Source organism: Chanos chanos, chromosome 4 (genome assembly GCF_902362185.1).
Source record: "Chanos chanos chromosome 4, fChaCha1.1, whole genome shotgun sequence".
NCBI lineage: Eukaryota > Metazoa > Chordata > Actinopteri > Gonorynchiformes > Chanidae > Chanos > Chanos chanos.
This window is the reverse complement of record NC_044498.1, coordinates 7545400-7677564: the sequence shown is the minus strand read 5'-3', so window position 1 is coordinate 7677564 and position 132165 is coordinate 7545400. Positions and strand designations below refer to the sequence as shown.

At 39.2% G+C, this 132165-nt stretch overlaps 5 protein-coding genes and 1 pseudogene across 5 annotated transcripts; 4 read left to right on the top strand and 2 right to left on the bottom strand.

Moving 5' to 3' along the window:
* Positions 1 to 76831: 76831 nt before the first annotated feature.
* On the bottom strand, positions 76832 to 81306 carry LOC115809886 (alpha-1-antitrypsin homolog). Its single transcript, XM_030771739.1, has 5 exons — positions 81211 to 81306; positions 79241 to 79915; positions 78844 to 79114; positions 77791 to 77938; positions 76832 to 77399 (listed from the first exon to the last, which is right to left on the bottom strand). The coding sequence occupies exons 2-5, from the start codon at positions 79905 to 79907 to the stop codon at positions 77208 to 77210; spliced, it is 1278 nt and encodes a 425-aa protein (XP_030627599.1). The 5' UTR covers positions 79908 to 79915; positions 81211 to 81306; the 3' UTR covers positions 76832 to 77207.
* A 6722-nt stretch (positions 81307 to 88028) lies between these two features.
* Positions 88029 to 90145, bottom strand: LOC115809116 (alpha-1-antitrypsin-like protein CM55-MS). Its single transcript, XM_030770636.1, has 4 exons — positions 89559 to 90145; positions 89030 to 89303; positions 88604 to 88751; positions 88029 to 88502 (listed from the first exon to the last, which is right to left on the bottom strand). Exons 1-4 carry the CDS (start codon positions 90067 to 90069, stop codon positions 88314 to 88316), a joined length of 1122 nt encoding a protein of 373 aa, XP_030626496.1. The 5' UTR covers positions 90070 to 90145; the 3' UTR covers positions 88029 to 88313.
* Positions 90146 to 94157: 4012 nt separating this feature from the next.
* Positions 94158 to 97220, top strand: LOC115810088 (alpha-1-antitrypsin homolog). Its single transcript, XM_030772006.1, has 5 exons — positions 94158 to 94271; positions 94907 to 95590; positions 95674 to 95941; positions 96387 to 96537; positions 96868 to 97220. Exons 2-5 carry the CDS (start codon positions 94915 to 94917, stop codon positions 97066 to 97068), a joined length of 1296 nt encoding a protein of 431 aa, XP_030627866.1. The 5' UTR covers positions 94158 to 94271; positions 94907 to 94914; the 3' UTR covers positions 97069 to 97220.
* On the top strand, positions 94203 to 105873 carry LOC115810090 (alpha-1-antitrypsin homolog). Its single transcript, XM_030772007.1, has 5 exons — positions 94203 to 94271; positions 103612 to 104295; positions 104447 to 104714; positions 105078 to 105228; positions 105425 to 105873. The coding sequence occupies exons 2-5, from the start codon at positions 103620 to 103622 to the stop codon at positions 105623 to 105625; spliced, it is 1296 nt and encodes a 431-aa protein (XP_030627867.1). The 5' UTR covers positions 94203 to 94271; positions 103612 to 103619; the 3' UTR covers positions 105626 to 105873.
* Positions 105874 to 113855: 7982 nt separating this feature from the next.
* LOC115810091 (alpha-1-antitrypsin homolog) lies at positions 113856 to 117742 on the top strand. Its single transcript, XM_030772008.1, has 5 exons — positions 113856 to 113903; positions 114758 to 115445; positions 115584 to 115851; positions 116309 to 116459; positions 116873 to 117742. The coding sequence occupies exons 2-5, from the start codon at positions 114770 to 114772 to the stop codon at positions 117068 to 117070; spliced, it is 1293 nt and encodes a 430-aa protein (XP_030627868.1). The 5' UTR covers positions 113856 to 113903; positions 114758 to 114769; the 3' UTR covers positions 117071 to 117742.
* A 10024-nt stretch (positions 117743 to 127766) lies between these two features.
* On the top strand, positions 127767 to 130922 carry LOC115810093 (alpha-1-antitrypsin homolog; annotated as a pseudogene).
* The last annotated feature ends 1243 nt before the right edge of the window (positions 130923 to 132165 follow it).

Here is a 132165-nt window from a genome sequence, read left to right as displayed (position 1 = left end):
ACCGGAGAATAAGGCCGCCTTCTACGTTTCTCTGAGTCATAAAATAGAGTTATAATGGCATAATTTTGTTTACAGCAGACCTCTCCAACCTGCTGTCTGAAAAGAAAAGCAGAGATCAATACAAACATTGAAAGCAATAAGTTTATACAGCGTATGGTTTTGTCAGGGTTTTCTCTTGCCATTAAATATAAAACTGCATTAGTGTAGCTCAATAAAGCCGTTGTAATTTGATTTCTTTCTTTCGTCCTTTTTTTTCTTTTCTTTTTTTTTTTTTTTTTTGCCTTACCTTGAACAAAGAATAAGATCTTTTGAGTGAATGCACAGACAAATAGATGTGAATTTTTTATATCCCCACAAATAGTCCTCAGCTCAAACAACAGAGGGCTACTGTATTGATGTTAGCCAATAAGAGAAGACATACTTTCTTTTCTGTGCTTGTCTATGTGGATGCCGAAATGGATCTAATGGAGTGTCCTTGTGTTTAATATCAATTCTGCAGAGCTAAGCAAAGCCATTCAGTGCTGAACTGTTTGTATAGTGAAAGTAGAACCCAATAATTTGTGGTTTGACACACTGATGATGGCAGCCCAACAGAGATACATGATGCTGTGAAACACTTTCAGTGTTGTATAACATATGTTGTAAGTATATGTGTGTGTGTGTGTGTGTGTATAAGTGAATAAGATGATTAGGCTATTAAAGAAGTTTGTTAGACCACTTTTTAATATGTAACAGTAAGTGGATGTTTTCACCAGTCATTTGACACTAGTCATGATGTCTTTAAACATTTTATTTCAGAATAGAAAAGAAAAAAACTCTAAGCTCAAAACTTCTAGCACAATTACACAATGTCTGATGAATCTGACACATCCACATTGCTAGGAAAGCAAAGTATCAAGTTATTATATGAAAGTGGATTCATGCCAGCTTACATTTACTTTGCCTTTATTGTCCCATCTTTACACAAACAAATGAAAGATGGGGTATGAAATTGCCTTGCTATTGCTGTGGCTAAGAATAGGATTTGAAAATATTAGTTCCGAGCTGGAGCATTAGATTAAGACACTCCAGATCCCTTGTCGACTTGTCATTTTCTCTTCAGTAGGATCTACAGAGAATAAAAGTGTATTTAGAGTTAGTGATAATGGGTGCGAATTATGTTGGTTGTTCTTCAGCTACAAATTACACCAGAAGGATCTAGCTCCTCTCAAGGAGATTTGTACAGGGCTTGGAGTACTAACTTGCTAGTCAGTACTAGCCTGAATTGATAACACAAGTAAAAGGGGAAAAAATGTTTTTAAAAAATGACTCACAGTTACACACAAAGCCTGTCTAAATGCAAAAAAAACCCCAAAAACCCACCCACAAACCACTGAGTCGTAACCTCATTATTCAGATATGTGAACAATTAGTAGCAACATGTTGGAAAGACTTAAAGAATGATAAGGAACACTTTAGTACTCTGAAATAAGAGTGAGAGGGGGAGAGAGTTTGAAAACTAATGCAGATAAGTCTCTCCAAAACCCCTCCCCTCTTTTCTTTCTCAGCCTAATCTGAGCTGCGAGTGGAGCTGTGATATCAGGCACTCGCTAAATGCAATGAGAATCCACAGTGTCCTCCTCCGCCTGTGAACGAGCGCTGTCAGAAAACACAGAGAGGCAGCGGTTGTCAAGGGGACCAAGGCTCCAACGCAAATGTGCCACCAATCCCCACTCTGCTGTGTCTACGGTACGGAACCCGGGGAAACAGACAAGAAAATGGCTGTCAACATGTAGGACGAGGGAATAGATTTCATGAGCTGCTGACGGAGGTCATTTCAAAATAAGCAGCGCACACATTCTTTGGATGGTGCTTTAGCCAAAAAAGGCTAAAGTCTTGTTGATTCAAACAACTGTGTCTCCAGACTGGTCAATGGAGTTGAAAGCATAAACCAGGCAAATCACTATCTTGAACATACAGAGCAGCCCCCCCCCCCCCCCCCCCCCCAAAGTTATACCTGCAAAAAAGACACAGCCAAGTCGGATCACATTTCAGAAAACATTATACACTAAAGATTAGTAGCTTGCTTTTCTATTTTGATGAATATTGTTTCCTAAGGCAAAGCTTTGTTCTTACCACCAAAAAAAAAAAAAAAAAAGAAAAAGCTAAACAGCAGAGGACGTTTGTGGAAGATGAAGAGAGTAGAAGTTTTGCATTTTGATGTGTTCTCTATTCACACTCTGCGCTTTGAGGATTTTCCGAGTGCAGAGATCCACTGGCAGTGAAACATAAGTTCAGCTGGAGTGCGTCTTGCTAATTAACAGAAGACCTCTTCCTTAAGTCAACACGTCTTGACTCTGCCCTGCTTGGCAATCCAAATGCCTGCCAAATATAAGCCTCTGTTTTAATGAGCTTTCTCTAAGCTTTATCCAATAGAGAGGTGATCTGCGTCATGTTTACCTTTGAGTCAATATCGCCCCAGTCCGTTCAAACAGACCATCGGTATATACACGTTCGGCAGAACACACATCCTTTATCTAATGTAATTCTTGAATGTACGCCTACACTTCGGTGAAGTTCAACCTCAGTGACTTGCAAATTTAATATGGTGATGAAAGACGTAGAGTGTGATATGATTAATAATCTCAAAGTTATAACAGCATGAGTACTTGCTCATGTTTGCACCTTCAAATATACATACATATGAAATTTAAAAAAAAAAAAAAACATTACTCTTAAAAAAAAAGTCATTAAAATTTGGATAACGTTTGTGTGTGTGTGTGTGTGTGTGTGTGTGTGTGTGTATATGTGTGTGTGTGTGTTAATTCTGTTCTGTGTCACATCACAAAACGACTCGAGTTTTGAAATATTGTTTGTAAAAGTTCAGTAGCCACACCGCTGCCAATGCCCCATGTCCTCCACCTTCTTCACTGTCAGAATGAGAAGTCTAGTCGTAATAGCAGAATTTAAAAAATGTCGGGTTAAACGAAGGAAACCAAGGAGCGGTAACTGTTGAGTATGATGCAGGCGTCAGCTCAGACTTTATTTGCTGTAGTTGAATAAACAGTCTGGGCTTTAAAACAGCAACAACTGAAACATAGTAGGTGTCGTGTGTTTAGCTTATCAGGGCTATGTATTTGTGATACTTGGAGAACACTTAATGGTCTGTTTTTGAGAAAGGCTGTAGGCTGACTGTGGTTTTTGAGAAGAAAAAAATACAAGAACAAAATCATTCTGAAAGAAATTTTATTTCGCATTTCGCTTTAACTGATATAGGAATATTATGTTGTGAGTGTAACACATGAAAAGATTTCTGCTCAGAATAATTAGAGGAAAAAAATATCAGTTTATCAGAATATCATTTGCACAGACTTTTTTTTTTTTTTTCCAAAATCCAAAATCACTGACATAAATGTCTTTTGTATAGTCCTTCAGCTCTTCTCATTTCATAATGGTTTAGCTCACATACCATACCCATTGAGGTGGGCACAGCTGATTGGACGGTGATTGACGGAGGTGGGCGGGGATTGCTTCTGTAGGTTGTGTTTGAAAAGTTGTGTTTAGGCTCCCGTCTCAGTACCAGTCGGATCCTGACGCCTCTATCACGGCTCTTTTGCCCCTCCCCTCTCTGCCCACTCTGCCTAACCCCCAACCTGTCTGCGGGCTGCTACACTAATCCAACTGCTGTGAGAACACCATTCACTGCACACATCATCATACCTGTCAACACACACGCACACACACACGTACGCATACACACATAAATACCATTCTGTGTCCTGATGGCCTGCTGCACTCTTGAAGCTAAATGAAAACACGCAAGAAACCCCCACAAGAGAGATCTGAAAATCAATGCTGTATGCTTCAAACCCCATTCCATTAGTCTTATGGGAATATTCTTATGGAGACATACATTTTAATTCTGGTTTTTAGCTGAACAATGTTTTTCAAAGGAAATTTTAGACAGATTTTTAGATACATCACGGACAGGACGTCTTGGTCGAATGTTAATTGTAATGGTTGTTTTGTTTTCAGTGTCGGTGTAGTTACAGACTAACCCACACATACACACACACACACACACACCCCTCTGGGGAACAGGAAAACAGGCACTCTCTTGCGGTTTCCCAGAAAATGGACACAGTGATCCAGTGTGCAGTTGGTATAATCCACACAAACATCCCAGGTCTGCAGTGTGTGTGTGTGTGTGTGTGTGTCTGTGTATCTGTCAAAAAAATGTGAAACTCTCTCCCTCTCTCTCTCCCTCTCTCACACACACACACACACAAAGTCACGGTCACAGTCACAGTCGACATGACACCGTCCAGCAATAATAACAACATTCATATCAAATCTCTCCTCCTCTTGCCCTCCTCCTTCTTACTCCACCTCCTCAAGCTTCTGCACTCACTCCATCTTTCCTCCATCATTCAGTCTTTCACAGTTCAACTGCCCTGTCTTTTCCCTGACACATCACTGCAGTGACGGGGTGGGTGGGTGTGGGGCTGGCAGAGTCGATGTTTCAATTTGCAGCCCATGTGGCCTGCACTACACCTTTCCATCTTTTGACATGACACCTTCTCTGTTTTAAACACTACACCTTCTTTTTCACTTTCATTCTTACAATGTTTCCCCCCACCCCCAATTATCCGGAAACCTGACCCTGTCGCAGCTTCTGTTCCAGACCGGGGTACGTAAGGAAGAGTGGTGATCGAGGGTGGGAAATGAATACAGATTCTGGGTTTCTTTTCCCACAGAGTCCAGGTGAGCAGGCGGTTTTAGGATTAGAGCTTGGATGTCACACACACACACACACACACTATGGCAGATGGTGGAAAACTCTCTATAGTCTCTGTAATGTACTTTCTCCACACACACACACACACACACACACACACACACACACACGCATGCATACGTGCAAAGAAGTAGAAGGTCACATCTGGTTAGCTCTTCCTCTCTCTCTCTCTCTCTCTCTCTCTCTCTGTCTCTCTCTCTCTCTGCAGATGTGCTTGGAATGAACACCTGACAACCTCTGCTGACAGGACAATGTCTGTTCTTCTCTACATGAAAGCAGCAACGGCTGGCGAAAGAACAGGAGGAACAGATAGATCAGAGAGAGACCAACAGTAAAATGGCTACATTCGTTGTTAAAAGACAGGTACCCCCCCCCCCCCCCCCCCCCCCCCCCACACACACACACACACACACACACGCACATGCACACACCCACACATGCACACACACACACACACACACACACACACACACACACACTCACTCTTCTGGCCCAGGTTAGCCTAACAGCTGCTATCTATGTGGAGGTCAAAATACCACTGTTCATATGGAACCCAGTGTGTGAGTTATGATACTGTAAAGATGAATTAGGATGTTTTACTGTCCCTGTAGCTGAATTTATTCCTTTCTCTCCTTCTTTCTTCCACCTCTCAGATGAGCTGGATGAGATTAAAGAAGCTCCACAGGCATATTAACCAGCCAAGTCAGGCATGCATGTGAGAACATCCATAGGGTCGTTTACATTACAGAAAGCTGCCATGGGTTTTAAATACCATTGTAAATAAATAGCCCCTGAATGTTTGTGTAATCTAAAAACAGACGGGATACGAGCAGCAGTATATTTTTGTGATGGAAAGACACTGTCACTGCAGGCTCATTTCCACCATGTAACAGTTTTTTTTATCCTTACGCTTCATAATAATGATTCTTTGGACTAAACTTAGTCATAATCCTCGCCAAAAGACGAAATCCAAAAATCTCTCTCTCTCTCGCTCTCTCTCTCTCTCTCTCTCTCCCTCTAACAGAAAATTCATTTGACATGACATTGGTGACATGTACGCATTCAATATATTACAAAGATTTGTTATGACTTTTTAATATGTTGCCAAAATCAGATTACATAGAGAATTTATGATTATGCAGTATCATGAGCTGTAAATCTGTGCGACTTGTTAGGTTTGAGATTTTTGCTGCATATGAAACAAGTCACAGTAGCACGAGGGAATTATGTCTTGTTTCTTTTTGCTTGATTTGCCTTGGTAGCAACATAAGCTTACTGAGCAAAACAGGATGAGCTTCCTTAAAGATGAAAAACACTAGTAAGAAAAGTATATTGTGTGCTTGTATTGAGAAGTGCATGCAAGCAGAAGTGTCTAATTTTGGTTCATATTTTGGAGGTTGTTTTGGAATTTCCACTGCGGTTTTGACTCACTTGCCCGAAACTGTATCTTTTGAATATTTACTGTATAAATGAGAAATTGAGTACACAGGGGGATGTGCTCAATCAATGTTTGAATAAACATTTTTAAGATGCTCCGCTTACACTGCGTTCATGTCCATGTATTTGTGTGTGTGCGTGTGTGTGCGTGTGTGTGTGTGTGTGCGTGTGTGTGTGTGTGTGTGCGCATATGTGTGCGCGTGTGTATGTGCTTGTGTGTGTGCACGTGTGTGTATGTGCTTGTACATCCAGGTTCACTTCCACACAGCAGACAAGGGTATTTATTGATATCCAATGGAGCCCTATGGAATGTAATCTTTGACCTGAAGAGGAGACTGGACCAGGGCTTTACACTGACATGCATTTAGGATGACTTCTTTTCCTGCTATGTTGAGGTTCTGTCTGATGCTGGGAACAGTACACACACACAAACACACACACACACACACACACACACACACACACATTCTACTCTCTCAGGTCCATAGAGAGCTTAAAGAGCATGTTTGGCTACTGACCCCAGAAGTCTGTCTAAAGTCTGCTCTAATTTTGCTAGTAAACTCTGTCAACCGTGACCTGTTCCAAACAATAGAACATCATTCTCCTGTCCATAAAAAGATTGGCTCTCGCCTCTTCAACCCCTCCCACCTCGACCTCTCCGATTTCGTTCCCGGACTTGTACTTCAGACCGTGCTAACTCTGACTAATCATAGCCAAGACCTCTTACCATTTCTCTAGAGACAGCTGTGTCGCCTCAGCCTAGCCATATGTGGTCCAAAATGCCACCATTCCTGTGTCAGAACCATGCCAACCCAGCAGGCTGATGCCCTGAGGGACCCTTCCCACTGCTTGCCAAGTACAGTCTGAACAATGTATGAGCCCCCTTAGCTGATAACAAACTTTACAAGGGAGAGGAAATGAAAACTAAAATACAATACTTGTTGGCTTTGTTTCCCCATCCATGTGAGAAAAGCATCATAAATTATTTTTTGGTAAAATCTGGAGAGCTCAGTTCATTCAAAAGTCCTCAAACAAGTAATTAACAAAAAAAAAGATATGCAGGTTAACACAATTAACCAAAATATATGCAGTTATTATAAGAATAACCTTTTTTTTTTTTGTCTTTAAACTTTTCCTCCCTGTTTCACTTTTTGTTGAAGAAAATATCTCATGGATTTCTGTGCTGGTAAACGCATTAAAAACGTATGAGAATGTTGACGTTATGGTTAAATGTCAATTCATTTGGAGGTTTCTGCAGATGCTTGAAGCCTTGTGGTATGAGATTCCCCTTCGCTGCTGGGGTTCCAATCAACGACTTCTCGATTTGCATATGTGTTTCCATTTGCATGAGCAATTTGTAATTTCTACTGTCATTTCACAGATGTCTCTCCAGATTACCGGAGTAGCGTGAAAAAAAGATTCCTGCTTTACAGCTGCCTGCTGCAGTAAAGCACAAATAATGGTCATGTTTTACCATAACTCATATTAATACTTGTGGTCCAAATGTCCAAATTAATCAGGGTCAAGCCTGAAAAATTAGACATCTAATATTTGCACTTGTTTTCGGGAGAAAGTCCTGGCAACAAAATTTTCTGTTTACGCACATTTTTTGAGTTGTGAGACCATATCACATAAATATTTGTAATTTTGTTGAGGGTTGGGCCCGCATTGGATAAATGTTGTTTATTCATGTTTGGGTGTACTTAACATGAAAAGTTTGTTAATGTCAGTAAGGAATGATGGGGGAAATAACTGGAGCCCTTGGTATTTGGACTCATAAAAGATGTTTAATGAAAAGCGCAGTCTCTGGAAATCAGCCTCGACGTTAGGAGTATAAGACGAAACGTGTCTTCGCATTGGACCAGCTGTCTCCATTTCATCATTTGCATATCTCCATTACCCAATGGGAGCTTGGACATCAGAGCAAATGGAAAGGTTACTCATTAGTCATGTGACCTTTCACTCAGTTCAGATTCCATGCACATGTAAACGTCACGTATATGCAGAACTGACATGAGAAGAAATGCAGAGATTGGAAATGGCATTTTAAGCTTATATGTGTTTTCATGTGTGAGGAGATGTTTGAAGTCAAATGCTATACAGGTGCTCTGTAGATGCTGTTCATTATCCTTGTGTATTTTATGTAGTTGCACACACACACACACACACACACACACACAAACACACACACACACACACACACACACTCCAATAAATTATCTTGTTTATGCACGGTGGTGGAATAGTAACATTACCTGTGATTGATGCTGTGAACGCCAGGAAAAATGAACGCTTTTAGCACAAGTGTGAAATAGTTAAACACCACATTTTACACAGGTAAGTCGATACAGAGGAAAGCAGACAAATATGGGTGAAATATTTAATTATTTTCAAATTCCGTGGTAACAGTGGCACATGAGAAAGACACAAAGCTGTTTTTTTTTTTTAACTCTCTGTCTTTTTTTTGGTCTTTTTTTTTCCTTATAAGACTTCTCTTTGCACAATGTCGTTGGTGTTGCACTATTCTCCAGAGAGAGCTTCCCTTTTTTAAAAACCCATCTATAGTGACTTGATCCCACAGAGGCTGCAGCTGAAAACCACATCTCAGGTGTGACAAGAAAATTATATATATATATATATATATATATATGTGTGTGTGTGTGTGTGTGTGTGTGTGTGTATTTATATATTGTTGCATATTCCACCACTTATGCATATTCCACTTAGATATATGATCCAAAAGCAATACACAAGAGAGCAGGACATCCAAGACAAGGGAGGAATGTATTATATATTTTCATAAGCAAAAATTCTGATGTGGTGAAAAGTAGTACTTCACTGAGAGTGAAAAGCCTCTGCTGCCTATATATATATATATATATATATATATATATATATGTGTGTGTGTGTGTGTGTGTGTGTGTGTGTGTGTGTGTGTATTTTCTTTCCCTCTGACCACATAACTCTTTACTCAAACTCACATATTTCCAATCATCCCTGCCAATGTGACGTGCTGACAGATAATGACTCAACCAGACATAATGTTTCAGTAATAATTCAAATCAATTAATGAATTATAAACTGCATCGCAAAATAAAATCTAACCCATTGTAAATATTACATGATTATTCCTTAAGTGGCTTCATCAGTGTCATGCACACACCAAAAACAGAATTAAAACAGTTGATAAAAACAGAATTAATTAAAGTTGTTTCACAGAATAGTAAAGGAAAAATCTCAAAGCACCTTAACTTTATCAATCATATTCTTTCCTGTAGGACACACAAAAAAAAATCTTAGCTACATGGCGCTCTCTTTTCGAGGGCTGAAGCCACTTAATGTCAGTATCAATTTGGTCAGCGTAGTGTTGGGGTGTGCCAAAGTTTAAGAATAATTGCCTCTATTGTATTGTCATTGAGATGTCAATGCTAATTAAGATTTCATCAGACAGGATGGCTTTTGTGTGTGTCCGGGCAGAACGAGATGACACCCCTTCTCCTTCACATTCACGACCGTAGAGAAGCGCAGGCATTTCGATTCGGCCATCTGCACGATACGGCTGCGGCAAGGAGCAGCTCCACATTTCATTCGGCTAATGTTTCATTTGGCAAGAGCCAGAGCTCAAAACACACAGCTAATGAAAGCAAACATGCCACCTCAATCTTCATCGTAACTACCCCCACTTCTCCCGCCTTGATCGTCTTTCTCTCCTCCTTTTTTTTTCTTTCTTTTTCTTCCCCCCCCTCTCTCTCTGCGCTGTCTATGACGATGATGTATTTCATTTCACAAAGGAAAGTTTGTGTGGAGGAGGCTTAGTGGTCAAAATTGTGCTTTTGATTGCTGTTTTTTTTTTATATATAATTTATGAATAAATACCGTCAGGCTTATGACCACGTCAGCATACCTTGAGCAGTCATGTCTTTGACTAGCATATAGCTTATGGAATTTTTTTTTTTTTTTTTTTTTGTAGGAGGCTCAGTGTAATTCAGCAGCTTACAAATCTCCTTAATGATGGTGGGACATAAACCGCTAATGCACAAACTCTCTCTGGGAGTTCCAGCCTCGATGCAGTGCCCGCGTTAACCGCAAGCTCTGGCCTCATTATTTTCTATTAGCCCGTTGATGATGCTACACTTTCCAGCCTCTCTGCCTGCCTCGCTCGGCAACATGTGCAAAGCAAAGCCTCATAGCAGTCTCTCCCATTGGATGTCTCCAAGGCGACCTTTGTTTCAAAGATTCCGCAACTGAAATCCAGTTCTAGCACTGAAGTCTGCTGGAAGTGCTGAGAGCTCCTTAAAAAGAGTTGTGGAGGGTTTTTCTTCTTTTTTCATAACTTTCATGAAAGAGAAGAGAAGAATTTTTGCAGAAAGAAAAGATTTTTTTTTCCTTTTTTTGTGCCTGGACATTCTTGAAAGGATCGATCTTCTATAGGAAACATATATTTTGTTGTGAAATTTAGTTAGCACGCTGCCATTTTAAGCACTGTTCAGTGTTTCCTACCAATGACAGGGGTCTCTGCAGATCAGTTACCACTATTTTTGAGGCTAAACATGAATTTTTTACCAGTGACTCATATAAGCATTATTTCGTACCTTCTGACCTTATACAATATGAATGGGAATTTTGAAGGTCTCAGGCAGGAATTGTGCAATCGTCTTAGGTTTTTCCTGTTGTGGGGGCAAACCGTGTCCAGAGGAAAACCCGATCAGGTCCAGAGACAAATCATCTAAGGTGCTGATTGGCCAGTGCACTTGCAGAGACTGCTCTGATCAGACTGACTGATGTCTCGGGTGGCGTTTTTTTTTTTTTTTTACCCTCAAGTCTGCCGCATCAACCCGGAGCTCACAGGTAAATACAAAATCCTCCAAAAATCAAATGAGAAAGAGGCATGATATGAAATACTTGAGCCCATCCGCTGGGTGAATGAATAATGCAAATGTCCCTGATGGTGGAGATGGAGGCTGTAGCCTAATCAGTCTGGTGTGGGTGTTTAGGTGAAACTTTTCTTTGCTCTCTCTTTCTTCCACTCGCTCTCGCGAACATCTGCCACATAGCACAAGAATGTGGGCATCAGGGAAACATGGTAGAGGCAAAGTCTAATGCCCTGCTGCTTCTGCTCCACCCCCTTCTTCTCTCCCCCTGCCCCCAACATCACAACCACACCCCCCCCCCCCTTCCAAACCAAAACCCGAGCAACACAGACAGGAGAACAAACAGAATTAGTCGAATTAAGGGCCTACACTGATGAGGAAAAATACAGATCCATGTCTCCAACCCTCCCCTGACCCAGTATCTCACACACAGCTGTCTGTCAGTGCACAGGACTACATTGGAAACCAAAGCACAGGCTGCTCGCTACATGTGCTTTGATTATGATTTTTTTTTTTTTTTTGTCTTTGCAGCTTTCAGTACAGTCCGCTGTCTGTGAAGCCACATAGTGGCTCAGGACACAGCAGAGAAAAACAGTCTGATTTTTTTTTTTTTTCCTTTTGGACAGCAACTGAAAACAAAACAAAACAAAACAAACAAACAACAAAACAAAACAAAACGAAAGAAAAAACAAAAAACAAAACCCTCAGAGAAAACCCACAAGTTTGAACAAACCTTAGCTAATCAGAACTCCCATCTTCCCAATTCACATTCAGCTGTCACCATTAACATCAAACATTTATTCATAAACTAGTACCAGCAATTTATCATCATATTCAAGCAGTTGAGCGAAAGGACATGACACATATATGAGACAGTAGCTGATCTCTGTCCCAGGAACTGCAAATAAAAGAACGATGTCTTCTTGTTGGAGTTTCCACATCCCAAATCTCAGCAAACCATCACATTTTTCAACACATAATATTACTAATCACACAATGTAATGATCCTTCCAGCCCAGAGACCACCAAATGAGCCCAAGACGTCGCTAGCGCTTTCTCAAGTGATCAGGCACTTAATACAGTCTCATTACAATCACTGAAGAGCAGGCAAGAATGGGACAGGAATGTGAGCTGAAGTGTCCTCAAAGGAGGTCAACAGCAAGGCATTCAAGATGAGATACAGGTAAAAATTGTCGGACTATTTAGAAGAAAAATTAGAGTGACGCTCAAATCAAAGATCCACTTTGACAAAACCCTTATGTAAGAGAGAGGGAATAAGCATTCAGTGTCACAAATCTGGGGTAAATCACACCAACTAGTCACTGCTCCCCCTTTGTTTTTCTTCTTTCTAGTGTTTAAGAAGTTGGTAGTCATGCTCCCTTCTTATTCTTAACTCTTGCCTTCAAGCATCATTCTCAAACTCTCAACCTGTATTACCTTTTTGTCTTCCCCTTCTCCTAGAACAGTTTACATGTAATGAGATGAGTGCCAGAAAAAAAAAAAAAACTGGCACCAACCCTTGGTGCTTTGATCTGCTCCATCCAGTCATTGTTAAGATGGGTTTTAATGGAGGGCAAGAGGAAAAGACACCAAAGATCTTCAGAGAATTGGAAATAGGTCCCTGTGTCCTTGGGATACCCCGGGGCCAGGTTTTGTTCGTCGTTTAGCTGGCAAAAGAAAATGCCTTTGATGAATGACATCCTGTCTCACAGACCAGGGAAGTTTATTTTTCCCCTGTGCCCATAGTTGAAAACCTGCAGGGGTTTGCTAGTTTTGCATAGAGAGTTAGCTTGACCAGAACCAGATTGTTTCTTGATGTGTCATAACCCTATATTGGGTCATAGTTCTGGGTTTTATGATGAGGTCTTCTATTCCCTCACAGCTCTCATAAATCAAAGCTACAGGAGGTCTAATGTGACATTTCAAATGCTATTGACCTGCAAGACTTACAAGATGAAATGGACATCCAGTTTCTGTTACACAAAATCAAAACATCTGATGTCAAACTTTTAAGCTGCAGCGCAAAAATAAATTGAAAAGGAAATAATTACATGTTCTTGGACTGTAGAAACAGTTATATATATTTTATCTCCAAATATATAATCAACTTGGAATTTCACAAGATACTGCAAGATTATTTGAAAAGCACTAGCCGACTGATTATAATTGGTACTGGGAGACAGACGGTTTTTACACAGCACCATTGTTTGAATGCATGTGATAATGCTTTTCAAATTGGACAACAGTGAATAATACAAGACTTATTGTACCTTAAGCAACATCCCTTTTTCAACACTTCACTCAGACAGCTACAAAAGCATAGGAACTCCTCCCTCAGGGCAATGCTGCTAGGTCAAGACAACATCCCTTAGGGTTGGTGAGCGTTGTTGGCAATTTAGATATCTATTCTCGACTTGTGTTCAGTCATTTCTCATACCTTTACAAACACTAAGGGTCTTTTTCTTAGCCTTGTTCTTCTTAGCCAGCCGTTGCGAATGATGCTTAAGTGGGAACACTTTTCTCTCTCTCTCTCTCTCTCTGCTGTGCTACATATAAGCAATCAATGAGGCAGAGAGAGTGTTGAATGTGTCTTGTATGAGTATGTGGATGTGTATACTGGGGGCTCTGGTGGACATTGTGAGGCTGGAACCAGGAAAGGGGGGCACTGAGCCATAAACCTGTCATCTTTAAATCAAGCGGAGTGGCTGGTGACTGCAACTCATGCTAGATGATTTACTAAGCTCCCCCTTGAGGTGCCTCCCTCTCCCCCTTCTCTCTCTCTCTCTCTCTCTCTCCCAGATCTCAGACTTATGTGGTTGGAAGAATGAGGAAATGTGTTTACTTAGGTGCGATATTAATCGCCTCTTCATTGACTTTTCCAATAGAGGTTCCACAACTTGTATGCTTCCAATGGGCTAGTTTACTGTCTTGTTAAAAGGGGACCAGGTTACGGAGACATGGAAGGGTTCTCTCTCTCTCTCTCTCTCTGTGTGTGTGTGTGTGTGTATCTCTTGGTGTTTCTGTCTGTGTGTGTGTGACAGAGAGAGAGAGACAAAGAGAGAGAGAAAGAGAGAAGCTATGAAGGCTATTTCTAGTGTGACAGTAGTTGGGACAGGTCCAAATGCCCTAAACATCAATCTCCATTACTGAAGAAAATCATATGATAGAGCGCCCCTTGGTGGAGGACCTTCCAGAGCAGAACAAAACTCTAAAAAAGTCACTCTGACATGTGCTATTACCATGCTAATATTAGGGTCTCTCTGAAAGCTCAGTGACATGATCTCCGTCACTAGTTCACTCCAACAACGAATCAAGAGACCATCTGATGCATAGAACGATTATACATCTGCATTGCTTTGAACGAGAGCTCAAAAATAGGCGAGAACTCGAATGAAAGGCTGTCTCTGAAAAAGTACAGTGTAGTCCTCCGATTTTGATCAATCAAGAGACTTTTCAGCCATTTGAAACCATACCCCAAAAAAATCTTCAAATCGTTTCGGAGCAAGTGTTTATTTATTTATTCGTTTATTTAATTATTTATTTTGTGTACTTGGCAATCATTCAGTCAACCACGTACAAGGTAACCTGGCCATGTAGCTCATCGTAGAGACTCCCTCTTCCTCCTCCATTTTTCACAAACAGATCTGTAAAGATTTCTGTACAAGAGAGTACCTCAGAAAAATGTTTTGATGGCTACGATTGTGGAGTTTGCAGGGTCTTTTTTTTTTTTTTTCTTGTTTTTTCTTTTGAGCCTATTGGCCGTCAACACTACGTTTTGCAGAGCTTTCAGAACGTGCGGTACTTTGAGTGTTACCTGGAGAGAACTATAACTTTTCACTCTTGAATGACAGCTCGCTCCCTTGACACGAGGCTGCCAGACAGCTTTTGTGTTCAATGTCAATACCGTTGTGTCATTTTTGACTTGTCTCGGCCACAAATTAAATATAGAGTTAGGATTGTGGTCTGGCTCAGTTTCTCTTTCCAATGCATTTATGAATTGACAAAAAAAAGCAGAAAGAGGGAGTGAGCGCTATGCCGAGCGACGATAAGATTTATTTCACCTATCAAAGCAAACAGATGAGCTCGTTTGATTGTACATCAAATTAATGGAATGATAAGAACACAATTCTCCCATCATTCAGGGTTGAAAGGAAAACGGCATTTGCTCAAGGCTGAGGTGAAACTGCTTGTCTGCTTTGAGGTCAATGATCCTTAAAATTACGTTTCTGATAATTCCAGTCGAGCTTCACTAAATGTTTACAACTTTTTATTGTCATTTTGCTACAAAAAAAAAAACAAAAAACTGACAGACAGTGAATCATGCTAATGTGTTTGTCATCGTTAGTCAGTTTCATTATTAGACAGGACTGATTCTTATTGTTTGCATATTTCATGGCTGGGCCGTTTGAGTTGAACATTCACCTGCTCCCTCTTTTATGCCCCTTACCGTTAAGCTTGTGACTGTTCAAGTTTCACGTTTTCTGCATAAATAATAATTTTACAGAAGTAGTTTGCCTTATGAAAAGGGAAATTGGTTTGGAATAGGAGCTCCACGTTTGTTCGGTGGAAGGTCACAGGTGGACATATCTATGCTCTTTTTGTTCATGTTGTAGTTGTTGTTGTTCCACTTTTGCCGCTATTAAATTCATCATCAGACGAAACCAACGCAGAACAAAAGAAAACTGGAAACATATTTCAGGCCATCGTGACCTTCTCTGCCGTGCAGAGTGGGCTACAGAGAAAACCCGCGTCTTTTTGAGACTGTCGCAAGCTCACGCTGAAAGTTGAAAGTTACTCAACAGCTTTTAAGGGATATTTTACCATCCCTAAGCTCACCTCCTAAATAATCACAGCCTTGCCATTTACAATAATCACAACAGAAGAAGAGTATGTTTTTTTTTTCCATGATAACATTAAAGTGCTTCAAAAACTCAAAATAGAGACATTCAGAGTGAGTCATCGTGAAATATCAAGGATTTTTTATTTTTTCTTACATACTTTTCCATATGTACCCATCTCTTTATCCATCCTAGGAAGAGATAGCCGGGACATTCTGATATACTGAATATTGAATATTTTCAAGTGGGACATCAGAGATTTCATTGATTAATTATGTGTGTATTTTATGATATTAAATGCAAATTAAAATGATTTTGTTTTTGAAAATAAATACATACATACATCATTTAAATTAGATTCTCTGCTTTGATTTTTGATAATTACTCCTGATACATTTCTTCCTCTCTTGCCTTGTTCTGGCTCTGCTCGTGTCTCACCACAGTTGAAACATCTGTAAACATAGTAATTAGACTACAGACTGGTGAGAAGGGTGATATTTATGTCTGAAAAATCGGTTCACGCATAGCTCTTTTTTCTTTTTTCCTTGAAGAAAGGAGGTTTTCCTCCAACAGCTGTACAATTGATCCGTCTTCTTCCAGCAATCCTACTATACAGGGATTATATGTTTTTGTGTCCGTAAAGGTTCAAGACAGCATTGTTCAAACTTAATTACGCAGAAAATGTGTACATGAGAAATCGTTCATTATGTGGAAGTTTTGGGCGCCATTACGCTGCGTGATAATGATGATTGCGGTGGTTTGGACTAAATGGTTTTCGCTACCATGGTTTTAGCTACACAGTGCAATGCTCACAATTCATCATATGGAGAAGAATGGAAACATTGCAGGAGGCTAAGCAGTAACATACCTGCAAAGTCTGTCAGTCTTCTACTCAAGACATTTCTCCAACCAGGATCAAAACTGCTTTGTTTTCCTTGTCAAGCCTTTGCTTGACATACACCAGTCTCTCCCACAGAATAACTACAGGTACAGAGTATATGCGGACTTGTATTTACGTTAAGACTTCTTACTGTCTCCAGATCTACGTATATTTTTCTCGACTTGTGTTTGAGAAGTAACAACTGGAAAATAAAACAGTTGCCGAGTTTTAAGAGTGAGATGCAGTCTGTCATTGAGTGATTCATTCCGTTGGCCTTAACCTTGTGAATAATGTCTTCTGGCATTGATTCCTTATAGCGTTGCATTGCCCGCAGACTCGCATCTCGCTCAATGAACTAACGCATCTGTAACGGCTGGATGGCTAACAGCCTGGAGGAACCATACAACGTGGTATACAGAGAGAATTTTTCGTGCTGCGTCAGGCTTTTCAACCGAGGCCGTCATCATCTGACACGAGCCTGTCATTCGCATGTATGGGCATCAAACGCCGCTCAAGGAGAATCTTATGTTTTGCTGCAGAAAACGGTATAAGAAAAGTGACATGCTGAGCTAGTCAAGTGCTGTTGTATATTACCATAGAGTTTTGTTGTATTCTTGTCCTGTCAACACGCAAGGTGATATTTGCAAGTTGCTTCTTCTTTAGATTTAGCAGTCTCTCCATATATATATATATATATATATATATATATATATATATATATATATATATATTTAACTCGTTTGTTACAAATCATCGTTTGTATTCCGTTTCATATACTCTGGTCAGTTTATTAATCTTTGCCGTGTATAAAATCATGAACTGTGATGGGGAAAAAAAAAAATTAGAATCTTAAGACCAGAAAAACTTGCAGTTGAGAATAACTGTCGTGAATTTCCATAATTTAAGGTTGGGAATGTTTTCAATTTACATCTCTGTTTAGCATCAAAACAATTCCAGTCATGCTGAGACACAAGCATACACATAAATATGTATGCATTTTTTGTCTTCAATGCGTGGATCAATTTGCATTGCTTGTAACACACGGAACCAGTGGAGAGATAAACAGATGCGTACATGTGCTGAACGTCACTAATGCTTGTTAGGCTATCCTGAAATGCAAACACTCCGCTGCGAATGCATAGAATGTAATATCCATATTCCATATTTTATAACCTTCAGCTTTCATAACCTTCACAAAAAAAAAAAAAAGTAATCAAAATGTTTCTATGTGGTGTGTGTGTGTGTGTGTGTGTGTGTGTGCGTGTGTGTGTGTGTGTGCGTGTGTGTGTGTATGTGTGTGTGAGGATGATAAGAGGATGTTTTAATTTAAAGTTGTGGTTGCGGTGCAGGGATGAAATGTGGGAGCTGTACCTTTAAAAAGCACATCTGTACTGATCCTGGGTCTGTCATCTAAATCTTTACACTTAAAGTACATTCTCTATCCTTTAAGATTAGCCGTGTTGAACATTTTGTACCCATGCAGATTTTTATTTCTTTATTTTTTATTTTTTCGCCCATGTCGAGGCACCGGGAGAAATATGCAGACAAGATTAAGAACCAACTTAAAATGCTGAGTGTCATTGTTGAACGGAAGAGAAGTCTTGTTTTGATCACAGCCTGACGTCAAATCATGAGGGGTTAGAGCATCTTCAAGCACGATTGCTTTCAAATCCCTATAAGGGACTTTGACAAGGCATCAAATCAAGACGTTGGAGGATGAAGTGATAAAATATTCACATGGAACCCTGCATGTGGGCATCATCTAAAAGAATTCCGAGGCTCTATTGTGTCTGTTTCCATTCCTTACGTTTTGTATTCTTTTACCACACGTGGAAATATGTGAAAAAACGGCTGTCCTAAATATCTACCGCCAGCCTCTAATTGTCTTGATTAAAGACCACCATCATCGCTGTGTTTAGCAATAAACCGTAATGGAGAAGGTTTAGGTCGTCAGTGTTGATTTTTTTTATCAATTATGTCTCCAGATCACAATAAATAAATAAAAAAATAAATTTTAAAAAATGACCGATAAATCAAAGAAAAGAGAATATAGTCATGTTCTTTTTTATTTGCCATCCTTACTTTTGGGTCAAATATGCAAATGCAAATGTACAGAAGGACAGAGGGGATCCTTCCCGATCTTTTTTTTTTTTTTTTTTAATAATTTTATAACGGTGGGTTTGAAAAACACATATGCTTTCAACAGAACACGGGCATACAGTTCATTACAACACTTAATGGCAATCTAAGCTATGCTGCTCGAATTTGAAGCAAATTTAATTAAATCAATTAGTATTTTCTGCCGCGCTGCATTTTGCCCTGAAAATTGTCAGTGCCTGAATAAACCTGTGAGAGTGCTGAATGTTGACAGTTAAATGTGTTTGAAATGGGTACAAATGATACTGTCTCATGGGCCTTAATTAGATGGCAAATGTATCTGTACGCGTGTGTCCTATATACGTTGAATGTGTGGTTATAAATTTCACATTGGAACAGCTTTACACGTGTAGGACTCATTAATAGCCATGTTCCATGACATGAAAATTGTATGATCTAGAGGACAAATTACATAAGCATGGGAGTTAATCTGATCTGACTCGTGTTGAGGGTCCCTGACCGAAACATAACTGCCATGGCATATTTACTGTTTGTATGGCGAAGAACTTGCTTCAGTTTAATGAGATGGTGAATGTTTACCAGAGCAGAGATATGCTGTTTGCCTAAGGCTTAGCTGATAAGACAAGTGTGCCGTTTCTCCTCCTCCTCAAGCATACCGCTTTCCATTCTTCTTGCTCCTAAGTCTTTCCATTCGTTCCCTCATAGTGGCCTCACCACACTCCTATTTGTATTCTGTGTGTATGGTGTTGGTTCTGTAATTGCATTGCTGTGCAAGGGAGGTAAGTGCCTGTCTGTAGGTAGCACTGCCTCCCATGAGCCCCTTCACTGTGTTGGAAACGAGTAAGAGCTCCATACATAAAGCCTCCCCGGACCTCTTTCTCTGAAATCTTAAGGGCTACATGATGCACTCTCTCTCTCTCTCTCTCTGTCTCCCTCTCTCCCTCTCTCTCTCTCTCTCTTCCTCTTTCTTGATACCAGTCATGGGCCATTGCTACCGAGTGTATGAACTGAATGCACAGCGGTACCTCTCCGTGCCCCTGACACCTTCACAACGGGCATCACTGTGTTATCTTTGACAGTAAGGTCTGTGTGAAAGCAGCGATCATCCCTCTCCGAAGCAATAATCGTAAAAAGGGAGCTCTTTAAAACAGGCCCTAAATACACACTGCCCATACGTTGTTTTATGGAAGGGCACAGGATTGTTTGTGAACGTGGGTGAAGTGTAAGATTTCATTTTGATGGCACTGATGAGAAAGGGGAGAAAAAAAAGTTTTTTTTTATCACTCGTTTAATTGCGCCTCTAACAATATGAAGGCATCAATAAGGTTCTATCAGCTCCAGAGTGCTCTTGATTAAAACTGGGGGATATTGTTTACTTTCGACAAATGTGCTTGAGAGAGCCTGATTATTGAGGGCATAGCCTCTATCTCATATAAATTAAATTTTATGGAGATTATTTCAGGCTCCAATTTGAGCTTCAATCCATGTCGCATCAAGGATAAGAGGGATTTCATTCGTTTTCTATTAGACTCAAGACTCTAGTGTGTGCGTTTTTAAACTATATTCACAAATATACCTTATCCCTTATCAAAACATTGATCTGGATATGTAGCTAGGTATGTGTGTGTGTGTGTGTTTGTGTGTGTGTGTTTGACACTCGTTATTGCTTAATAGTGTGTTCCTTAATTTAAGTTTTACTCTCTCTCTCTCTCTCTCTCTCTCTCTCTCTTTCTCCCTCTCTCTGTGGATGCGCGATGAGTGTCCTTGACCTTACAGATGAAACACCAAACATGTTTTACCTAGGTTTTGGGTATCCCACAGACAGTATTTATTTATTTAGCTTGTTGGTCCATCGCTCTGGCTTGCTTACTTTTTTTTTTTTTTTTTGGTGTTCCCCTGCCAGCAGTGAGTCACCGCAGAAGTCAAGACACTGTTAGTAAGAGCAAGGCTGATCTGTACGCCTGCTGTCAATCAAACTCCCGCTGAGCAACGCTGAGAGGAAAACAAATGCAGACTGACTCTGTTTGTTGTGGATCAGTCGTTTCTTTCCGCGTCTAGAGCCCCTAGCAGCAGATCGGCGGCTTTAAAAGACAGACTTTCTCTTTTCCTTCCTTTACTTGTCCTACAAAGCAACCACAGGTAGCGACGCAGGACACCAAGAAGGCTTGCTAAGGTTACGTATTCACTTTTTTTGTTTTTTTTTCCCAGAGAAGATAAAAACAAGATTCCAGGTGGGATAGATGTTATTTATATTTGCTTTAGGCTGTGTCACTTATTTACCCTGACACAAAGGTTCAGATGAGTTTCTGCTGTTATATGGAAAAATGAAACAATTACCAACGATCTAGACTGACAGTCACTAGAACAAAAATACAAGAACACTTTTGGGATTAGCAAAACAACATGTAAACTACAATATTATGTTCTTGTACGTGTATGAAGAAGGTCATGGTATCTGAGGATGAAGAGGGCCTGACCGAGCAGTCTTTTATATATACTATACCAATTATATATACACTATATCTTATACATAACTGGTCATTTATATATCTGGTATCTGAGGATAAAGAGGACCTGACCAAGCAGTCTTTTATATACAGTATACCATATTTATAGTATAGTATACCAATACTTAAGTAGGGCAAGGGGCAAGGAAAGATCTACATAGTCTAGCTATGAATGCATACACACACACGCCCTGGGGAGGTGAGAGACCCAGTGCCTTTTAATGAACTCTAAGACAACTGTCTGGACTCAAACTACATGCATATGCTTTCCCATCCAAGATAAGACAATTAGCCTGCAGTGCTGTTCTGGGATCAGCACAAGGTCAAACTCACCACCAATTACCCAAAAGGAACTGACCATGTTGGTGGGAGATTGAGTAGTATGCCAAAATGATCCGTCAGTTAAAAACACAGTTATTTTCTATGAGGAGTGGGTCGAGTTCTTTTTTTTATTTATTAAGAAATCACTTTTAATATGGTGCTTAGGATAACATCCTATTGAAAGTAAGAGGGCAGCAAAAGGCAAAGAAGAAGAGAGAGAGACAGAATAAATATGTTGCGACAGTCTTGTTACAACAAAGTCCTCTGAATTTACATCATGTCATTTGCCAACAGCAGCTGCCCATATGCAGTAGCTCTTAGAGGCCCAACCAGTCGGCTGTTAATTATGAGGAGTCCGACGAGAATTACTTTATCGATTTGCATCCATCTGCCGGTGACTGGATTGAACTCAAACTCTGAGGAAAGGCAGTTGTTTGAGTTAAACAGAACATAAACATAAAACATATTTACACAAATTAGCTATCTATCTGACAAGTACACATTTTGTGATTTGTCATGTTGTCCAACCGCACGAAACTCGTTATTTATTCGTTATATATGAGCTTCGCAGTTGTCCTGGGATTCACTTTAGATGCAGATGGTGAGTCAGTGCATAGAAGCATTTGGCAAGTTTCCATCCTTTGCCAACATAGAGGGATGATAAGCTGATTGCTGTTTTAGCTCTGACATTCTGGGAGAAACTGTGGAGGGTGAGCAACGGGGAGATTTGCGAACAGTGTTGTGAGAGCACAGTGACAGACCCAGGGCGATAGAGACGTTGCAGACCTGACAGATCTGGACAAACTCCAGGCAAGTACGGCTGGCACTTCATGGCTGGATTACTGTCAAAGACTGAGGGGAAGTGCCTCTATAGCATCTGGTGGAGAAACAAAGCTGGGGGACAAGAATGACAGTGAAATATCAACTGAACCCAACAAGGAAAAGATTTCAAATAACCTATACATATTGCTGGCTTTACTCAGACAGCACAAAAAAAAACCAGCAAAAACTTAGGATCTATTTCCTATTTTTTAAGCACGTCAAGAATTTGTGTATTTAGACTATTTTAATAGAGATGCGTTTTTCTTCTATTTACCATGTTTCCCATTCTCATAATTCTGGCTGTCCGGACACACTACGGAACTATCATAGAAAGGCACGTCTGCATCACAGCTCTTGTGGTACGTAAATTGTGTCAGAGAACCCAAATAATAATAAAAAAAAACCTTGCATACACATCAGGTTGTGACATCTTTGGTTCATAACACAGACAGAGGCAGGAGTTGCCATTGGGAATCATCAGCCTGACATCATCCATCAAGCATTTTGCACTTATTAGTCTTTTTATACTCACTTACATGCTCTGTGTCAAATATTCCCTTTGATGACTGCACACATGTGCGTGTTTGGACAGCTTAATAAACAAAATTAGGAAAGCCCTCTATTTTTCCACAATCGCAATCCAAAAACAATTCTGAATAAACTGTTACATGAGCTGAAATGAATCTGATTACACACCTCCATATGAGACACCTGTGACTGCCACTAAAGCTAATTGTATATATATTTACTTCAGAGCAATTCTATTATCTAATTACTGGGGCGGCTTCCCAGCCCGTATCCGTTAGTGGACAATACATGAGTGAGATTGAATTATGCGTTCTTGTTCTTGGATAAATAGAGCTTTTTAGCTTCGATGCATTTGTTGTAGAGTCACTCTATGATTGTCTCTATTAAAGGATGTGCATGAACGTTATGTTGACTTGATTGGAGATGGCAGATTAAATGGGACTACCGCTCCACTGCAAGGGCTCTCGGATATTACCGCTGCGACACCACTGCACGTAGCTCATAACTAATCAGCTTGAGACGCACGCATTCCGCAAGTCTGCTAACCTAGCAATTTAGGCCACGCGTATAAGGCTGCAGAAATTAGATCAGTCTTGATTGGCATACAGGGTGTTACTGTGGGAATTGACTCCCTCCCTTTTAAAATAATCACGGTCATCTAGTTCCTTATATCTCCGTGAGAGAGCTAGCTGAGTGGTCATTTGTATTTAATTGTTCTTATAGTCTTTTTTACACGTTCTACATACCCTTGACTATAGGTCTGACACATTGGTGCCATCTTTTCCTTTACAGGCATTGTGTAGAATATTAAGCCATCTAGTACAACCTCTCTCCCAGGCTTTCAGGCTGACATCAAATTACAATAATCCTCATATGCACCTAGCTAGATTTGCCAATAAACAGATCAAAGTGGTATGATAAATCGATGAACCAATTGTTTAACTGCACTGTTGGTCCGTTGTGTTGATGTTGTTTATGGATAAAACCCCTTAGCCTACAGAGTGTGTAGGCTAAGGAAGAAAACAATGAGAGTAAAATTCGCATCTGCTTAACACCATCCATGTCAGAAAGGGGAGGGTTAACCTCTGGCAAAATACTCTGTGATGTACGATCTTCCTCTTCTATATGGTCGAGCAACACACAGTGTAGCAGATGTTATGAACTCGAGTCGTGGTTTACAAACAGCCAAATGTGTTTCCAGGCTGCCCGCTGGGAATCCATTGCCAGCATTCACCTTTGCATTCAAGTCTATCGCCGAGCTAAGCAGCTTATCCACAGGGCTGTCAATATTCCACTCTTAGACTGACGGCAAGGCTCTGTTACTACAGTTGGTTTAATCTAGATATTTGCAGGAGAAGTTTTGGGGTCAAACAGACTCCTTAGAATAAAATATAGCATAGTAAAAACACTGTTTACAGCCTATTATATGTGATCTCCTTTCTCCTTTGAGTCTAATTCAGATTAGATTTAAAGGAACCAAGAGGGACACAACTGTCCAAGTTATTTGCTGTAAGATCAACACTCTCCAAAACAAAAAAAAGAAAAGAAAAAAAACAATCTGTCTTAGTTCTAGGCTGTCAGGCAAATGTTGTACTTCTTCTACAACACTTTGAGACGTGAGAGCAGGTTTATAAACATAACACCTGGTCAGTTTGTTGTCTGTTTGATCCATTCTTTTTCAAGTTGCACGGTCAGTGGTTCTTGGACATTCAGGTTTCTCTTCTCATTTTTTTTTTATTGCCTTCCGTGGCCAAGTGAGTCATGTTGACGGGACCATCTGATCCAGTTTGCTCTAAAAGCTCCATCTGTCCACAAAAGTGCTCTTTTGCCATGTCTTCATCCTCCTCCGAGCCATCCTGTCACCCACACCCGTTTGTCCTTCTGCTGTTCTACTATCCAAGGCTTTAAAAGAATTGTCCATCTGCGGTTAAAAAAAAAAAAAGAAAAAAGAAACAAAGTAGACAAAAGGATTTCTGCTCCTCTCGAATCAGGATGAGGAAACTGATTTAATTCACTGTCAGAAAAAATATTTCTGCCGAAGCCAATAATCTACAAATTGGCATCTTGTGGGGTGAAATTTTGGCTGTTGAGACGGAATTGAAGTACTGGTTAAGGTTGTTTTAGTTGTTTTAGACATAGAGCATCCGTTTATAATAAACCAAGTTTAGCAAAAGCTAGCAGAAATCTTTTTTTTTTTTTTTTAAATATCTCTCTGGTCTTAGTGAAGAGTTGCTGGTGTGTATTTGAACAGAGGCTGGATCAGTGAATGACAGTGGCTGAAGTGGTTTACCATGTTGTTCAGAAACATATTTGCTAATGCCAGTTTTGATTTTGATTACACTGTTAGTGTGAAGATACACGACGAGCTAACATAAGGCTCATGGAATTATCAATTGTGGATGAGAGACAGATCTGTGTTAATATACATGGAACCATGTTCCCCATAAACCGTCAACAGCCACTCCATAAAAGGAGAGAATATGTGCACCGATCCTTGAATTTGAGAGAACCAAACATTGACCTTTCATCAGTTTTGAGCCCAAACTACTATTCTCTTGGCAGACAGACATCCCTAAAAAAAAATGAGCCAACACAATACAAGTCTGGTAAATGTCATCATAACAAAGTGTCCCTCAAACAGAAAGTTGATGTTCAATGGTCTACTGTATAAGTCCACCACTCACATTATCCATTAACATCATTTACTATCATTAATCTTTAGGGACATTTATGTCATCTGTATTGTAGATTATATTTGATTAAATGCAATTTTTCAGTTGCTCTGGCCATAGACTCAGAGATCATGGCTCTAAGACACAGAGAGAGGGTAGCCACGTTGATGGCTGATGATGTCATTTGAGGCAATGCGTAGCCCAGAGGAAAGCTGGGGAAACATGATATTCAAGGGCAGGTGAGGTGAACATCAGAGAGTCATCTTCTACCGGCCTATCGGGTCATCAAGAAGTGATCGTTGTCTGGGCTCCGTGGTTCATTCGCAAGACCATGTTGAGCAGTGGGAAATTTTTCATGGATTAATAGAATCTTTCTAAATGTCTGTGACTCTATGATCATGGTCAGAGTACTACATCACAAAAGAAAAGACCATAGATGTGGTCTTTGGTGTGAATCCTCTGATGAAGGTCTATAAACCAAAAGTTAAGCTTTGTTGTTAAAAGACACTTCAGAAACGAGCTCAGACATCTTCTCAAAACTGCCAATGTATTGTATGTGATACACTTGAGTCTGGCCTGGTGCCAGACATGAGGTCCAAGTTCTGTTTGAAAAAGTTTCCCAAAAAGAACGGCGTTAACCTTTCTGTGTAAACACAAGGTCCGTGCAGCCTCATGGCACTAACTTAGTCAGTGCCTTTGAAAGCTCTGTCCACCTGTCCAATTGATTCGTTAATTAACTGCCGTATGTTCAGTTTCATGAACAAAAGAAAAGCCTCTCCTTGAAGTTTTCCTGGTTCTACATAATGGTATGTGATATTGCATTTGAAATAGTCAAGAGTGTCTGAGTGGAATAGCTTGTCTGATTACAACCTGGAATTAAATAATGCACGCACCAGCATTGAGAACTCATTGCCAAGGTTCTCAAGAAAAAATAAATAAATAAGATGAATAACAGAATTCTGTTAAAAATACTTATAACTTATAATATTAATCAGCCACTGTTTCTAGAGTATGGTACTGTGGGTCAGTATTCTTGTCTCTAAAGAGAACATCAGTGAAAACACAACAACATGTCACAACACAACAACATTAACAAATAAAGGTTATGAACTATTCGTATTAAGCATAGCATTATTGGAAAGCCTGATTTTTCACTTTGTCATTGGGGGTTGTACACATAACCATGGCAGGGAGCCAACGAGACTTGTTTAGGTTTGCATTTCTGTGCCAGGTTGTGAGTATTCCCTCCACTTACTCTCTCTTTTATAAGGGCGATATTTTCTGTGGGTCTGGCTTTTATTGCATCCTCCTCAGTAGAGATGTATTTTATTGCTGATTGCAGAATGTAGAGGCTTTGTGCCTGATTGTTTTTACTGTTGGTTCCTTTTTTAATTTTGTCTTATCTGGCTGCATATTCTATTCACAACAGATTTCAGTGCAAGGTTCAACTAACTCCACCCACACCTCCCTCCCAGCATAGTTTCTCAACAGCACAAAGATACATGATATTACAAACACACATAAATTCTGCTCTCTGACTTTCCTGCAATTTACAAAATGACTTATCATCATTTTATTTCACCATGTCCATGTTCACAGATCCAAACACTGTCAAAAGTGCCAGGTACCACACTGATTTCTTACATTAAGTGCTCAGCTGTATACTAGAATAGATCATAAGAATGGGCAAATATATCACTAAGTTGTCCGTGTAAAAGATCTATGGCATAGTTTTAATGTTTGGATCAGTACTATAATTCTTGTCGACGAACAGGTTTGATATTTTAAGCTGGTGTATCTCTTTAAAAATGGCCCCCTCGGTTTCTGTGGTATTTCATATTGAAGAATGGCAGCTGTGTTGTGAAAAATGAGAGCTCCTGCAAAGCTTAATTGTTTAGTGATCATTTAGAGACCTAACATGCTGAACACAATGTACTCCACTAATATGTACCAAGGAAAACAGAGAGGGGGGGGGGGGGGGGGGGGGGGATCAGTGTATTTACATGCATGACCACAATGTTCCCTGCAAATACTGAGCACACTGCAGCTAATTAGGGTTCATCACTCTGACCAGATATTATCATAGCCTCCATGTGGATCCTGGAGTAGTCTTTTCAAGAAATTCTGTCTTTAAAAACACTCGAATGCCGCTTTAAAAAAAAAAAGAATAAATCAGCACAGGCCAATGATAGTTTATGCAAATACTAGTGAGTCATCTGGGCTCAAAGATTTCAACGTAATCCTGAGTTTCTCCTGACTTCTTTTGACTTTGACGTATTATGTACATTGAGTTCTCATGTTCTTACTAAGTTGAAGGACACATTTACATAGCATAAGACAAAGCATCACCTTTTTTTAACTTGGATTAAATAGTTTTTTACCCCCAAGACATATATTTTGAGCAATACAGTTAGAACATTTAGATTTTTTTTTTTTTTTTAAAGAACTACAATTTTTTTAAGAGGAACGGCAGACGCTGCCACTGATCCTGTACCAGATTTTTGTGCAAGTTTTCCTTCACGCGCCAAGGCTATCTGTTTCTTTTAATCAAGGCCTCATATTCATAAAAATCATGACCTTATAATTATATAGATGGTGTTGTTTTGAGCATGGTCTGTATGGATTCAGCAGAAGCTGATTGTCTACCAACAACAAAGATGCCACTTTTGTATCATTTACGCAGCATTTGCTTCGTAGGTAGAAGTTAATGAACCAAATGTAAATTAACTCTCAGTTTACTGTATTTGTATCTTCCCTGATATTTCAGATTAGGAAACTGTAAGGCAAGAGCTACATTTGTCTGACACTCTACGCATCACACACAAACAACACGCACACACACGGGGATAAAAACAAGATAAGACAACATTCGATGTGCCACTACACGGACTCTTAGTATCTCCACTCACACTGGGGAGAGTATGTTGTGGTTATCTAGACAAGCGCTGTACAAGCCCAGTAGGACTGTAGCAGAAAAATATCACCCAATCACATCGCCCGCCTGGCTTACAATGCCTTGGTTTTGTGTACCGTGGAGCGAAGACAAAGACAAAGACAAAGGCGATGAATCGGAGAGCAAAGAGGGAATCGGCAAATAAATCAACTAGAGGCCTTGCATTGCAAACGCATCCGTCTTCACCTTGGGTGGAAATTCTAGCAAACTCTCACAAAGCCTGAAAATATATAAGAGGCACATAAGCATAAATACAAATATACTATACATATATATATATATGTGTGTGTGTGTGTGTGTGTGTGTGTGTGTGTGTGTATGTATATATGTATATGTATGTTTGTGTGTGTGTATACATATAGTTTGCTTAACAATACCATATACAAGCCATACAGAATAGGATATACATATGCTGTGAGCAATGATTTAATTCTTTCTGTTCAATTTGTCTCTTCAAGTAAACGGCTAGGGAAATGAGGGATAAAATTGTTCACTGCCACCGTCTGCTTTTGTAATGCGATTCGTAATGTCTGTGTTCTGCTGGCGTGAAGATAAATTGGGTCCCAGTGGTTAGACAATCCTTATTAGATTCTGCACACTTTCTTGATGTAACTGTTTCATAAAGACTAATTATGCCTGTGATGAAGTGTGGGATTTGAGAATAGGGAAATATAGAGATTCTGATAAACATTTATGTAAGGAGGAATCTGATTGGTTACTTTAACTGCAATATTATTATGGATATTTTTAAGTAGAGGACCCTAAAATATGTCTACTTTTTGTGTTTAGCATAAGCATATAAAAAGACAAAAACTGTATTGCAGTTTAAGCCACTTACAGTGATGCACATACATCCAGTGTCGAGAGAATAAATACATTACACGCTAATTTAGCTCAATTTTTCAAAACACTCTAATTTAACTTGAATTTTCAAAAGATGCTTGCAATACAACTTGCAGGAACATCACTATCCAACGTATTTATTTTGTTTCCTAGCGGAATGGAGAGCAGGCCACTAATATTAAACAGTTAGAGAGAACAAATGACAGGAAAGTTCATACACCGCCAAGGTCTTTGCTGCCTGTGTGCTCACTGACCAGGCAGGGATGATAAATGGCAGTACACAGCTAAAGCCTCTTCAGTGATAAACTAACCCAAGTAGGCAGGGCTACAGTGTGATCTGTGAGACACAAGGACAAGAACCCTAACCGCCCTGCCACAGGCTTTAACACATTTGCTATTCTGTGTGCGTAGCTGGACACACTGTGAGAAAATCAGAGCGCGGCTAAATCCTGAGGCTGAGAATTAGCTGTTTGTAGAAATGGGACAACCGTCAATGACAAAGTTCCATTTTGAAGGAAGATAATGTTTAAAGCAGATAATAGTCATGTGGATGAAATGGTTAACGTTACAATAAAATCCAATGTGTCTGCAGGGGAAAAAAAAAAAGAATCTCAAATTGGAATATGTTCTTGGAGCATTCAAACAAAACGTCGCTAATTCCAGATGAGCATTTTCTGTTTAATGGCTTCAGTGATGAGCTATTTAGGGATTCCGATTTTGCACGAACAGTTACTTTGATTGGTTGGAATGCATCAAAGGAAAAGAGGCCATGTCACCAGAAAAGAAAAAAAAAAAAAAGCGAAAAAAAAAAAAAAAAAGCAAATACAAACGTCCCATATTAAGTCAATAATTAACAAACAGCAGTGGCACTAGGCAAGCAAATGATTTGTGTAAACACTGAAGTCAATTTATGCCAAATGAAAATGACTACATTCCAATCAATTAATGTCTCTTGCTATGGGAGCGAAAAATATTCTGCTGGCACATTTACGCTGAAGAACCCAAACTCGTTCCAGTCGAGGTTTAAAAGAGAGAGAGAGAGCTTTTGACTGAGTACAGCCCTAAGTTAGTTTCCACTGCTTGAACAACTGACAAAAACGGCAAGGCATAATTAGTGTGAGTATAGCTGTAGCTGATTTTTCTTTGTAGAATTCTGCTAATGAGGAGGTGGAGGGATCAGGAGGGGGTACCAAATAACTTCAGCACATTTTTGGAAATGTCTTGTCAGACAGCTAATTGTCTGGGTGGGGCGGAGGGGGGGGGGGGGGGGGCTTGTGTTTGTGCGTACGTGTGTGAGGAGGGGCTCTCCAACAAATCACTTATCAAACAATCTAGAGTACAATAATCCTCTCCCTGGAAAAAAAAAAAAAAAAGGGAAAGAGAGCTTTTAATTAAAGGAAACCAGCAAACAAAACAAGACCCTCACCAAATTATATCTAATCAGTTTGCAATCATAACAAAGTCAGGCTCAATTAAGGGATTTTAATACGCTTACGCAATATTGTTAGGCGTGTTTGAAATCCAAAAAGCCATCCCTATCAAACAGCCGTTTTGATGTCCTGTTTGTTTCCACGTTGCATGTGTGAGACAGTAATTAAATTTAAATTAAATTCATTGATTTCATGCAGGATACAGTGCAAAAAAAGCTTACTGAGGTACAGAAAAGAAAAAAAAGAAGAAAAAAAAGAAAAGCAAAGGAAAAAAACGAAAAAAAAAAAACCAGACTGTTGTCCTGTTCGTATTGTTATTTACTCGGTTTGTTTAATTACACTGCTAGCTGCACTTTTGTCCTGCATAAAGAATGTTCCCAAATATTTTACTGGGGAAGGCTCTATCACAGCTGCTGATCTGAAACTGTGATTGTAGGTAATTAACGCGTTCGTTAAAGCAATCTGAACAATCCAGTGCTGACTATTTTGCTAGTTTATTTTTCTTTTTTAGCACTCTTATCTTCACTTCTCCTAATTTCTCCATTACTCTCTTGCGGCTTTTTGGTTTTCCAACACCCGGCACTTCAAAAAGTCTGGGTGAACATTTTTATCAAAATATCTGTGCTGTCATCAACACTTGCAATTGGTGTCAACACATATTTCCCATGTTAGTGGTCAATCAGAGCATGTTCATGTTTCTGCAGTTTATGGTCATCTGACAGAATCAATGGAGGACCTTTTAGATCTGAAATGGGACATGTTCACTGCTGGAAACAGATTTATAGAGGTGTTCCTCTTTAATTTTGAAGGTTTCAATCACATAGCATGATTGTGATTGAAGGTTTCAATCACACATTTCTGTGCATTTTTATTATGAATGGAAACGATAGTAGATTTCAGAGTGACTGACAGCTCACTGTACAGATGCATACCCTTTGTGCAGACAATGTTGAGAAAAGATGACAGTTTGAAGAGAGGATTACTTTCGGTGTACCAAAGACAGCTGCAAATCCGTTTTTATTTATTTTCATCGAAAAGATGGATGATCCCTGGCATGCCTATACTAGCTCTCCAGTTCACTTCCGTGGTATTTAAAAAGGCTATTCTTCCGCAACATTAGAGGACAAATGATCCCTTTATTAAATGTCACTGCCTTTAGTCCATTCCAACATATTATGGGCTACTTAAGCAATTTAAGGACGTGATGAGAGGAAGCAGTTGTGTTTAACTTCAGCCCTTAGGATACAGTTTTCAGAAAGGGCCAGTTAGGTTCAGTGAATTAAATTTTTCTTTCTTTCTCTTTAGTCTAGGTTAGCAATCAAGCCTAGGCAACCCACAAGTGGTTGAAGGACAACCAGGGTGGAATAGCATTGATTCATTGTTAACATTAATTTGGGTTTTAATCAATTTTTATTTTTATTTTATTTTAATTAATTTTTGGGCACATTTTTTGTTTTTGTTTGTTTGTTTTTGTTTTTTTTTGTTGTTAAAGATGGATTTTTTTTTTTGTGTTTTGTTTGTTTGTTTTTTAGTTTAGTCTTGACTTTCCGTAAGTCAAAAGAAAAATGAAAGACAGGAGGCGTTATGCTGTCAAGACAAGCAAGGCAAGCAATGTCATGAACATGAAAGACGACAGCAAAATCAAATATCACATACAGCAGTATACATGGGCGCATGTACACACACACACACACACACACACACAGTTACAGTGTGCACCTGCAACATGCCTGATAACAAAACCAAAGAAATCAGGCTTCAGTCAAATGCGGCTGCAATCAAATAATACTGGATTGGTGAAGGCACATTCTAAGTGTCAGGGCTGAAACGTTTTCAAATTCAAGTTGTGACATTCCAACAATGAAATGGATGCTACAATGTCATTTCACCTTTTCTAAGAGACGCTACATTCATACAAACCTGTCTCCCCAATGCTGTGTATCTACTCTATACTGGGTTCAGCTGCATCAGAAATATGGATCAGTACACTTCCAGAGAAGGTTACAGTGGCAAGGCCAATGGTATTGACCATGGTCAAAACAAACTGACGGGATTAAAAAAGGACTGTGAAAGTGATGACAGTTTAAATTTATGTTTTCTTTGCATATCTGTGATTGAGGAAAGAATGCTATGAGTGTGGCTAGCAAGTAAAAACTGTCTGCCCAAGGTGTAAAATCAGTTCAATCTCTGTATGGCATAAATAAAACTGCAGACAATACGCATTAGCAGCAGGGACAGCGATCAAGTCCTAAATATATTCTAGGTGTAATATATTCTTGCCGAGGCAACATTGGGCTTTCAATGATTTCCTTGAACTGTTCTTTTTTTCTGGGGCACTTTTTGCAATGTACAGGTAACCACTGGCAGCAAAACAGCCCCAGATCATGATGCTACCATCACCATGCTTAACAGTCGGTACAGTGTTCTTGGGGTTGAATGCCTCACCTCTACTCCTCTGAACATACCTCTGGTCATTGTGGCCAAACAACTCAACTTGTGTCTCATCTGACCATAAAACCTTCCTCCAGAAGGTTTTTTCTTCGTCCATTTGGTCAGCTGCAAACTTTAGTCGAGCTTGAAGGTGTCAATTTTGGAACAGGGGCTACTTTCTCGGACGGCAGCCTCAGTCCATGGCAATGTAAAACTGGCTTGACTGTAGACAGTGACACTGATGTTCCAGCAGTTTCCAGTTCATGGCAGGCCTGTGCCTTGGTGGGTTGTTCCTGACCACCCGAACCAATTTCCTCTGAGCTGAGGGTGACAGTTTGGGTCTTCTGCCAGACGTTGGCAAAGTGGCTACACCTCCCAAAAACTTGTACATATGTACAATTTTTTGAACTGATGATCTTGGAATCTGCAGTTGTATAGAAATGGCTCCAAGAGACATTCCTGATTTGTGTAAATCTACGATCCTCTTTCTGCGCTGAGCTCCTTGGGCTTTTCAAACGTCTGTTGGTCAGTCCAATGAGTGCTGTCAAACAAACCCTTTTCATGTTGGCACAGAGAAGCCACCAACTGTAGTCAGTCATGATCATTAACAGGAAGTTAAGAGGCCTTGGTAAGACATTTTGGAACTTTCAGCACCACTGAATTAATAATCTAAGTGGGTGTATGTATACGTTTGACCCTGTATGTATAATTTTAACCCTGTGTTGATTTCAGAAAACCCAAAATAAAATAAAATTTGTGCACCATATTCTTGGGGGGGGGGGGGTTCTATTCAAGATATATGGTGTACAATCATTCTGCCCCAGGAAAAGAACAGTTCAAAGAGATCACTGAAAGCCCAATATTACCATGACATGCATCCAACCACAATTATATAATATGTTATTTGAAATGCAATACCTTGATTTTTTTTTCCTGTCCTGCCTATTTAAAGGACATTAGAAGGACATTGTTCACAAGTGGCTTTATTCCAGTGTTTACAGAAGTCAGTTCTATGTTCTTACTGCTTTGAATATCACATTATTGAACAAGAATTATGACTGTCATCGAGGCCATGCTTGCTAGCCCACAGTAATTGGAAAACAGTCAATAGCATCAAAATAATCTTAATGGTCTTGCACATTTTGCTGTTTTGATTACAGTGTGATGTAGAGACCTCAAGGACATGTTTGACATCTGCATTGTTGCCGATGTGTCCAGACACTCAGGCGGTGCAGCAGGTAAAATACGCTAGCCCACCATAGCAGAGAACTAGGTCTGTGTTTTTGGCTCGGCCAGGCGCCCACATAGACACAACTGACAGCAATCGCAGGTTGGAGGTCGGTAGGAAATCATCTCCCTACCATCGCAAAAGCAATTCCCACTGGGTGGTCAGGGAGCTAAATGAATGGTGGAAGGATCTTTGGAGCGTAATGTGAACTTACACGCACATTTTGGCTTCCCAGAATAGCCCTCAACAATCTGGAAAAAAAGAGGCAAGTGATGATAATATGTCAGATGAGATGTGGCAGTTTGCACCCTTCCCATCTCGTGCAGGAGTTGCGCAAACCACATGGAATAGAAATACAAGAGAACTGGACGTGACAAAATTGGTCGAAAAAAGGTAGGAAAAAAAATCCCCTGTATACCCTGTTATCTGAAGTCATCATGGATGGGTGTAAAGCCTCCCCATAATGATGTGGATTTTAAAATTGTTGAGGTTGAAATGCGAGGGATGCGCTTAAACTTTCACTATTTACATAGCCCGCTACCGCAAAGGCCTAATGGTTTACTTCTGAAATGAAAACACAGCACTAAAGGGGGATTGGTGGAAGGACAGACAAGTTGTTGTTTTAAATCTTAGAGATTTCCTGTTGAGGCCTTTATCAATATACAAGCAGTTCAAACATTCAGACTTTTGGTCTAGCACCACCGGGCCTGAAAAGAGCACGTACTAATAACTGTGTATTTGCACAGCACCTTTTACACACTGTCAGAGGATCAAAGTGTTTACTGCATCAAAAATAAATAAATGAATAAATAAATAACAGTAATAAAGAGTACAGGACAGAGATATGATGCAAGTTCTTATCGTCATGCAAGTAGACAAGCTGACATTACTCATATAAGAAGAGTTGAAACAATATGGCAGAAACGCAAAAAAAAAAAAAAAACCTGCATGAAGAAACTACAGGTATATAAGTGTACTAATAAAATATTCAAATATTTATTCTGTTTTAAGAACTTTAATTAAAGCAATTAAAAGGGAGTTTCATATTTCGTTCTAACCTTGTGAGCCCAGTTTAACATCTACCCTCTGACAGTTAAACTCCTGATCTCTCTAATATGTTATTTCAGTATATACCAAAATCGTTTTAGTTTTAGTCTAGAAATTCAATGCGTATCAGTTTAAGTTTCTAGGCTGAATGAGTGAATCAGATGTACATCATACCTTGAAGATAAAAGGAAAATGCATAAGAACAGTCTCAACCCAGTGCCTATAAGGGTGAATGTCCCTTTTAAAGCAGTAGACATTCTTGTGCTATTTCAGATAGCACAGGAAATAAAGGAAACATGGACAGAAACTGTCATATCACTATGGGCTGCCAGAACAATGGTAGAGAGCCTTGGTATTCATATTAGAACTATCCAGAACTCTACTGGGAGTTTGTGACACCATTCTTCCCTGAGAAATTGCACTGACTGATGTTGTTTTGGTGTTGTTAGAAAACCTCCCCTCTGGCAGTTCTGTAAAAACTCCAATAAGCATTCAGCTGAGTTAAGATTTGGTGATTGTGACGGCCAAAGCATACAGTTTTCATGGTTATCAAACCATTGTATGACCATTTGTGCCTCAAGGATGGTGGCATTGTCATCTTCCAAGAAACCAATCCCATCAGGATGGAAATGCCTCATGGTAGAAAGAAGGTGATCACTCAGAATAGCTGTGCATTCACGGCTCCTCTTTAGGGTCAAGTGGGTTTAAACCATACCAAAGAAAAACACCCTGCAACACAACAAAGTCAGATGGTTGACAGAATTAAATGTATTACGAAAACAGTTTGAAATAGAATGGACAAGGCTAGTAACACACTTGTGTCATCTGTGTCTGAGTAGTTAAGCCTGTCAATCAGACCATTGTACCTGTACTCAGCCAAATGGGACCAGCTCTATTCAGCCAGTCCACCATCTATCTCCACTCAATCATTTGCTTGGAAGATTCGTATTCAGATTTTTTTTTTTTTCAGCTTAAATACATTGTTATAACCTGGTTGGCTATGACATATCAGAGCACAACCAAACTGATTTTAACACAATAGGCTAGGATTTAGGACCCGATCTGAAAAAAAATGACTCACTATTTTTATGAGTGTGCCACCGAACCTTTGCCTCCGGAGTAATCACACCATATAAGAGCAAGCAGAGCAATACTACTCCCATTGGTTACAACTGTTGTGGAGTTAACAGGTCATTTTTTATTATGTATGACAGTTTAGTGTGTGCTTGGAAATTTGATTAGAGAAAGAATCTTGCTGTGAACACCGTATAGTGAGTCCCCAACAAGTTGAATGTGCCCTAACGGTGCTCCAAGTTCATTAAGGTGTGCCCAGGCAATGGACTATTTAATGAGGTAATTGCTGACACCTGTAGAGGGTATATTAGGAGCTTAATGATTATGAGAGCCACAACATATGCCTTTGTTCCTATTTGTTCCCTCTGTTTTTCATTAAAACTAATGTACCTAAATGGGAACTAATGAGGGGTCCTTTTCATGGAGCAGAAGCTCTAAGAAACATTTACTATAATAAGGTACTGTTCAGGTGTTTGCTGGCTTCAGAAGGTGAAGTTAAGAACATGTATTTTGTATATTTGACAGAGTTTTTTTTTTTTTAGATTTGTCCAAAATGCAAAATCCTTGACTTTGTAAATACGAGTGTTAGAGATTCTTAAAGCATTTCTCACCTTGGCTTGGTTCCAATGTGCTATTATCATTTAACTGACATAGATGTCTCGGATGCGTCATGTAGCTGTCGGCTTGTGGGGTATTATGACCCACTTATTTTTTGCAGTTGTTTTTGATATGCAAATTTTGTTGAAATCCCTTTCCCCTCCCATGCTCCCACTCAGCATTCCCAAAATGAACGGTGGCAAAGCAGTTACAAGAACTGCATACATCTCTGATCAGATCAGCCAGGGAAGTTCACCTTTACTTTGAGGCGACACCCAGATAAAGTCCAATTGGGCATTTCTCGTTTGGAAAGATGTCTCGTTTGAGGCGTAACAGGAATCGAGGATTCAGAATTTTCAGAATTTAACTATCCCTACCAGGTACCCATCTGCAATCTCACGGTCACAATCAAGTCTTAATAGGACACCCAATAAAGAAAATCATCACATTTAATGCATCATGAAGTCTAGTCTAAGTGATGCAGTGGTAGTAGGGATGATTTGTGCACAATGACACCTTTTGTTTCGGGGAGTAGAAATTGTGGTAGCAGGTAGGAGGGCCACTGGTGAAATGGAGGTGGGCTGCAGAAATGATTGACATGAACAATGAGGTAAGCTCTAGTGGTATACTACTATGGGGGTTGTGTGAAAATGTGCCTAAAATAAATGAAATAAAATTTCCAAATTATAATTTTTGAAGATGGCATGCTTATTACAGGACTTTTGCGCATAGAAGTCATAAACGTCTAAATCAACAAAAAGTTTCATGTACATTACTATGTCATATAAATGTGTGGGCTTTTAAAGTAATAAATTCCATTTTGGTAGTCCATACCAGCACATAATAATTTCTTTCCACAATAGCTTGTCTCTGTTCACAGTGGCATGCAAAACCTTTTTCATCACTGAAGAAATATTATGTATACCAATATTAGGGGAAAATTACGGCTGAAAAAATGAGGTGGAATATTTTTCAAAGCCACACACAAGCAAGTTTCAATGCAGCGAACTGCTGTTACCGCAGCGACACATCTCAATAACGGTCACGCTGATGTGAGGGGGGAGGCTCGTTACTCATGTGCTTTTCACAAGGTGTTTGCTCCATTAAAATGTGATAAATGAATTCTGCCAGTGGCATTTTAAATGTGTGTCCAACTCTCTCTCTCTCTCTCTCCAAAGCGCTGAGGAGGGAACAAGTTATAGATTGGTATTTCATCAGTGCATAATTATACAAGCTGAGACAAGAGGGAGCAAAGTATCAGACATTGACTGATGCCTCATATCTCTCTTTATTTACTTTTTTGTGGATGAATTTTATAAAAATGCTGCTATTTTGAAAAGTAATCCATTTTATATTGGGGGGAGGGGGGGGGGGGATTGCATGTGGATGTAGTGGCTCCAGATATTTGATTGCTTTTGCACCCGAGTGGAATAAACTGACAATATTCTCTCAGGTCATTTAAAATATGCTTATTTTATGCCTCAGGCAGAATTGTGGATGGTTATATTTAGGTGATTTAAATCCCTGTGAATTAGCTTAGCAGCAAATCCAACAGACCCTCTCTATTTAAAGATTCAGCACCGAATCTCACTCGTGAGTGGCCTAAACAAATAAAGATTAAATGGTACTTTTTTTTTTTTTTGCAGTTCTGGTCAGGATATTGAGTTAAATGTATGGCTAATTAAGTGGTAGAATGAAGAGATCCATATTTTCTTATAGCTGAAGGATTCTAGAAATCTCCAGCAAGGCACCTAGCAGGTTACATGGCAGTGGTGATGGAGCTTGAAATAGGTTTGTCGTGCACCGGTCTTGCCTGGAGTGTGTCTTGAATGCGTGTCACCACTGTCACTAGCACCAAATTCTACACACACACACACGCCCCGTCACTCACACACCTGCTGTCTAAGAATCGGCATTGCCTGCCAACACTGACACTGTCAAGTCTAACTGCCACTCAAGTAGAGCCCTTCACCATCTTCTCTAGCACTGACAGGATTATTGAAGCATTCCACCGTTCCCATGGTGAGGGAACTTGCTCAGAATGCTTAGAATATATTTGAAGGCATGAAAACGGGGTGATACTTGAAGGATCTCTACCATAAGGTTTCACTTGCTGGCAGAATTTATTTATTTAAAGCTCTTTATTTAGCTTTAGGGTGAACTTATGAAAAGCAATTATTAAATTGCCTTTGCTTGTGTTCAGATTCCTAAGGTGGCATCAGTAACTAAAAATAGACTCCTGACAGTTGCTTAGTAGCTGCTTATGTTTGTCAAAGACTGAACAAACTTCTTTAGACTCATCAAGTATTCATTAACCATTTGTCGACGATCTATGAACTGGTCAGTAATGTATATGGATGTGTTCTCCATTCAAAGCTTTATTTGTACACGTATTAAAAAAAAAAAAAAAAAAAAAAAAAAAACTCAATTCTGAACGTCACAGGCAGTCTATAAAGATCATACAGATCATGTAAGAAAAATAAGGCCAGGTTCATTTTTTCTCCACCGTGGGGGGAGTGCTGGATTTGGACCCGATTCATTACTAACGTCCACGGGCAGTAGTCAGAGCCTGAAAGGGAAGCTCACTGTATGCAGCCTAAAGCATGTGACTCCACAGCCCTTTTAACTTCTCAGCAAACAGAGTCCCTCCATCCAGCACCATTGCTTAGAGACCTCTCCGTACCCATTCTTTCAAGATAAAGGCGCGATGCCCGCCCCTTTTCTCTGAAATACGCGAGATAAAACGCTGACATTTCAAATCAGCTTTTGAGTTTGAACAAAATAACTGGCGCCGCTGAACCTGCTCATGGCCTGCATCCATTTCACGATGCTTTCCTGTGTTAAGTGCTCATCTTGTGGATGCCATTCACAACAGCCGCTGAGTTAGGTGTTGTCACTGATTAGGAGTCACCTCATGACGATGCAGTCATTTTATTTTGTGTCATTTTTGTGTCATTTTACTTTATTTTGTTTTTGTTTCTAACAGACATTCTCACAAGGCAACTACTCCCTAGCCTGAGACTATGACAGCAGGTCTGTATGAGGGAGAACATTTTGAAAAGTCTCAGAGGGGGCAGCCCATACTTTTTCTGATTTGGCCTCTGGTAGTCAGATTAGTGTGCTAGAAATAATGAGTCTATTTTAGGAAACTAAGGACAGATTGGACTTCCATCCTTTAATGCTCTGCTTTGTCAAGTAAGTGTAACATTTCGCTCGCTCATTTTTTTTTTTTTTTAGAAATCTGCACATCCTTCTTCTGTGTTGCTCTGCGGCACTGACAAGTGAGACACGGTTATCAGCACAACAGAGGGTAATAACTGGTTTGAGGAAGGACACAGAGGGTTTTGCTCTGTAGAAAAAATATGAAAAAAATCCGTTTAATTTGGCGTATTTCTTCACTTTTTTTTGTTTGTTTGTTTTTTCCTTTCTTTTTTTTTTCAAATACTGACTGCACCACCTGTGACGCTATGTCCACAGCTGTTCATATTGTCAACTCCCTGTTCTGCTGAACTTGTGACTCTGGACATAACAAACCGATCGTTGAAATCTAAAGCAGAATTCAGACGCCGCTACAGACAGGACTTGTTTCTCTCATTTTTGGCTGTACTGTAGGATTGAGAGAACATTAAGCATGAACCGTTGGACCTTGGCGTGTAAGTGGATCGATACGCAGTCTGATGACCGGCTTTGTTTTTCTGCTCTTATTATTTCTAGATTGCTCTCAGCTGTGATGCTCCCATTTGGCTGTTTTTCTACAGTTTGCTTGGCACTCCCGTTGTGCTCCATATGAATACATTTTGAGAGGGTTTTTCTTTCTTTCTTTCTTTTTCTTTTTTTAAATATATGAGAGGACTGGATGTCGAGAGCTGTGGTCCATTACAGAGTTTGTCGCTTTTTTTTTTTCCCCCTTTTCCTTCATCTTCACTATTTTGTTCTAATGGCATATACATGGTTTTTTTATGGAATTTCACAAAACACTCTAACCTTTCTGCATTTAAAATGTTTCTCATAAAGAGGTACCGTGTGTGTGTGTGTGTGTGTGTGTGTGTGTGTGTGTGTGTGTGTGTGTGTGTATGTGTGTGTGTGTTGCGTTGTGTTGTGTCTGATAAACAACATCTCCCCTGGCAGAACAATTCAACCCCACAAGAGCTGTCACATGTACAATCATCATATTCGGGGAAAAAAAATCTATTATTTTTTTATTTTATTTAATCCATTCATGGAATGCAAACATAAGTTTGAGTCACACTGGCAATGTATAATAAACAATGTCGTACTGCTGTGGTGTCTACTCTCCTGCCTTATTTTTTTGCTCCATTACAGTTGCTCTAAAGCAGTGTCTCACAAACATCTCCACGAGTTCCCTCATTTAATTAATTTTTTATCTGTTTCCCCCAAAGCTAGCTGTCCTGGGATGTGAGGAACCATGCAGCCATTCTTCTTTGCGTTCTGTATACACGGTTATCTCATTTCTTAGATTAAGGAGTTTTCCTCGCAAAAATGTTCCGCACAAAAAATAATGTGCACTGTATCACTTTTCAAGAGGTGCGCTGTCATATATTATGGATTATTATCAGAGCAGTGGACAAAGCCAATAAACTAAACATATGCACAGCATCAGAAGAACAGCAATAGAGTGGTGAGACAAATAGACAAGCAAATAAAATAAATAAAGACTGGAAAGTGAAAAGTATGATGTATGCAACTGTAAGACACTTACAGTGCATTGTTTTTCTTTTTCTTTTCCTTTGACATTTCCCCATTTCAAAATATTGCCACCAACTGTGAACTTCTAAACAGTACATCCTCAGCGCAAATGAGTGCACAGCAGGTATACTGGTGTACTGAAGATGTACGTTAGCACAGTGAAGCTAAGTCAGTATGCTCACAGAACTTCACTGAAACTGTGCCAGCATGCATATCAGTTAAAATCCTTTTTACTAATGAGATCTTGAGGTTAGAGTCCTGTATTACAGAAGTACATGATGTACCTTTGTGTCAGACCGGGGGGGTGAGGTGGGGGTGGAGTCCAGTCCAGAGGGGACGGATTTGTTCTTGCGGGCATTATGAGATCGAGTGATAGACACACATACACTCAAAATAACAAACGGGACACTCAAAGGCCACAAGCCCGAGAAGACACTCAATAAATCATTAATCAGTCTGAAGGCTCTGTTTGTATGTTTCTCAATAAGTCAGTCTGTCTCAGTGCCTAATCCTGCCTTGACACGCTCTCCTTGCTCTCATTGCTTTGCAGACTTCATTGAATACGGGTGGAGAATGTGCAATGGTTCGATAAAGGTTCGCACTTCTACTCCTCCCTGTCCACTGAGAAATGGATGGCTTTTTTTCCATTGAGTTAAAGCTTGTGGTGGAAAGCAAAAGGATTGTTTCTTTCGATCAGCTCCGAATGTCCATCATCTCTATTGTTCCAAGGAAAGACGTTTCCTCAAGGTTCTGATTTGACTGTATAATTCAGACTTTGCCTCTTTATCTGATTGTGTGTGTGTGTGTGTGTGTGTGTGTGTGTGTTTGTTGGATATGATGATGAAGAAGGGACAGGACATGGAGGACAACTCCTCAGAGGAGTTAATGAAGAAGGCATGACCACCCCCCAACCCCACCAGTAGGTATTGGATTTAAGTTTGAGTCTGTCATTCTGTCTTGCTTATAATTATTTTATCTCAGCAACAAAAGTTCTGTAGATTAGAGACTGTTTCTTTGGAAACTGTCGCAAGTAGATCATGAGTTTAGTGATCTACTTTTCTCTTTGATTTCCAAGTTAGAGAAGAAAATGTTTTGCGGGCTAATTTTCAGTCCAAATTCAGGGACAAACAGCAACTAAAGCACCTTCATCTACAATAACTTTATGGTTAACATATAGATTACCAAAACTGTTTCTGTTATTATTCACCAATGATTTGTGATCATTACAAAAGTTTTACAAAATTCTGCAGGATTAAAGAAAATCTGTTTTATTTTTTCCCTCTCCGTCAATATCCATAGCATCCTAATTGGCTTTTATAATTAAGCATGAACTCTCAAGCATTGGCTAATGATTACCAAACACAGTTCTTTTGAATAAGTCTGGGGAAGAAGAAAAAACAGGAAAAATAATGAGGCAAAAGTACAAAGACCCCCGTCTTAATGTGCAAAAACTGTGTTGTCATCTGACATCAGCCATGGTAATGTGCTCTCATCCCCCCGCCCCCTTCCTCTCTCTCTCTCTCTCTCTCTCTCTCTCTCTCGCTCTCTCTCTCATTCTGTGTCTGTGCGTGTGTGTGTGTGTGTGTGTGTGTGTGTGTGTGTGTGTGTGTGTCTCTCTCTCTCCGCATAATTGGGTCACCTCAGCACTGAAATAGTGCTTTGATCTTGTGTTTAGTTGCCAAAAAGTCCCAAGAAACCGCGGGGAATTGCACACACAGTTTATTTATCGTTAATGGGACAGTGCTCTGACAAAACTTTTACAAAACAACCTGGTCCCTTTAGTCCACAGGGAGATAACCTGTGTATGTGTGTGTGTGTGTGTGTGTGTGTGTGTGTGCGTGTGTGTGTGCGTGTTGTGGTGAGGACACTCAAGGGCTGGTATAAAGTGCTCATTCTCTCTGCTATCAAGCGCTTGGCTGCTCCTATGATTGTTTATGATCTGCGGTCAGCGGCATCTCTTCACCTTTGGCTGTGCTCTCGTTGCAGGGGAAGGACGACAGACCCATCTGTAGCCATTAGGCTATAAACACTCTTAAATAGGATCTAGATTGACGCAAGAGCGGCCAGTCACCCTGCTGTAACTAAAGGCCAAACAGCGACTAAAGAGCATGCTTATGTCAGTCAGGCTCCACAGCCAGCGGCACCATTAATAACAGGGCTGACTGCAGACCAATCGATGTCAATGTGTCCTACAGTCATTCTCCTCCAAGATAACCAACATGGACTTTATCGCTTTCATATTGACACCACATCTGTCAAATAATGCAACCTAATATTAAGCTTGATTATCATTTCCCATGTTCAGAAGGTCACGCTTTCTTGTAACCAAAACCAGACATTTTGCCAAAATCTCAACGCCTTGGGAATGCGTCAACCGCCTGGTTTGTGGGAATGTTTTTATGCCATTAAATGGATATTTGTAATTACCCAAACAACACCAGCACTGTAAGGTCATGCTTAATTGAAATAGCCAATGGTAGCCAAGAGGAGACCGGACCGGAGATTGTGATTGGTGGTCTGGAAGGGCCTCTTCCACTTTGAAGTGTGTCATATTTAGCTGAGGATATTTATCTCTTCGTTTTAACCCTGCCTCCCACCCCCATCTCCGCCTTCCACTCATGTAAGACAGAGTGGCAGCGACATTGCAAAGATGGATTAAGCCATGCGTTAAATTGCCTCTTTGAGTAGAATGAATAAATAAAATTGAGGAACTAATTCCTTGACTGTGCACACATCTCTTGTGTGTGCAGTTTTACAGAGTGAGGTTGTGACTGCACTGTTTTGACCTGCAAAATAGGCCATTCAGTATGTAGTGTGACAAATATTAAACCAACACTTTTCCATATATTTCCCCTGATTTGCTCTCTATTTTTCTCTTCAGATCAAAGGCTTAGACTGTACCCAGTTTCATGCTAAATCAGAAGACACTTAAACCATATTTTGCAACTAATTTGTCTTCTGATTGGATTTCAGATTAGATTTGAAACATCTGTTAGATACATATGTTTTTAAGTGATGATGAAAAAGTCTATGCACTGGCTCTAAATCATTCTACTTTCATTTGAAATGCATAGTACTATGGCTTTTTGAAGAGTGCATAAGAAGCATATGGACACATGGGAAATGAGTACCGTCAAAAATACATCCTAAATTTATTTTGTTCATACAGTAAGCATTTAAAAGATGGATAACGGGTAACAAAAAAAGCAGCAATGCTTATCTCATTCTCTTTTAAATTCAGCCATGAAATCTGTTTTTGCCTGATTGCATGACTCTCAGTCATTCTCTTGCCTTTTCGCACTGTGAGCTGCAGCAAGATAACACGGCTTGGCAAACACTTACTGAAATGCCTTCAGGAAGTTCTAACTGCCAATCACACTGCGCCGACCAATCAAATCCACCGCAGTCCATTTCAAAAATGCCAATTTGAGCGCTTAAGAAATATTCTTTCCTGGACTTTACAACTAACTCTGAATGTACAACCCGTTCTATTTGAGTAATCTGACCCAGAATAAAAGACCATTTGTCCATCATGTAGCTCTCAGTTAGCCCAGATGGCAGGTAAAATGTAATAGTCTGCTGAGGCAGAGAAAGAACAACAACCCTCTACTTTATGGAATTGACCAAGCTAGGAGGAGCACCGGTATTTTCCCCCCCTTTCACAATACCATCTGTAGCATTTGGCTTTGTGGATGAGAGTCAGAGAGGTTTTCCCACTTAAAAACTGTGGCTAGGGGCCACATCCCTGGCCATGTACTGCAGGAGAACAAGAAAACAGCTTGGTTTATTATGTCCCATAATGGTGTCCCTTCTGTTGAAAACCTGCAAAAAAAAAAAAAGAAAAACCCAAAAAACTGAGATTTCAACCATCATCCCACTCTGATGAAAGGCTTAGTAAGGCTGTCCTCATCCCCCATGCTGATGGATTCAATTAAAAAACCAATTCATCAATCTGACTGTGCCAGGCCACATCTAGTCTATCTATACAGGCTTCCATGCTTACCATCCTCCTAGAATTACAATTGCGTAGATCACCCACACAGCAGGAGTCCTGAGCTTCTGTAATGTATTAATGCATCCACATTTTCCTCTTGCATTTCTAACTGTGCTCTTTCTGAGTTTATTTATTCACTCTTGCCTGATGTGTGCAGCCAAACTAATAGAAAGCGTTAGCCAAGACTGTTCTGTCAGACAATAGACCCTGTAACAATTGGCTAATAAAATTCACCCCCATGCATTTCTATTTCAGCATAAGAGGATTATCTCCTACTGCCTGGTTTTATGATATTTGGGATTAGCTCTGGCATGCTTGATATGTGTTAAAAAGCAAAGTACCATGCGGAGTCTGTGTTTCTGCAATGGGTAAAAAAGTGGACACAATGCAGACAGAACTCTCTTTATTAAAGTAGTTATGCTGTTACCTTGGTTGTTTATGTTTTTCTTAATTTATTAGGGGGAAAAAGTACTATTCCCCTTAAACTAAGTTCGTACTACAACTTCATCTTCGAGTTAACGACATGGGCTGTTGTTCTTGTCTGTGCAAAGCTGGTGATTGCACTGAAGTGATCCTCAAAGAAATAACAACAGGTATTTGGAAAGGTAAGCTATCAATGCAAGTTTCTAGTCTGCACCAACGAGCCAATATTCCAGTATTTTCTCTATATATTCATTTCCATACGTATCTTTCAACCCAGTGAGAATGGATAAAATCAGCCAGATAACATGAATCTATATCCTGTTTCCCTTGTTTCCCAATAGAGCGAATCAAAAGTCCATTTTCCAAGAGCAAACTTGTTTATTATTATTATGCTCATTATTTTGTCTACACTATAGTTTGTATACACAATTCTCAAGCCACAGGCATGACTCTTAAGCATGCCATGTACAGTACCGCCTGCCTAATGGATGCTGAAAAGTTCGGTTAATAGGTACATTTCACAAATAGTCATCATTACATTACAATAAGCCAACTTTACACACAGTAGTTTAAAAACCAGAAGAGAAAGGGACACAAACAAACATGTCATTAGCTTACATTGTTGCAATTACAGCTTGCCGCTATATATTTTTGGTTCCGTCTAATTTTTTCGTTGTTGTTGTTGTAGCAACAAACAGCTAGTCCTCATAATTTAGTGAACAGCCAGTTTCTGGATGATGAAGTGTTTTTCTCTAAAGATGCACTTAACTTTCTTAAAGTATAACAAAGTACTTGTAAATCTGTAATGATTTCCATGGGCTTTCTGTTATTGGGGAGATATTCTACAAACAAAAGATCACTTTTGATAGTTGTATGTTACATGGGAGACGTGGTCCTGGTGTGTCCTTTGAATTTTGAACTGTACGATGGGAGACATGATAAAAAATATTTACCTTGGTTGAAACATCTAAATCAAAAAAAAAAAATGCCCTCTTGATATGATTTTTATTATTTTTAAGTAACCTTTCTGATGAAACAATTACATTCAACTCCAAAACACAGCCACATTTTTGCTTTTTAAATCAATTATCTCTCCATTTCAAACAAGGCCTCTAACCTTGGTTAATAGTTGCTCATTACTGTTGGTGGATCTCACCTATTATTCACTGCTCAACTGCAACCCTTAGATCTCCCTGCCCCATCATTCTATAACTTCACTATGTTTGAAATCATGAATTCAAGAGAAAACATGACCTCTTGCATTCTGTAGTCATAGGTAACCATATCCAACACTGAGTTTACATGGATCAGCGTATGAACCTATTCTGTTTCAGTCACAATATCCTGGTGTTGACAAAATATGAACAGCAGAAGCAGCATAATGAGTCAACGCTAGAACAGAATGTCTGCTTAATGCCTGGTTAACAGTTACAACTGCTCCTGGATCATGCATGGGATTGCAGCCCTACATTGCGGATGGGGACTCAAATATCTGACTTGGACTCAAGCCACACTTAAGTCACAGGTAAATGGATTTCAGACTCAGCTTGTGACTTGACCCTACATGACTTCAGTGAATGTTTTATGATCTTTTGTTTAAATTTCACGAGAGCTTACTTTTTTATTGTGTGAGTGTGTGAAGTAAACTATGCAGCACTGTCAAACCTGAACCTGGCACAATGCCTTCGTCAATGTAAATTATTACATTTGGCTGTACAAATGTTACATCTTCTAGAGGAAATGGAGGGATGGCCACTGGCAGAGAGTGTGAGAAAGAATTAAAGGACACAGGCTTAACTACCACAGATTTCATTAGACATTTAAAAACAAATCTGGGGGGGGCTGGTCACATTAGCGTTAGCTAACATTAACATAGAAACCAGATCTAAGAGACCAGTGTTGGTGCTGTAGAGTACATATTGGCATGGTTTGTTAACTACATTCAATTTTTAGAGTTATCCTGTGCATTTGAGGTGATGTTTGAAACATTCAGTAAGAGAAACAGTGAGATATTAACAATTTGTTCATTTATTACTGGTCCATGCTCAGGAGGTTACATCGGTATAATCATCTGTTATCTATACTATAATGTAGTAAAATCAGTTGTAGCCTACTGAAAGTTAATTAGACTACTATGAGACACTATACGACTACTATACAACTGTACAATATAGTCACAGCAAATCTCAAGTTAAGTTTACCATTCCAACAGTATCATGGTCATGAATATAACATTTACCATTAGCCAAAATAAGGCTAGTGCAAACTGAAGTGTGCATATTCAGTGAGCTAGGTTTTGCATCCTACATATGCGTATATGTTCCCATTTATTAGTAAATATGATAGATTATTTTTATTATGATATATGATACATTAAAAAGACATGAAATTTCTTTAAACAATATTGTTGATTAGGCTGTACCATTATGGGAACTTGAAACTTGATTCAACTTGTGACCAAAGACTTGGGACTTGACTATGACTAGTCCCACAGAGACTTCAGACTCACCTCGGACTTGAGCTCAAAGACTTAAGACTTGACATGGACTTGAGCTCAAAGATTCGTGAACCACTCTGACCTACACACATTACCACAAGGTGGTGACAGGGAGCAGGTACTTCACTCCTCACCTATTATAAATATTGTAATAACAGATGTATTATAATGCGCTGTCATAAGCAATGCAGCTGTTTAACCGCTCTAACACCTGGAGATAGTTCCAAGAGTTTAACAAGATTATGTGCTGCTGAAATAAAATGTGAAAACTGATTGCGGTAAATTATGAATAAAATATGCATTCATTCCATATTCTTGTTACTGATTTGCATGGACTGGAAAAGGAGTATCTGGAGGGATAAAAAGTGCATGTAGTCTTGGTTACAAAGAGTAGAGAGGATGGTATTTATTTATTGGCTATGCACTGTATGGGTATTCAGTATGCATAAAACAGCCTCTCTCGATGTACTGCACTGCATCAGCTAGACATGGATAACAACATTAAGTAGGCCACAACACTAACACAACAGTTTATTAAGATTCATCAGTGCATTGCTTCAAATCACATTAAATTACACATCTAATTATACTCTGTGGTATATTTTTTCTTTTTTTTTTTTTTCTTTTTTTTTTTTTTCTTAAATTGCAAATGCAAACTCAGGCAGAAACCCAAGCAGCAAAGAGTGACAGGAGACACTTGAAGGAATCTTGCACTACACTTACAATCAAGAATCCTGTATATGTTCTCCATGTCAAGTCTCTGGGTCTGTGCTTACTTATTTTCTTTTCATTTCTATATCCGAGATCATGAGTCATTTCACCATGAGGTGGAGAAATACAACTCCTTGGACATTATTACTCCCCACTCCCCCACCCCCCAATTTCTCTCTACCCACCCACACCCCCATTCTCTCTCTCTCTCCTCTCTCTCTCTGTCTCTCTCTCTCTCTCTCTCTCTCTCGCTCCTTTCTCCACGATGTAATTACATATGGATTAGTCTTGGTGAGAGCTCAGAGAGAGAGAGAGTCACCAGTAACTGATAAGGCTGAATATGGAAGAAACTAAAAAGCCCCTTGACTAACAAACATTACTGTCCTCAAACCCTCAAAAATAACATAAACAAACTACTCTCCTCACCCAGCTGTCGAAATGGATCTATGGTTTTTTTTTTGAGGAGGAGGAGACTCTCACCAAAAAGGTGTGAAGCAGCTTAACTCTTTTGGCAAATACAGATAATATTGGTACTTGCTGAAATCGTTTCTATGTCAGATTACTGCTAAGACCCATATAGCATGTGTTCATTAGCAATCACTGTTTATATGTCGGTAGCAAACATGACCAGATTGGAGAGCTGAGCGTGTAGCCTTGGTTAGAGCCAAACCAGTTCTTCTCCATTTCATGATATGCAACTGATGGGAGCACAGACGTAATCAGGAATAGGACTATAAAATATTAACATTACAACCTTACTCTACAAGATCTCATAAATTATAGTTTTTTGTACCCTGTCCTTGACAACACACAAGCTTCACAGTTGAGTTTGCCCACAGAACCACTTTAAACGTTCTCCATGAAAACTCACCAACGGCAATGATAACTAAAAAAAAACTGAAGAACTTAAATTGGTTAGTCAAGATTTACAAATAACAGCTGAAAGTGATTATGTTCCTTGCATGGCTCTAGCGATTGCTGTATCCAGATGTGTAATCTCACTGTAGGTTGAAGGTTTGTGTGGGGGTAAGAAGAGAGTTCTGAGGTGGTGACAATGATGAAAGACTTTCTGAGAGCCTGTGTTGATGAAAAGTGAAGAGTTCCTCTTTGGCTCAAAGGTGACGGCCTTTGGTTATTCTCTTGCTCTAATACTGGTCCAGTTTCTACAACTTCTGAGCAACAAGGATTGCACACAGACAAGCACACACACACACACAGACACACATATACACAGACATGCACATAACACACATGAATTGTCTTACTGGGGCTGCTGGAAGATTAATGGTGTACTCCATACCAGGACTCTGAACTCTCCCTAATGATCTCAAGCTGTATCCGCAGTTGCGCTTTCAGAACGAGGCGCGGGCAGAGCAGGAGCTGACAAATTGTTGAGGCCATCCGGGAAAGCTTAGGGAGAGGTTTAACTCCTCTCTCTGTACAGGTGACCTTCTGCTTACATTAGCCCACACACTCTGAAAAAAACGATTCCTCAATATGAGCTCTGGTGTTCAGTCATTTCTCTGTTGACCAGTTTTATTTATGTGGCTCACAGTATAACAAGCTATTGGGACAAGCAGTAAATGTCATACGCCAAACTCAGGGGGCAGCCGTGGCCTAAAGGTTAGAGGAAGCGGGCTTGTGACCGAAAGGTCGCCGGCTCGGTCCCCTGGACCAGCAAGAAAAACATGTGCGGGAGGGGGGAGTGTGCTTTCCTCACCGCTCCTTTAACATCCATAGCTGAAGCGCCCTTAAAAAAGGCACTTGAATCTTTGAATTTCGCCACTCAGTGTTCCTAGCGTATGTGTGAGAAATAAAGGGCTTGACTTAACTTAACTTGAAAGAGGGGCCAAGTAACATTTCTTACAAGTTTCACAAAATGAAAGTGAACCCTTTTCATTCCTTTGCCAAAGTGATCAGTATCAGTATCCATTGCTCTTTCTGGGTTCAGAAGTTAACCGTGTTTGAATGTTTCATGACTGATTGTGCGATTCGGTTTCGTAAAGGTGGGATTTACCTGGATATTGTGTGTCAGCCGAAGCTTGAATAGTCCGATGTATGCATGCGGGTGCATGTAAGAGTGTGATGTGTGTCAGTTGTCTTTAATAGCCAATTTTTCTCTGGGACGATGGAACAGATTGATTGTCACTGCCCTTGGTTCCTTGACAACAGAGAGCCTGACAAGGGAAAGATAATAGAAACGTTGATGGTGGGAACTGCAATCTCTTTTCATCCAGGATAAGCTGAGATCACCTGGTGTGTGGAAGTCACAACATCGCGGCTATTTACAGTCCCAGTTAAAAGACAGAACAACATGGGAGACATAGTTGCCCTCACAACAGGAAAAAAAAAAATCCCTGTAATACAGAAATCCCACTATCTAAAACTGGAAAAAAAAAAACCCTTACCCACCACCTGTGGAAAATGACAAATAAAAATCTTCCACCGCTACCTTGTACACTGCTGACCTCATTTCCAAAAAAAAAAAAAAAAATGATTTGTATACACAAGTATACCAAATATGAAGTATTTTTCAAACTTCCTTGCAAATGCCAGATGAATAGGAACACGAGGCCAACAAGCTAGCCCATACAACTTGTCAAGAACAAAAAGTCTTATCATTTCCCAAACCAGTCCACCTCACAAAGCTTTACACTCAGGTCAAAGCAGTGCTCTCAAGTGTTGATTGGCATGTGGGGGTGCTTATGTGGCCAATCAGTTTCTCCCTGGCAAAGGCACCCAGGTGAGGATAATCATCTACAAACAACATACATGATTCCCCCTCAGGTGGCACCAAGTACAACGCTAAAATAAAACCTGATGAAAAACCTTGTACATACGAATGGGAAAACAGTTACTAACAGCAGGGGGGAAAAAACAGACACACAGCATGGCAAATTTTTACTCCCAAGCATAACTTTTTACCATGAGCTGGGCTTCAACACAGATGCTTTACACTGTAATAGTCAATATTTCATAAATTTTACTACTCTATGAGAGACCAGATTTTTTTTTTCATTGATTTTTGCTTTTCTCATGTGTGTAGGTCTTCATGACATTGTAAGTAGTTTTGAGGAGCTTGGCAGCTGTCATCTGTGTGTCTTCAGAGACCAGTGGAAAACATAATGGGAATTGATTGGTGTGATTGTACAGAGTCCTTTCTTAAATAGATGAGATGTCATGAAAACCTGAGATTTGTAAGTGGCTCTCAGTGACATTAAGAACTGTCTGGAGATGTTGCTCTTAAGTGTTCAAACGCCTTCAGACAGTTCTTTACTTAAAGGCGCAGTGAAATAAAACATTTTATACTGCAATTCCCCGAAAAACTATGAAACGAAAAATAGAACAGGCCTACCTATTTATTTTGACCGGTTGACCTTGACCTGTTATTTTTTTTGTTTGTTTGTTTTTTTTTTAAATATTAAATTTCTTGATATAGGAGTAGAGCAGGTGTCACTGTAAATGTATGAATATTAATGAAAATGGAATGATTGACAGTCATCTCCTATACTTCGCCACAAGAATAGAGCCTAAATTAGATTATCTATAATCACAAGTCAACAACTCTGATGGGTCATGCAAATAAGGGTATTTGTAACATCACAAACAGCAGAAAAAAAAAAAAAAAAGAACAGTTCAAGGTTTTAACAAATCAGAGCTAAGAGTTCTGATTCTCCAACTTAAATATCTCAGAAACAAACCCCGAAAACAAAAACTGATGTCATGTGACTATTTTGTATCATATTGCTATTCAAAAAATCCTAATCCTCTATATATTTATGGGAAATCTACAATATCTTTTGATGTGAACCTCCGAAAACACAGAAGTAAACAGTGACGTTGAGTGAAATTGGAGGACCTCCCAGGCATGATTAGTAGCTTTTGCCCTAGCCGTGTCACCGGCTTAAGCCCAGAGGTGATGTTTAGCAGAGAGTCAGTGCATTGAATGCTTAACCGGGAGGATCAGGTTACAGCCTCAGCACACAAATGGCGACCCTCAGTCACTGCGATCGCCTCGTATTTTGAGTAATAAGCTCTGTGCTCGGCACATCATGAAGACTGCATTTCAATCAGAGCTTTAATCGATTTCTGTCAGTGCAGCCCCTGGAGCAAAGTGTGTGTGTGTGTGTGTGTGTCTGTGTCTGTGTCTGTGTCTGTGTCTGTGTCTGCGTGTGCGATGGGGGCCTGTGAAACGATCAACATGATGTGTGTGTGTGTGTGTGTGTGTGTTTGTGATCAGGGAAACAAGAGGCCAAAGAATAATTTGTGTATGTTCCTTCACAAGCCCTCAGTCACACCCCACCCCTTCTTGTCGTGTGTGTGTGTGTGTGTGTGTGTGTGTGTGTGTGTGTGTATTTGCAGAGGTCTGCCTTAGGGCAATGTTTCTAAAAATCACAAAGACAGTGAATATATGCTAACAGATTCAAATTGCTTTGAAGTCTTCACCCCGTAGACATTTGAAGTTGTCACCCTGTAGAAACATAATGACTGTCCAATCAGGATCTCTGGGAAAACTGAGCAAACTGAATTTGCAGACAGTGCCATTTCCTAGAATTCTTTTCATCTAGCTATTGTAATCCACTCACAACCATACATCCCGAGGGTGCGAGTGAGTGAATGAGCAAGTAATTTACTGTATCTGTTACAGCTCTTGCAGCTCTTATTATTCATTGAGTCTCTGCTAGTGCCTTGACAAAACAATGACTTGAGTGCGTGTTCTGTTTTATCAGAGAGGGGTAAAAAAGGGGAAAAAATAAACAATTATTTTCATATATATAAATATATAATCATTTTGGGTCTGGTTCTCAAAGGAGCACCTGAAGATGTTGCCTGGTGCTCACCTGTTACTGCGCGTGACAGGCGTGTTGCCAACGGACGGGCCTGATGGGACTAAGCCCGCTCAGAAGATGCACAGGCCCCCCGAGTAAGGATGGAATTATTTAATTTAATACTAAAATTAATAGGTTATTGTTTGTTAAATTGGTTGATAATATAACTAAAATATCATCATAAATGCTCCTGAAATAAAGAAGTCGTGTTCTAATTTTTTATGTGTATAATGCTTCATGGGTTTGACTGACATCTGTATTAGCCAATTAAGAAGTTTGGTTCTGAGTGTGCCTCGTTGTCCCCAAATCTCTCTCATTTTCCATCAGACATTCTGCTTTCAGCAATGTGAGTTTCTCTTTGCTCCCTGGCCCACCTGCTGAGCATGGCTGACCCTTGTCAGGGTATATCAAAATTATTCTTTATATTTAAACATATTTTATTTCATACCTTTACGGTGGAAATGATGATATTTGCATTTAGACTTGACAGAGAAACTGAAAACTTCAAAACATTAAACTCTCAACTTCAAAACTTTGACAGTAAGCATAGCATCAGCACAGCTTACTCTAAAAACAAACAAACAAAAAAAGTCCTATGTAATAAACAAACAACAAACAAACAAACGAACTTGAAAGATTCATTGTGTTTTGTCAAACTGTACACCCAGGATTTTTTTTTTTAATTAATATTCAGTAAAAAATGTAAGATAATCAACTTATTAACATTTCACATCCCATAAGCTGGAGGCATGTTATTTTCTCACTTTAAATACAAATGCAAATAAAAGAAAAATCAGTGATTTGCAACTTCTTGACTTTCCAGACTGCTAAAGTACAATAAAAAATAAATACTAATGAAGGTAATAATAAAAATGGTCTAGCTTTAAATGTGAGACATAGACTTTAATTAGCTTTTAAGTTAAGTTACTTTTAATATTTTTCATATTGCTTATGCCCATAGAGATTGGAAGTCTGTTGATATGACAAAATGTGTCAGAGTTAACAGTGCCACTGAGAGACTAGCCTTAAAAATGTCAAATATTAAATATCACTGTTAATGCTCCCATGTGATATCAAGTGGATTTATTGTGAGCTTACATATGAGCTAAATATGCAGGTGTAATGGAGTCATTTTGCAGGTCCACATTCACACTCAGTACCGTAATTATTATAGAGGGCTTTAAAAAAAGGAGGAATTGTTAACATCCTCAGATCAAAACACAGAATAATACTGTTGGAACATTTGGAAAGATTCTGTCTGTTCGCTTGACATGTGCTTATGTGAGAGAGTCCCCACATAAATCAACCTGTCATTGATTCAGCACTTTTGCCTTTATCCCATAACCCCAGCAATTGGCTGCTTAGTTGAGGTCACGTGGTGCTTACTGATGCATCAAGAGGGAGCAGAAAGGACAAGTCTACAGGGGACAGAAGCATCCTTTTGTTTACAGTACCATTCATGAGAATGAATGAATTAAATGCTATGGAAGTGGATATTGTTTGAGTAACACAACACATTCAACCTGCAAAACTGTCAACCTTGTAACTTGTTCCATTATTTCATACAGACAATTATAAGAGATTAAAGTTGTTGTATTACATGAGTGTTGTATTATGCTGAATTCCACTCTTCTATTCCAACCACTTGAAGCCTTTGTTTTCATGTGTATTTGTGTACAATGAGCCCATATCTGCCATATCAAGATTCATATTACTTGCAGTGAAGACACTTCACCAGTCATTCACCAGCCATTAAGAGGATATGTTTTGTTTTTTTTTTTCCCCCCCAAGTTACCAAGGTTAGCACCAGCGAGTAGTTAGCTTACGTTATAGCTAGGTTCGTGCAGCGGTGGCATTGGCAGAATGTATTTTCGGACGGACCTCTGAAAAAGTGAGCGGGCACGACTTTCCCTCATGGTCCATCACTAGCCTACATTCTTTATAACCTACTGCTGCACTGAATGACAGGTCAGACACCCCGTAACGCAACTGTAGCGTACTCAATAACTAAGCCAGTCCAACCAGTCCAATTTATTCGCTGGAAAGAGGTGATTAGCATAGGGTAAATGGTTGATGGAAACAGGTTTAATTGCATCAGCAAGGGGTTTGTTGCGATTTTATCATGTATTTCCTTTGAAGTTGCCCTAGACTAGTTTTAAATCCACAGCTGTTAACAACTCCTCCCGCGATGAGGAGAGTGTACATTTTTAATCCGTGTAACACAGTTGATGGAAACAAGCACAGGCATTTCCTTAGCCGAATTTTCATGAATGCGCTTAAAATATGCGAATGCCTTGGGTGGAAAACCAGCTGCTATCTCCTGTTTAAGGTTTACATTGCTGGAACTATAAAGTCAGAACCAAACTTCTTAATTGGCTAATACAGATGTCAGTCAAACCCATGAAGCATTATACACATAAAAAATTAGAACACGACTTCTTTATTTCAGGAGCATTTATGATGATATTTTAGTTATATTATCAACCAATTTAACAAACAATAACCTATTAATTTTAGTATTAAATTAAATAATTCCATCCTTACTCGGGGGGCCTGTGCATCTTCTGAGCGGGCTTAGTCCCATCAGGCCCGTCCGTTGGCAACACGCCTGTCACGCGCAGTAACAGGTGAGCACCAGGCAACATCTTCAGAAATACATGATAAAATCGCAACAAACCCCTTGCTGATGCAATTAAACCTGTTTCCATCAACCATTTACCCTATGCTAATCACCTCTTTCCAGCGAATAAATTGGACTGGTTGGACTGGCTTAGTTATTGAGTACGCTACAGTTGCGTTACGGGGTGTCTGACCTGTCATTCAGTGCAGCAGTAGGTTATAAAGAATGTAGGCTAGTGATGGACCATGAGGGAAAGTCGTGCCCGCTCACTTTTTCAGAGGTCCGTCCGAAAATACATTCTGCCAATGCCACCGCTGCACGAACCTAGTTATAACGTAAGCTAACTACTCGCTGGTGCTAACCTTGGTAACTTGGGGGGGAAAAAAAAACCAAAACATATCCTCTTAATGGCTGGTGAATGACTGGTGAAGTGTCTTCACTGCAAGTAATATGAATCTTGATATGGCAGATATGGGCTCATTGTACACAAATACACATGAAAACAAAGGCTTCAAGTGGTTGGAATAGAAGAGTGGAATTCAGCATAATACAACACTCATGTAATACAACAACTTTAATCTCTTATAATTGTCTGTATGAAACAATGGAACAAGTTACAAGGTTGACAGTTTTGCAGGTTGAATGTGTTGTGTTACTCAAACAATATCCACTTCCATAGCATTTAATTCATTCATTCTCATGAATGGTACTGTAAACAAAAGGATGCTTCTGTCCCCTGTAGACTTGTCCTTTCTGCTCCCTCTTGATGCATCAGTAAGCACCACGTGACCTCAACTAAGCAGCCGATTGCTGGGGTTATGGGATAAAGGCAAAAGTGCTGAATCAATGACAGGTTGATTTATGTGGGGACTCTCTCACATAAGCACATGTCAAGCGAACAGACAGAATCTTTCCAAATGTTCCAACAGTATTATTCTGTGTTTTGATCTGAGGATGTTAACAATTCCTCCTTTTTTAAAGCCCTCAATAATAATTACGGTACTGAGTGTGAATGTGGACCTGCAAAATGACTCCATTACACCTGAATATTTAGCTCATATGTAAGCTCACAATAAATCCACTTGATATCACATGGGAGCATTAACAGTGATATTTAATATTTGACATTTTTAAGGCTAATCTCTCAGTGGCACTGTTAACTCTGACACATTTTGTCATATCAACAGATTCCAATCTCTATGGGCATAAGCAATATGAAAAATATTAAAAGTAACTTAACTTAAAAGCTAATTAAAGTCTATGTCTCACATTTAAAGCTAGACCATTTTTATTATTACCTTCATTAGTATTTATTTTTTATTGTATTTTAGCAGTCTGGAAAGTCAAGAAGTTGCAAATCACTGATTTTTCTTTTATTTGCATTTGTATTTAAAGTGAGAAAATAACATGCCTCCAGCTTATGGGATGTGAAATGTTAATAAGTTGATTATCTTACATTTTTTACTGAATATTAATTTAAATATTTAAAAAAAAAAAAATCCTGGGTGTACAGTTTGACAAAACACAATGACTCTTTCAAGTTCGTTTGTTTGTTTGTTGTTTGTTTATTACATAGGACTTTTTTTGTTTGTTTGTTTTTAGAGTAAACTGTGCTGATGCTATGCTTACTGTCAAAGTTTTGAAGTTGAGAGTTTAATGTTTTGAAGTTTTCAGTTTCTCTGTCAAGTCTAAATGCAAATATCATCATTTCCACCATAAAGGTATGAAATAAAATATGTTTAAATATAAAGAATAATTTTGATATACCCTGACAAGGGTCAGCCATGCTCAGCAGGTGGGCCAGGGAGCAAAGAGAAACTCACATTGCTGAAAGCAGAATGTCTGATGGAAAATGAGAGAGATTTGGGGACAACGAGGCACACGCTGTCCGGGGAGATATGGCCCTAGCCTTTCCCCTGCCCTGGAATAATGATTCTGACCTGACTCTTGGGAAGGCGGAAATCCAGGGGGTTCTAATCCTCGGAGCTTCGCTAAGGCAGATTCATCATCTGTCATCTACGTTTCAAGATAGTTTTCTGGTGAAAAAAGTCAATCACAGGTCTATACCGGGGCTCTGCCAACCCTTCTCAGCTCAGCAGATGCTAAAAAAAAAAATCTTTCTGAGGCACCATCTACGTGTTAGCACCTTCACTTAGCATCTAAGTGTGCATATATGAATTTGACTCAAATATATATTCATATTGATTAAGCATATTTGACCTAAAACAATAGTCAGCAATTATTTCAGACACCCGTGGTTTTTCAAATCCTCTGCAACTGTAGATTAACCAGGGTAATATTAAAACTCATCAAGAACATATTCAATTTCTGACTCCCCCAGTAAGTATAGCATGAAAACTTGTGGGCCGGACTCCAGCGGCATTCTGCATTATGACTAGTGTATTTCATTAAAAATGGAGCAAGGAGAGAAATTTTGAATTGAATTGAACTTTTGCACTGTTGTTTACCTAAAACGTAGAAACTTGGTGAACTCAAGGTTTATTTACAGTGATTATCGTGGGATTTGATACAGTCTAACAGACACTTTTGCTGAAGCAGTCTTCTATGTGGTTGGACTTAATGATGACGAAAAAAACAGAAAGCCATGTTCTACATTTTATCCCCCTCCTTTTTTTTCATCAAAAAAAAAACTGAGACATGATATACCCATTTTTGAGATGTGTGAAGAATGCTCATTTTTAAACTCCGAGTTCCTTATGCCAGGAAGATATTACCAGGAACAGATATTGGACCCTTCTCACCTGCATTTACATGCTACGGCGTGGGTAGTGCACTATCAAAGACGTATTAAAAATAATGGCCCTGCATATCAGTATCATCACAAGTCTATGGACATGCACACACACACACACACACACACACACACACACACACACACACACACACACACGCTGAATAGGAGCCACCAGTATAAACAGCCATTCGAAAGTGTCAAAAACATGTTGCAAAAACATCTGCATTATATCAGTTATGCTAATGCAATGCCAATAATTTGAAAAATGTCCAGAATTATCAACAGTTTCCAGATAATATTCAGGCTTGGATGGGATCCATAACATGCATCACTGACAATCCAACTCTGAACAAGCAAAAAAAAAAAAAAAAAATTAAATATTTCACTTGTGTTTGAATTTCACAATATGTCAAAATTTGTGTAGTACTCTGAAAATCACGGGGAAAAAATTTGTTGTCTCTGCCCAGTGTGAGGTTCTGCTGCAGTGGTTTTCTTTGAACATTACCTTAGTGAGTCTTTCAGTCTGCAAGCCAAAAACTTTATGGCCATAGACTTGCCTGTGCTCTTGTCTGAATACTCAAGGTTTAAGGGTGGATACATTATTCTCCTGAAAGCAGGAGAGAAATGCAACACACTCAGGCGTTGGCCGCCCTATGCCGATCCCAGATCGTATTCTTATGTTACGCCAGGCCCCACCTGACAGAGAGAGGGAAAGAGAAAGATACAAACAAACAGAGAGATAGGTGAGCAGGAGAGATAGGTAAAAAGACAGAGTGAGGCAGAACAAATGAGAGAGAGAGAGAGAGAGAGAGAGAGAGAAAGAGAGAGAGAGAGAGAGAGAGAGAGAGAGAGAGACTCACTATAATGAAGTGCAGAATTCGTTTTAATGAACAGAATTTTGACACCTGTTATTTTTCTCCTTGCCTCTCTGTAGCCAAATGTTTATGGTGCTTAACTGTGGTAGAATGAAGTCACAGAGAAAAGCAAATGCAGAACAATAACCAAGAGGAATTCTGTTTAAATCATCCGGTGTTTTGAATGTGCTTAGGATATGGTTTTGTTTGCCATTACAAGTATTAGCCCTGAGTTGCAACAATCGGCAATAAGGAAACAAGATTCGAGACTCGTAAATTAGCCTAACTGTATCTTTAAATGTCAGGAGGTAAGAAAGACGTAAGATTCCAAATGAATTTTTCACTTTCGCTATATAAGACTGCCTTTCAATCATGACAGAAGTGAGGCAGTTACTGAATTCAGTATTGCAGCAATGTAAACACTGCGCAAAATCATACCCAGCAGATGGCTAATAATCTCAAAATGCCATACCTCACGTAGTAACACAGACAAATGCATGTAAATCAACCATGGGAATGCTTTAAAGTTAACCTATAAGCATGTAAGGTCTAGTCAGTGTTTGCAAACCCACTGAAATGAATAGCCTCTTCAAAACCATCTCTTCCACCACTCAATTATTGCGTTATATTGCTGTACACTCTTTCCTTTATTCAGAGAGGCTGCGTAGCTCCAGCTGCCTTTGGTTAAGTGCTGACATGTTAAGTGATGTGTGAAAGGATACCATTCTCTGTGACAACTTGACATTTGAAATGAGTGTGAAATGTTAATTTTAGCCGATTGTGATTACGCGCTAATTGCCTTGAATATAATTACCTGTAAAGAACCCCAATGAAAATTGTTTGTCAGTGATTCAGAAACTAACAGGTAAACAAGTTATAACGGCAAAATTAGCATATACTGTATCTAAAATGCTGCCTATCGCAGTACATGTACAACAAATGGACATGAGTACTTTGTAAACACTGACCTAAAGTGTCTAACTTTGTAGCTAAATATGAACAGAGGGGCATCTAAAAAAAAAAACCCCAAAAAAAACAAGCAACAACAGAAAACAATAAACAGAAATATGAGAAGCGAACACAGCCCTTCATGCACTATTCATGTATTACTCCTCGATAAGTATTAAATGATGCCAGTGATCATTATATATAATACATACACAAATGTTACTGTGAGTCTATGTACATCTCTACAGCAAATGTTCTTTTTTGGTCTCAGAATATTGTTTTCTCTTTTTTTTTAACTTTTTTTTAGTGCCACATCGAGCCACGTCTCTGCATGTTGATTATTTGTGCTCTATTTTTATGTTATAGATTCTCTTTCATTCCGTATTTTGTTATCCTGTCTGTCTTATGCGAGCATAATCAGATGCTCAAAACAACCTTGCTTTCATTAAACCATATCACGAGATCTCTGCACTCTGCGGACATTGATTTTTATTGGTCCAATATGCTACAGTTTAATAACTCTAATCTGTCTGACAGCCCAAAGGTTAAAACCCAGTGATTTATCAAGTCTCCTCGCTAGGCTGCGGCTCTTTAATTGCTCAGCTGGGTTAATTGTTAAGGTGTGCCGCCGGATCATTTGGAAATGATCCATCATTTAGCTTGGGTGATAATGAGTTTCCGATGGCTCAGCAACCCCCTCTGTCTGCCTCCCAGTGCCCAGGAAAAAGAGCACAGTCAAGCTGAGATCCATGAACATTCTTCCTTGACTGGACCTGGATCCTTGTCCCTATGTGTGTTTGTGTATGTATGTCGATGGGTAAGTGTGTGTGTGTGTGTGTGTGTGTGTGTGTTGTGTCTGTGTGTGTGTGTGTGTATGTGTGTTGGGGGGTGGGGGGTATCCGTCTGAATCATGACTTTAAATGAAACTGACCCTCAAGAACTACCTAGAGTGGTTACCAATCTTTAAGATGTGACCTCACAGGTGTAGAAACAGAATGATTTAGGTAGGGCAGCTCTGATAGGCTTTTCTGTTAAGATTTTTTTTTTTCTTTCACCTTGGACTGTAGAAGCAAAACACACACACATCAGCAGGGTAATGACTGGGACTGAAGTGAATTATAGAGGTAAACCACTTGTAATGGTCCCTTCTTTTCTTCTAAGCTTTTCTGGGGTTGGGGGGGGGGGGGGGTTTCAACCTACAAAACGGAAACCCCTCTGCTACTTCAACCGTACAAACTCCCTTCGGCGAAATAACCCTAATTCCTGTATTTTAAATGTCATTCGTGGTGCGCTGCTCAAGCAAATGCTCAAAATGTGTCTTTATGTACAGTAAGATCTTAAAGGTCGTTTTTTTTTTTTTCCCAACCAGTCCTTAAAAGAATGCTCATGATAGCACAAGGCTGAATTATACCGGACTACACTTGTTTTAGAAGAGGAGGGCAACACTTAAAATGCTGCTATCAGGAGGTGGGGGGGGGGGGTTGCTGACAGTAATTGGAAATGTCAGACTTCTTTCCATAGACCATTGGTTATTCGGAGCACTTGGGCTGATTCACATTAGGGTGTTTAAGTGCTGTGTCAGACTTAACAGTGAGACAGAATTCGCACAAACTTAAGAAAACAATCAAGTTTTCCACACTCTTTTCGATTTCCGATAAAGAATCATAAAGAATCTTCTTTTGGTTTTGCAGAAACATTCATAAACAGAAATAATTTTGTTACAGTTTCACTTATGGAAAACTATTTATATTCTGATATTTACTCAATGCGAGCTCTGCATGCAAAATTATACAAGTCAGAATTCTGCACATTACAAATCACTTACTGGAGTTTGGACCTGGTTGTGAATTTTAAGCATGTAGATCAATATTTATAACGAGTTCATATAACTTTATTAAAGTTATTGTGATTAATAACACATTGTGTTGATAAAGATACTATACACTTGACAGCAAGAGACCAATAACATAAACCAATGAATGATTTATATAGGAGCTAGACTTTTAAATAATGTCTTAGCAACCTTGCTGTGTATTGGTTTCACACTTTAAGAGGGCCTTTTCCGTTCAGACTGCCATACACTTCAGCAGGCGACATCAGACCAAATGATTTATATCTTCTACGTATTTCTTTTCTTTCTTTATCTCTTTTTTTTCTAGTTTTTTTTTTCTAGTTTTTTTTTTTTTTTTAGTTGTCTCTTGACAGGTTGTGATTGCTTTATTACTCTCCCAAGAGACTGTTGGATTCCTTCGCTCCCTTGCGTTTCACTCATCACTCATTTTTCTTTTTGTTTTTTTGTTTTTTAGCAGGGAAATAACGTTTCACGATTCACCATGGGATATGGTGACAGTTTTATTTAATGGACGCCATTCAAGAGTGGGGGGGGGGGCACCATCGAATAAAAATAAAAGCAAGAAGAAAAGAGGGAGCGAAGGAGAGGAGAGGGGGCTGGGGGTTGGATTCCCTAAGCTAGACGGCTTTGAGTGAGTGCATTTGATAGACTGCAAATTGCGTTTACTGAACTGGAGACCTTATTGGTTGCATGGGTTCTATGGAGCTGCCTTTGAAGTGCTGGGAATAGCCACCAATTTTTCCACACTTCAATGAGACTTCAGCAAAGTCCTGCAGTTTGTATACTTCCACATCACCCAAGGCATAGAAACGATTAGTCATCATATTTGAATCTCAGTATATTAGAATCGTTCCCACACATTGCAGTGATATCTGGGGGTAATAGGATTTATTTGTCCATGTAAATGACACAGACTGACACACATCATCATAAAACTAGGTGACTCAGTTTAAACAGAGCAGATAAATTGTCATAATTGTGAGAAGTCACAATTGTAAACTTAAAATAGGCACACTTTGAGGTTGGCTGTGTTTCGCTTCTCTCCACAAAGTTCAAAAAGGGAAACATGTTCTAATAACAGCGGCTAATTATGCTGATCTGTGGTCCCAGAGAGGCTTTGTTAAGCCCTTAATTGCACATTCTTTTCTCTGAACTTTTCCTACTTTGTCCCCTGTGGAAATAAGCATTGAACCACCAACGCATTTATATATATATATATATATATATATATATATATATATATATACTTGTTATTGAAAAATTGAATGGATTAAATTTAAGGATGATGTCTCCAATTAAAGAAGACAGTCACTTTTCAAACTGTATACTTATCAAATCATTCTCAAATCATTATATTTTGCTATGTTTTTTGTTTTCTATCATTGTTTGACTGTCAGGACTGTGTGCTATCACCCAAGAGAATGATACAGTAGTATGTTATACATTGCTTACATTGCTTACAAGAGATTTAGTTTCCATGGGAACTTCATGAATGGCACAGAAACAGAAGTACATGTTTACAATGGGTCCAGAATGAGTGACATGGCCTTTTGTAGTCATGATATATATTTATTAAAGGACAGTGCCTGGACTGTATGAGTAAGCCAGCTGCAGAACCTTATGCTCTTAAATGGGTTGATATTGTTGGAAATATCCTATTACTAATCTGATGAAACATACAAAAAAAAATCTGAATTTTTATATTAAAGTAATTTCCTTCAATAATGACAAAGAAACATCAAACAAAACCATCAAACCTCAGCTGTCTTGTGATGCCATGCCATTTTGAAGTACGATAACTCTATTACCGTAAACAAGAATCATAAAGGACACGTATTCTGCCCGTCAGTGATAATGTAATGTGTCAAATAAAGCATGTTTTGCCCGTGGCATCGCTCTGTGAGAGGTTCAAAAGCATTCATGATTTGTCGGAGATGGCAAAGAAGCTCTGTTATTGATTTATTCCCCTGCCTGGTAATGCCTAAACTCCTTGGTAAACAACAGTTCAACATTTATGTCACTCTAAAACATACAAAACAAATAAGTGACTTTGAATCTATTGGCGTTTTTGCAGTCTGGTCTACCTCGAAAAGTACCAGCTGAGCGTTGTGTTCTCACGCTAACTTCATTCTGTGTTTGTCAAATGGATTAAGTTCAAACAGCTTATGAAAATGAGCAAGTAAAGGTTTTTTTCCCCCAATTTTACCTCTTTTCTTATCCCAGTGTTCCTTTGTGATTTTGCATAGTTGAAATCTTGTGGGCATGGTGCCTCTACTGAAGAGCCCAGATGTGGACATGTTCAGTGTTGATGTCCTACTTCCTTGGCAGGAGAGAGCTGATGGAAACCGGTCTGTCATACCACGAGATCGGTGCATCAGTAAGTTCGGCTAGACACAAACGCATTACTTTTTCAGCACGTTTACATCAAAATACATCCCATTTCACATCAAATCAGGTGCAAACACATACAGTATTCTCTCCTGCCAAGCTATCTGGAGATTCACCCCTCATGTACAATTAATATCAGTGTAGCCATTACACTTAATATTAACATAAAAAAATAAAAAAAAAGAGGAAGAAGCGTGGGAATTTAGCGAATTTAGCAACATTCACTCTTGAATGTTAGAAACAGAGAAATTAATCACTCCTCAAACTGTAATTTGTGATAATGTCTTCACTTATGATGCAATAATGCTGCAGTATGAATTTCATATCACGGAGAGCTCCTCCACCGTGCTGTCAACCACATGCTTCTCTGTTTGCTTGGATGATCTGATGTCTTCCCGATATGAATTATGAATCCCCCTCCAAAATGTAATTGAAAGGGAACAAAACCGTTTGAACTGCCGCACCGTAGCCTCTCCGTCCTACTAATAAGCCCTGATTGGGCTTTGAAGTGGAAGTGTGTCGCTTCCTTGCACAAGATAAATCTGCACATCCTAGATACCATCTCCAGGAAGTCTCTGGTGATGCTTTTGATACATGTTTAATTTACAGCTCGTGCTAGGGGCACACGGTGGCAGGAAATGGTGAATGCTTGAACACCGAGGGGGAAGATTTTCATAACTTATTGATTCAGAATTGCGGGTAAAACAAGCAGCACTCATGAAATATGACAGAGGATAAAGGACTTGGGTGTCTCTGGAACAATCACAAAGAAGGAATTCTAACATGAAATATGAAAATTTGATGCTGTTAGCTGAGAGAATCATTATCATCACCTTGACAGGCTGCAGATGTCATTGATGTCTCACTTTCTTCTCTCTGACATACACTTGTCATTTGTCTTTATCTGTCTTCTCTCATTCTCTCTCTCTCTCTCTCTCTTTCTCTGGCCCCCATCCCCACCTTCTGTCTCCACATGCCTATACCAAAATGGATAATGTATATTGTAACTAAAGCCCCGCCCACATATGAGTTTTGTTAAGTCCTAATGAGGGCTAATACATTTGTGAATGAGGTCTGAGCACATCAAACAACATACACTGATGAACGGCTAGGAAGATTTCCACTGTGAGTTATTCTGTGGGACAGATAAATCACTCGCAGATGTGTGGGCTTTTGAACAGGAGAATGATGAATACCGGCCTACATCAGATTCAACTCTCAAACACAGGCAGAATATATGGGGGAAAACCTAAGTCAAATTACTTTTAGAGAGAGGAAAATAAATAAATAAATAAATCGAAACCATCCAGTCAAAATGACATTGTGGGAGTAGCGACTAAAGATTAGCCTCTTGATAAATGTTTTTAGAATCAGTATAGGGACATTTCAAGTGACTTTTTGCTATTTTTAACAGGGAAATCACACTAGGAAAAATTTAGCAAATAAGACATTATGGACAGGGAACCACTGACTTTGCTAGGTGAGCATTTTTGATCATTTGTTGTTTACTGTGGGATAACTTAAGCTTTTGCTTAGAAGCTATTTTTCTGAAGTGCAAAAAGTCAAGAATGAAATGTTCTTGTTTGACGAGAACTTCATGACTAGAATTCATTATCATTCATGACACTTTGGATAATAGTTTCCCTTGTACTTTATCTTAGGTTCAGAGGAACTTTTCGGCCAATATGATTTGATTTGAACAGTTACTCATAATTTTAAATATGCCTGTTTAATTGTACTCTCTGGAGACCAGAGTGTGAGGCATCTTCACCTTGTTTCATAACTTTATTTGTATCAACAGTTAATAGAGGAATATATAACTTTCTACTGCAGTTCAGGAACTGATGAGTGGAGAAGGTAAAATGACTCTTTTTGTTTTTTTGATGATTAGATAGTATTGCATAAGTATTTATTTAAATGGTTTGCACTAGTAAAAGTGACTTGTAAAAACCAGTCTGAGGAACAGTCACGGTATTGTCTTGGATAATTTTCTCCTCGAGCTATTTCACTGTATAAACCTTTGCATATATGGTATATACTAACAGGCCTACGGCAAGTTTATTTTGTAAGAATTCAAATAAGAATTCTGATCATTCGTATAGCATATGGAAGGGCAAAGAGATGAAATAGCGGCTCTTTTAGCTCATTTCCATTGAGTGCTGAGCTTTTCCAGTGGACATTTAAATGAACACTTATTTTATGCTGTCAGTTAGGTTCTATCATAGATCATTCATATAGGCAGTGATATAGAGGAGGAGGTGCCAGACACTCTGGAAAATTCAGAGGAGGATCCTGATTATGTTACATCTACTCATCAACATATGTCTCTTTTGAATGAGATTCCCAGACTTTGTCAGCCAGAGAGAGAGGCCACTTTCCAAACCTGATTTTTTTTTTCTTTCTTTTTTTTTTTTATGATACCCAGTCCCGTTGAACGCCACATGGAAGTTAAGCTAAAGTAAACCTGTCTATGACATAAAATCTGCTTTTGAACTCCAAAAAATGTGCCGCTAATTAAAATGATCCTTGACATGGCCAAACTACAGGGAGACGCATTATGATAATTTGAAGGATCTTGATGATGACTTGCTTGCAAGTCTGCATTAAACTGCTGACCAATTTCTGACCTCCATATTTACAGGCTCTAGGCATGTAAAAACAAGCAAAGCAAGCACCAACTGTCATGGCACACAAGTAGATTTCCAGTACTAGATTTAGAAAGCTATTTGGCTCAAATCTGAGGATCAAACAATCGGTGCATGTGCGCCGTCTTAAGGATTTCTTCATGCATGCAAGATTTGCCTGTGCAATCGTACAATATTGCACAAGCAAGCGACATCATGTAATTTGATGTGAACTCTTTGAAAAGGGTTGAAAAGAGTGAAAAAAAAAAAAACACTTGCTGAAGGTGGAGCAATGCATGTCCTTAACAATGGTGTCTATGGTTCATGTGAGATAAAACTGCAGTATTTACAACATACTACCCAAGCATTCATTGAAACATTTGATAATCTCCTTGTGCACTGGCCTGTTTATTTCAGTGAATGAAAAAATGAAATGTGATGTGATTATTCATTTGGACATTAGCAGTATACAGAACTTGTCAGTAACAGCATGGAAGAGCAAACAACAAAATCAATCTAATCAACATCTTGTTCTCTAATACACATTTTGTTCTTTTACACTTCCTGTTTAAGTAAAACAGGGGTACCTAAATCCGGAACTGGTAATGTAGCCGCCTGCAGAGTTCAGCTGCGATCCTGATCTAACACACCCATTGTTCTTCCAACGTAGACGCACCCTCAGCACACCCCATCTAGTCTGCTGCACTATGATTGGTTAGTTCTAATCTAGTTGGTTGTCAACACACCTGTCAGGTTAGTCCTTGGTGGGATTTAACATGAATCATAAGTTCTGCGATAAATGTTCACTCTTGTCATTGTGTGTTATTTTCATGGCAGAATTTAAATGTTAAGAGATCAAATTTCAGAAACCTATCGTTGTTCGTTAACTTCATGGTAGAATCAAACCATAAACTGGATTTCTGGTTTAGTGAGTCTTGACCAGTCATAACGTGGCAGAGCAGATGTAGGGCATGTAGATCGAGCACACGTCTATGCCAGAAAAGCAGTGGGAAAAAAACATACCTCTTGAAGACTGTGACTATCAGAATCAGATTTGTTCAATTAAAACTGTAACCAAGGGGGTAGACTTCCAGGACCGGTCTTTGGCACCCTTGAACTAAAGGGTCATTAACAGTATGATCACACCCAGACGTGTGTGCCCAGGAGAAGACTTGAGAGTCAGCATTCACAAATAGCAGAGAAATTTCCCTGAGGCGCTTTTTTACAGGTCAAATTTAACCCATCCATTATTAATGTTATGATCTTTAAAAATATTGAATAGAATCCCTTCTCAGTGTCAGCAGAACAGCTCTGTCACCACCAGAGAGCAGTAGAGATGATTCATATCCTTGAGTTCTAGGACTTTTCCATCATCTGACAACTTGTTCAGCTGACTGCTCAACTCCACCTGCTCATAAAACAATTGGTTACACCTGTATTGCTTGGTTGAAGTGTTTCAAAAGCCTAGTGTGTTTCTACTCTGTGCTCTGGGGGTTTGAAAGAACTGTGTTTGCGCGCTGCAGGTTTTATTGAAGATGTCAAGGCTTTTGACCAGCCTGCACAGTGTGAGCATGCAATAAGACTCAACCAGTGCCCTACAGGGCTGCTTCACCTATTTCCCATTCCCCGCCATCCCTGGTCACACATCACAATGGATTTTGAGTGGTAGATTGCAACTATCTCATGGGCAGGAGGTCATTCTAGAGACTGTTACTCTAAAACCACGTACTTTCTTCCACAACCGAAACTGCTTTCTGCGTAAGAACCCGCAAAACCAGTGATTAATTGTGTGGCATGATTACACAGAGTTCTGAAGAACATTGTATCAAACTGTGTACCCCAGTTTGCCTCATGATTTTGGAGAGCCTTTTGGACTCTTGAACTTGAGAAACGAACATCTTGAGCTCTATTTTCTATTACTTATTCAGTTCCTCACCTGACTGTTCAGCCACGCTTATTCATCAGACAATTAGTTTCACCTATTTTGCTAGTGTTTAAAAGGCTTTGTCTGATTCTGCCCAGTTATGAACTAACCTTCTTCTTATATTGTGATTACGTTTCTGAACTCTTGTCGTGACTCTTTCTCTTGCAATAGTTCTTTCGTTTTCCACTGTGGATTGCCTTGCGCCTGGTTTGTTGTTCTTCTCTCATGGATTTTTTACATTTTTTTATGACTGCTGTTTAATTAAAGTCATCATTTTGTTTTAATTCACATCTCATCCTTTGACGTTGCCTGTGCAACTCAACTCAACTTTTTTTGTTCATCCACTTCGGCGTTTCCAATCACTGACCGTAAGCAAAATAATTTTATTGGGTTTTGTGCCAAAGACTGCCATGGAGCTAATTTATATATTGCTTTTTGTTCCCATTGTAAATTCTGAGTACTGAATTTCAGCATAATAGGAGGGGTATGGAAGAGATCTTGCTGCAATAGTATTGAACGGTTTACATTTGGTGTAGATCACTGCAACATAAAAAAAAAAACTAGAGCCATGTGTTTTTCTCAGTACAATCATGCAACAAATCCGATACGCTCTCATTTCTTCTCAAATTTTTAAAGAGACAAACGCAAGAAGTTTCTAGCGTAACTTCATCAGAGTGTTCTGTCAACTGTTTGAGCTTAAAGAAAAAGACTCAGACATGCTAAAGTTGTTTGTGATGGATGGTATCATTAAGGTAACAGGCATAGCCTGTTGGCAGATGAGACATATGGAAATCCATCATGTCAAGATTAAAGGTGACGAGGAAAGGTTGCATTAGAGGGATTTACAGGAACTGTCAACAGATGACTCCTTTAAGAACTTCTCGCAATAGCTACCTTTTTAACTTCTCCCAGGGTCAACTCAACCAGTTATGGAAATGGACCAAAATTCAGTTCATGATCTGCAATTCATTCATTGAGAATAATGGGTGATAGAGAATAAATGAACAGATGATCCATTTTCTCACAGCATGATCCGTTTTCTCACAGCACAGAAATTGAATTGACCCTCCTGTTCTTCTTGCTTGCTCTAAAGTTTTTTTTTTTTTTCTTGCTTTTTTTTTTTTTTTTTTTTTTTTTTGTGAAGAGAAAAAAAAAAGCCACCAAGTTATTGTTAGCAGTGAAGTGATTTGGTAACTTCCTGAATCATTGGTCGGGAAGTCATTTTCAAAAAAGCATCCTGAGCTTTTAAGAATCGGAGAGGACGTAATTTATAACGTATTGATCCTCTCAAGAAGGGGGCACGGTCGGGGAGACCTCCCGGCAAGGACGCCTCAGATGTAATTGGTCCTGGAAGCAACATTTGTCTTGATTACAGTCCATTTCAACCCACAGAGACAGGCTTGGTGCCGTTCATTTGTCATGTCATCATCCTGAACTTCCTTGGTTCGCTAGCGCTTGTGTCATCACGTCCTCACCACTCATCGGTACTTGATTTAGGGCCAACCAGCACTCCAGAGTGAACGTTTTGCTTAATCAGTTGATGTATCATTGAAATTGGAATAAGTACGGTGGTGAAAAGCATTTGGAAAATTGGTTGCTAGGATGATTTCAGTTTGTGTGACTGTTTCTATTTACATGATACCACCATGAACTTAGACGTAAAACAAGACACAAATTTAGTCAAATATGCGTTTGTTGTTGTTTTTTTCTCGGTTGTCTTTCTTAATCTGAAGTATTTATGTCTCTGTCTGAATGGCAATTTGCGCTGTTTTCACTATGAATAGCTGGCTTGAAACTACATAAATTGAGCACACTCACAGAGACAGAAATTCAACACGGATCACACATTTACAATCTCCCTGCCAAGCTTGACATGAGAAATTGTAAGAAAGCATAAAAATGTTAGTCATCCAATTGTAGCTTACACATCACTTTCTATGCAAAACTACAAAATGAAGGTTTCAGAGCTATAATAATAATAGTAAAAGAACTTTTGAAAACATAATTGACTAAAATGACAAACTGATGAATTCATAAAACAAACCTGGCCTTGCTGATTCAGAATACAATAAAAGATTAACACTGACATTTGATCCAACATAGATTTATTAATTTTATCCTAACAGTAGTTCCATTCAGTCTCCCCTTTGGTAGAAATACATCATGTATACCTTATAGGTCATTAATTCGATTAGACAGCGAGAAAAAGCAATCCAACTGGATAAGACATCATCTCTTTTGTCAACATCAAAATGCCTGTTTTGGGTCACAGCAATGACATTGTTGTGTGCACAGCTGAACAGTGTAAGCTGATTCAGTCGGTGGAATCCAGATAACATGGGTAATGCATGCATCAAGCAAAGAAGCACTTTGAATGTATCAAGGTTTGTGACAAGCCTTGAAAAACAAACCCAAAACAGTACTGCAGTAACGCAGTAGTTGTCACTCATGTAATAATGGACATAATACACTGAAATTATGTGAGTACAGTTTATGTTTTTGTTGTTATGGTTATATAGTGAGTTATAGTTTATGTAGTTATCAGTGAGCATATAGCATTTATAGAGGTTGCAATGCACAGTGTATCATTACTCAGTTACTTCATGTTGTGTAGGCCTGTTTTTTTGTGTTACTCAAATCGGTGAGGCCACGTTTACTGATCTTACATCTACAGGACCACGCCACTCATCACAAGATTATCACTAATTTTAGTCATCTGTGTGACGCCTAACATCATTTCATTAGTTTATATGCATATCTTTACTTTTAATTACCACGATTTCATCACAGCTTCTAAGAAGTTGTATTAATTTGCCTTAATGTGACACATGGCTATATCATTATCTCTTTTTTTACAGTGACTTTCATAAAAAAATAATGTGCCTTAGATTTCTTGGAGTCTCTCTCTCTCTCTCTCTCTCTCTCTCTCTCTCTCTCTCTGTGTCTCTCTTTCTCATGAGAGCTTGTGTGGTTTGTTGTTAGCATCACGCTGTGACCATATGATTACCATCATCACCCTGTCGCTATCCCATGACTCTGCCTAGCCATGCGCCCCATGCTCTCAGAAAACCACTCACTCACTCACTCACTCACTATCTAAGCCGCTTATCCTAACTAGGGTCGCGGGGGTTGCTGGAGCCTATCCCAGCGGTCACAGGGCGAAAGGCGGGGACCCTGGACAGGTCGCCGGTCCATCGCAGGCTCAGAAAACCATTTAATTTCAATTAGACTCCGCCAGCCTTTCCAGGGACAATATCGCTTTCATTTTTGGTAAGTCCCTCTTAATATGAGCACAATAACCGAAATAATCATGTGCATCGAATCCTGTGAACTACCCACGGAGTTGCTGACCACCTCCCCAAAACGTGGGACTGAACACTCACTTCACTTGACCTTACTACAGTTGCATGTCATTAGGGTTTGTTAATTCTAAGAGAAAATGCGAGAAATTATCAGATGGTCTGTGTTCCGGGCTGGACTGCAGTCTGAAAGGAAATGAACATCTGCCATACACAAAAAAAAAAAGTGTTTATTTCTTTTTTATTTCTTTTTTTCTTTCAGAGACGTCAAAGAAACATCTAACACAACAGTGCCATCTGCTGAGTAACAAAGGGAGGAAAGGGAAAAAAAACGACGTACGTTTCTGTGCTTCATCAAGGAGGGCTGTTGTTTAAAATACAAAATAATGAATTCCTGTGGAAAATTGGTAAGAGCTATGTGAATCTGACGATTACGTAATGTTGATCAACTTTATCAACATTGTGTCTGAGTGTGCGTGTTTGCGTGTGTGTGTGTGTGTGTGTGTGTGTGTGTGTGTGTGTGGGAAAGGGGGAGTGTGTTTGCGTGGGGATGAGCATTAAGGCCTGTGTGTTTAAGGATGTAGGACGTGTGTGTGTGTGTATGTGTGGGCGTGTGTGCGTCTGTGTGTTGGCCGGTGTTGATGTTGGTACAAATCCAAACAAAACAGTGTCCAAGGTCCAAACAACTTTTTACTCTCCATTCAAGTCATGAGCAAAGCAAGGGTCCAGTTTACCTGATACATCTGCATTATTAATCACACGGTTGCTGAGGGCAACACCAGAGGTTGTTTTGCACGACTGCACAATGATAAAATCAGTGATAGTACACTAACTGCTGTTTTGCAGCAGACTGTATTCATGCATTTCATTGTATTGAAGATTATAATTTTATTATTTTAGCAAAGCATGAGTATCATGAATATTCTGTTTGTATGGATGCTGTCCACGTTTTTCTTCCTGAGGCATTAACAAAGATGGATATAAACATTTTAAATATTTAGTTTGTTATACCATCTGGCGTGAGACATTTATGTAGGTTATGTCTTATGTAGTCGAGAGCAGGAAAAAATGTTGATCTGATGTAACACTGACATTTTTCAAGTCATCTCAAGGATTCTTAAAACTGGATAAGTGAGATCAACTCAAAATCACAAGACAATTTTCTTCATGGCTTTTCTGAGTGACGTCAACTTTAAGGCACAGATGCTCATCAGTAAAAACTGAAAAGTTCAGTTTACTCAAAGTAGCTACAAAGCATGGTCCCTTACATTAGTTTGAGCTGAGCTAATTTTTCTTTTCTTTTTTTTTTCTTTACCCTCATCATCAGCAGGTATCGCAGAGAGGTCCAAATGTTTTGGAATATTTTGTGAAGTGCCTTTAATAATAGCGTGGTGTTATTTAACGGTTTTAATTATGTGGACCGTGTTGCATTCAGAATGTCGTTTTTCTTTCTCAATTGCAGAAGATAACCCCAAAAAAGTTTGACAGTGTAAGTCACAAATAGACTTCAAACATACTTATCCACATTCAGTATGTAGATCATGGGAAGGGACTGAAGAAGAACCACTCTGATACAACCATGGTTTGAGCTCTTATCTGTTTGACTTGAGTTGACTGCCATCTTTGAGCAAATAAAGGCTCTTTTCCATTCACTTTCATCTTCTGTTTCTTCGTGTGTTTTTTTTTTCTGTTTTTTTTTTCTTTTTTTTTTTGTACCATTGATGTGTTTCTTTTCTGTCAGTCTGATCCAGCGCACGTGAGGAAAAATGATTTTAAAAGGGGACTGATATGAACTCCAATCACGGACATACATTATACATAGGCACTTCAATGCTTATCACAGAATATGACAACTCTGGCCTCATTAAAAATGTGATCAAAATGTGCCGTCAATATTAAGTAAGCTGTAAGAGTGGGAAGTGGTTTGAGGTTTGAGCTGTCTGCTAAGCATGTTCTCTCTATGAAGCCTGAACACGCTTGTAACCTTATTATTGTTGTTGCAGACAAAGAGGGATATGTTTGTTTACCTAAAATTTGACCACTTTGGTATAGCGGTTGTTGTGGTGGTTGTTCTTTTTGTTTGTTTGTTTGTTTGTTTGTTTGTTTTCTTTTGTTGTTTTTCAGCATTTCACCCTCTAAATGGGAAATTGTCTTAAAGATAACTGACATTGTAAAATGGACCAATACGTTTAAACACTTATAACACAGTCAGCCCTGATTTTTTTTATTTTTTTTTACATGTGTTTGTTCGTTTGTCTTTTTTGCTGTTGTTAATGTGAACCATTCACCCATACATTTTAAAGGAAAGATAGCAGAGGTATTTCAAGGTTACTAAAACACATCACCATTTGTTTCTTGACTTTAAATGAAGAGATAAGAAGGCAGTATATGGAAAAACTATTGTGTGTGTACAGTATTGTCAAGTCAGCTAAGTAAGATAGAAGTTGATTAGCCTCTGAAGCTATGGGGAAAAAACCTGACTCAGTCGTCCTTTTGTGTTGGATTTTTTAAAGACAGTATATTGATTGAACACGCTGCTCTGAAGCAAGGCCTCTGCTGCTAGGTTAAAGGTCAGCGTCAGCTTAGGGCATTGAACTTTAGACCGTGTCGATCTATCAGCTCTCTGAGGCAAACCACAGAAACTGGATCAGAATAACACCGTCTCTTGCTATCTTTTGCTACTGGAATGTTGGGCCTTAAAGAAAAACTAAAGTTTCATTACAGGTGATCACACAAAACAGCAGCGCTGTGAAAGAAGGAGGACTTGTAAAGTGTTTGGGAGTAGGAGAAAAGGCCAAGATTTCCGTAAGTGCACACTGCTCATGTCCAGTTTTCGAAATGGACACTGTGTTATTTACAACTGCAAATGTGAACTGAATGAAAAAGAAATGAAAAAATTATCATTATGTTTACCCACTCAGTTTATCCATCCATTTTTCTTCTCATCTACCCATCCATGCAAATCCACATTTTGATTAATCATCTAGAAACAGTCTGGAGATGTTTTGAAAATGAATCACTGCGGAGGGAAGAGTCATTTAATCCATACTGAAAGCTTTTATTATTAATAATAGTTTGTTTAAAGAAATATGACTACTACAACTGTTTTTGAATGTGTTGAAAAAATCAACATCTCCACTATTTTCTAGTGGGTAATAAAAGCATGGTTTTGGAATCTATATCAGTGTTAGTATCACGTTAGTAACATGTGAGCATTATCTCCTGAAAATCCAATTATTCTTGCTGCAGGTGGCCAATCAAGGTGTATTGTGGAGAAAATCGTGTTGTCCTTGCAGTATCACAAAGCGAAGCGGATAAACCACTGACTTTGTTTTGAAAGGAAATCTTGAGATGGGGGTCTTAAGCTTTTCATAACTCTCCTGTGTGGACGTGGGGGTAGTATTGTCTCTCACTCAGCTGTGGGGTCTGTAATCTTGCCCATGAAGAGGATACTCTTGGTGCTGTCGTCGACAATCAGCAGGAGGAATGGCCTGTTGAGCTCCATGGAGTCCGGGAGGGACATGGGCATGATCTCTATGGTGGTTGCAGCAGCTGCCTCAGTACCTTTCTCATCAACGCTGAGAACTGCCTTCTGGGAAATCTGAAGTAAGAACGCAAAGCAATACACAATGAAGAAACGTTGTTTTCTCATTGCATTTATGTGAACATTTAGATTAAATATCTATTATCAAAACTGCATCCTGTACTTGTAACATTTTCCAAGAATGATCTTAAGCCACCGCTCATGATGTAAAACTGGATGGGAATCCCCATCCTGGAGAGTAATAGGGTTTTCAGGATCAAACTCTTAACTCTTAGCTTTAGGTCTACAGAAGAACAGTGAGCAAGCCACCCGTTCAAGATAAGTAAGATCCTGAGCATGCCCTGTGTATGTTACAAGTTCGTACTTTTAGCAAATTTTCAACTTCAACTTTGGATTTGCAACAACTGATGCAATGGCTTGGGTAGGAGAAAAGACTTCACTCACATACCTTTGAGACCTTCAGTTTGGTCTCCTCTGACATTCCTGCGAAGTCCGCTGTGTCCGAAAATGCACTGACTACACCCATTTCCTTCAGAGGGTCACCCAGGGAGTAAGTAGCAGAGATGGAGAATTTGGGCAGACATATATCCACAGAGCTAAGAAACAGAAAATGCAATTTTGTTACTCTCTGTAAACCTGAAATGTTTTACTGTCATTGTGTTACCCTTGAACCACTCAAGTCTTAAGGGAGAGTGTTACCCTGCCTGGTGTAAAAAAAAAAGATTTATGATCTACTTTTTTAAAACAATTATTTCATCACACTTCAGATGTGCTCTCCATAAACACTTTATAAAGTGTCATGTCTGTCTGGGTAAAAAAAGAAAAAAAAACATATTTTAATATGCAGATTTGCAATTTGACAAAGTATTTTTTTTTCAGGCATTGGAAAGCCTCAATAGGACAGCCTAGCTGTAGCATTCAGCTCTAACTGGTCATCAACTGTCCTATGATCAGCTGTCCATGATCAGCTGTCCATTTACTCATTATTTTGGTTAGATATCACTCTATACAGTGACCTTTATGTGACCCTGTCCTTATTCAGCACACTTGAGACTGGGGATATATTCCATGTTAACTGCACCGATAATAATGTTTTGTGCTCATGGCATCTTTGTATACACGTTGTCCTTATTGATTTTCACTATATGCATATCAAGAGATAAAACCATCAATATCTGGTGTTTTTTGTGTTTGCATCTTAAATAACTGATGAGTACAAAAGGCTTCTTCAATATGGACACATATTTTGTCCATCAGTTCAAAACTAAATGCAACTGCACAACTGTAATGTAAAACATAGACGTATGCATGTTGTGTTAGATATATCATTCTAATTCAGTATTAATCACCATATAATTCCTCCACTGAATTGCTCAACCTTTTCCCACCAGCATTTTACACAGTCTGCAATGAGATTGAGCACTGAAAGCTATGCCCTAGTTTCTTACTCTTCTAAGGAGACAGTTCTTCTCTGTCTTTCAACAGAAGTGTCATGCCCTACCTTCTAAAGACAGAGCTATGCCAGTGCTTGATTTGTTCCTTAGAGAGGAGCTGCTCCACCTCAGCCATCTTGTCTTTGTCAGGCAGAATGATCATCATGGAGGCATTGCCCTTATACGGCAGCATTAAAACAGAGCTGTGATTCCCCTGGTCATAGTAAAAGTCATAGCGTCCTGTCCTCTTCATCATGTCCACTTGCACTTTGGTGTTCTCATCAACGTGGAAGTCAGCTTTGTGGGTGTGTTTCAGTTCAAAAGGCTTCTCCCATTTACCTAAAATCAGGAATTAAAACATGCTTAAAGATGTCAGAATGTCCATGTGATATCTTTAAACTCAACATCCATTAGTGTGTCATAATGTGAGCCAAAATTTTGATAAGTTGGTGTGTGTGGACATACCTCTGAAGAATATGTAATTGATAAGCATCATGATATTGTCAGGGTCCAAACCCTTCACCATGTCAGTGATCTTGTCATGTGTCTTCTTGGCAATGTACTTGTTAATCTCCTGTGCAGCTGTTTCAGGTTTGGCAAAATCAACGGTGAAAGCCTCGCTCTTGTAGAAGTGTTGGGCGTCCTGAAGGAATTTGTCCAAGACCTTGAACCCCTCTCTGATGGCCACAGCGCTGCCCGACTCCAGCTGCAATCCTGCATCGTGGCTCTGGTCCAGCATTTGAAGCAGGTGCTCATAAGCCTCATTAACCTGGGCTGGGCTGAGGTCACTGTAGCCTAGTGTCTTGAAGAGTTCTGTGTGTGTTTCACCCTTAGCACCCAAAGCCAGCAGGGACAGTGCCATCGTGAGACCCAGCGGGGAGAAGAAGACATTTTTGCCCTTGGAGTCTGGTAAAGCACTTAGCTTCTTGTATAGACTGAAAGCAAAGTCAGCATTGTGTGGCGCAAGCACGTGGCACTTTTCATGGTCATGGTCGTGGCTTGCGTGGGGCTCTCCCTTGTCATGGTGAGGGTGGTTGTGTGACTCTAATGTATGATCATGGTCAGGAAATGCAGTGCAGGCTGCTACTAGCAGCAAGCTAACAGCCAGAGAACAACAACATTTACCCCACATTTTGTTACCTGCAGAGCAAAAACAGAACAGACAGATTGTCTTATGATGTGGGGGAACGTAACTGCAGGTTTTGCCTTTATGGAAAACGCAATGCTGATAAGGTCACAAGGTGCATTACAGCTGGTATGGTTAAATAGACCAGTCTACAGGTTTTAAGCCAGCTGCAGGATCCTTAATTTCTGACATTGTTTGGGTGTCCGACTTGCTAATTAGCACAGATAGTATACTCAATTTGGATTCAGTTATTACAGCACTAGCTATAGTGCTGAGAGCTCTACGCCACAAAACAGTCATAATTGCAAAACAGTTACACATTTTTAAAGGAGACTACACTTCAGCTCGGTAATTCCCACTCGAGTTTGTCCTGACCTTTTGAACTAGCAGTATTTTCTGCAGGCTAAGTGGCTTTTAGGGTAATGTTACCTTATAGGCCACCACCACATACATGATACAGACCTGCATATTACAGCATGTCATTAGTTACCAACATTTAACACATGGTCTCTGATCGTTTGCAAGCAATGAACTGAGGTCACTGTCTAGCCTAAGGAGTATAGCACTGATGTGGAGCTGTGGCTATACCATTTACAGTGTAATTACTTCATAGCTGTACATTATTAAGGTTTAACATGCATTCTTTGAAATTAGCTCAACATCTTTTTAACTAATCAGAATCAAGTATTTAATAATGCTGCTATGTAATGTGATGTAACAGATTTTTGCTGCTGTATGTCCATAGTCATATTTATGTAGCCAATCACGATCCAATAATGATTGCACAGTTTGATCAGAATTTGCGGAATTTACCAAAGACTTTATTCAGCTTATCTTGGGCTATCAAGGCCTCATCGGTTATAACAATATTCAGTTAAAGTTCCGCTGAAATTCCTGCTTAGGGCTGTATTATATGTCAAAATATTGTCAGGCTGAATGTAAAACAGGCTAAACATGAGACAATGTAGCTTATGTTAAACTAATCTAGCATTTTGTATTATTAATTTGCATGCAGTTCACGCAACATATTATACCACACAACTGAGGCAAAGCCTCAATGACACATGACATTTTGGTTTCATTTAAAATCACTTAATCTTTTTTTTTTTAACTTTTAAAATGTATTTTGTTTGATTTAATTATATATGTGAGTAAAATCAGTTGGAGCAATTAGTAACCAAGTTGATTCTCTTTCTCTGCTACATTCCCTTGTTGACTTTTGGCTGTATACCCCAGCATCATTTCACCTGTCATTTGAAGATAATGTAAAATCGTGGTGTACATGGATATGAACTGTAAAATAACTTACCATAAGTGTCCTATCCTCAGGAGACTGCTCAGCAGGGAGCGTTTTCATTTTATAGTCTTTCAAGAATCAGCTGAGTCAAACATTGTAAACATTAACCATAGTCCAACCTCTATTCTGTGAATCCAAATTCAGATTCTTACTCCCCTCAATGATGCAACATGTTCTGGGTGTGTTGAATGAGGTTTTCACTGACTAAGGGGAGTTTACGAGCATTTTCGGGATGAACAAACTGATCAGTTCATAGTAATTAGCAGAATGCCATACTCCAACCCCTGTTCTCATTTGCTTCATAAACGTGGGAGGGTTAACTGTAGGGTGAGCTTCGACCTGGTTTTCTAGCATTTGATAAGAGAAGTTGAGTTTATGGCATTTCTGTGTCCTTACCCCAAATAGCTCAAATAGCCGTATTTGAACAGTTCAAATATAACGTCGTTAGGATATTTGTACACAAAATCATTCATTCTGTCCAAATCAACATTTGTTGAATGTTTGATCTGACACAGATTGATTGATGCAGTGCAGGTGAGTTTACGGTGGGGGAGCTTCCTGGTTTTTTCTTAAATCAAAATCCAACTTGGTCATTTTGGTTTATTTTTTACTTTTAGAGCGATTTCTTTGACTGAGGAAACGAATGTAATGTAGCTGCACTCCTTATCGATTTTTTTTTTTTTTAATGAAAACTATGAAGTATATGATTTAAGTGTTTAATAACAATGCTGCGTAGACTCTGGACCATTCCCATTTTTCAGCCAAGAAAATTGTTTTTACTATCTGAGGCCTGTCACCAAGTTGTATATGCTACTAGTAAATGTTAGGTGAAAAATAATCAAGTAAGCCACCGAAACATCCAGAGTGATGTCTGAGCTCCACTTCCTTTTGACTTGGTCTCTTCCACCAGCGGCTCAATTTTAGCCGGTCTTGCCGAGAGAAACAAGGAAATAAGCAACCCCCCCCCCCCCCCCCCCCCCCCCCCCCCCCCCCCCCCCCCCCCCCCCCCCCCCACCTCTTCAGTTTTTCAGTTCTTTTGTGTAAAATGACAGAGAATTGAAAAGTAACACTAATATTCAAAATCACACACACTAAATTGTAATAGTGTATACAGTTTATGGAGCTACGCCACAGTAATGATTCTCACACTGTTTTCATACTGTTCAGCAAACTATCCTCTACTGTGAAACTTTCGCCTTGATTTTGAAAGTTGAAGGACCTCACCACAGGTATTCCATAGAGTAATGAAATCATGGGGTGTCTCATTGCTGTATGCGGCACAATGGTGTGTCAATGGTGTGTCTTGATTATATTTTCATTTGTTTACTGTCCCTCTAAGACAAACTTTCTGGACAAAACCAGCAATGTGACTGTGTTACAGGGCTGGACTTTAGCAACTGAATTCACAGTGACAGCTCTCTAAAGCTCCTGTCACACAGAGAGTTCACTTTCATGATAATGGCAGTTTTTGGGAGAACAACTGCAGTGTGTGACAATTCTCATGATGTACAAGTGCTGAGCAATTTATTCTCAGCACCAGTTTCTGTTCGCACAAAATTTGTCAATGCTGAACTAACCTTTTGCCCTCATACCCAGCCTTGCAACACACAGCCAGTGTTTGTGTTGAGACATTGCACTGCTCATGAACTGTGACTAGTTATCTAATGTAAATTACAGTGTCAGCTGGAGATTCGCGAACGCTTACTGTATTTATTGAACACCAAAATGTTATTACTGTAGAGATGTTATTCAGTTAGAGCCAGCCTTTACATAATCCCTTTCTAAAAGAAAGGGATTATGTCTAGAAACTCTATGTGGAGTTATTTTTAAGGTAAGTTTACGGGAAACACACTCACACACACACACACACACACACAGAAAGCTCTAATCTTTAAGTCAATCAAAAAATAGAGTACTAAGCAAAATAGGAGGGGTAGAAGACTATTCTTCAAGTAAGTCAAGACTTCTCATCCTTCACTTCTTGAAATGGAGGATGAGTATCAAAGAGAATGGGTTAAATCAGACTAACTAAGGGGTTATATATACAGTACAGGTAACAATGGCTATTTAAGCCTTAAGAGTGATTCTCAACAGCAAGAGACAGAATGCTGTAAAGGAGTATTTGTGCTAATCAAAAAGTTACTACTTCAAAAGCATCGCCTGGGCTGGAATTTTTTCTCAAATGAACTTAATTTGCAACTTCATCCTGCACTGCTCTGCAGGATTCCACAATTTCATCATTGCTTTTCTTAAACATTGCAGAACCACTGCAGTCATAAAGGTGGCCAAGAATTGCCAAGCAACACAGAGCTGCCACTGACATTAGATGCACAATTAGAAATGAGGACATGGCTGGACTGTTCATTCTTCTAAAGATATTTGTATGATCACCAGTGTGAAGCTAGTCATTATGTTCTCTATATTTTAGCATATGGTTTTGTTAATTATAGCAGTTGGTCTTATGTGCCCATTTTTGAGTAAAATATCTCGTGTTATCTGTATTGTTATGTCTGTCATAAAACTGTGTGATGTGATGACACAACCTGTATGCTAGCTTTGTGGTTTAGGACCAATATCAATAAGTACATAAATAAAATAAGGGTGCACCTCAAGATTATAAGCATCTATCACCAGGAAAACCATCAAAATTTTGTTACCATGTTTGCTTTAAAGTGAAAGGAAATACATACTGTTCTTGGCAATAATATTAGAAGTCTAGAAGTCTGCTTAGAGTTTTAGAGCTCTGAGTTTGTATCAGTGTATAAGGAGAAAAAATCAGAACTAGGTCGCTTTTATCTGTATTGTGTATGTATTCCATATTATTGCATATCATTCAGTTTCCATTTATAAATTCACACAGCTAGTCAGAAAATTATGCAAGTTTGCAAATCCTGGATTCCTTTTTTTTTCTGATGTGTCTGTCATAAGGGAATAGTGCTGTTATGCTTGATATTTCCTTTATGCTGGTTGCTTATGAGAGATGCAAGTGGTTAATTCCCTGCTTCGCACTGTACAGATGCATGTCAGCAGGAGTTTCTCTCCCTCAGTAGGTAATCATAGTCAGTGACATGCTTGTACAGTTGCAAACACGATGAAGTAAGGGGAGATTCTGAACATTTCACACTGAATGCTGATGCTTATGCACTGACTCACGTAGAGGGAAAAAAAAACCCCAAAAAAAACAACGTGATGGATGGCTTCAGCTGTCCCAGAAGAAACTGAATTTGCACTCATCTCATTTTTTGATGGAGGTGCCTGTTGGGAAAAAGGGAGGTCTATAAAATTACAACTAATTGACTCCTTCAAACCGGGTGAAAATTCTCATGAAGTGGTTTATTTCACAATACCAATTTTAGACAGGAGTGACCAGTATAGATTTTGTATATTAAGGGCAAGTCTTGGCCAGAGGGATCATGCCCTTCACCCTCAACATGTGTAATACAATAAATTTGTGATTTAGTTCCGCACAACATATGAGAGTTACACCCAATAGGTGATTTGCAGGGGGTGAGGGGGGAAGCCATCCCCCTTGTTAGTAAAATGACCAAAATGCATCCCCCTTCTTGACCTGCCATTCCCCTAAATACTCTATAGAGTAGTGTCAGTGACCCTTTGGCCATCTCCCCTGTTGGCTATTGGGCCATCCCCCCTGTTAAAAAATAACAAATCACCCACTGGTTATACCTCATTGTCTTAAAATGGAGAAGCTCACTCTGTTTATACATTATGCCCTGCCCTCAAAGAATGCCATTCCAGTAATTGATCTCCTTCACTGAGCAGGGTGATCACCATGGCACTGACCACTGCACTAGTCTGATTAGCTTGGCCTGTATAAAGCCAGTCTGATTGGCTTGGCCTATATAAACCACCAGTCTGGTTGGTTTGGTCCATGTAAAAGGACATCAGAACCCATCTTTTCCATCACTGTTTGGTGTTCTAGCCAAATCTGGAAGTCAGCTTGGCTGATGTGTTCCACTTCAGAATGTTTACTTAAGTATCAGATATCAAAATATACTTGTACTCTCCTGAGCAACTAAAACCTCTACATGTGGGAAGCATTAAAACTCTGCAAGTGTATTATCTATGCTCTGAAGCACATGAAGATAGGAGTCGTGTCTTTCTCTATCTCAGTGATTATGTTTATGTGTCTTTTTTGGCTGTGAATGTGTTGATAACTTGTGCAGTCACATCACACTTGTAGAAAACAGTGGCAAAAGCCTTGCTTTGACAGCAGGTACTGTTATCCTGCGGGACTTATGCAGGAGCTCGACGCTCTCCATGACGACCTTATCACTTTATCAAAAATTCATTTATACGTCAATTCAAGGTGTCTTACTTTAGACAACAATAAAATGACTCTGCATCAAATGTTATATTTATTCTTCAGTCAGTGATTTCGGGATCAATTTCACATTAAGAGCTGGTTTTCAGCTGTTATTTCATAACAAGATCTTTTTTTTTTTTTTTAAACAAAAAAAAAAATTATTATAGAGTTTTAATGAAATATTGTTGGCCTTTGACTTATCAAGAGCATCCTGTCTGCATCAGACGATTAGGATGGTAATCTGTCATTTTGAACTCAAAAAACGGCTTGAGCAAATCCCCATATATATACATGTGTATATATGTATATATATATATATATATATATATATATGAGTACAGGCCAATCTCCACTGTGGAAACCCATTTAGCCATGTTTCAAACTTTTACTACACACAGTAATGCAAAGTAAACTGGGAATGCTGTGTGAGGAGATTCAGTAACAAAAGTGTTGAGAAAATTCAAATTTAAGAAACTAGTCAATTTTAAAACCAAAACACCCGTGTTCAGCAACAACTGAGCACTTCACCACTTCTTGAACTCAGGGAAATGTTGAGGTTCGTAAGATGATCTTGACCTCAGACACCGTGAGGAAGATGATTTGGAAAACAGAGCAAGATCTTAGGACCACTGTTAGAGAATCACAGAGCTTGCTTGCATCTCGTTGTCATCTAGTTCACAAATGAAAATGTATATGGCACCCACATGCCAAGACTCTATTTGGAAGGGTTGCCAAAACAAAAACCCCTTTATTGAGAGCACTCAGCAAACATGAACACTGGAGTCTGCTAAGCGGTACTGACACTTTAATTGGTTCTGGGTGCTGTGGTTAGATCTATCAGAAACACTCTGTTCTTTGACTGGATCACCACAAGGCTGTGTCTTTTTCACCCTTCCTTAATATTCCCTACTCAGTGATGGACAGTCGGAATAAGTCTTGGAATCACTGACTTCATCCTACAAGCTTTTTTTTTTTTTAAATGTTTTCTTTGCAGCTTAAAGTCATAAGGACATGATGATTGATTTTAGATTCAGCGTTCTCTGCATGAGGACACAGTCACTCAACATAAAATTAAAAGCCACAGAAAAAAAAAAAATCAGTCATTGGCTCTTGGCTCGCTTTAAAGAGCAACACTGTAATGGTTTAGGGAAGAAAAAAAAAACAAAGAACAACAACAAAAACAACAACATCTGTGTTTTGTGTCGTTTTTTTTTTAGTTGGTGAAACTAAAAGGGACAGAACTTTGTGTTGCTGTGTCCTTTTAAGTAGTGAAGGCTATAAAGATGCTCCACCATATTTATATAAAATCCATTTTATCTATTCCTCCAATTTCATGGTTTAGCAGTCTAAGCCTTAAAAACAAAACAAAACAAAAAAAAAAAGTTTTAATCCAGGTTATTAAGGTAACCATAAAATTCTTTGGAGTTCATCTAACTTCTCCTCAGTGTTTTCAATTCCACAAAAATGGAAAATAAAGCTAACTCCATTCTCCAAGTCACTACATGATAGCAAATGTCAGGTGGTATAGAATTCTAAGGTGTAGGGCCAGTACATACACAAATGTACCAGGAAAATAAATCTCAGCAGTTTTAAGAATTTAAGATATGAAATCATTTTATTTATACACTTTATGCTACCTGCTTACACTTTTGACCCTTGATGTGAGTGTGTGTGTGTGTTTGTGTGTCCTGATCCATGTGTATATCCACTGTATTGTATGTACTATGTGGACAGTGTTTTATACTATTTTTAATGAATTTAACTGTCATTGCAATGAGGCTTACCTTGAGCTTCATGCTAGGATGAATTAAAGTGGAACTCTTTGGTCCCACGTGCTAATGGCAGGTTTATTGTAAAAAAAAATGACATATGTTTTGAAAAGAACATTACAGCTGCTGGTAACGCTGGGGATGCTGTGAAGGTCAGCAGCATCATGAATCAAGCACAGGAACATTCTAACCAAAAGCCCACTTGTGTACTTGTGTATTTTCAAATAAAACAATAGCACCAGTTACATGTCAAATCCAATAGCAAAATGATCAAAACAAAATCAACATTTTGCTGTAAGTATCCTAATCTACTGACATATAACCCACTAAGGATATGTGGACTGAAGAGAATGGTCAATAAATGCAGGATATCAAGTTCCTGCAAAGATCATGTCAGGAGAATGGTATAAGATTCCTTTCCATATATTTACCAGTCTCATAGAATTGTATAGAAAATGACTTGGTGCCCTCATCCCAAAGGAAGTGTGTACAAACTACTGAAAATCTCATTTAATTTAATTAAAAAATTGTCTTTTGTTATGGAAACAATGTTACAATTCTGTTATCAGAATAAAAAGAAAAAAAGTTTCATTTTTGTTGATCATGTTGAATAATAACAATATTGTACACTTCCCATGTTGTAAGATTATAATATGTTATATAACTGTTGTTTATTGTATAGTACGTTTTGTTCATCTTAGCTTTTTAATTTTGGAGAAATTCATTCAAAAGCCAAGTTATTAGTATTGATTTATTGTGGAAAAAAATATCATGTTCACAGATATGAACATACATGGAATATTAACAACTCAAATATGATGATTACGTGAAGTTGCTGCTCATTACTCATTTAATTTAATTAGACAGTGCCATATGGGTAATATACACAATACAGTAAAATTTAAACAAATTCTGTAGGTCGCACAATGAAAAATTACGTAGTCACACGTTCTCTTGATCCTCAAGGAAGAATCAAAATATGAAAAGAGGGGGGGGGGGGCTGTACAAAAAATAAACTAGTGTTACTCTTCTGTTGGATCAAGTATTTTTCCAATAAGAACAATAAACCCCGTAATTTCATCATAAACTATAATTATAAATGGCCGGTCAAAAACGATCCTATGTGGCTCTGAGAAGCCTAAGGTGACATCTGAGGTTCCTCTCTCTTTTGACTTAGTCTCATCCACCACCAGTTCAACCTCATGTAAGGCCTGCAAAAAACATACAAAGGGGAATGCTGTAAAAAGTTAATCACATCCCAAAGTATAAACTTATCAACATGAAGACAATAATAATCTTTACGTTCACATACCTGGGACAGGTCAAGATCTTTCTCCTCCAGGTGATCTGCGAGATTGGCTGACTTGGAAAAAATGGACTGAACGCCTGTGCTTTTCAATAGGCTTTCTAGAGTGTACAACTTCTTCATTGCAAACTTTGGGAAGCGGATCTCTGCAAGCCTGTCATGAGTAAAAGATCAAATGAACTTGCACTTCATTTATTAAATCCAACAGCAACCATTCTCTCATATTAAATAATTTAGCATTAATAGATGCTTATTGGTCCTCATCACATGCAACAATGCCATGTCATGTTTTGAGACTTGGGGAAAGATCAATAGAAACACACACAAACAACACAAACACACACAAACAATCACGTGACTAGAATACGGAGAACTTTTGTGGGCAGCACCCACCCATAACCTCATAAACTTTTACAAGGTAAAGAGAGATACCCAGTCTTCAAGTTAGAAAGCCAGAAGTTCATCTTGCTGATGGAGAGGCAGAGCTCCAGGGTCCTCAGCTCAGTGCGAGGTAGCAGGAGGAGCGAGGCCAGACGGCCTGAATATGGCAGCCCCACCACCGTGGTGGAGCAGTTGGTGTCATATAACATCCTCAGCTCTTCTGAGTCATCTCGAAACATCATAGGCACCTCTACCACCTCACCGCCCCCAGCTTGGAAACGCCATTTCACCGTCTGTCTGCTGTCAAATGGCTGCTCCCACTTACCTGCACTCAAATTCAGATATTAACAACCCATCAGAGCATCAACAAAAGTGTCTATGGTTGTTCTGTCCAGCAGAATAACTATGTACATGAATATTGTCCACAAACCACTCCAGATATCTTCAACACAACTGAGCCCATAACAGTCGTATAATTCTACAACCGCAATCTTGTATGTTTATATGTATTTTCGCTTAAATTCACATATGTATAAGCATGAAAATGAAAGGCTATGAGGTCTCATCTGAGACGCTGTACCTTTAAAGTGCACTATGTTGGTGAGAGTGACTTTGTCCGAGCTCTCTGTGGTAGAAGGAACTCTTTCCACCTGATGTGGTCTTTCTTTCTCCCCAGTTTCCTGATTGGAGCTGTTAAGTGGCAGAGTAGTCTGAATGTCAAGCTGAGCATCGACCTTTTGCTCGGCCAAGCTCGTCTCCAGGGCTCGGAGAGCTGAGAGGGCACGCTCCACAGCAGCCTCTGTCCTGTTACCCAGACCGAGAGCGTCTAGGATCTCACTCCGTGTGTGGGCGTGTGACAGCCTGGCCAGCTTCACCAAGGCAGAGACGAGGCCAAGGGGGGAGAAAAGCAAGTTTTTCCCTGGCCTCTCGGCACCCAGGTTGGCATAGAGACCAAAGGCAAGATCATCACAGAGTGTTGTCAAGTCATCCACTGGACTTTCTGCTGCCTTCTGAGTCTTCTCAAGCTCCTTTGCTGTAGTCGAGGCACCAAAGGAGATTAGCAACGTGGCTAATACAATAATACTACACATAATTCTTCCGTAAAGCCCGGCGCCTCACGAGAGCACAATGAGTTGCTCTTCTAACTCTGTTCAAACTCCAGGTTGAAGTTTGTTTTCCTGCGTGGGTGTTGTAATGTACTGATCTGTGCAGATCCAGTGTCCCTGACCCAGAACACAAATTCTGGTGAAACAAACAGCCCCCAGGTTCTCAGAATGCCTTGGCTGCCCACCACAGGGCAAGGATCCCAAGTAGTGCTATTTGACCGCTCTGTTTACCTGTACACTCTGCCTCGCTGTGTCCACTGTTGAGTAACAATAGCAAGAATAGGTTACCTGGGGTAAAAAGGGGAGCCTTTAACCAAGAGGTCAATCAGCCGGTAAATCTGCTTGCCAGTCTCATGAGACAGGTTTCTCTCTGCCATTGAGACCATCAAAAGGCAAATAAATAAATAAATAAATAAACAGTGCCTTTTTGACCGCAGTCTTCATTGATATATTTCCCTGAGCTTGAACATCAAGAGATATCCTTATTTGACCCTCATCCCCTGTGGAAAGCGGCTTTGTAAGAAGGGTGTACAATAAACCACAATATTCAAAGATTTTATAATAACAATAAAAGTATAACCTGTGCACCATATGAGACATTGTTTGTTTCATAATCAGGCTCTGATGCCAAATTTAATCGTAGGAATGCAACGCTGAAATGTATTATTTCAAATCAAAGGACGCTTCCTCCACCTGCTGTTAGAAGATAAGCAGTGCAACTCTGTGAAACCTGATGATGTTCATAATGGATAATGTTGAAGGAATGGAGTAGTTATGTCGCAATAAAAGTAGGCGATTCAAGAAACTTCCAAAATATCTGCTGACCAAAGCTGTTAAGAACAAAGATATACACGCAAACATGCAAGCGTACACACACAAACACAAACAAAGGACTCGTATGGACAAGAAACAGTCTTAAAATGTTCAGCCATATCCCTGTGAATTTCTACAATGTAGGTCCACCTTCTTGGCCTTGAGTGTGAAGAATTAGAAATGTATGTATGTTCATGTACAGTCAGACGTCATGGGACCTCATGTTGATGTGAGGCAGTAGCTGAAGTAAGCATTGCGGTCCCACAAGCTTAGGATCACATGACGGATCCCTGTAGGAATTTGGGTTACCATAGGGATGACTTTTAGTGTAGTCTGTCATTCAGTTTGTCTGCATCCCCTAGAGAAAGGTATTTGATCGCCACTGAGCTCAGAGTGTGAGGCTGGATTTCAGCTCCATTGCGTTACATTCAGGGATTGTTTTGGGGAAATGTGATAAACCTGTTCAGATTTAGAACGCAGTTAAGCAATGCTTAAAAGTAATCTGGATTCGTAAATGGAGTTCATAGTTCACAAAATGTTGAATTATGCCCAACTGTAGATGAGCTCTCATTCGCTTTTTATAACTTCCCAGTTGCTAAGCTAATGGTAATACTGCGTATCAGTTTCCCATGAAGCCATTTTCTCAGAAAATACCTTTGCCATCTCCATTTCCTTTTACATGGAAACTTGGTATAACAAATTAAGGTGTAAATCACTGCAAACATATTAACTCTGAATTTCAAGGATTTTTCACACAGAAGTTTTAGCTCTTTTCATTGTAGTGCTGAAGGACATACAGAAATTTACCCTTTTCAGTCAAGAGGCATTAAAAGCAAGCTTCACAAGCAGTGCTGATGTCCATGGGCTTCATGATGACTGCCAACTTTTAAGCTGACAGTGTCTTTTCTCCCGATGCTGTCATGTATGGTGACTATGCTTGATTAGGGAATGTGCATGAGCAGGGTTGGGTCAGATTACTTTGAAATGTAGTCAGTTACTGAATACAAATTACATGGCAATTTTTGTAATTAGTAAAATAATCCATTGGATTACAAAAAAAGTGTAATCTAATCTAAATACTTTTGGATTACTTCAGAATCAAACATTGACAATATTGCAACTTAATACTAAGAAAATGGAGAAAGCCACAAAAATTTGAGCTCCACAAATATTTTTTTTTCCGGCCTACGTAATCGGGTGCTCAGGGTCAGTGGCGACTTCGCAGCCCCACCCGGCCCATCATGAAACACAGGCCAAGGAATATAACGTGCACGTGAGACAAGGGGTGCGCCGAGACCCTACAGCATAATGAAAGTGAGGGCCAGTGCTGGTCGGCTAAAGTGGGATCTCCACACCGTGGCGGGGTGCACCACTGGCCCGTCTCATCCTGTGGCATTTACAGTTGGTCAAATCGTATGTCTGATGCACTTTTCATGAGTTAATAGCATTGGTTATCATGAAAAAAAGTTTCATAATTTTAAAATTGCCATACTTTAAAGACGTAATCAAAAATGTAATCAAGTAATTCTTGACAATGTAACTATAATCTGATTGCACTTTTTTTTTTTCAGATGCAATCTGGGCTGATTATAGTTACTTATTTTTTGTAATCTTATTATGTAATCTCAATTACACATAATCTCTTACTTCCCAATGTTATGCATGAGTTAGAGAGGCACCACAACAACAACAAAAATAAATAAATCAAATTATAGCATGACACACTTAGCGGACAAGGCAAAATGTAGTAAATAAATCTGTAATAAGTGGGGGCATTTTTGCTCCCTTTTTGTTGTTTCCCTGTACCGTGTTTTAACCACTGTACTGTGACACACACCTCCCAGCTGAGCTTACATCCTTAATGGCTAATTATTCTGTCAGCCTGCCTGAATATATATATATATATATATATAAAATGTGTGTCTGTGTGTGTGTGTGTGTGTGTGTGTGTGTGTGTGTATGTGTCTCCTTTCTGACACTCATTTTGTTCTCAATAAATGTAACCCCCAGCAAGAACACCAATTGTAAAGATGATTCTGATCCAGCCGAAATCAAAAACACTGATTCGAAAGTCAGTGGTTTCTCAACAGTGCTAGTAGCTAAAATTGGTGTGTTTGTGCAGAGTTTGACCAAAATATCCAAGATACCTTATAGGTCTCCATTGGAACCTCTCACTCACTTCCTTCTCTGAGTTTAGGTCATCACCATCAGCTTTGGTACTTGGTAGCATGTTAAAGGTCTTGAATGAGGACATGACTCTGTATAATTTGTCTCTTGCTTTATGTCTGCCTGTAATGTTTACATCTGTCCTGAATCTACATATGCTTGATGTAATTCTTTTCTTGTTTTTATTAACATTCTGCTGCAACATGTAACCTGTTTTCTACGACCCAGATTTCACTTGCTAGTTATGTGAGTTTCTCAGAGACATGCTCTCAGATGACCCCAGCAAACCCACTCAAAACCCATTTCAAAATAAATATTTTCTTAGCCAATATACAGTTGACTGCTTGTTTGATTGGACTTTGGCTAAGCTCATCCTTTACTAATGTCGCAGTCCAACAGACAGAATGATTTAAGTCACTGCTAAGAGCTTTGAAATAGTTTCAATTCATTATTGTTATGCATGGTTACAAACAAATATGCAAACAGGAATTGAATGGTGCATGATAGTTGTTGCCTGTCCAAAGGAATAGTCCTGCAGGGAGTTTCATATAGAGTCAAACGTGCATTGAGAATGATCCACACAAAATCATCCAGCCAAACAATCCAGCGATCACAAGCAGCTGGATGGAGCTGACTCAGTAATACATGACTAAGTCTATGAAGTGGTGTACAAAAGTTATACTGAAAGACTCATATCAGATTTGTAGATCTCTCTCTCTCTCTCTCTCTCTCTCTCTCTCTCTCTCCCTCTGTGTGTGCATATGTAAGAGCTTTATAGAGACCATAGCAGCTTTTGTTAAGTCTCTGAAAGTACCTGTGACATGCCACAGACATATGACCAAACTCAGAATGTTAAGCAATAAAAACTGATAGGCTACAAAAAGATTGATTTGGATGAAATACACACACACACACACACACACACATATACATACATATACATATATACATATATATATATATATATATATATATATATATATATATATATATATATATATAAACACCCCCAATTCCACTGTCACTGAAGCATCTGATGAATTACCACCGGACCACGTTGCATAACTCAAGAGTTTAAATCACAGTTCACAGATTGGAAGTTGGGCAACAATATTTGACAGCATTGGGATCTTTAAAAGAGCAAAGAGCATGAAAATGACCAGACTGCCTGCAAACTTCAACAGTCCTCTGCAGACAGTACTCTCACAGTAAGTTTCTTGATAGCTCATAACATTCAATTAAATGTAACATCATAATTTTAGACTTAAGATATTAATGTTAGCCAGCACTGATTACTACATAAATTTAGTATTTCAAATGGGACCATTAATCTGGTATGAAAGTTGTAGCTTTACTGTACAGACATTTTTTTATACAAATAATGATACCACTACTACTACTACTGAATATTTTATTTCCCAGGAAGAAACTAGAAGGCAATGTGTTTTATACTAAACATTAAGAATTCTGAAAAGTACATAATGATAGAAAACACTCTTTTATATATTTCACTGTTGTAATATCTTCCATTTTCTCAGAAAACACATGCTTTTTTTTACTTTATGTTGCAAGAAGAGGCACTGTATTAATAAGGATTTTATATATGAAGTGTAATATTTGAGGTACATTACATAATGATGAAAAACCATTTTCATGTATAATTTTTTAATGTATTAAATATATAAGTATTAAAAAAAAAATAATGTTTAAAAAATTGGTCTAATATCTGCTCTAATATCCTCGTCTTCTGACTTGATTTTTATTCTTTACTGCAATGCTGTTCTATAAAGTGCAGTCATAAGAAAATCTGTCTCCTCAAAATTCGTATTTTGCTTTTGTATAGATAACAAAATGTGGGATAAGTTCTCTTGCTATTTGACCTTTGGCCTGCTGCTGGTTGTAGCTTGTGCTGTAGATCCAGCTAGCAATGATCATGGCATCCACTCAGCAGATCATCACAAACACCTTCATCATGCCAAGGAGGAGCCCCATCCTAACCATGAGGGTGCCCAGCAAGACTGCCATCTGCTTTCCCAACACAATGCTGACTTTGCTTTCAGTCTGTACAGGAAGCTAAATACCCTACCCGTCTCTAAGGGCAAAAACATCTTTTTCAGTCCAGTGAGCATCTCTATGGCACTATCCCTGCTAGCACTGGGCGCCAAGGAACAGACTCACTCAGAGATCTACCGTGTACTGGAGTACAGTAACCTCCAGCCCGCACAGGTTAATAAGGGATACGAGCACCTGCTCCACATGCTCAACCACAGCCGAGATGCCTTTCAGCTGGAGATGGGCACTTCTCTAGCCATCAGACAGGGCTTCAAACCACTTGACAAGTTCCTGCAGAATGCCCAACACTACTATCAGAGTGAGGCTTTCACTGCTGATTTCAGCAAACCTGATGTGGCTGCACAAGAGATCAATAAGTACATTGCCAAGAAGACACATGACATGATCACTGACTTGGTTAAAAATGTGGATGGCGACACTGTCATGATGCTGATAAGTTATTTGTTTTTTAAAGGTACAGTCACATTTTATTTAGATTCAACAATTATCAAGATCTTTGGTAATGTTTCAGTATGTTTAGAAATCTTTCCCTTTCAGGTAAATGGGAGGAACCTTTTGATGCAAAAGACACTCGTAAAGATGACTTCCATGTGGATGAAAACACCAATGTGACAGTGGACATGATGCGGAGGAGAGGTTTTTATGAGTATTACATAGATCAAGCCAACCACACCACCGTCCTGATGTTGCCATACAAGGGTAAAGCATCCATGATGGTCCTTCTCCCTGATGAGGGGAAGATGCAGGAGGTGGAGGGGCTCCTCTCTAAAGAACAGATCAAACACTGGCACGACAGTCTTATGAGGTAGGGCAGGACTCATAAAAAAGCCCTGTGATTCTAGAAAGAGTCTCCTTCAAATGGTAATGTTTGACACTCTCCTCTGAGCTATACTATGGAGTTTAAAAGTTATCCTTTGATTCTGTTTCATGAGACTGGGTGAGACTCAAGGAAATTATTCTTTCTTGCCCGTCTTCAAATTAAACATGCAAACACAGTGATTAGAAATTACCTGCAGTGCACTGTTATCGCTTGCCACATTGCGTTTGGAAAATTCTGCATTTTCTCTTTAATAAGCACTAACTCTGACTGTAAGTTATTTTTACATAAAACTGGAGTTATTATATGTGACATTGTCCCTGGCAATAAAATAGGAAGCATTGAAGCTATGAAATCACTCAAGTTTACCACAATAACAATACATCCTCCAGATTATCATGGACATAAACACATCAAATTGTCTGTTCCTCAGAAATAAATTCTCAGTGTCTGTGCCCAAGTTCTCCATATCAGCATCTTACTCCCTGGCTGACACTTTGAAGGAGATGGGAATGATCAGTGCATTCTCAGAAGCAGGAGACCTCTCTGGAATTTCGGACTTAGACAAGCTGGTGGTTTCAAAGGTACACAAACAAATCAGATTGCTCAGTATGCTCCCTTGTCTCTTCATTTTGCATATTTTGTCTGGTTTCATGTTAATCTTAAATCAGCGTAAGCAATCCCCGTCCTACAGAATGTCAATCTTGCAGTTTGGGCGAACATCTGGCTCTCCAAGAAAAGAATTTACTACACTGATTTTAGCTCTCCACTCTATGAGTTAAATGCTTTGTAGAAAAATGTGACTAGCCCTAATGCAGTTCTGTATAATACTGGCAAAAGACAGCTGACGTGAATTTCTGAGAAATACACTGATATGTGTCATACCTCTGTTTCTTTCTCAATAAATTCTCTAGGTGGAACATAAGGCAGTTCTGAAAGTGGATGAGAGAGGCTCTGAGGCAGCTGCTGCCACCACTTTAGAACTTGTTGTAAAGACAGCAGGACTGCGATATTTTACAATAGATCTGAACAGACCCTTCCTCCTGCTGATTGTTGAAGACAGCACCAAAACTATCCTCTTCATGGGCAGGATCACTGACCCTACTGCTGTTTAAGTGCCCCTGGACTCCATACTGACATATCCGTTTTTACATTTTTACGGCAAAAATCCATCCAGATTTGCATGTGCATATACACAACAACAAACAGGTAATCTCGTGTCTGTAAATGCATATTGTTTATCAAAATAAACATACATTAACTAAAATACTTGTACTTACTACTTTTTTCATTTGTCTGCGGAGTGTACACTCAACTCACATTTTCTTGCCACAATATGGTTAATTACTGATATACAGTGCATCATATTTCAACACTTGGTTGTATGGTAGGTGCTCATGAATCAGTAGAAATTATAACAGCTGGTTCCAAAAATGTCTTGGGAAAAAACAAACTGGGCCCACAACATCTGGGACAAACTGTAAGTTGTGTAATGTGAAAACTCTGAGTGCATGTATAGACACCGAGGGCATTTGGGAGGACTTTCTGACCAAAAGTTTTCAATCTGAATTAATCGTAGGTAATAGAGATTTAGAGCCGAAAACAGCTTTAGAGATTTCTCACAAATTTTGGTGAAAACAAAAATGGTATTCACGTCTCTCTAATGTTTTACAGATACTAATTTCCTATGAAATGTATTTTGCTTGTCAAACCAAATCTGTTATTTATGGTGATATTAATATTTGTGTTAAAGCAGTTGAGTATAAATTAGCAAATTACAAGGTGTTATAATTAACCAGGATATCCTATGCGTGGAGATGAGTTTTGGAAGGCACACAGTTACCAGGCAGCCAATGTCAATGCCCGTTCTAGATGGATTTTGAATTAATTAAACCAATGCCGTTTTCTGAACAAGCCAGCTTAATCAATGATTTTGTTTTGAAGGAGTTACTTGACAAAAATTGTACATACTTTTTAAAGGCCGCTGGACTCCGTCGAGACCAACTAGAATGTTTGGCGAGACCAATGGGCAAGACCGAGACAAGTTAAAGTGCCAATACCAACAAGTCCAAGACAATATAAAAAACGTTTTGAATCTGGACTCGATTACTACACCCCTGGCAGATTTCAAGAGTTGTTTCTGCTTCTGACACTCTATTTTTGGAATGTGATTTTAATATAAATTTATCTGAAAAAAATATTTGTGACAGAAATGTGAATGGTCTTGAGTGAGGATATGACTCTTTGTATAATTTGTCTCCTCTTTTATATAAGCCTATATGGTTCACATCTGTCCTGAATCTGCATGTATTGGATGTAATTCTTCTCTTCCTTTTCTTGCTTCTCCCTCCCCCTTCCGTTATGTTTGCTGTAAGGCCGATAACCCTGAAGTTAGGTTTTATCAATATTAGGTCGCTTTCCCCTAAGGCATTGCTGGTCAGCGACCTGATCAGAGAACTCAGCCTTGACATGATGGGTTTGTGTGAAACCTGGCTGATGCCAGATGTTTTTTTCCTCTTTAAATGAAGCTTCATCCTCCAAGTATTCCTTTTCTCATGCTGCTAGGGTAACAAAGAAAAGTGGGGGTGTAGAACTAATCTATAATACCGAATTTTCTCCTCACCAGGGCTTCAAACCAGAATTGTTTTTCAATCGGTTCGTTCCAAGCAGAATCAGTATTTCAACATTTCAGGTTTTGCGTTGCACTTTAAAATTATCATTCCCGAACCAGTAAGCACCAAATGAAATACTACTTAAAAATGTTCCATGTAGGCCTGTGTGACATGACAATATGTATCAGTATAAAAAATGTCCATTTGTACTGTCTTTCCTTCCTCGTACGTATGAGAAGGGGAACTGGCAGCAAGTGTAAACTCTTTTCCGCCATTAACACTCTTAGGATGGTTGTTTTGTCCACAGGTTTATTAAAGTAGACAGTATGAAACTACAATAAGAGATGAAACTATATTAATGGTCTGAAGAACTGCCGTTAATGAAAGACAGAAGATGAGAGTAGATGTAAGTGGATTTGTAGGAGCATTCATCAAGATGTCACACTGTATTGATGGAACAAACTTCCTGGTTATCCTTACTTCCTGGATCTGACTACTTGTGACATCACTACACATTTATTTCTAAATGTTTACCAAAGTGCACCTGATAAAGAGAGAAAAAAACCTCTGTTACAACTGTAACAACACACTATTGATAGATATTTTAATCTATAGTCTCTATCACTAATGTCATTACAAAACATTACAGAAATGCACTGCATCACTAACTAGGAGCGCTGTAGTCCAATCTGTCCTTTGATTTGTTTGATTCGATTGTTTTGCAATCGTTGTCAATCACAAATGTTTAAATGGCAAAAAATGAGAAACTATGTAATTTTAAAGCCACAGTTAGCAAGCTTGCTAATAGGCTATGTGGGCCACATTATGTTTAGCCTAATTGGAGCTATCCAGCTATTCCCAATATTAGTTCTCCTTACATGGTAGCCTAGCTATCAAACATTGATGAAGCTGATGTTTAAGACCAACATTTTATAAGGGGCATAGCACAATATTTATCTCCTCTGGTTACAAGTAGGGAGACCACACCACATTTCACTTTCACACTATATCACTGCCCGCGGCTGGTAAATTTATGTCCGTTATCTAAAGACGTGAGTGACATTCAGAGGAAGACAGGAAGTAAACTCCACCAAAGTTATTGCAAGCAGAAAATATTTTAATTTGTTGTAATAAATAAAAGAACGAAGAAATAACATTACTAACCGGTTACCATTATGTTGGATAAATGTTTCTGTTCCAGAACATTTAAAAAAAATAAAGTTTCTGGGTTCATTTTTGTTCCTAGCAAAATATCAGTTGTTTCTGGTTTTCGTTTTCGTTCCTTGAACCAGTTCAAAGCCTTGCTCCTCACACCCTTAGCTTACCTAATTTTTTCTTCCTGCACTACCTCATTTTATCTTATAGTAGTGCTCTACCCCCCCCCCCCCCCCCCCCCCCCCCCCTCCCAACGCTTTCCAAATTGGCACATTCTGCTAAAACAGCCTCTTGCCTGCTTGGCCCCCTACCTGCTGAACTTCACACAGAGCTTTTCTCGGTTCTTCGCCCAGCAATGCTCAACCCACTAAATCTGGCATTTTACCCTCTGCTTTCAAAACGGCTGTGATCCGGTCTTCACTTAAAAACCGAACTATGACCCTGAAACCTTAAATAATTACAGGCCGATCCTTAATCTCCTGTTTCTCTCAGAAACACTTGATAAAATTTTAGCTGCTCAGCTTCTAGACCATATGTTCTTCAGTAATCTGTTTGAAATGTTTCAGTCAGGTTTCAGGTGTTTTCAATCCACTGAAACTGCACTAACTAGAGTGACAAATGATCTCTTACTAGCGACAGACCTTGGTGCTACCCCTCCTCTTATCCTTCTTGATCTGAGTGCAGTATTTGACATGGTCGATGACACCATATCATTCAAGCGCCTGGAAAGTCCAACTGGTATTTGTGGCCTGGCGCTCTATTGGTTTAAATCCTATCTCTCAGAGAGAAAGCAGGGTGTCCACTACAATAATGTGATCTCTGAGTACCGAGAGCTTAACTATGGTGTTCCTCAGGGGTCTTCCTTGGTCCTCTCCTATTCTCTGTTTACTTGCTCCCTCTGGGCGATATTATTCATAGTTATAACATTAGCTTCCATTGTTATGCTGACGATACTAAGATCTTCTTACCTACAAAGCACAATGACCGCTCTGAATTGGCTAACCTTGAGGCGTGTCTCTGTCCTACTAAAGGTTGGGTGTCCTCTAATTTGCTGATGCTTAATGCTAGCAATACTGAAATGCTAATCATTGGTCCCCCTACTCATAAGCATCTTTTTAGTGATCTTACCCTAAGTGTTGACAACTGCATCATCACTCAAAACTCTAAAAAACTCATCCAGCTAAAAATCTTGGTTTGATTTCTGACTCTAGTCTCGCCAGTCACTCATATCAAGAACACCACCAAAATTTCCTTTTGTCACCTCTAAAATCGGGCCCATGCTAAGTATGACTGACGCAGAATCTATTGTTAATGCATTTGTTCCTACAAAAGTAATAACCAAAAAAACACAATTTAATGAAATTCAGTTTAATAAATTGAAATTCCGTTAATTTAAGGAATTTAACGGAATTTAATTTTAGAATGTGGGCAACTTCTGTGCAAAAAAAAAAAAAAATTAAAAAAACTCGGGCTGGGCTGATACCTTTAAAACCAAACTTAAGACTTATCTGTTTTCTTTAACTTGTGGATAAGATCATTTCGATTTGACTATCGGGGGGGCTTAGTCTCTCCTGTCATAGTTTAGTTTAGTTTCTGCTCCTTTAGATGTCTCTCACAGTTTCTTTCTTCTTCTCCTTCCCCTCTGCTCTTCTTCTCCCTCCCCTCTGCTTTCTGTGTGTGTGGTTGATTTCTGTGTGCTTGTGTCGCCTGCCTCGATCAAGGTCCCCCTCCTGCTTTTGTTGTTTTATTTTGTCTGCAACTGCGTATTCTTTTACATTATGACTGCATTGTAACTGCTCACTGGGTCACCATCTATTGCACACCTGTCTGGCCACGATGGGCTCTCCTCTCTCTGTGGTCCTTCTCAAGATTTCTTCCAATTTTTTCCCTGCTACACCTGGGTTTTTTGAAGGGAGTTTTTTTCTTCCCCAATATGAGGATTAAGTCAGGGGTGCCATCCTGTTCTGTTTGTTCTAAACCTGTGGGCATGTAAAGCCCCTTGAAACTGTAAAACAGTGATACTGGGCTTTAAATAAATTTGAACTTAAACTTGAGCTATTGATACTCAGTTGCAAGAAGTATCCTGTTTGGTAAGACCAAAATTTCACTTGTTAGTCATATTAGTTTCTTAGATGACCCAAGACAACCTACTCACAAAATAAATATTTTCTTAGCCAATATACAGTTGACTGCTTGTTTGACTGGACTTTGCTATGGCTAAGCTCATCCTTTAGCAGTGTCACAATCCAATAGACAGAGTATTTCAAGCCACTGCTAAGAGCTTTGAAATAGTTTCAATTCATTACTGTAATGCATGACTACAAACACATATGCAAACATGAATTGAATGATGCATGGTAGTTGCCTGTCTGAAGGAGCAGTCCTGCAAGCAGTTTCACATAAAGTCGATGGTGCACTGAGAATGATCCACCCAAAAATCATCCAGCCAAACTCCCAGCAATCACAAGCAGCTGTCTGACATTGGCCCAATAATATATGGCCAAGTCTGTCAAACTGTATAGAAAAGCTGACCTGAAAGATGTTGGATTTGCTGACCTCTCTCTCTCTCTGTATGTGTGTGTGTGTGTGTGTGTGTGTGTGCGTGTGTGCACATATATACGACATTAATAGAGGCCACAGTCAGCTTCAGCTAAATCTGTTAGCTTAAGTGCATGTCCCATTCTTGAGGTTAAGGTGGCAGGCAAGTGTGTATGAGATGATGGAAGTGCCTGTGGTGTGCCAAAGACAAATGACCAAACTCAGAATGTTGGGCAAGAACTGCTCAGTCCAAAAAAAAAACAAAAAACCAAAAAACACTGATTTGGACAACAAACAGCAATCCGAACAACAGGTTCATGTATAATTACATGATGGACTTTTTCTGTTGTTTCTATTAAAAAACACTTCCACCTCTTCGGTCAGTGAACTTCCTGATGCCTGACATTATCAGTCCTTTGAATCATGGTTCACAAAATGGAAGTTGAGCAATGTTTGTCAGGTTTTCATCCTAAGTACTATAAAAATGACCAGATTGACTGCTGGACAGAACAGTCTCCTGCAGACAGCACATTTATGGTAAGCTGCCTGGTACAGTGTCATAATATTATGTTAAGCAAATTATACTTTCAAGTTAGCAAGTACTGACTACTAAGGGAGTACAGTATTTCAGTTCGGATCAGACATGATATGATGATTGCAGTTTTACTATTTGGTAACAATATTTAAATAGAAATAATGATATGGCTAGAGAGAGATTTTATCTGCAATTAACTTTTGTTAATAAATGACAAAACCATCCTGAACCCAGGGTTGAAGTTGAACAATGTGTTTTGTAGTAAACCTCAAGAATTCTCGCTAGAATATACTAATAAAAGACATGTTGCTTCAGCCAATATTTGTGTTGTCAGAAGTATCATATTTTAGGAGCCTGAGAAAATCATATGAGTAAATTGTCTTCCATTTTGCAAAACTGAATCGCTAAATGAGTTCCTGACCTCTTTTGAGAATGCTACAGCATTCATGCAATGAAATGGCTACGAGTACAATACGACGTTTGCTTGGCAGTTTTAGTTTTACTTTGGCTGTGCTTGGACTAGAACATAAAAAATAAGACATGTTGCCTCAGTAGGCATTTGATGTATCCAGTGTGATATCTGAGGTGCCTGAGAAGATCCCAGAGGACATTTATAAAATGACTGCAGGTTCTATCATTTTTGTGTGCATTGACTTACCTATAAAAAGCATTTTCTTTTAAGTATTGGTCTAATATCTGCTCTAATGTCTTCTACTTCTTCTGGGTTAATTTTTTAGTCTTTACTGCAGTGCAGTTCTATAAAGTTCTACTATGAGAAAATCTGTCTCCTCAAAATCTGTATTTTGCTTTTTACATAGATAACAAAATGTGGGGTAAGTTCTCTTGCTATTTGACCTTTGGTCAGTTGCTGGTCATAGCCTGTGCTGCAGCTCCAGCTAGCAATGATCATGGCATCCACTCAGCAGATCATCACAAACATCTTCATCACGCCAAGGAGGAGCCCCATCCCAGCCATGAGGGTGCCCACCAAGACTGCCATCTGCTTTCCCCACACAATGCTGACTTTGCTTTCAGTCTGTATAGGAAGCTAAATGCCCTGACTGACTCTAAGGGCAAAAACATCTTTTTCAGTCCAGTGAGCATCTCTATGGCACTATCCCTGCTAGCCCTGGGCGCCAAGGAACAGACTCATTCAGAGATCTACCGTGTACTGGAGTACAGTAACCTCCAGCCCGCACAGGTTAATGAGGGATACGAGCACCTGCTCCACATGCTCAACCACAGCCGAGATGCCTTTCAGCTGGAGATGGGCACTTCTCTAGCCATCAGACAGAGATTCAAACCACTTGACAAGTTCCTGCAGGATGCCCAACACTACTATCAGAGTGAGGCTTTCACTGCTGATTTCAGCAAACCTGATGTGGCTGCACAAGAGATCAATAAGTACATTGCCAAGAAGACACATGACATGATCACTGACTTGGTTAAGGATGTGGATAAAGACGCTGTCATGATGCTGATAAGTTATTTGTTTTTCAGAGGTATGTTCACATTATTTTAGTCTTCACAGTGAACCAGATGTAGGAGTAAATTATGATATAATATATGAAATGTTACCTTTTTAAGGTTTAATTTAAATTTAACTGAAATTTTTGGGAGTGTTCAAGTGTATTTGGAAATCTGTCCTTATAGGTAAATGGGAAGAACCTTTTGAAGAAAGAGACACTCATAAAGATGACTTCCATGTGGATAAAAATACCAAAGTGAGAGTGGACATGATGTGGAGTGATCGTTTCTATGAGTATTATGTAGATCGAGCCAACCACGCCACTGTCCTGATGTTGCCGTACAAGGGCAATGCCTCCATGATGATCCTTCTTCCTGATGAGGGGAAGATGCAGGAGGTGGAGGGGCTCCTCTCTAAAGAACAGATCAAACACTGGCACGACAGTCTTTTGAGGTAGGGCAGGAGTCTTGAAAGACCCTGTGATTCTAGAAGGAGTCTGGATAACATGGTAAAAGGTGACACCCTCCACTGGGCTGTACTTGAAAAGTTTAAAAGTTATGGTTTTTATTCTGTTTCATAAGACTGGGTGAGATTGTAGGAAATAGTTCTTTCACGTACGTCGGCAATCTAAGTGTGGAAACAGTGATTTGAGATCACCTGCAGTGCACTGTTATTTCTTGCGATGTTGCTTTTGAAAAATTTTGCATAGTTTTCTCAGTCTTGTACTAGGTATTATCCTTCTTTTTTATAAGCACTTAATTTGGTGTTTACTGTATGTGATTTAGGCATAAATGTGTCAAACTATGTGTTCCCTAGAGATAAATTCCCAGTGTCTATGCCCAAGTTCTCCATATCAGCAACTTACTCCCTGGCTGACACTCTGAAGGAGATGGGAATGGTCAGTGCATTCTCAGAAACCGCAGACCTCTCTGGCATTTCAGAGATAGACAAGCTCAAGGTTTCAAAGGTATACTAAAGAAATTCAACAACTGTTCAAAACTCTACTTTGTGTCTCCATTTTGTCCATTTTGCTGGTTTCATCTTAATTTTAAATCAAGGTAGGCAATCCTAATATTATCCTGGCAGAAGACAGTTGACATAAATTTCTGATAAATACACTGACATGTTTCATGCCTCTGTTTCTTTCTCAATAATTTCTCCAGGTGGAACATAAGGCAGTTCTCAAAGTGGACGAGAGAGGCTCTAAAGCAGCTGCTGCTACCACTGTAGAGATTTTACTGGAGACTGCAGTGCTACCAAGACTGAGAATAGATCTGAACAGACCATTCCTCCTGCTGATTGTTGAAGACAGCACCAAAACTATTCTCTTCATGGGCAAGATAACAGACCCTACTGCTGCATAAGGGCCCCTGAACCTTATAGTCACATATCTGATTTCACATTTGTTGACAAAAATTCATCCAGAGCTGCGTGTATCTATAACATACGTAAGATGATACCAAGGCTGAATGAGAAGAAATTCTGCTCCACATTTCTGGCATTTTAGACTGCAGATCATCAGATCATTCTTCTTTCAATTGTGTATATGTTTATATTTGTGTCTATGTATGTTTATCTGATTATTTCCATCAAAGGTAATTTCTTCATCTTATTTTATGTCTGTTTGATAATAAATATTAAATAATAAATACTTTTGTTTTGTTTTCTTTCATTTTGTTTTGTTTTTTGATTATGTGAGTTTTTTTATTTTGTTTTGTTTTTTGATGACGTGAGACTTTTATTTTGTTTTGTTTTTTGATGACGTGAGACTTTTATTTTATTTTGTTTTTTGATGATGTGAGATTTTTGTCATTTTGCAGATTAAATTTTACTTTGTCATTTTGACAGATTTTTTTACTTTTCTTTTCTTTTTCTTCAGCCAAGATCTCTGTAATTATGTAGGCCTGTTACTTTCTATAAAATAATGGAGATGTCTCAGAAACTTCAGGGTTGTTTCCCTTTAAGTTTGACTGTGTACTTTTATATTAACCGTGATACATTTGAATCAGTCAGACTGATCTTGTGTAGAAAAAAATGTAAAAAAAAAGTCTAAAAATAATAATAGTATAAAATCTAAATATCTTTGCACTAAGTAACATATCTATCCCTATAAGTCGTCTAGATTTAAAATGTTTCCTCTTAAATGTAATGTTTTAACAATTTGGTTTTTGCCTGTTGTTTCATTGAAAGCTTTCCAGACGGACACTGGACATCTCTGTTTAAAAAGAAATTCTTGCCGATAAAGCTTTAAATTTTAACCTGTCAGTCTTTTCTAATATCTGTTGTAGATGTTAATGAAAGCAATTCTTATTTATTTTGTCATGATTATTTATTTCATCCTGATTATTTTTATGACTAAGAAGCAGAGGTAAAACTCAGTAAGAGGTACGGGTCAGGTGCCTTTATAATAAAATATGAAAATAAATATAAATATGAAAATATTACAAAATTAAGTTCTCTCCCCAAGCTATATTCACTCACTCATTATCTAAGCCACTTATTAAGCCGCTGATTAGGGTAGCGGGGGGTGAGCTGGAGCCTATCCCAGCAATCATTGGGCGAAAGGTGGGGAAACACCTTGAACAGATCACCAGTCCATTGCAGGGCCACACTATACTCTTAATACTAAAATATGACCCATCAAAAGTTTGCAAGAAGCTACAAACAATTACATTCATCAGAAAGTCATTATGTACTCTCCCCAGAATTTAGAAACCACACAATCAACATTACTTCAAAGGTGGACATTCTGAAAGTCTTTAGCTCCACTGAGACCTGTGGTGGAAAAAATTCTTCGCAATCCTATTCAATAGTATAGGTACTTCAGGTCACTCAAGTATGTTTAAAAAAAACTACTCAAGTGAGGATGTATTTTCAGTACATCCTTTTTTAAAATTCTTATTCTTTTATTTTACTCATCAACTTTGATAAAGGTGTTGTGCTGGTGATTCACGTTAAGACCTTGTCCAGGGTTTCCTTGGATTTCAACTAAAAACACATTCAAATGAGAAATAGTTCGTGTCAGACAGTTGCTACAGCCTGGCTTGCTGGATAAGATGCTGACGTAATTCACCACAAGGGGGGGCCCTGAGAGGACAGCAGCCACAATCATACAAGACACTCATGCTTGAACATATGAGACACAAACATGCAGAAAATGAGGAAGATGAGGAAGTAAAAGGAGAACATTAGTGGAGAACCAGGACTTTACAAAATAAATGAAGAATGTAGTGTATAGAAGCATTTATACAGCAACACTAGTGACTGTGGAAGGCACAGGAGGAGCAGGGCCACGCAGGGCAAGTAGGGCCAGGGACAGCAGGGCAAGGAGACAAAGCCAGGCTGCCGACCTAAGATGGAGCCACATCCATGAAGCGAGACACAGGAAAACAACACGTTCAAGATAGAAAGCAGATGGGAGGGAGAAGGAGAGCAGAGGAGAGGGAGAAGAAGAGAGAACTGTTGGAGGCATCTTAACCAGCAGAAACTAAACTAAAATTTACAGAGCCTTCAGCAGAGACAGAGTCCCCCTCAACGGTCAATTCAAAATTATATTATACATAGGTTACAGAGAACAAATGAGTCTCAAGTTTGGTTTTAAAGATATCAAGAGAGTTTGCCTCTCTGATTTCATTAGGCAGACTATTCCAGAGGAGGGGAGAGCAGTAGGCAAAGGCATGGTGGTAGCAAATAATCTGGGGGGGGTTATAGAGTGTAATTAAGTCAGACAGGTAGGCCGGTGCAAGCCCATGTATAATTTTATATGTTAATAAGAGGACCTTAAAATCAGCCCTGGCATGAATTGGGAGCCAGTGAAGGGAAGCCAGGACAGGAGTAATCTGGGCGAACTTCCTCGCTCTGGTCGGAATTCTGGCAGCAACATTCTGGACTAGCTGAAGACTTCTGGTATTAGCGGCAGGCAGACCAGAGTACAGAACATTGCAGTAATCGAGGTGAGACATGACGAATACGAGAACAATGCTTTCTGCATCAGCCATACTTAGAAAGGCCCTAATTCTGGCAATACTGCGGAGGTGGTAAAAGGCAGATTTGGTTGTGTTCTTGATATAAGTGACTAGTAAGAGACTAGAGTCAATGATCACACCAAGGTTTTTAGCTGTGGAATTTTGTTGTTTTTATTTTTTCTGCTGATTGTATTACTTGTAATTTCCCGCTGGGTCGCCACCTATTGCACATCTATCTGGCCAGGAAGGGGTCTCCTCTCTCTCTGTGGTCCTTCTCAAGATTTCTTCCATTTTTTTCCCTGTTACATCTGGGTTTTGGGGGGGGGGGGTTTTCTTGCCCCCATGAGGATTAAGTCAGGGGGTGCCATACTGTTTTGTTTGTTGTGGGCATGTGAAGCCCTTTGAGACTTTAAATAGTAATACTGGGCTCAAAATAAACTGGAAACTTAAAATGAGTTTACATCCAGCCTTTAATAGCACAGAGATACGTCCCAAGCTTAACCAATTCAGAACAGTCGTTGTGCTTGATCGGTAAGAGGATCTGAGTATCATCACCGTAACAATGGAAGCTAATGTTATAACTATGAATAATATCGCCCAGAGGGAGCATGTAAATGGAGAATAGGAGAGGGCCAGAGAAGGCCGTGGAGAGGGCACGCCTATAAACTATCGGGCTATCATGCCAGGTGAGGCAGCAGACATCTAGTTTAGTGGTTTGCCAGTTTTGTTCTAATCTCCTCGGTACGTGCTTCAGCACGCGGGTATCGTTATCAAACCAGGATGTTGAATATTTACGCGTATTTTTTTTTTATAATTAATGGTGCTACCTTATCTAATGCAATTTTGGAGGGCAGAATTTATACTGTCCGTCAGGTCGTTCAAAGACTCCAATTGATGATTGAAAGAGGTGAGGGCAGTAGGAAGGAGGTCAGCAAGTGCAGCAGTGGTGGAAGCATTGATACAATGGCAGCTACAGACCGTGATAGAGATGGCTGGTGGGGAGGGGAGCGTGACCTGGAAAGAAATAAGAAAATGGTCAGAGAGGGTAGCAGAGTAGGGAGATACAATTACGTGAGAGACATTTAGGCCACGAGCTAGAATAAGATTCAAGGTGTTGCCATTGGAATGAGTGGGTTCGTGGACACATTAGCTAAAGCCAAAAGCACCTATAATAGCTGTGCGAGCTTTATTATGAGAATCAGAATTGTTATTGATGTGTATATTAAAATCCCCCAGTATCAGGATTTTATTCACTTTAGTTATAATATCAGAGATAAATTCAGGGAATTCATCTAGAAATTGACTATAGGGCTCCAGGGGGCGATAGAGCACTACTATAAGGAAAGATGAGGTTGTACAGGATTGCTTCATGGACAGCCCCTCAAAGGAGGTAAAGTTCGGTATGCTAAGGATGTTAGGAGAGAATTCAGTTTTATAAATTAGAGCTACACCTCCTCCTTTCTTTCTTGCCTTAGCGGCATGAGAAAAGGAGTAGTTGGAGGGTGAAGCTTCATTTAAAGGGGAAAAAAAAAAACATCTGGCTTCAACATAGATTAACACAAATCAATCATGTCAAGGCTGAGATCACTGACCAGGTCGCTGGCCAGCAAAGCCTTATGGGAAAGCTATCTTACATTAATAACAACTAACTTGAGGGTTATCAAGCTTAGAACAATCATATCAGAGGAGGGAGTCAGATGAATTGGAACTAAGTTGTTGTGAGATATGGTCTGTCTGACTTGGGAAAAAAAAGCCAAATCGCTACAGTCAGAGGGATAACCAAGTTATGTCGTTTCCAAGTTATGTGCTGCAATTAAAGTACAGTGAGGACCAGAAGGAAGTCTTTCCAATAACTAAATAACTAGTCATATTAACCTTAACCTTAGGGTGGAGGTTAGGTTCGATATGAAAGACAGTCTCAAATATGCTGTTTGTATCTTACCATTTCTGAAATGCTCCTTCCCTCATTTGTCCATGTGAGGGCACCATTTCTCTTGTCTCAGCTTTCACTTGTATCTCTTGCATCAGCTTTTGGACATAATTTAATTAAAAGTATTTACAGATATGCTTGTATGATAACTTCAGAAAGTCACTTTCACCATTCACAAATCTGTGTCACCATGACTCTTAAATTTTAACAAATATATGGCTGTCAGATAATTGTCACAAAGCATCAATCCTTCTCAATAAAATAGAAACACCATGATAATTTTTTTACTTAAGTTTTAGGATAAAACAAAAAATAAGAGATTGTTTCATCCATTCATTCATTCATTCATTCAATGTGTACATGGCCAGAAAATCCATCCAGCTCCAGCAGTAAAACACACTTCTTTGTCTCAGCATCTGCTGCTCAGTGAAGGTCAACAACACTGAGCTTTAGACCAGAGGAAAGTAATGATTTCAGTAGAAAAAATGACATGTCACAAAAGAATGACATTTGTTATAGACAACACTATGATATTTAATGAGTTGTACACTGATCCAAAGATCTAGGCCTGGAGTGAATCTTGCAATTCTATCACTACACCTGATTCTCTTCTGGTCTCAGGTACCTGGGACTTTGCATGTCACAAAACACAGAGACAGAAACATATTTCCCTGACCACCAGTGGCACTTGCTGATACTGTCTGATTCCTCACTGACCAGACTCTACTCCACTAAAACTACTTCAGTCTGAGATGTCATCTCACTTTGGACCTGCAAGAGCTCAGTTTCCTCATCTTTTATTTTCTCGCTTCTACAGAATTGTAATTCACTCCTATTCATTCTCCCCTGGCCAGAGGAGCATGTCTCATAATTGGAGGAAGTTTCCTCTCCGCTTTCCCTGTGCTGTGTTTTGGCCTAGTGCAGCCACCATAGTGACACACCTCCTCTCATCCAAGCTTACAACCTGAGTGTCTAATTGGTTTTGTCTTTATCATAGATTTGCTTGGCTTCTTTTGCCCTCGACTTACTGTATGTTGTTTGATTAACTCCTCTCTTTTGAGTCCCCTTGTTTTTGGGGGTTTTCTTTTTGTCATTCATGTTTTCCTCTGTTTTTACCTTAAGTGTTGGGTTTGAGGTTAGTCCTGTTTATCAGTTTGTATTCTTTTCTTTCTTCTCTTTTTTTCTGTTAGGACCAGTTGTAAAGGTGATTTCCTCTTTTTGCCTTGTTCCAGTTGAGGTGTTTTGTTTCTATGTTAGGTTCCTGATGGAGTGTTCTGCGGCTGTGACGACAGGGGTGTGCAGTGGTCCCCATCCCCCTATCACATCACATGGTTATATTCACTGCTTGACATGATAAGTTGCAAAATCACAATATTTGTTCACTTCACTTGGCAACGTGTGTAAAGCTAAGAGCACGGGCATGATCACACATTGTGGTGAGTAGTTCATTCTCCCCTTAGTCTTAGTAAAGCCCCTGCAGTCAGCCTTCTACCCTCCACCAGTTAGTTTCATTATATTACCCCCCAGGTGGTTTGGCTATTTTATGCACTTTTTTTATTAGCTTGAAGAATTTTACTTTAAGATGGCATTTTAGAATTGTATTTTAAGACGGAAGAGGCAATAAAGGCATTTGTAATTTTAGTTTCATTCCATCATTTTCATTTTTCGTGACCAATAACCCTTTATTTGTACAACTGAAATCACGTCTCTGCTTCTCAATATACCAACTTAACTGTGGGAGCCCTTCTTCCCGGTTTGTAATATGCTCCTATACTCTTGAGGTGAAAGTCCTCAGGTGCCGTTGTCGCAACTTTCCTACATTGAAACAGAAGGCCTTGCCACGGGCCGGCCAAACATGAAATATCAGACAAAACAGGCAAGTCATATGCAGAAACTAGGAAAATACAACAACACAAAACAGGGGCTCAGTAACAGTGTGAATCAGTCAATACCTCACGCAGAAAGCAACTTACAAAGAGTCCAAGATATAAAGACAGCTGGGACACCTCTTCCCACCCTTTCACCATCCTATCTTTAGTACCCTGTCTTAAAGTTGACCTGCACATGCTGTCTTGTAATAAAAATAAACTAACTGATCAAATTAATGAACAACAGTAAAAAAAAATTGATGTGATGTGCATAGTGCAGCAAAGACATCATTTTGAATGGATCATCACATTCAAAGCTGAAAATAAAGGAAATAGTAAGATTGTTTGTGTGTTCATGAAAGCCATATAATTTAGCTTGTGTACCTTCCTAAATTACAACAACATCATACATGTAATCCAATGAAGTAAAAGACTCCATGAAAACAGATTTCTGTGTCATGTATTGTGTTCTGGAAAACCTACAAAAACATTTGTGAAATCAGGAGCTAAGATGTCAACAGTTCATTCTTCTACTATCACAAAAAAATCAGTCATAGAATCATAATATATATATATATATATATTGGAGAAAAATCCATTTTAAATCTTAAGACATTCAGCTCTTTTCAATCCAACATTATGTGGTACATTTGGATGCAGACTAGTGACACACATGGTAATTAAAAAGAAATTTCCTTTGCTGAAGGAGAGATCACTTTATTTAAAAACACGATTTAAAGAGCTGTTTTTCCTTCTCGCACTCCATTTTTCGGAATATGAATTAAAAATAGATGCATTTGAAAAATATTTCTGAAAGACTTGTCACAGGTCTTGAATCAGGACATGACTCTGTATAATTTGTCTCTTGCTCATTATGTGAGTTTCTCAGAGACATGTTCTCAGATGACCCCAGCAAACCCACTCAAAACCCATTTCAAAATAAATATTTTCTCAGCCAATGTACAGCTGACTGCTTGTTTGACTGGACTTTGGCTAAGCTCATCCTTTACCGGTGTCACAATCCAATCGACAGAATGATTCAAGTCACTGCTAAGAGCTTTGAAATACTTTGAATTCATTATTGTTATACATGCCCACACACACATATACACACATGAATTGAATGGAGCATGGTAGTTGTTGCCTGTCTGAAGGAGTAGTCCTGAAAGAACTTTTGCACAAAGTGAGAGGTGCATTGCAAATGTTCCACCCAAAAATCACCAAGCCAAGCAATCCAGTCATCACAAGAATCTGGCTGAGACTGGCCCAGTAATGTATGATCAAGTCTGTCAAATTTTGCACAAAAACTGAAACAGGCATTTCAGATTTGTTGAGCTCTCTCTCTGTCTCTCTCCCTCTCTTTCTCTCCCTCTCTCCCTCTCCCATCCTCAAGATGCCTGACTCTTGACAGAGGCCTGACACTGGTGCATGACGTGATGAAAGTGCCAATGACATCCCGAAGACAGATGTTCAAACTGTAAACCAATTGTCCACACTAATGTTGAGAAATAACTTCTCAGCCAAAAAAAAAATATATATATAAATAAATAAATAAATAATTTTAAAAAACCACTTATTGGGGCAACACCAAATCAAAGCAACAAAATAACACGACTTCACATGATTTTGTTTTTTCTTCTCTCTCTTTTTTTTTTTTTGGGGGGGGGGAGGGGGGGGGGTGAAACAATCTCACCTCCTCTGTCACTGACCCTCATAATGTCTGACATGACCTCTGATGTTACATAACTTTAAGACTTTGAATCATGGTCCACAGAATGGAAGTTGAGTAATGTTTGCCAGGTTTTGCTTTTTGAAAGAGTATAAAAATGGCCAGATCGACTGCGGGCTGGGACAGTCTCCTGCAGACAGTGCTCCCACGGTAAGTTATCTGATAATCATTTTCATTAATACTGTGTCGTGTTAACACGTTAAGGAAACTGAACCTTCAAATTAGCAAACACTAGCTAATAAATGAATGGAGTATTTCAACTGGGATCAGGGATTCATTAGATATGATGATCACAGTTTTATTATATGGTCACAATATTTTACATAGAAATACAGTAAATGGCTAGAGAGTGATATTTTATTTGCAATAAGGGTTTGTTTTTTGTTTTAAATAAGATTCTCTGCCTTACAAAACCGCACTGAACCAAGTGGTGGAGTTCAGTAGAGGAGTCCACTGGCCACTGGCCCCCATATTCTGCATTATTTCCTAAGAAAGAACTAGAAGGCAATATGTTTTATAATAAGCCACTAGAATTCTGAATGAAGTATAACTATATAAGACAAGTCACATCAGCAGGCATTTGTGTTGTCAGTAGTGTAATATTTTAGTAATCCAAGGTAAGTTTAGTAAACTGTCTACCATTTTACAAATCTGAACACCTCTATGAATGACATTCATGCAATATAATGGCCATCAGTACAGTAAGACTTGTGCATGAAAATTTTAGTTTTACTTGGTAATGTATTTTTGACTAGAATATAATAAAAGAAGACATCTTGTCTCAGTAGGCATTTCATTTATGCAGTGTAATATTTGGGGTGTTTATAAAATGATTACTACTTTCAACGATTTATAATTTAAGCATGTTATTTTACATATATTTCAGTTTTGTGCACATCGACTTCTATAAACTTCTATAAACTTCTATAAACTACATTATACTGAAGAACCATGCAGAGGGCCAATGATAAGAGTATCTGTCTCTTCTGTCTTGTGCTCTTTAGGTAGAGAGCAAAATGTGGGATAAGTTCTTTTGTTATTTGACCTTTGGCCTGCTGCTGGTCATAGCCTGTGCTGCAGCTCCAGCTAGCAACGATCATTGCATCCACTCTGCAGATCATCACAAACACCTTCATCACGCCAAGGAGGAGCACCATCCTAGCCATGAGGGTGCCCACCAAGACTGCCATCTGCTTTCCCCACACAATGCTGACTTTGCTTTCAGTCTGTACAGGAAGCTAAATGCCCTGCCTGACTCTAAGGGCAAGAACATCTTTTTCAGTCCTGTGAGCATCTCTATGGCACTATCCCTGCTAGCACTGGGCGCCAAGGAACAGACTCACTCAGAGATCTACCGTGTACTGGAATACAGTAACCTCCAGCCCGCACAGGTTAATGAGGGATACGAGCACCTGCTCCACATGCTCAACCACAGCCGAGACGCCTTTCAGCTGGAGATGGGCAGTTCTCTAGCTATCAGACAGGGCTTCAAGCCACTTGACAAGTTCCTGCAGGATGCCCAACACTACTATCAGAGTGAGGCTTTCACTGCTGATTTCAGCAAACCTGATGTGGCTGCACAAGAGATCAATAAGTACATTGCCAAGAAGACAGAGGACATGATCACTGACTTGGTTAAGGATGTGGATAAAGACACTGTCATGATGCTGATAAGTTATTTGTTTTTCAGAGGTACGTTCACATTGTAGCTAGTTTTCTCTATGGTGAAAATGAAAAGGTAAAGAACATAATTATTTATGAAATTCTAAATTGTTGAAGTTTTGGATCTTTGGGAATGCTCAAGTATGTTTAGAATTTCTTTCCTTTCAGGTAAATGGGAGAAACCTTTTGATGCAAAACGCACTTATAAAGACGATTTCCATGTGGATGAAAACACCAAAGTGACAGTGGACATGATGTCAAGGAATGGATTATATCAGTATTACATAGACCAAGCCAACCACACCACTGTCCTGATGTTGCCATACAAGGGCAATGCCTCCATGATGATCCTTCTTCCTGATGAGGGGAAGATGCAGGAGGTGGAGGGGCTCCTCTCTAAAGAACAGATCAAACACTGGCATGACAGTCTTTTGAGGTAGGGCAGGAGTCTTTAAAAAATCCAGTAAGTGTGGAAAGAGTCTCCTTCAAATTGTAAAGTTTGAAACTCTCCTCTGAGCTGTATGGAGCAATGATAAAAGATATGTTTTGATTCTGTGCCATAAGACTGGGTAATGTTGTAGGAAATGGTTCTTTCTTGTACTTCTTCAATATAAGTGTCCAAAGACAGTGATTTGAAATCACCTGTAGTGCCAATCACTTTGCTTTTGTAAAATTGTGAATCATTTTCTCAGTCTTGCACTGGATGTAATGTCTGTTTAACTGGCGCTAATTTTGACTTCGTCGTAAAACTAGAGTTATCGTTTGAGACATTGTCTCTGGCAAAAAAAATATAACGATCCTTGAAGCCTTGACATCACACTAGTTTATCGCAGTGATATTGCATCCTCAAGATTATCTGGGACTTAAATGTGTCAAACTGTCTGTTTCCCTAGAGAAAGGTTCCCAGTGACAGTGCCCAAGTTCTCCATGTCAGCAACTTACTCCCTGGCTGACACTCTGCAGGAGATGGGAATGGTCAATGCATTTTCACAATCAGCAGACCTCTCTGGAATTTCAGAGTCACACAAGCTGATGGTTTCAAAGGTATATTAAAAAATTCAACAACTGTTCAGAACTCTTCTTTGTGTCCTCTTTTTTTCGAATTGCTGGTTTCATGTTAATCTTAAATCAGGGTAGGCAATCCTCCTCCTACAGAATCTCAATTCTGCAGGATTAAATGAGAGTTGGGTTAAGAGTTAACAGTAAGAATTGGATTCCTACAGAAATAAATTTATTTGCCCAGTTGGCACAAAATGTTCTGAGTAATGTTTAGCCCTCCAAGTGAAGAAATTACTACACTGATTTTAGCTCTCCACTATCAGAGTTAAATCCTTTGTGGAGAAATGTTACAAGCCATAATAAAGTTCTGTATTATACTGGAAAAAGACAGTTGACATGAGTTTCTGAGTACACTGACATGTTTCATACCTCTGTTTCTTTCTCAATAAATTCTCCAGGTGGAACATAAGGCAGTTCTCAAAGTGGATGAGAGAGGCACTGAGGCAGCTGCTGCCACCACTGTAGAGATTGTGCTAATGTCAGCACTACCAAGACTGAGAATCAACCTGAACAGACCCTTCCTCCTGCTGATTGTTGAAGACAGCACCAAAACTATCCTCTTCATGGGCAAGATCACAGACCCCACTGCTGTATAAGTGCCCCTCAACTGCTAATCAAAATAAATATACATAGAGTTAACTTGAAGATTTGTTTTTGCTGCAATTTGTTTTCATAACAAACAAACAAACAAAAATTATAATATTAAGTGTAGAACTGGCAGAGTTGTAAAAGAGAGACTTAAAACTCTCGTAGGTCTCTGTTATAATGTAACATTTAGTCAGCTGTACAACACATACTCCATCTGCAAATCCATATTGTTTCCCCATGCTGGTAATATACAATATATATTACTTCTTGTATTATTAATAGTGATGTTACCCTGTTACCTAAATTTAGAGTAAAATTATCATTTGTTTTTACAGTGTGATATGTCATATTCACATTCTGTTCTCTTGAAATTTCCCAGGTGGGAATACATTGAAATTGTCTTCCACGTTCAGTTTCTAAGCGTATTCTAACATACTGAGTTCAAATCCATTTTAATTGCCTTGGTCTTAGTGAAGTGACAGACAAAAGTAGAGTAGAGTAATAAGCTGTTGTCCCTTATTGAGTTGAGGTCCCAACAGGTGTGGCATTTTAGACTGGGAATCTTCATATGATTCTTGGATCAAGTGTGTACACATTTTCATTTGTGTCTATGTATGTTTATATGACTATCTACATCTACAACCTAAATAAATTCCTCATCTTATTTTTGTCTGTTCGATGAGTTACTTCCTGTACTATTAATATTTTGTGAGTGCTGTTACTTAAGAGAAAATGTCCTCCACAATCATAACTCAAGTATTATTAAAAACATGACTCAAGTGAAAGCATATTTTCTGTATATACCTTTTTCTCTTATAACTTTATTTAACCCTTTAGTTCTCATGAAGGTTTTATGCTGGTGCTTTATATGAAGATCAAAGACCAGTGTTGTCCAGAGTTTACTTGAATTTCAATTAAAACACACCCAGATGAGAGACAGTGAATTGTCTTAGTTCAGTCTTCAAGTGTAACGTCATTCAAAATGGTCAGAAACAGGTTTGTATGATTTTTGATTTTTTTTTTCCAAATACAATGGAGGGTAAGGTTACAATTAGTTACTTCGTACAATTTTACGATGTGAAGTGTTTTGTTGTTGTTGTTGTTGTTTTGTTTTGTTTTTTATGTGATTCTTGATCATAAGATTGTTTGAGGGTTGCTACATTTTCTGTAAGGCTTGACAAACGCCTTTCATAAAGATCCCTCAAGTCTTTCTGAAGCACATCCAGTTGTGATGTCTTGCCCTGGAAAATCTGAGGGATATAATATGAGTAACTTCTCTCTGGTTTAACTGTGCAGTTCAGGTTTTGAAGTTGGGATTTGAGGGTTTGGAGGTTGAGATCTAGGGTCAGTGCCTTAATCCTAGCTTTCTACTACCATACTATGGTGGAACCTCCCTGTCCCCTTCTGGTCGACCCATAAGTACATCGTTGGAAAGTTCCAGGCTAGTTATGGATCATAACACTGAGATAACAAGGGTGAAAATAATAATTAATCTTACAGTGAAATTGAGCAGAAAGATTGTGTCTCAGTTTTCAACCACACTGTACCTTTTGATGCTGTTGACAGAGACATTCTTATTGCAATGAATGACCACTCCTCTGTGAGGATTACTATTATGTAACAAAATTGTGGAGCATGTGGCATACCTAAGGATCTAAGAGCTTTTTGTCAACTGTATTTCCGACCAATTTTTGCAAAGACCAAAAATTGCTGTTTACCAGACATAAAACAAACAAGCTGGTTATAGAAGACAAGTCAAGGAGAAAAAAATGCCACGTTCCACAAGTCACTTTAAACAAGTCAAAAGTCTATATGTGACGGATCAACTCTCCGTCACGTATGGACTGTTTGCAGGCACGAACTGTTCATATACATTCACCGCACAAACATACACATTCACCACACAACATGGACTGAGTTAAAGTTAAATATTTATTGATTGTTGTTATTGTGATTTTGTCGTGATTGTGATGTCCAATGTCTTTGTTGATTGATCTGTAAATAAGAGAGAAAGAGACTAACGTTAGCGTTCTATAACATTCTATAACATTTCCGATAAAGTTGGCCAACGAATCCATTTGCATATTCCATTATCCTCCGTTTACCGTTAAAAGTGCTACGTTAGGTTATGTTGTCTATGTATAAATGTTTATTGTTTGTTAATTGTAAGAGCTTTACCTGGGTGATGCTTCCTGGAGGTGAGGTTGTGGCAGTGACGCCAAAGAAACTGGCACGTCACAGCCTCAGGTACTTAAAACAAAAGTCCCGCGAACTCCGTAGGAGGTCCGCGGGCGTCACATCCTGTTTTTAACTATAAAAGCCCTCCATTTTGTTTTAGACGGGGTGGGATGTTGTTGGTTGGTGGTGGAAGTTTATAGGAGTGTATTTTGTGAGAAGAGAATTATTGAAAAGTCTAGCAGAATTTATGTCTTGTTTGGTTTCTGTTGTGAATAGTGTAAATACGTTCTTGTTTTGGTTTGTTTGGTTTTTTTTTTCTTTCATTTTTTCATATCTATTATTGGCACAAAAATAAATTCACCGGGTGTTCGTCACAAATCACAATCTTGACTCCTGCTGCCTCCTTGCCTAAGACGGCTCCGTCACAATTGGTGTCAGAAGTGGGATGCGGCCTAAGCAAAAGCAGGAGGGGCGCATGATCTTAAGAAGCGGTGCCATGGCAGATGATGCAGAGGAAGAAGCAGTTGCAGCAAGCACTACTGAGGCCATGTCTTCCTCAGTCCCTACTGTCTCAGAACTTGCAGGAATGCTGCAAGTGCTCATGGAGAGACAGGCCGCCAGAGATTAACGCCTCAACAGAGATGCTACCGACAGGAGCAAAGATGGAAGAGCCTCCAGCACCAGTTCCATCAGCTTCAGTCGCAACTAAGTCGACGAACACCAATATATGAGGAGAGTGAGGAAGCAGATTCAGTGCGTGAGTCAGCCCCGGAGCGGGAGGAGCTGCGCAGGGCCCCATTTGGTTTCAAAAATTAATTCACCGGGTGTTCATCACAAACCACAATCTTGACTCCTGCTGCCTCCTTGCCTAAGACGGCTCCGTCACACTATACCACAAAGATGACTCAAAATGTATATATCAAGAATGTTACCGTTTATTTACCTTTTCACCATCGAAAAGACATCCTTTATAGCAACCTGTTCACCTGTTTTTCTAGAACAGCCTTACTGCCCTACACCAGTTTTGGGTTTAAATAACAGGATTAGCGCCATAGAGATCAAGGTCGTCACTGGACAGAAGAAAACATCTCACCTGCCTACTATAACTGCTAGCATAACCATTATTGCAACAACAACAACAAAACTGTGTCTTAAAGACTTCAAGTCTGGCTTCAAGTTCTTTGTGAGATAGACTGGCAATTTTGGTTGTGAAGATACAAATTAATTCAGCGTATCTCACCATTTTATTCATTTATTTGTTTATTTATTTTTATAAAAGTATTTGAAAAGATGTCTCTGTCCCTGGCCCCAGTTTTTGGACTGTGATCTAAAAACAAATATAAATGTTAATGACTGTTAAAAAAATGTGACAGGTCTTATGACGGGACATGACATTTGCATCATTTATTTCTGTTCTATGTAATTCAATTTTGTATACCTCTCTCCTGCACCTGCATGTATCGGAAATATGTCTTATCTTGCTTTTCTAAATACTCTGCTGCCATAAGTAATCTGTTTTACTGAAACCCACATTTCACGTGCTATTTACATTACTCTTTCAGGAAGAATTTCTCTGCTGACCCCAGCAAACCCACTGTTTTCAAAATAAATATTTTCATAGCCAATACACAGATAACCAATTATTTAATTGGACTTTGGCTAAACTCATCGCTTGCTAGTGTCACAATGCAATAAATAGAATGTGTCAAGCTTGAGTTTCAATTCATTGTTGCTATTGTTACGGCTGTAGTGACGTAACACTATACATGCCCACATACACACACACACACAAACAGAGAACACACACTGACACATGCATGTATTGCATGGTAGTAGTTGCCCTGTCTGAAAACTGACCCAGTAAAAATGGCTGAGTTTGTCAAGTTGTGTACAAAAACTGTACTGAAAGAGGCATATCAGAACATACAATTCTTTGTGCAATGACAGGAGCACGTTGACAACTGTGTGTGTGTGTGTGTGTGTGTGTGTGTGTGTGCAGAAAAAGAAGAAAGAAAAAGTGCCAAAGAAAACCCACAACAAAACCAAACAAGGAAAATAAACATGCGATAGCAACACTCCAGTGAAAATACAAAACAGAACAATAGCAGCACTAACAAAAACAATCGTGGGGAAAACAGTGGTCAGTTCATGGCACCAACAGCCAGTTGTACTCTACAACAAAGAGAGGGTTTTAGTATTCCATCCTATCCGTCTTAGTCATAGTACAAGTCTTAATAAATAACAATTACAATGCTTTAATAGTTTCTCTTTAAAACACAGCCATTTTGAATAAAACAATATTGCATCAGTTGAGATAAGAATACAACGCTCTAAATTTAATTAAATAAAAAAAAGAAGAAGAAGAAAACAGTTATTGTTCTGTGATACCCACCTCAGCATTCATGCGCTTCAGACTGCCAGCGAAAGGAGGAGAAAGGCAGAGGGGAGAAATCTGCGTGTCACGCTACACTGTAGACGTGCCACGCAGACACACAGTAGTCTGTGAGCAGGTCCGTCTGTATAGGCATCTCTACGCGCCGCAGCCAGAAATTTATTTTCAGATGGACCTCGGCAAAAGTGAGCGGATACGACTTTCACGGTCCATCACTAACCTGCACATTCTGTTTAACCTACTGCTGAACTGAATGACGGGTCAGACCCTTCGTATTTCAGCTGTAGCCTACTCAATAACCAAGCCAGTCCAATCTTCCGTTCTGTGCGTTTGCACTGAAATGGAATATGAAGTAAACCACAAAATACAGCCACTTTTTTATTCATCAAGCAGACTTTAACCAGAAGTAGCGTAAAACGCATGCCCTGTCACAACAAACGCACAATATAGTGCTGTCACAACAACACTAAGTGGGTTTCCATCCAACAATTTAATCCAAATTAACGCTTAAATTTCGCATGAAATCTTTTAGGTCACATAAGAAATTTATTCGCTGGTGTTGGAGAAATATTACTCTTCTTTAAGATAACCACTGTAGCAACCATGATAAACAATGTAGCAATTATATATTCATTATTATAGGGGTGAATCAATGTAATCGTTTATATTAACAGCTATAACTATACAATCCTTTGTATTGCAAGAAACATCAAGTTCTCTTTGTTCAGAAAGAAAAGGCCTGTGTGGCCCTATGGAGGACAGCATGTGAGATAAGGTCGGCGTCTCTGCCAGAGTGCTGTGGTCAGTCATAATATATGGAGAAGGTGAAATATTCCAAAGCTGTGATATATCTTGCTCCACCACTTAGCAGGGGAGTAAATATTGGTGACGACGTATGGTAAATGTAAAGGAACTACACAAAAATGACGTAACCTAAACCAGCGATGAGAGGGGTCTGTGAAGATGGGCTGGCAGAGACGCCCCACATACAAAGAGACAAAGTAATGTGTATCTTTTTTGAGGAAACGTGTATAAAAACCGGTGCTTTGTGAGAAGGCGTCAGTCACTCCCCGGGACCTGACTCAGTTTGTTGTATGCCTTTTGAACTATACAATAAACTTACACTGCATCTGACTCATTGTTAGACTCCTATTGTTTTGTCTCAGAACAGGTATCATGTGGCGTTGGGACTCAGTCTCATTTGGCCCAGGCTGAGAATTTCACCCACACTGGAAAGAGGTGATTAGCTTAGGGTAAGATGGTAGTGGTTGATGAAAACAAGTTTTAGTTGTATCAACATGGGGTTTATTGCGATTTTATCCTATACTTTCGTGAACAATCCACCTTGTTTTGCGTTCTTTTACCTCTTCTTATTTCTATTTCAGAGGTGTAGATTTTTCTCAGTAGCACATCAGCAACACCTATCATTTAGGAAACGACTGCAGCGAGTCAAGCTCGCCTCGAACCTGAGTAGAAACGGTTTTGGTGCTGTGTTGATATCACAGCTTGCACATGCAAAGACCAATGCATCGAGTATAATGGCGCCTTTACAGGAGCAATGTCAATGCCTGCGCAACTTAGCAGCATAGTTCCGTAATCACTCTCATGTTATGCTCTACATACTGAAACAGTGAAAGGACCATGATTAAGATGGTGCAAGAGGAAAACATCATGAAAACTGTAACAGGGACAGAGAGGAACTTGCCTTAGTGAACCAATTACGACTAAATAAAACTGCCATGCTCTTGAAATGCCAGTTAGTAATGTTCCACGTAGGGCTGTGTGACATGACAATATGTATCTTTCGGACAGTATAAAAATGTCTATGGAACATTACAAAAAAGCATTGCATCACTAACTAGGAGCACTGTGGTACAATCTGTCCTCAGGTCGAAATCCACTGTGGCTTCCCGGTCATGAGAAACGATATCATTTTAACACCACAGTTAACAAGCTTTCTAATGGGCTATGCAGGGCACATTATGTTTAGCCTAACTGGAGCTAGCTATAAAATTAGTTCTCTTAACATGGTAGCCTATTGTAGGGATGTGGGTGATCTGCAGGGAATCGCTAGGGAAGAAAAGATGAACACCAGACGAAAAACTTCATGCTTCAGCGGTAGTTTTATTAAGGGCAGACATTGTTGTGATATAAATTAAGGTTTCAGCGGCCAAAAAAGAGACTTATAATATAACGATGCTGACAATGGCTCAAACCAGCATCTTTTCTCATACAAAAGTAAATTCTGACTCCCACAGAGCTGAGGGGTGACGTCACTGTATGTACACCCAGGCAGTGGTCACTACACTATCCATCAAATATTAATGAAGATGATGTCTAAGAACGACATTTTATAAGGGGCATAGCATAATATTTACCTCCTTTAACTGCAAATAGGGAGACCATACCACATTTCACTTTCACGTTATATCATCGCCTGCCACCAGTAAATTTATGTCCGCAATCTGAAGACGTGAGTGATGCTCAGCGGAAGACAGGAAGTAAACTCCACAGCAAAGTTATTGCAAGCAGAAAATATGTTAATTTGCTGTAATAAATAAAACAGCAAAAATATAACGTCATTAACTAATTACCATTATGTCAAAGAAATGTTTCTGTATTTCCTGACCATTAAAAAATATACAGTCTCTGGCTTCGTTTTTGTTCCTAGTAAAATAAAACCTGCTCCACATGCTCAACCACAGCCGAGATGCCTTTCTGCTGGAGATGGGCACTTCTCTAGCCATCAGACAGGGCTTCAAGCCACTTGACAAGTTTCTGCAGAATGCCCAACACTACTATCAGAGTGAGGCTTTCACTGCTGATTTCAGAAAACCTGATGTGGCTGCACAAGAGATCAATAAGTACATTGCCAAGAAGACACAGGACATGATCACTGACTTGGTTAAAAATGTGGATGATGACAATGTCGTGATGCTGATAAGTTATTTGTTTCTCAGAGGTACATTCACATAATAATAGTCTTCACAATGAACCAGTACTCTTAATATTAAAATATGACCTGTCGAAACAGCTTACAATTACATTCAACAGAAAGTCATTATGTAATCTCCCCAGAATTCAGAAACCACACAATCAACATTACTTCAAAGGTGGACATCCTGAAAGTCTTTAGCTCCACTGAGACCTGTGGTGGAAGAAATTCCACACAATCCAATTCAATAGTACAGGTACTTCAAGTCACTCAAGTATGTTTAAAAAATGACTCAAGTGAAGGTGTATTAGTACATCCTTTTTTAATACTTATACTTTAATTTAACTCTTCAACTTTTATAAAGGCGTTGTGCTAGTGATTTATTGTAAGAACAGACGTTGTCCAGTGATTCCTTGGATTTCACATGTTTAAATGAGAAATAGTGAATGTCAGACAGTTGCTACAGCATGGCTTGCTGGATAGCATGCAGATGTAGTTTACCACAAGAGCTCCTAATGTTGTTAGCTAATAACCAAGTTAGATATGAAAGAGAGTTTCAAATATGCTGTTTATGTCTTAGCATTTCTCAAACGCTCCTTCCATCATCCGTCCATGTGAGGGCACCATTTCTCTTGTTTCAGCTTTCAACTGTATCTCTTGCATAAGCTTTTGGACATAATTTAATTCAAAGTAGTTACAAATGTGCTTGGGCAGGGTGGTGGCTCAGTAGTTAGCACTGTCGCATCACAGCAAGAAGATCCTGGATTCAAATCCTGGCCGTCCCAGGTCCTTTCTGTGCTGAGTTTGCATGTTCTGTGTGGGTTTCCACCGGCAGTTCCCAGTTTCCCCCCACCGTCAAAGCCATTTTTAAGGTTTAATACTCCTGTAAGTGGCCTTTACCAAGGCTCTGGCTAAAGAACTGAAGTTGGTCCCTGGGTGCTGTACTGCGGCTGCCCACTGCCCCTAGTGTGTGTGTGTGTGTGCTCACTGTTGCTAGTGTGTGTGTGAGATGGGTTAAATGCAGAGGATGAAATAAAAGTACTTCTTCTCTGTATGAGACCTTCACAAGTCACTTTTACCAAATTAGAATTTTTTGTAACCATTGACATTGTCTTTGAGCAAACATGAAGAGACACTCTTCAAAGCAGTGGATGAAATACTTTGGACCACAATGGATAACAAAGAACACTGGCACACGGTCACAAGGAAAGAGAGGGTCATGTTCTTTCAATTGCCTAATCGGTCTTATTGCCCAATTAATAAAAGGCAGTCATGGTTGTCACATAATTATAGTGACATAAATTGTATAGCCTACTAAGGCTAGTTCAAAGGAACGCCAAACCCTTGAGGGGGTTATTTTGCAATACGTACTTGCCAAAAAATTTTGGAAATTAAAATTTGAACACCAGCTACAAATAAAAGTACAAGTAACTTGTGACAAGACCCTTACTTAGTGATAGATTTTCCATCATCTTTCAGTACACATACAATGAGTTTACTTTTTTTTCCAGAGAACAAGTTTGTCTTGTACAAAAGCTATACTGATAGATGCATATCAGAACACTCAACTGTTTGTACATTGTGAGTGTACACATATATATGACCTTGACAGAAGACATAGTCAGGTCAGGTTAAATTTCTGTGAGTATGAGAAATGACCTGAAATTAAATACCAAAGATTATTAAGAAATGAGAAAATAGAAAGAAAAAGAAACATTTTAAAACACTTTTAAAAATGTACACATTAATGTCAGAGTTGAAGACTTTGGCATCTGGCTTCAGGTTGTATTTGATAAAGGCTGGTCATTTTGATTCTGAAGATACAGATTACTTTGGCATATTGCTGCACTTTATTTAAAAAGACAATTTAATGAGTTGTTTCTCCTCCTGGTGTGCCATTTTTTTTGGACATGACTCTGTATAATTTGTGTCTTGCTTTATGTCAGCCTATACTGTTTACATCTGTCCTGAATCTGCATATACTGGATGTAATTCTTTTCTTGGTTTTATTAATACCCTACTACAATAAGTAACTTGTTTTCGAAAACCCAGATCTCACTTGCTAGTTATGTGAGTTTCTCAGAAACGTGTTCTCAGATGATCCCTGCAAACCCACTTTTTTTAAAATAAATATTTTCTCAGCCAATATACAGTTGACTGCTTGTTTGATTGGACTTTGGCTAAGCCACACATGAAATATCAGACAAAACAGGCAAGTCCTATGCAGAAACTGGGAAAATGGAACAACAAGAAACAGAGGCTCAGCATTAATCAGTCAATACCTCACACAGAAAGCAACTTACAAAGAGTCCAACATATAAAGACAGCTGGGACACCTCTTCCGACCCTTTTACCTCTGTATTTTTAGTACCCTGTCTTAAAGTTGACCTGCATGCGCTATCTTGTAAAAAAAATAAACTCACTCACTCATTATCTAAGCCGCTTATCCTGATTAGGGTCGGGGGGGGGGGGGGGTGCTGCAGCCTATCCCAGCGCCCATTGGGCGAATGGCGGGGCAACACCCTGGACAGGTCACCAGTCCATCGCAGGGCAGACACACAACCATACACACCCAGGTGGCAAAGGCTTTAGTGTTCATTAGTGTTATACATGCCCACATATACATATACACACATGAATTAAATGGAGCATGGTAGTTGTTGCCTGTCTGAAGGTGTAGTCCTGCACACACTTTCATATAAAGTGAAAGGTGCATTTAGAATGATCCACCCAAAACTAATCCAGCCAAGCAATCCAGTCATCACAAGGATCTGGCTGAGACTGTCCCAGTAATGTATGACCAAGTCTCTCAAATTTTGCACAAAAACTGAAACAGGCATTTCAGATTTTCTTTATCTCCCTCTCTGTCTCTGTCTGTCTCTCTCCCTCTGTCTGTCTGTCTGTCTGTCTGTCTGTCTCTCTCTCTCTCTCCCTCCCTCAGGGTTTCTCTCCCATCCTCAAGGTCCCTGCAGAAAGAGGCCTGACATTGGTGCATGAGGTGATGAAAGTGCCAATGACATGCCAAAGACAGATGTGCAAACTGTAAAGTAACTGTTCTAACTAATGTTGGCAAATAACCTCTGAGCCAAAAAAAAAAAGACAAGAAAAAATCAAAACAACATACAATCTCACTTGTCCTGCTACTGAACTTCCAGATGTCTGACATGACCTCTGATCTTACATAACTTTAAGACTTTGCAGACAGTACTCCTATGGTAAGTTACCTGATAACCATCTTGATTAATCCAGTGTTATATTGTCACAGTAAATCTTCAAATCAACGAACACTGGCTAAAAAATGAATAGAGTATTTTAACTGGGATCAGGCATTAATCAGATATGATGACTGCAGTTTTACTATTTACATAGAAACACTGAAATGGCTAGAGACTGATATTTTATCTGCAATACGCTCTTTTTTTAAATTTTAATTTGATGAAACAGAAATTTCAACAAACCACTTCGAAAACTCCGCCGGTTTTTGTCCTAGAAACATGAAAAACATAAGCTCCGAAACCCTCAGCGGTCTACTTTAAAATGTATATAGATAGAACGTGAATTTATTTTGCAGAACTATGTGTTGTCAATAGTGTAATATTTTAGTAATAATAAGTTGAATAAACGGTCTACCATTTTACAAAACTGAACAGCTGTATAAATGACATTCGTGCAATGTACAGGCTACAGGAAGACTTGTGCATGATCATTTTAGTTTTATTTGGAATGAATTTTGACTAGAATATAATAAAAGAAGACATCTTGTCTCAGTAGGCATTTCATGTATGCAGGGTAATATTTGGGGTGTCTGAGAAGATCAAAGAGGATATTTATAAAATGATTACTACTTTCAGCGATTTATAATTTAAGCATATTATTTCACATATATTTCAGTATTTTTGTGCACATCGACTTATATATACCAATTATTTTCTTGTTTTTATTACAATGCTCTAATACATTCTTATACTCTACCTTGCTTTTTTACTCTTTTGTACGATTTACTTCTATAAAGAATATTATACTGAAGAACCATGCAGAGGGCCAATGATGAGAATATCTGTCCCTCTGTCTTGTGCTCTTTAGGTAGATAGCAAAATGTGGGATAAGTTCTCTTGTTATTTGACCTTTGGCCTGCTGCTGGTCATAGCCTGTGCTGCAGCTCCAGCTAGCAACGATCATTGCATCCACTCTGCAGATCATCACAAACACCTTCATCACGCCAAAGGGGAGCCCCATCCCAGTCATGAGGGTGCCCACCAAGACTGCCATCTGCTTTCCCCACACAATGCTGACTTTGCTTTCAGTCTGTACAGGAAGCTAAATGCCCTGCCCGACTCCAAAGGCAAGAACATCTTTTTCAGTCCAGTGAGCATCTCTATGGCACTATCCCTGCTAGCCCTGGGCGCCAAGGAACACACTCACTCAGAGATCTACCGTGTACTGGAATACAGTAACCTCCAGCCCGCACAGGTTAATGAGGGATACGAGCACCTGCTCCACATGCTCAACCACAGCCGAGATGCCTTTCAGCTGGAGATGGGCACTTCTCTAGCCGTCAGACAGGGCTTCAAGCCACTTGACAAGTTCCTGCAGGATGCCCAACACTACTATCAGAGTGAGGCTTTCACTGCTGATTTCAGCAAACCTGATGTGGCTGCACAAGAGATCAATAAGTACATTGCCAAGAAGACAGAGGACATGATCACTGACTTGGTTAAGGATGTGGATAAAGACGCTGTCATGATGCTGATAAGTTATTTATTTTTCAGAGGTATGTTCACATTATGTTGCCATACAAGGGCAATGCTTCCATGATGATCCTTCTTCCTGATGAGGGGAAGATGCAGGAGGTGGAGGGGCTCCTCTCTAAAGATCAGATCAAACACTGGCATGACAGTCTTTTGAGGTAAGGGAGGAGTCTTTCAAAAATCCTGCAAGTGTAGAAAGAGTCTCCTTCACATGGTAAAGTTTGACACTCTCCTCTGAGCTATATGGAGCAAGGTTAAAAGTCATGTTTTGATTCTGTGTCGTAAGACTGAGTAAGATTGTAGGAAATGGTTCTTTCTTGTACTTCTTCAATCTACGTGTCCAAACACCATGATTTGAAATCAGCTGCAGTGCACTGCAATTACTTGTCACTTTGCTTTTGGAGAATTGTGAATTATTTTCTCAGTCTTGCACTGGATAGTATGTCTCTGTTATCAGGTGCTAACTTTGACTTCAATGTAACATCAGAGTTATTGTGTGTGACATTGTCTCTGGCGAAAAAAAACAATATAACAGTCGTTGAAGGCTTAAAATCACTAGTTGAATGCAACGACACTGCATCCTCAAGATTATCTGGGGCTTAAATGTGTCAAACTGTCTGTTTCCCAGAGAGAAATTCCCAGTGACAGTGCCCAAGTTCTCCATTTCAGCAATTTACTCCCTGGCTGACACTCTGAAGGAGATGGGAATGGTCAGTGCATTCTCAGAAACAGCAGACCTCTCTGGCCTATCAGAGATACAGAAGCTGAAGGTTTCAAAGGTATATTAAAAATAATCAAAGACTGTTCAGGACTCCCCTTTTGTGTCTCCATTTTGTCCATTTTGTTGCTTTCGTGTTAATCTTAAATCAGCAAAAGCAATTCTCCTCCTGCGGAACTGAGAACTCCAAGGAAGAATTTACTGCACTGATTTTCGCTCTCCACTATCAGAATTATATCCTTTGTAGGGAAATGTTACAAACCATAATACAGTTTTATATTATACTGGTAATAGACAGTTGACATAAGAGTTATTATATTATGCTGGTAAAAGACAGTTGACATGAATTTCTGAGAAATACACTGACATGTTTCATGCCTCTGTTTCTTTCTCAATAAATTCTCCAGGTGGAACATAAGGCAGCTCTCAAAGTGGATGAGAGAGGCTCTGACGCAGCTGCTGCCACCACTGTAGAGATTTTACTTGGGTCATCTCTACCAAGACTGACAATTGATCTGAACAGACCATTCCTCCTGCTGATTGTTGAAGACAGCACCAAAACTATCCTCTTCATGGGCAAGATAACAGACCCTACTGCTGCATAAGGGCCCCTGAACCTTATAGTCACATATCTGATTTCACATTTGTTGACAAAAATTCATCCAGAGCTGCGTGTATCTATACATACGTAAGATGATACCAAGGCTGAATGAAAAGAAATTCTGCTCCACAGCTCTGACATTTTAGACTGGAAATCATCAGATCATTCTTCTTTCAAGTGTGCATATGTTTATATTTGTGTCTATGTATGTTTATCTGATTATTTCCACCAAAGGTAATTTCCTCATCTGATTTTGGGTCTGTTTAAAAATAAACATTGCAAAGTTAAGTTCTCTCCCCACACTGTACTCTTAATATTAAAATATGACCTGTCAAAACAGTTTACAAGAAGCTACAAACACTTACACAACAGAAAGTCATTATGTAATCTCCCCAGAACTCAGAAACCACACAATCATCCTGACCACGCCTCTTCTCCGCCATTGCCCCGCAGAGGTGGAACAACCTCCCTCATACAGTTAGGACTGCGGAATCCCTTACCATCTTCGCAAGAAACTGAAAACCACCTCTTCAGAACCCACCTATCCCCCAATGCCTAACGTCCTTTCCCTTCCTTTAAAAAAAAAAAAAAAAACATGTCTTGTTTCTATGTTTGTCAAAGAATTCCAGGGGCGCAATACGAAGGATTAAATTGACGCTCAGTCTAACTGCGATGTCTGCTTATGGGGTATTAGGAATCCGACCGATGCACTGATTGTAAGTCACATGGACATTCTGAAAGTCTTTAGCATCGCTGAAACCTGTGGTGGAAAAAATTCCACACAATCCAATTCAGTAGTACAGGTACTTCAGGTCACTCGAGTATGTTTAAAAAATGACTCACGTGAAGGTGTATTTTCAGTACATCTTTTTTTTTTTTTTAATTTTTATTCTTTAATTCAAATCATCAGTTTTTACAAAGGTGTTGTGCTTGTGATTTATGTTAAGAGCACAGACCTTGTCCAGTGTTTCTCTGGATTTCAACTAAAACACATTCAAATGAGAAGTAGTGAATGTCAGACAGTTGCTACAGCATGGCTTGCTGGATAGCGTTAAGATGTAGTTCACCACAAGGGCTCCTGCTGTTGTTAGCTAATACCCAGGTTAGAGATGAAAGAGACTTTCAAATACAGTATACTCTTTTTATCTAAGCATTTCTCAAACACTCCTTCCATCATTTGTCCATGTGAGGGAACCACTTCTCTTGTCTCAGCTTTCACTTGCATCTCTTCCATTAGCTTTTGGACAAAACTGAATTCAAAGTAGTTACAAATATGCTTGTATGAAGACTTCAGAAAGTCACTTTCACAAAGTCAGAGATCTGTGTCACCATTACTCAATTTACAATTTGCAGTTTGGTATTTAGCAGACACTTTTAGCCAAAGTGACTTACAATAAGTGCATCAGTCAGATCCTATTACTTCATAAACAGAGATCACAATGAGGCTGTAAATTTTAACACATATAGGGTAGTCACAAAATTCTCACAAAACAACAAACCTTCTCAATAAAATAGAAACACAATGATAAAA

Coding starts and splice junctions, on each gene's coding strand:
- LOC115810091 (XM_030772008.1), top strand. CDS start 114,770: ATGTGGGATAAGTTCTTTTGTTATTTGACCTTTGGCCTGCTGCTGGTC. Junction 115,852..116,308: donor TGGCATGACAGTCTTTTGAG/GTAGGGCAGGAG, acceptor CTGTTTCCCTAG/AGAAAGGTTCCCAGTGACAG. Junction 116,460..116,872: donor ACAAGCTGATGGTTTCAAAG/GTATATTAAAAA, acceptor TAAATTCTCCAG/GTGGAACATAAGGCAGTTCT.
- LOC115809116 (XM_030770636.1), bottom strand. CDS start 90,069: ATGTGTAGTATTATTGTATTAGCCACGTTGCTAATCTCCTTTGGTGCC. Junction 89,304..89,558: donor CAACATAGTGCACTTTAAAG/GTACAGCGTCTC, acceptor ATTTGAGTGCAG/GTAAGTGGGAGCAGCCATTT. Junction 88,752..89,029: donor CTTTCTAACTTGAAGACTGG/GTATCTCTCTTT, acceptor TACTCATGACAG/GCTTGCAGAGATCCGCTTCC.
- LOC115810088 (XM_030772006.1), top strand. CDS start 94,915: ATGTGGGATAAGTTCTCTTGCTATTTGACCTTTGGCCTGCTGCTGGTT. Junction 95,942..96,386: donor TGGCACGACAGTCTTATGAG/GTAGGGCAGGAC, acceptor TCTGTTCCTCAG/AAATAAATTCTCAGTGTCTG. Junction 96,538..96,867: donor ACAAGCTGGTGGTTTCAAAG/GTACACAAACAA, acceptor TAAATTCTCTAG/GTGGAACATAAGGCAGTTCT.
- LOC115810090 (XM_030772007.1), top strand. CDS start 103,620: ATGTGGGGTAAGTTCTCTTGCTATTTGACCTTTGGTCAGTTGCTGGTC. Junction 104,715..105,077: donor TGGCACGACAGTCTTTTGAG/GTAGGGCAGGAG, acceptor TGTGTTCCCTAG/AGATAAATTCCCAGTGTCTA. Junction 105,229..105,424: donor ACAAGCTCAAGGTTTCAAAG/GTATACTAAAGA, acceptor TAATTTCTCCAG/GTGGAACATAAGGCAGTTCT.
- LOC115809886 (XM_030771739.1), bottom strand. CDS start 79,907: ATGTGGGGTAAATGTTGTTGTTCTCTGGCTGTTAGCTTGCTGCTAGTA. Junction 79,115..79,240: donor CAATTACATATTCTTCAGAG/GTATGTCCACAC, acceptor TCCTGATTTTAG/GTAAATGGGAGAAGCCTTTT. Junction 77,400..77,790: donor CCAAACTGAAGGTCTCAAAG/GTATGTGAGTGA, acceptor TTCTTACTTCAG/ATTTCCCAGAAGGCAGTTCT.